The sequence below is a fragment of the Calonectris borealis genome, chromosome 1 (genome assembly GCF_964195595.1).
Source record: "Calonectris borealis chromosome 1, bCalBor7.hap1.2, whole genome shotgun sequence".
Classification (NCBI taxonomy): Eukaryota; Metazoa; Chordata; class Aves; order Procellariiformes; family Procellariidae; genus Calonectris; species Calonectris borealis.
The window spans coordinates 98,595,401-98,739,579 of record NC_134312.1 but is presented as its reverse complement, the minus strand read 5'-3'; the positions used below and the strand labels follow the sequence as shown (position 1 = coordinate 98,739,579).

General features: G+C 43.4%; 2 protein-coding genes across 5 annotated transcripts; both read right to left on the bottom strand.

The window, feature by feature from the left end:
- Positions 1 to 45,029: 45,029 nt before the first annotated feature.
- On the bottom strand, positions 45,030 to 65,279 carry PLCXD2 (phosphatidylinositol specific phospholipase C X domain containing 2). The gene is made up of 4 exons (XM_075169046.1): positions 65,113 to 65,279; positions 50,642 to 51,102; positions 49,201 to 49,442; positions 45,030 to 46,429 (listed from the first exon to the last, which is right to left on the bottom strand). Exons 1-4 carry the CDS (start codon positions 65,252 to 65,254, stop codon positions 46,267 to 46,269), a joined length of 1,008 nt encoding a protein of 335 aa, XP_075025147.1. The 5' UTR covers positions 65,255 to 65,279; the 3' UTR covers positions 45,030 to 46,266.
- A 7,966-nt stretch (positions 65,280 to 73,245) lies between these two features.
- Positions 73,246 to 102,017, bottom strand: CD96 (CD96 molecule). Of its 4 annotated transcripts, none has more exons than XM_075169013.1 (15): positions 101,905 to 102,017; positions 98,472 to 98,897; positions 94,648 to 94,757; positions 92,958 to 93,180; positions 89,350 to 89,405; positions 86,919 to 87,009; positions 86,382 to 86,558; positions 85,116 to 85,169; positions 83,227 to 83,271; positions 82,253 to 82,327; positions 79,449 to 79,523; positions 77,486 to 77,566; positions 76,760 to 76,849; positions 75,498 to 75,621; positions 73,246 to 74,438 (listed from the first exon to the last, which is right to left on the bottom strand). In XM_075169013.1, exons 1-15 carry the CDS (start codon positions 101,960 to 101,962, stop codon positions 74,333 to 74,335), a joined length of 1,791 nt encoding a protein of 596 aa, XP_075025114.1. In that variant the 5' UTR covers positions 101,963 to 102,017; the 3' UTR covers positions 73,246 to 74,332. The 4 variants fall into 4 exon arrangements, with proteins under 4 accessions (XP_075025114.1, XP_075025104.1, XP_075025122.1 ...); XM_075169003.1 differs by having other exon boundaries at positions 79,449 to 79,527; positions 82,254 to 82,327; XM_075169021.1 differs by lacking the exon at positions 79,449 to 79,523.
- Positions 102,018 to 144,179: the final 42,162 nt, after the last annotated feature.

Below are 144,179 nucleotides of genomic sequence, written 5' to 3'. Positions count from 1 at the left end.
CATGGACAAGCGCCACACACGTCTCTCTCGTCTGACGCCATTTCCAACCTCTGGCTCACCCCAATTTTAATTGCTTCCTTTGCTGTCCAAGGGCAGGGAAGCAGCAGAGGCATGCTGGCAGGACTCACACCACCTTCCCGGGGACCACCACGGCGGCAGCCTGTCACACAGTCACGTTGGTCATCGCCTTCCTCTGCTCCCCTCGATGGCTGCCAGGGCTGCATCCAGCCCTGACACCAGCTCCTGCCTCTGGTGCAGCTTCCAGTTAGGAAAGTGTACGTGGTGAACGATTTGCAAGCCTTAACAAAGCCCCAGCTGTTTTTATTGAGCCTTCCTGTACCTATTGCTTGTAGAGAGGAGCATTAAGAAAGGTCAGGAACAAGGCTGATTTCTCATTCAAAAGGAACTAATGTGCAAAACAAAGATCTCGGAGAAGCTAACAACCTTCTGTGAGGTTCAGCATAAACTACAGAGACCAGTTGCAAAATAACAGTTGGATTTCAGCTATAAACAGACTGAGTTTTATAGCGGGTTTATATATCTATTTTGGTGAAGTTATTTGTTCTACAGGAAAAATGCTATTTGTAAGGCCCCAGGAAGGCAGGGGGTGAGAGAGGAGAAAAGGAAGTCCTGCTTGTGTTGTTAGAAGAAGCTTCACTTCTAGACTCAGAAAGGGACACTAAAATAAACATTTCACAAAGCTACAAATTTGGAGAGCCTTCAAGAAAATCGTGCTTTTTTTTTTTTTTGAGAAAAAAAAAATCTCACATCTCTGCCATCAGGATATTTAAAGCCACTTTCCTGCCTTTAAAAGCACACCCTGTTTTTTGTTTCCTGGCTCGGGGTGGGGGAAAAAAACCCCACAGAGATACAGAAATTACAGCCCAAGGTAAATAAGAATAGTATGTGTTTTAGTATCTGCGTGAGTCAGTGAGGTAAATGGAATGAAAACTGAATAGAATATAAATAAGAGGAGAGGAAACAGATAGACTGTCCAGGTCAAAGAATCTTTGAAGATTCAGGTTAAAAACTGTTAAGACAAGAAAATTACCTGAAGCTGTAAATTCTGTACAGGCTTAACACAAACTGAATATCTTAAATGAATTAATTTCACGCAGTAAGTTGCTGCGTAAAGGTATAGCCCACACTGAAACAAGGATGGCTCTAGTCGAAGGAGGCTTCTAAATGAAAACAAGCGATATCTGTCATCTTTATCTAGTGTAAAACAAGCAAATACTAGAACATGCCATTTCTCATGCTATCCTATTTTGTCCCTCAGAGAAGTCCAGCTTCTTCCATAGCTAAAAATGAAAAGCAGGCTCATTTGGTTTCTATAAAAACATTTCAAGTGAAAAACAAAAGATGAGGTATTTGTTTTTTATTCTCAGATTTCTCCAAAACACGAACGATGACAAAGTGGTCTGGAAACCTAATCAGGAGTAACAGGCACCCAAACAGCACCAAGACAGGAAACATCTCCAGAAGCTCTCAAGCCTGTAGGACTCAGGGAAACCAGCACAGCTTCATTGAAAGACCTTACTCGTTCCTTCCAAAGATGGGTTCTGGGACACCAGGAGCCATAGCTTGTAAGTCTTAAGACTATGCCAGCCGCTGATTGTCAGTTACTTCGTTTCCTCTCCCACCATGACCTATTCCACAGACATGCGGGGGTTTGTCTTTTTAACTTTTAATCAGATTCAACAGTAACACCATAGCAGTGAGGTAATAATAATGAAAAAAATAGAGCATCCTTTGCTCAACACGTCCTAAGAAGGTGCTGTCACCTCAGTCATTCAAAAAAGCCAGCCATCTTTTCACAGTGCCAATAAATGTGCATTCCCCCCTCTGAAAGTTGTTATGAATCACCACATTATCAACATATTATATGTTGCCCCCAGGTGAAATTATACCAAAATTAAAACTATCAGCATATCTTAGAGTTCACCCTACAAGATACCAGGTGCTCTGCTTGTCTTGCTGCAGATAGTTACCTGAACCTTAATGGGGAAGACTGAGATATATTTCTTCCTCATACCAGAGTTTTTCATTGTAACTGTAGAATTTAATTTACAGTGTGCATATTTACAATTTTAAGTAGCATATTTTGGCTTCTCAAGATTCAATGACAACCAGTGACCAGTACAAGTCCTATCAGCTTGTTGCTTTCAGATCCCAATTTTAACAAATGCCCCATTATTTTTGCTGCAGAAAACAGCAAGCAGAAGAGCCTCTGCCAAAGGCAGGAATGCTTATAGCAAACCAGGCTCACAGAAGTTCTCCACTTTGCACGTTTTCCCAGACTCAGTGCCACAAGAAGAGGTTAAAACACAAAATCACAGCAGTACTGTGATTTTGAAATGAAGGTGTAATGAGCTTCACTGGCCAATAAAAACATGTCTCTATCATTTTCTTTACTCAGTACTGTCATTTCTTCTGCACAGTTAGATTATTTCTTCAGAAGCTGAAGTAGTCTGCGACGCATTTTCTGCCTTCAAAGCGCCCATGCAAAGGTAGGCGTATAGCTATGTTGTTGGAGGAACACAACTGGGGCCTAGCGAGAAGAGCTCTAAACCTTCTGCCTTGCAAGATAAGGTCTTAATGTTGAATTTGTCCCTTCGATTTGGGGGCGGTGGGGTGATTTAGGAGATAGGATTTGCATTTAAAGAATTTAATATTCCTTTAATGTCAACTTAAGCTAATATTTAAAAATCTAATCTTGTGTTCTTTTTTCCTCTGATTCTTGATTTTATTCTCTCACCTGTATTAATCATGACTGAAGTCTTTTTCTTGTTTAACATACAATAAATACCATATAGAAATTGTTTTACCCTGCTATTTCTGTCATTTGTATTATACACTATATTTAATAATTTAACCCCAGAGCATGCTCTGCACTCCTCCTTCATGAAAATTGATGCACAAAGAAAATTCTTTTCTTGCTCAGTATTAGCAATAGAAAAGAGTATTAATGTAATATAGTGACAAATTTATTCATAGAAATACAGAGGTTTGTGGGAACTAAAAGCACAAATTCAGATCAAATTTGATAAACCATTTTAGGCCAAATACAAAAGAGCAAACAGACCAAGAAGTTAGTTTTGTGTGCTCCTCTTGATGGACTCTGAATGCATGCTATTAGAAAGAAAAGCAAACCATGGAAATTTTTTAGATTCACTTTCTAGAAGGCAAATTAATGACATTTTAACACTGCCTAGCTCATTCAGAGTCCATTAGAGTCACATTTCAGAAGGATGCTGTTCCATGTTAGTGTCTCCAGCAGCAAACCTCTCTGATTTTTATTATCTTTAAGCAGCAACCATTTGGAGAAACAGCATCGATGCACGCCCCCCAAACAGCTGTGCTGCTGCTCAGAAAGGGGCAAACGACCAAGCAGGGATTCTGCCACGAAGAACTGGCCCCAGAGAACTGTTAATATCGACAAGGTACCTTCAGTTTGCAAGAGCTGCCATCCCATGTGGGTTAGGAGAATTTTAAATGTTATCTTTTGTCTCAGCACATGAGCTCGAGGTATATCCTGCTGGGTCTGGGAAATTTGGTAAAGTGATAATATGTGCAATCAGGGACTTATTTGAAGCAAATAACTCCCATTTTCTAGGAACCATTGTAAGGATTGTAATGGGAGAATCATCCAGTATTTTACCAGGTTTTTGGGTTGGGTTTTTTTGTTGTTTGGGTTTTGGTTTTGGGGGGGTTTTTTGGTTTGTTTTTTTTTTTTTTTTTTTGGGGGGGGGGGGAGGTAAAAGAATAGGAGGTTTTTCTATTTGGTTTTAAGCAGGTTGTCCTTTTAGAGATTAATCCAGAATAAGACTTTACCATTACCATTTTTATTTAAAGTCTTCCTTTTCATTGGTTACTACTTCTAATGCTCCATGCCTGCAACTAGGCTGTTAAAACAAATTTAATTAATGGTATATGATGCATCCATGCCTCTCCAATAAGCAGCTTTTTGTTTTTTTAAACATAGGTTTCCACTTACTGTTAGGTTTCGGAAAATATTTTAGCAGGATGTAACCAGTATCAATTAAAACATGGCTTTATTTTCCACAAACAGACTGGTCTATACTTTCTTTTAATTTGAAATGATGAACCAATAAACATACATTTTAAGACTAATGTAATTCTTTTAAAAGCTTAATCTGAGGTGATTTGTCTAAGAGAACTGCAGTCTTTTATCAGAATTGCAGAAAGTACCTGAGCAATATTCAGCTCACTTGCCTGAACAGCCGCGTAAATACAGGTTAGGTATTGATTTCCGAAGAATTATTATGGATCTGTATCAGTCTGAGTAGGGAACTTAGACCTTATCATCAGTGTAATGGAAAAGAGTCAGAATAATTTTCTATCTCTATACAAAATGTTTTCTTTTTCCATTTACTCTTTGGCAATTAACAAAATTTATTTTAATTCATCCCAAATGTCCTTGACATCTTGGTAGAAAGCCAAAAGCCTGTTCTTTGAACATCTTGTGCTCAAGTGTCACATCTGGAAAAGCTAATATTTTAAAGTCTTGCTACACTTTGCTTAGTTTTTGATTTGTGATATGCAAGAAACAATCTAGATTTGCAGAAAAAGATTGCAAAAAGTTAACCAAACTTCTGATTTTGATACCCAAACCAAACAAAAGCAAAGGCTAGAATTTTCTCTGAATTCAACCAAAGCAAACAAGTCTTTTAAAAAAGGCTGAGATTTTCTTTGCATTATAAAAGTTGGAAGTATTATAACACTCCCATTGCTATGGTACCCACAGCAACAGTAATGAAACTGAAAGACTGACAATTTCTATGTCAGCGGTGATGTCAACAGAATTATTCCCAGAAATTAAAAGATGAAGAATTCATTTTGAAATATTCCAGTCTATGTTTTCTAAAGTAACTGTGAGTTTGGCGCGCTCTGATTCTGCATATGCAGCATGCAGAGCAGCTCAGAAGGCTTCGGTTTTCAGACAGCATCGAGGACTTCCCCTCTGAAAACCCAGATCCTGCATGGTGTCTTAAAACTAGGAAGCCAACGCCAGTAGTCACTTTGGAAAATCATGCCATGCAGTTTCAGCCTGTGCCTTCAGCAGTGATGTCGTTGTGAGTCACCCATGATCCACGTGCAAGTTTAGGTCGCAATACTCAAAGTAAATTTTAAACAGCTGTTTTCATTGCCAGGGGAAGGATGGGGTAGTTGCAGCATCTAACTTAGGGACCTGCTGCAGGAGGTTACATTACAAGACCAGTCTCCTCATGCACCCTCTTAATCTTTCACATCATAGATGTATAAGCAAACGGTGACACCAATAAACCTTTAAAGAAGGGACAACAGAGGATCTGGGAGAATCCGTTTTTGCTTCCTTTGTGAGCTGCCAGACACCTGTCCGACCGCCCCATGCCACCGGGCAGGGGCAGCTCTGGTCCGAGGGGACTTTTAGTTCCCTGGGAGAAGCAACAGCATGAGGCGACCTCCTCTGCAGATTATTCATGACACAGGTTGCCTGGGACAGCAATGGCCTGAACCCTATGTGTGAGCCCCGTGGGACTGCTGGCTGCTGTGAGAGTGCTCACCCCTAGCCAGCTGCTGCAACAGCTGCTGACTGCCCATCACGTCTAAGATGAAGGGAACGGCCCTGTCCTTCACTGAAGCAATGTTCCTGCTCCAAGCTGCCTGCCTGAGGAAAGGCTTTCCCTGCCGTGTCCAACTATTTAGGATGCCTGAGTGCCCTAGGCATTATAAAGCCCCTGCAGACATCCAGCCCGAGTCCTGGATTTTCTGGCCAGCTGACATTTGCCTTCGGGACTGTAGTCATTGACCTTCACAGCATCCAATGTGCACAGGGATTTACTGGGTGTCTCAGCCTCTCCCACCAGCCCTCACGCCTGTTCTACCTTCCCATCTTTGCAGACATCTCTTGCATGCCCACATCCTTCAAAATGCCAGAGGAGCTGCATGGCTGCAGAGAAGCCAGGCACGGACACGGCTGTGCTCATGCCTGCGGTGTCTTCTCCCAGAACCAGGCCCCTAGGCCATCCCTGCTGTAAGCCAGGGTGGCACGGGGCACTCAACCGCCTCCCTTTCTATTCCCCCAGTATACCAGGGCTGCCCATGTTCACTGACATCAACCAGGAGACCAACTAATGTGGTCAGACATGTTGAAAAAAATCAGGAATATCTTCTGGAGGTGCAGAGAAGGTAAGGACACCATAAAGAACGAGATTTAAAATTGAAAATAGATCTTGTATAAGCTTAAGAACTGTTCCTATGCAAAAATCATCTGTCAGGAGAAATAGCCTAAAGAATGTTCCTATTGATTCAGACCCTAAGTTGGCTACAGGCTTTATGCAGGTGTATATTAAGTCCTCATAAAATTGAAAAGACTGCTTTTCTGACTGACTCTATGCATGTATTTTTTAACCGCTCAGAAGCAGCCGTCCCTAGAGGCTGGGGGGCAGCGGGCAGAGATCCTGCTCGCACACACCGGGATCTCAGCTTCTGATAGGTACCAGAGAAGCCCAAGCTAGGCAGCGTGAACAGGCAATACCTCGCAGTACCAGACCGAATTCAGCCATACTAGAGTCCATCCTCACTCTTTTCTTTAGATTTTGCTTTATTAATGATGAACGGTGACAGATTAAACATCCTCCTCCAGTCTATTTATTACCTGTGCCAGTCAAAGGGCTGTTTAAGCTCACAGACAAAATCGTCTCGGAAAACCATCTTCAAATACTATCTAACAAAGTAAAATAATCATGTATCTATGCCAAATGAGTCCGCAAACACACATAATCCTTTTCAAGCAGAAGTAATGGCTTGCCAAAAAGACATACTCCGGTTTAGGTAAGTCCTACTGCTTATTAGAGACATACATAATTATCAAAACTGATGACACTGGAAAGATTGAGACAGTGATGTAATTACTTCTGGATACCAGTGATTCTGTGAGGGATGGAACATTACTTTTTTCCCTTGTGCTAATAATTTTCTCCCTCAACCACATCATATACTCTCACGGAAAGACTGCTACCGCCTATATATCCCTTTGCCTTAGTTACCACTGTGGCTGCAGCAGCATTCAGCATGAGACTGCGGCACTTTAACCCATGTGCTCAATGGATCATCAGAATTTGTTTGCAAAATGATCCATTAAGACAAAGCATCGCTTTACAAGACGAAGAATCACATGCTTAATTGCCTTCTCTGAACAAGCAGAGGTAATTGTGAAGTATCTTGTATTGATGACTCCTCTACACGTAGGCCCAAAAGGAGAAATGAGTCTGAGATGTATTCAGTATGGGACTGCAGAAAGCAATGACTCTGCAATCAGAGCTGTTTTTCTTATGTGAAAAAAAGATTACTCAACCAGTGCTGACTGTTTAAGAAGCAAAAAAGAACTTCAAGGAGCAAATGAGCAATACATTCAGCTGAATATTGTTGCACTCCAGTGGGGAAGAGCAAAGCTTTTACTATTAATTGCCTAATCATACAATTTGCCCCTCAAGTGTAGCAAACCATTTGCATGGACCATTCAGAGACGGAGCCATTCGCCTACAGCTGAGACACAGCAGGAGATTTATTATGCTCGTGTATGTCAGACATTTCCAAAACTTTGTGCAACGTTGTACAAATATCCAAGGAGGTCTCAGCTAGGCTAAAGTTTCATTTTATTGCCTGATATTATAAAGCTGTATTTTCCTCCTCAGATCAGAATAGCTGTATTTTCCTCCCCAGGTTAGCAGGACCTACCAGCAAAATGGTTTTGATTTCCAAAGGCTACTAAGGGACTTGTATAATTATATATCCTGCTTAGCTTGTATTTCAGATAATTAACCCTAAATTTTAAAAGCCACACAAACAAAAAAAACATCCCAAGAAGCTATACAGTTAGAATTCTTGCAAAGTTTTGAGCCTGTGTCTCTCTGTTGCCTGTTCCACTCTTAAAGTCTCCTTTGGTAGTTATTAGATCCATTACTTGCATACCAAGAAGGGATGTGCAAGACAGATGTCACTTGTTTCTTAACTTTTTTCAAGGATTCAAGAAAAGCAGAGAGTATTTTGAGCTCTGGCACCAAGAGTGAGAGCTTACAACTGAGGCTTTAGGGGTAGGTCCATGATGTCTCCTCAACTCTCTACAGCCAGCCACAGATGACCAATGCTGCAGGACCTAAGTGATCTTAATTAGGGTTTCCCAGACAAGTTGCATGCCAGATACTTCACATGTTACTGAAACACTGACCATCTCTTTCTGCTCATGCACAAAACAGAGAGCCCAGAGCTGCTGCCACCTGCTGCTGTTACCAGTGGCAATACTGGTGTAAACTAATTTTGGGAACCATGCTTCTAAGTGAAGATCTAGCATCAGTGATGAACAATTAGGAGATGGTGGAGGGCAGGGGGAGTTCCAGCAGGAAGATAAAGGATTTATGTGGGGAGGCGGTGCTTGCTGATGCTAGGCGTGAGAGCTGCCTGGAAGCACTGGTCAGCAGCTTCCTGGCTGTGCACCAGCCACTAGGCACGAGGACCGTAAGAGTGACTGCCAATGCCAAAAAATGCATTTCTTGCACTAAGTTGAGTTCATGTAATAGCAACAAAAAAGAAAAGGTGGCAGCGAAGCAATTGTGAACATGGCCTTGCTTATGGCAGAGACTACTAGAGCAAAGTGCTGTGCAGCAATGCAGTAAGAGAGCTGCCGGCCTCACGAACCCAAAGGTTTTTAACTTCCTGTGGAAAACGCTACCCTGCGACAAACGCACACCCCTGTGGCTAGCGGCAATTTCATCAATACAGTAGCATGGGAGCAGAAAAGAAAGCTAAAAATAAAGCACAACTTTAAAAAAAAAATTAAACCCATAGCTTATTTTGTGTTCATTTACCAGAACAGAATATTAATTGCTGGCAACTATTTGGAGATTGCCAAGTATTCATAGAAGTGTTTGTGGCTCCCAAAACATTGATCAATATTAACAAGATTATGAAATTTAGAATGCCCGAGTGCATCTCCTTTCTTCCCCTAATGCTCTCTCCAGTATGTTTCAGTCATGTAGTGGGGGAATAGAAATAGCATCATCAGGATTACCAAGCCAAGCCCAGAGTTAGAATAGCAAATAATCCAAAAAATATTAAGCAAACTATATATACCATACAAAAATGACTACACACACATCTGGAGGAAATTAGAGTTAATTTGAAATAATGAACTAACCAAGCAGGGCCAACTTCAGTCGCTATTATTTGTGGTGGCCAGCACTAGCAACAGTCAAAAGATACATCCATATTTGTATGCTCCATTTTTTTAGCTGTCACTACAGCTCTACATAATTAATTCTATCACATCCCCCATCATCCAGACATATTGCCTAATATGTAAATATAAATTGCTACATTTCTTCTCGTCTCTCTCCCTTCCAAACCACAGATATCTCCTATATGCAGCATATTATTAAAACTTTGACGACGGCAAAAGTTAATAACTGGTTTCTCCATAGGAAAACATTTTATGCTATGAAGGGAATTATTATCTGAAGTCAGGCCGGCTGCAAAGTTTGCTGATGAGAAACAACCCCTCTGCCGTATTCAACTGTTTTGACAACTGTTAAATACGAGTGATGACACTTGAAATACCGAGTCTGAAACAAGATAAGATGAATACTTCATATTAAAAGCTTTCTTGTACTAACGCCTGTTTTTGCATGTATTAGCACCAATAGCAGAACAGCACTTGATACAGATGAAAGTAGAATTGGACTTGTAACCTTTAATGTGAGTCAGACGTGATTCATAGCTCAAGCTATGTCATTCCTATCTGTACTTGCTTACTTTATAATAAATAATGGACCTTTTAAATACTGCCTAACTGGCGTGGGATCCACAGCCTTGCAGTTACATGCTGGCAGTTCAAGCCTAGGACAGGGCATGAATGAAAAAAACTGTTGCTGCTGGATAAGGGGGGTCGCTAAAGGCACCCCAGAACCCCAGCCGAATCCACAGTGGGCCAAACACAGGGATCTCTCCACCTCTCCTGGCTTCCAGCCTGAAGCCACCGCGTTTCCTCCACTGCCTTTTCTTTTTGAGCAGCAAAGCCACTGAACTGGGTCAAGGAGGCAGGTCGGAGGCTTCAGCTCACAAAGGAAAATCCCTGCGCTCAGCGGTGAGACTCGCCCAGCTCTCCAGCTTCCCTCCAGGATTTCCTCAAGGACTGGGAAAAAAAGCCCTGAAACATCTCCGTGCACAGACTTGAAAAGATACTAATACGTCAATACTGTGATAGAAAAGGGCGACATGCAACCAGAATGGAATCTCTTTGTAGGTAGCTTGCCAATAGTCTACACAGTAGCTTGCGTGAAGTGAATATTGAAAAGATAAAAATAAGTTTGTTTTCAAAGGCCAGTGGAAAGTCTCTGAGAAAGAATAAGTCTCTGAGAAAGAAAACACTCTAATGTATTTGTTGTGTAGCATTTTATAGGCAGGTGGAGAACACCATTCTGCCCTCAGATAGACAAGCCACGTATTAGCAGCCCACCAAACTAAAGCTGAGATTTTTTTTTTGTGCTGTGTGGATTTCTCTAAATCTAGCTTCCAGGCTTGGCTAGCAAAATGGTTTTTCCTTTGATACGGACCATCAATATCTCATGAATATTATAACATGTCCAAGCCCAAGCAACTGCAAGCAGAGTCAAGTGCCTGCAAGCAGTCAATTACAGCAAACAGAGCTATGAATGTTGGTATTTAGGGGATTTGTCTCTCTAAAGCCAATTGCAGGATGCCAGTGCACTAAGATGAAACCACACTGCTAAAATCGAAACATTTCACACAGCTGCTTCCAGAGCAGGGCAGCGACTCTTCTGACTCTAGAAAGCTACCATAACTGGTTAGATAACCATGGAAATTCACTCTAGGAAAGCAAAGCAAGTGAAGAAGCAACAGGAAATTTCACGTGGTATTTCAACGACAACCACCACTGGTTTTCAGCTGTTCTCATTTACACGTTCTAGCCTGACACACACAGTTCAGTGAATACCGTGGCTTCTCTATGAAGCTAACAGCTCAAATGGAAGCACAGACTCAAAAGAAAGGTTATCCAACCCCAAAGTGAATTTCCCAGCCACGTGGTGTGAAAAGTACCAGTGTTAGATCAACAGCAAAGCACACCAGGTTTTCTATTAATTACCATGAAAAACCTTTCAGGGCAGGATAGAGGAAGGGGCTCCAAGTCAGTGCATTGCAAACTGAAGTCCACTGTCAGTACTATTTTCTGTACTTCTGTAGACACACCGGTATCTGTTTCATTTAGACATGGTGTAAAACGCTTTTTTAGGCACAACTGACACCTATTTGTCAGTTCAAAGCAATACCATAAGGCATCCCCAATTCTGTTCCACAGCAGACAGAAGAAGCCCTAGTCTTTCCACATCACTGCTCCTACTCAGATACAGCAGTGTCACAACTGTGCCAAAGCAGACACAGTATCTTGTCAACTGTTGAAAAACGAAACAAAGGTTCCCGTCAACTTCTCTCCTAATATAACCAGCAGGCCCACTCAAAATGGATGAGGTTACCAGGGGAAAAAAAAATTTGCAAATGCATGTTAATTCACAGGCAGCTAAAGGCTGACTCTGACTTCTGTGCCAACTAACAGGTGTTCAGGTAAAGCTAAGATAAGACTGTGACCGTATCTGTGGCATAAGTGGTTATGATCTGCACAAAGCCTGGCACTAGCTAAATGTTCATTTCCAAGTGTCTTGTTTTTCCCAAGAATTGACTTCCAATTTGTGGGGAAAGAATAACATGTCATTCATTTGCCCTCCATAGCAGCCGTTGTCCATACCGAAGATCCGTATTAAACCCTTCCTGAGAGAATTTTAATGCTTCTATTTCATCATACTTAAATCTCAGCGAGTAAATGGAAGAGGACTCTATTTCTACCCTGCCTCCCAGAGACATGCAGAAGCAGCTCTTGGTCTTTGTGCCTGTTGTCCCCTCCCTCATGCAAGCCGGAGCAATGAGCCTTTCCTTACAGCCCCCTAATTCAAACACTGGACAAGGGTAATCACATTTCACACTTCATGGTTTAAACTGATCACCATATGGATTAGGAAAGAAACTGTGTCTCACTGCATACGAAACTATCACCCAAGTTTATAGCTCTGTTAGTAGTTTCTTTGCTGTAGTCTCAAGAATTGGGTATTTGCCATGGCTGGAGACGTGGATGCTGGACACGCACATCTTCTCCTTGCTGCTTTATTTCACTAGCTCCGTATTTTTGAAACTTGTCCAGAGCAGAAATCCAGACGACAGTTCTGTTGCTCTGAGCTGAGCATACTTTGTAGATATTTAACACGTTGCACTTTCACATACTAATAATGACTTGCTAGGAAATTCCCTTGCTGTGCTAGTTAAAATGCACTGGCAGAGTGGCTTTGACCATCTTCAGAGCTATTAGTCTTTGGGGCAGATTCATCATTTCAGATTAAGACTTAACACAGTCCCCATTAAGACCTTTAGCCATTTCGGGGGTTTTGGTTAGCTTTTTTTTTTAAGCACAAATTTTGCATTTTAAAACTATTTTTACAGAAAACAAAAATAGTGTTTTGAGCATTTTTTGCATCGTGCCCCCACAGTGTGTCTGCCCGGTGGCTGTCCTTAACAGCTCTGAGACACCCACTAGGTAAAACAGGCTGGGGACCTTCTCAACAGTTCCCACAATTTTGGTGGGGAACATCATAACCGCAGTTTCCATGGCCTGAATCCCCATTCTAGAGATGCTGTACCTTCAGCTGTTGCCAGGCTGCAGCAGAAACAGCAGCAAAGCTGTCTGAAACGGGGCAGCTGATATGAATAATCATGGCCGGTTTCTCCCCGCCAACCAAAAAGAAAGCAGGATTTGGCAGGAACGTTCATCAGAGGCACACAGCAGCAGAGCAGAGAAATGGAAAAGGGCTTTTGGCCCATTTCAAACAGCTGTGTATTCTTCAGTGCTTCGTCTGATCGGCGCTCAAGCAAGAGAGCTGCCATGCCTTCGGAGAACGTGTCCGGAGGGAGTCACTCTGCTTCATATCCTGCGTCTTCGGCCCCTGTATCTCGCTCCCTCCCCAGCAATTACTGTTCATGTCACCTCACTTCAGAAACTCCAAAGACTCTCTCTCCAGCTTCATCGCCCCTTTTCCCAACAAACGGGCTCCTTCAGCCCTCTTTCCCATGGCTAGAGTTTCTGCTCCCTTTAGGAAGGCTGCACATACATTTCACACAATAGGCGCCATCTCCATGACAGCGTGTGCTGTCTGCACAAGGAAGAACCGCAGGTTTGCCACATAAATCCTACCATGTAATCGATTTTCATGCCAACGTTTCTGGGTCACAGCAAGCACTCATGCTCTGGGAAGCCTTTCATAACCAAATGACTTCAGATTGCTCTGCTCTGAATAATCTACTCTGACAATGGTTATTGTTTATGCTTGAAGCTCCAGTCAAAACTGGAGCCCCACTGATGCCAGATAAATAGGCAGGTAAACACAGACCCTGCCTGAAAGGACTTGCTGCATAATTTATGTCAACAAGCAGGCAGAGCAAAGAAGAGGAGTCCGAGTTCAGGAATTGGAAGCATGGGGTTGAAGAAAGGCAGAAGAAAGCACTGGCCAAAATATTGCATCACCACAGGTTAAGGCTTCTCCCCCCGCCCGCCTCATTTGATCGCAGAAGCACAAGACCGAGTGGGACCTCATGAATTCACACCACATAGCCATGCCCCGAGGCAGGACCAGCTGCACCCACGCCATCCCTGACAGACGTGATCTACATGGCTTGAACAGAGATTCTGCAGGTTGCCTATCCCAACTGCTGTTGCTCTCGGCAAAATCATCTTAATGCCTGTTCTGGCCACCGTGGACCAGAGAACAGATTATTGTTTTTGTCTTTGCAAACCATTTATTTGAAAACTTTTATTTCTTTCAGCCTTACTGTCCCTAAATTACCCAACCTCATCTCTTTCTCTTCACGGTGTAGGGCCCTGGTCTTTCTTCTTATTCCTTTCAAGCCCCGCCAGCTGGTCTGGCCAAGGAATTCCCACTATTGTCTCCACATGGAGTAGGATCCCTTTGCATGTCGTGTCACCTCTGTCTGTCTTACCTTGTGGAATAACTGACTTTTTCGCTACAATATATCGTCTCAGTCACTGTCATTTTTGGATCTTTTTCTGCAGAACTGCAACCTATCCATTTGTTTCCCACCTTGTAACCAACTGACCAGTTATTGCTTGTTACAATGCAGAAATTCACATTTGTCTTCCTTGGACTACAATTTCTTTTCAAATCATTCTTCCAGTTTCTCTCAGTTATTTTGAATCAGAAGCTTGTTGCCTAAAATTCCTAAGCCCCACCCCCTAGCCCAAATTTTCCATTATCAAACATATTTAATCATGAATCACTGTTCCATCATCCAAGTCATCGGGGAAAATACCAACCGACTTCAGGCCTCTCTAATGCGTTCCTTCATTTGGAAGATGATCGCCTGACTACTACTTGAAGAGCACTTTTCTGATCCTCTGTTTTATTTTATCGTATTTCCCTAGACTTATCAAGCAAGACAATACCAATGTTTAGTTAGAAGGTTGGATAATAAAGGACACATTCACACTGGCTTTATCATCTTTTCAAGACTGATGTAAACTACTCTGGTGTTGAAAAGGGACAGTCAAAATGCTTCCCTCAGTAGAGGACTGGCAGAAAACAGGCAAATTAAAACATCTTCAGCAAGCATGGATTTACCAAGCAGAAGAGGGAGAGTGACAAGTGTCCCACGTTCCCTCTCTGAAGATGCAGCCACCTTTTGCCCTCTCTTCCAAAAACTGATCTCCTAATATCTGTCCCCAAGCCCTCTCTGAAGCAAATCGGGTTAGCCATTGCTCAGCTATTTCCACCACCCGCTTGAAGAACAGGCCTTAAGATGTTCTTACAGAATCATAGAATCGTAGAATGGTTTGGGTTGGAAGGGACCTTTGAAGATCATCTAGTCAACGCCCCTGCCATGGCCAGGGTCGTCTTTCACTAGATCAGGTTGCTCAACCTGACCTTGAACACTTCCAATGATGAGGCATCCACAGCTTCTCTGGGCAACCTGTTCTTGTGTCTCACCACCCTCATCATAATCATCATTCTTCAAGAGGACGAGAGAGGTTTGATTTGCGGCTGCATCAAACAAAACCTCCTTTTTTCCCAGTTCAAGGGGTTTTGGCTGACAGCAAGACCCACGCTAACTGCAGATCAAGGACATGCCTGCAGTGCACACGAAGGGCAAGCCAGCCTCACAGGCAGCCACCGCTCCTTTGCCTGCCAGATCCCGCTCCCCTTTGCACGCGCCCGGCCAGGCTATGTCTGGTGTTTGTGCTGGATGGAACAAAAACATATTTTCGCTTGCTGCACCCTGCAGAAGACAGAGTGAAAGAAGAATTGCACCCGTAAGTGTAAAGGCTTAAGGTCCAACCAGTTTCAACAAGGCCAGGATCCAAAAAGAACATAAAAAGAATAGGAAAGGAACAGTGCCAAAAATACAGTGCAGCTTAATTTGAAAAACATCAGCTGCTAGTGTCAACGATCAACATGGTCTGCACATGCTTGGTTTTATTTCCCATTAATTTCCAAGGGAAATACATTAGCATGATGAAACCAGAGATCTAAGAGGCCTGGATCTAAAATTATTATTTGAATACACAAAAAAATTCCATCACCTGAGTCTCAGAAAAACTCAAAATCTGGATTTCCAAAACTGCTAAATTAAACCCTTTTGCAGCAAAATTCTGTTTTACTGCTCACAGTTGTACTATTCTCTTCTACAGTGAAGCATGGCATTGCAGAAACTATTCCTTCTTGACTCTAGTAGCACCATTTCTCATTAACACTGGTCAGTGGATCTTTCACTTTGAAGACCAAAGCAAGCATGGTCATTTGATTTGCGTGAAAAACAATTATCTTTGCCTTCAAAAGGCATTTAAAACTGGAAATCAAGAGAGGGACCTTGTGATAATGAAAACTTTTAGAACATTACAGTTTCAAAGAGATTTAAAAACTGCCTACTGCAATTCCCTGTGATTTTTTCCTTCACTTATAAACTTCAGTGTTTCATAAATCTTACTATTTTGCTAACGCCAAAAATTTAACACCATTACGTATTACTCCGTAAAATAATATGGCTAGCACATCACTTCCACAGTATAGGAAATGAACCATAAAGCAGTAACTTGGTCTTTATGAGAATCTTTTAAGAGAGCACAGCTTTTCCACAGCAAAAACCGTCAGCAGCAAACCTGCCATTTACACCGTACTGCTGCTTTAGCAGGATTTCCTGCCACAGCAAAATATTCCTATTTTGGCCATCATCAGGAATATGCAAGCTCTGCTTTACGCCATTTCATAACTCAGCCACCATGGTGTGGGATACTTTAAGTTCACTCTTGTTGAGCATCATCCCAGCACTGTCACATCCCATCCTCACACAGGCTACAGGACACTTTGGAGCAGGTTTCTTCCCTGTAAGCACAAAGATGAGACTTAGATCAGCCATAAGGAAGACTAAGTACCAACACCAGGCTCATCATCCAACACTGAGCCTGCTCCACACAAACCACCACAAGCTTGCAGGAGTTGTTTTTCACCCCTCTGTGCTGATTTTGGCTGGGATAGAGTGAATTTTCTTCACAGTAGCTAGCATGGGGCTATGGTTTGGATTTGTGCTGAAAACAGCATTGATAACACAGGGATGTTTTAGTTGCTGCTGAGCAGGGCTTACACAGAGTCAAGGCCTTTTCTGCTCCTCGCCCCACCCCACCAGCGAGCAGGCTGGGGGTGCACAAGAAGCTGGGAGGGGACACAGCCGGGACAGCTGACCCCAACTGACCAAAGGGATATCCCAGACCATGTGACGTCATGCTTAGCATATAGAGCTGGGGGAAGAAGAAGGAAGGGGAGACGTTTGGAGCGATGGCATTTCCGCTTCCCAAGTCACCGTTACGCGTGATGGAGCCCTGCTTTCCTGGAGATGGCTGAACACCTGCCTGCTGATGAGAAGCGGTAATGAATTCCTTGGTTTGCTTTGTTTGCACGTGTGGCTTTTGCTTTGCCTATCAAACTGTCTTTATCTCAACCCACGAGTTTTCTCACTTTTACTCTTCCGATTCTCTCCCCCATCCCCCTGGGGGGGAGTGAGCGAGCGGCTGGGTGGTGCTTAGTTGCTGGCTGGGGTTAAACCGTGACAGTCCTTTTTGGCGCCCAACGTGGGGCTCGAAGGGTTCGAGATAACGACAGGTTTGATTGGAATGTGCTAGATCGAATTTATAGCTGTAATCGCTGTGTAGCTATTAATGGGCAGGCTCCTGTGCTTGCCATGGGGCTTGCCTGCCTCACTGTGTATTAGAGCCTAGCGCTCGCTAGTGGCTGCTTTTTGCTGTCGCTGCTTGCTGCACGGCTGTGCTGCTGCTCCTCTGACTCTGCTGTGCCTGGGAACAGTTTGGTAACAGCAGTGGGGATGCGCCTGGGCTGGCAGAGGGCCAGGGCGTCGCTGCGGTTTCTGTGCTGCTGTGCTGGACAGGCTGGAATTCCAGCGTGAACTCGAGTCGAAGGGACTGTGACCTGGGGATGAGTCCACGCAGGAGCAGGACACCCCAAAGTGTCCGTGGCCATGGATAAGTCCGTGCCAGAGCAGCACATCTCGACACGAGGTTATGTCTGTGCCACAGCAGGTATACCTCTGAAGGGAGTGCGGCCCAAAGACAAGTCCATGCTGCAGCAGGTACATCTTGAAGCATCAGTGACTGTACCTGAGGTCTTGCTGGAGCACCTCAAAGTGCGTGGCCATGGATAAGCCCACGACAGAGCAGGTACACCCCTGGAGGGACTGCAGCCATGGGTAAGGCCACGCTGGAGCAGGTATATCTCTGAAGGCATTGTTGCCCATGGAGAAGGCCACACTGGAGCAGGTGCACCTCAAAGTGACTGTGGCTGTGGATAAGTCTATGCCGCAGCAGGTACACCCCTGAAAAGACTGTGGCTCATAGATAAGGCTCCACTTGGAGCAGGTACACCCCTAAGGGACTGCAGTCTGTGGATAAGTCCAAGGCGAAGCAGGGGCAAGGGGAAGAGTCCATTGCAATGTTAAACCTGGTGGTCTGGTCCAAAGGGACCGGGGGTGGAGATTGTAATGGAAATACCTTTAAATTGTTGTAACCCGGGATTTGAGTTGCATGTTATAGGAATTACTATAGCAGGAACCACCTGAACCAATGGAGGACAAGTCTTACAAGTGCAGCAGTGACCCGACCTGACCTGAGCCGGCTTTGGTGCCCAGTAACTCCACGCAGCACACCACCTCTCCAGTCCTGAGTGACCACCATAACAGATGGAGCCCAAAGTCATGGACTAAATGAACTCAGTGGACGTTTGTGGACATTTTAAAGACATTTTACAGGGGTGGTCCATAGACTAAGAGAATGATATCTCTGTATTATATCAAAGGATGGGAAGGGAGGTAGTAGTTAAGGTTGTATTGGATAGTGTGGTACCTCAGCATGACGTAAACAGTATGGAATAAAGGGTGGAGAATGTGCTCGTTTTTCACCCCTCCCAAAGAGTTGCCCTCTACCACTGAAAATCTGCGGTCACACATGCGACCTGAAAGCAACCACGGCCAATCTCCATGGCAAGAAGAAATGAGTGCTCTAAAACTGAGCACTGCAATGAGATGCTTGAGAGTCAAGTTATGCAGGACCTCTAAATGGCAGCTCTCCTTAGCAGGTCCAGTGAACAACTCCACCATTTAGTACTGGGAAAGCAGTATTACGAAAAGCATGCAGAAACATGTTACAGTTTGCATCTTTGAAATACAACCTTGTAAAAGGCACATTCTCTTTTCCCCGCTCCTTTCCATTTTTTACACATTTACAGAATTTTTAAAGACAGAGGTAGCTTTAAATCTATCCTCTTCCCCAGATCGTGGGCCATTGAATACCTATTAAAAATATTCATTAACTTAATAATGTGTGTCTGTAATTGCAGACAGCAAGCAGTGGAGAGTCCAGCAGGTTCTCTGCAATTTAATAACTGCTTCATACCCCAATGCAAAAATCCCCAGGGTGGGAATTTGCACATCTTCTCTTCACATTTGTGGCTAAAGGCACAATTCCCCCCGCCCCGCCACGTTGCTTATAGGAGCTCAGACAACTACGCAGTCTTAGCTCTGTGTTCCAAGTAGTTTGGATATGCATTACCTTTGGGCTTGCATGGCGGGGACAGTGCCCATCACCATTGCCACACTCTACCATCTCCGTTCTCCAACAAAGAGGGCTCTGCTCAGCACATCATTGTGTGACCATCCCACTACAAATATTTTCCATAAATATGTTAAAAGAGTAGAGCCTACCCCCAGTACAAAGGTGGAAGTAACTGGCTGCTTCTCTCTCCCCCAGCCGGAGGGGTGACAAAGTGGTGGTGACAAGTGCACAGAGCCACCAGCCACAGATACAAGGGAGACAGGCAGAGATAGCAACAGTCTCTGTCTACACCCATAGCTGCTTGCTTTTCAATTGCTTCTTTTAATTTGCTTTTTATTGCTTCTATTTAATTTTTTAATTGCTTTTTACAAAGCCTTATGGCATATCCACATCTCTTCAAACACTGCCTTTGCTCCTCTCTTACTACACAGGGACCGCTTAGCTGTACTAGAAGCGGTTCCTGAGGCAGTGGGGGCTGATGAAGCCCGAGGCGGGGATAGCAACCTCCTGGCTTTCCCTGCAGCCGAGGCGTTCACAAGGGCTCCCCTGCATGGATTCTCTGGTCCCTGTGAAAGGTTGCGATCACCTCTAAGCTCTCTCTGGGGGACAGCAATGGCTTCTCCACCCTTTTGTTGGCATTCACAAATCTTGGCAAAATTTCATTACCTTGAGTACCTTCCTCCCTCTGTCACTCTTAACCAAAGTTGGACAACAGATGCAAAGAGTTTTCAGGTAGAAAAAGACACGCAGACAGAGTAGCAGATCTAAGCTCTGTGTCCTTAGAAATCATGTTATTTTTTACTTGCGTTAACCCTCTTTTTACTGCTAGTTTAACCTTTCAAGTTTCAGTGTTATTTGACTCTTCCATACAGCCTTTCCTATTTCTAGGTGCTTGTTTCGCATCACTTTGCAACGCTAAAACATGTTTAAAAATAACCGTGTACTAAAACATTTCCTTTTACACGAAGGCTTATAAACCATCTCTCCCATTTTAAAATTAAACCTAAATTTCAGATCTAAGCAGTTCTAAGTCACATTTACAAAAAGCTGGTACATGTAAAATATGCAACATTGGCTGCAACTGGCTGCAGACTGGTGCCAGTTTAGAATATTTATGCAAGACAAGAATAGACAGAGGGAAATAGCTCTCAAACTCCACTGAAGAACATGCCCTTTCCCAGGCCCTGTGTTTTGCTTAGCGCTCAGCCCATAATCATTTTCCAATCTGCTGGAGGCCGGTGGCCCTGCCGCCAGGGAAGGGGCCTCCGCTGACTCCTGCTAAAGCAAGGTATGCCGGTCAGGGATTTCTCATTTCCACTCCTGCTTTGTCTCTCACACTTCATTTCCCCATCAAAAACATACTTTGAATCTTTTCATCTCATGGTTTTTCCATCCGAGCGTGGTATCCTCCCGGACCACCACAGCATAACAGAAGACCAACGCCCTCGTTATCCTTCCTGTTTCTGAGGACAACGAGCATATCAAGCAGAGAAAGAAGTGTCCACGAATATGATAATATTTAAGTGTGTTCCCTCATGTTGCAGGAAGCTTCTAAGAAGAGTCCTATTCACACTCCTCCCTCTTCCCCAGCAACACCTCTAGCAGATGCTTGCATCGCTCCCCCGAGGTTCAGCTCTGGAAAAGGCTCAGCTCTCCATCAAGGTTGCTGCTCCCTCTGCTTTCAGCAGCAAGGTGTGCACAAAGCCCAAAACAACAGCTCCGCCCGGCATGAGCTGCACTGTGAGGTCTGTATGCAGGTGCCTTGCAATAACAATAATATAACTATCAACCCATTCCAAATGTCATTTTTCACAGAACAGCAGAGAAGGCAGGTCACGGACCCGCAGGGTCTCCCGCAGGTGGTGTTTCAGTGCTTACAGCCACCTCCTTCCCTCTTCCCTCTTTTGTGCCTACCGTATCAAATCAGCCCTAAGAGACATTGCAGAGCGGGTGGATCCACCAGCTAGCAACGGCGACGAGGGGCCCAGGGCACCCGAGCATTAGTACAGTCACACTGACAAAAAATTACCCCTCTCTGCCCCTCTCTGATCACTAACACCGACGGGGGTTTTGATCCTGCACAGCTTACTGGTGCTGCACCATTTTTTTTGTTTTGTTTTTCTTCCTGGTGGTCTAAACCAAGTCAAGCTCAGATATGCTGGGTGACATTGGGCTGGTTATGTCTCCTCTGCCTGTTCCTTCTTCCCACATGGTACGATAAGCTCTTGGCGAAACGCTGTGACTGGAGAGGGGGATGCTATTTAAAGTTTAGAGGTCAGCAGCCTAAATGAAATAATTAAAAGACTAGTGTCCTGAAGGCTCTTTAGCAGTTAGGTAGATATTTGAATTAAATACTTTATTGTAGATAAGCCAGTCAAGAATCAGTTTCTATTCTCAAAAAACATCATGATGTTTAAGAATAATTCAGTCTTAACAAGAATGAAAGGCTGAAAAAGTCCTAGTTCTAAGTTAAGGCCAATAAAAATCTCTTTTAGATGCAAATTTCTGATTTCAGTCAAGGGAAACATTGCCTCAAACATTTTTCTTCATTTTCAAATGGATCTTAAAATATCAAATACAGTTTGGGTTAAGTATGCTCTCTAACAAACCAAATGAAACATACCACTTTCCCAAAACATGATTGAATAGGTATAGACGTTTCATTTCAAAAGGAGATACTCTGATTTTATTCAGCTAAAGTCAAATAGCTCCAAATTTGACTCCAAATCACTCCAATTTTTGCCAATATTTTTTTTTTTCCCCACAATCCACAACTTCATAGGAAGTGGTTTAGTTTTGATAAAACTGCATTCTCTATCCTTTTCATCAAAAACCTTTTCATCAAAACTTTCCCAAGCATGTTGAGCTGTAATGCTGGAGAAGCCTTCCACTTGGGAAGGGCCTCATCCATGGCCATCAGCGTTGCCTCCCACAGTAGATACCAGTGTTTGCTGGGAGCATTGCAATTTCATCCTTAAGCTATCTGCATACTCTTGGCAGGCAGCTATTGTGTCTGCATCAATACAGCTGCTATCTAATAATCCAAATCCTGCATTATTGTTTCTAAAGGAAAAGTATGCTTCCCTTCTTTCTTTTAATTTCCGGGGGGGGGAACCTATTCCCTGATTCAAGAATCTAACACTCATTTATCCATGGAGTTGTTTCAAATTAACTATTCTTGTATTCTACTTTACTTCAGAATAATGGTTCTTTTTTTTGGTATGTTGGACAAGACTCCATTCCCTCAGTCTCCTTCTCATCCTGCAAGCCTCCCCTTCCACACGAAGGGCTGTTCCTCCCTGCCCTACTTTCAGTTAGGACTATCTGAAGAGCAAGTGTTGGGTCCCAGCTCGGATATTCCCCTCTCAAGGGTCATGCTTTGGCTGGCGCGGCCAACCACCATCAGCCACGGCACGTTGCCTCCAGTTGCCTCGGGGAGATGGAGCCGTGCCCGTCCTTCCAAGAGGAAGCCGGAAGGGTAGATGAGGTTATAAACAATGACTACCTTGTAATTAGCAGCAGTGCAATTACACACACAAAATACTCATTTTGAGGGGGCTACATGGCTGCTTCATGGGAACTCTTATGCCTGATAAGCCCACCTTACGTGCCCAGCTCCAATGCACTGTGCTTATTAATATTTTAAAACATACAGTAAAGGAGCCTCAGTGTTATAAAGGAGCACAGATAACACATCATTCAAACAACTTTTGACTTTGCACAGACACTTTAAACCATTCACCCATGAAACAACGCGTCAAAGGCAGCTTCTCAGCACAGGTCAGATGCTGAATGGGAGGCACATTCCACCCCATAAACATTTAAGCCACCAGTAATTAATTTATCAGAGGCCGTGAGGGCCCTTTGGTCGGCCGGTGCCTCCTCCAAACAGACGGGCAGTGGGAGTGGGTTTGTTGGTATGCACCAGGCATTTCAGGCATGAATCCCAGCCTTGTCCCAACGTACCTCGGTACGTGGGCACAGCCAGCCGGCACGGAGAAAACCTCGCAAACCATCTCCCCGTTCTGAGAACGTGGGCGGTGCTCAGAGTCAAAACAGAGGCAGCATGAACAGCGATAACATTAGTATTACAGAAATCTGATAACCGCGTTACTGAAACTCACTAAGAAGCCCATGGGAGCTGCAGGAGCAGTTTCATTTCGGTGGCACACTTTGCCCAAGCTAGAGGAATAGATTGGCTCCTACCCAGGTCTTTCCCCTGTGAAATGCCACAAGCCTGCTGCATCCCCACCTTTGCACAGATATATAGTTTCTTGACAGTCTCTGAGTGCATGAGAACATACAGCTGATCAAAATCCTATAGCTTGTCTTTAGATATAATGCAGAAGAACTAGTCAAAATCACTAGCCTTGGGTACCTGGCCATAGGGAGTAAAACAAGCCAGCATTTTAAGGGGAATGTGATCATATTCAGCTCTCAGTCCTTCACTCACCCCTTCTCCAGCGACCTCAGGAATTCAGTCTAGAGCAGGCTCCTGAACAGGTCACACATTTCAAAGTTATAACCGTCATACAGAGAAGTGAAATCAGTCCTCAGCAGTCACCTTGTCCTAATACCAGCTCATCATCACGCAACAGTGGTGTAAAAACAGCACCAGCTGTGACAAAAAGTTGCAGCAAAACTTCCAGGAGAAAGTCCCTAATCCTGGTGTGGAGCCTGAGAGGCCTTGAGCGTAACTTGAGATAGTCCTGAACAACCTGCAACTCCAAAGTCATTCACTCCTACAAATATTCATGTACAAACCTGGGCACTGGGGGGAAAAAAAAAAAAAGAAAAAGAAAAAAATCAGTGGCCAGTAAAGTTATGTTGCCCTTGGACATGACAATGCATTAGATTAAGAATGCCAGCTCTTGGCTTTTTTGGAGCTCTTTGCTCTCTGGCTTTCAAAATCATTTAAAAAAACACGGAGAATGTCATTCACATCAAAAATAACAGAGGTTTTGTAACACTTCACATGTTCAGAGGTCTGCCGAGACTTTAATCCACACAAAATTTTGGGAACCAATATTCTCCTCCATCCCACCACAAAGTACAAATATTCACAGGAAGTCTGAAGGCAAGACTCCTTAACTTTAAAATTCATCTCTTCTTGTCATGGAAAATATTTTGAACAGATAAAGCAAGAAAACCCCAAAGTAACTGTCCAGAAAGAGTTTTCCTTTTTCATGTGAAATTTTTATTTTTCAGTAAAATCCTTTTCTGCAAGACTCTTCTCACAAGAAAATTTCAACCAGCTCAACTCAAAACCTTTGTACAATCCAGGTCGTAATATATAAACACACAAGGAGACTGTGGCAAGTTTAAAATTACTCTCAAGAACAGATATCAAGACAAGGTTGCAGCCATGGTGCAACCGACCCCCCATCTGCTTCTATTCATGATGCAGCTGCACTGACATGCACCATGTCATCGGCAAGCCTGCAAGCTCTTGTGGCTGCCTTGTTTTCAACATCTCCAAAAAGCATTTTAGACGATTCACGTTTTCATCACCTGCATAGTAAGCTCATGAAGAAACTGAGCTTGAGATGTAATGTGTTCCTAATCAAAGTCTCACTGGAACCTACCCTCTCAGCCTTTCCTCCATGATTCACTTAATAGAAAAGTTAAACTTTTCCTGTTTTTTCTAATTTTTTTTTTTTTTTTTGTGAGGAGAGAACAATCTATAAGGATTTTGGCCTGCAGTTATTTCTGAGGAGCTAAATCCCTTTGTTAACTAGCATGAGGATCTAGCTTACGTCGTCCCATCAGCAGTGCCCAAGCAAGCAGTGGGAGCTGTTTCACTACCCACACCTTTTTCCTAACATCTGCTGTGGGCCTGACGGCTCCCTGACTGTACCCTCCCCTTGCTCCTGCAAGAATTCCTCGACCTTGTAGTTAGATTTTAAAAAGTGGTTATACAGGTAATGCTTTATGCAACACATGCTTTAATACATCTATGCTTCTCCATTACTGTCCACTTTATGCTCTTCTCCTCGGCCCAAGCATCGACAGGTTTCATACTTAACAAAGCACTGAGGAGCAATATTTTAGACAACACTTGTGCATAGGTAAATAAAGCGTGCAGCCGCCAGCAGAGGTTTTCTAATCTGATACTGTTGCTTTCCCAAGAGGTACATTTTATAAGGCACACCTCAATTGTATCACTTGACCAATATCAGATCCTAAGTCAATGTTTGTTCCCTAAAAGTATGCATATTATTTGGCCATCTTATGGTTTTTCTCCTTGTATTTTTCAGATGGAGAATAGTTGTTCCCAGGAAAAGCACTACGAAAAAAAAAAAAAAGAGAAAAATATAGCAAAAAAGAAAAAAGATGACATACAGTCTCAGCTCACAAAAAATACTCAACTCTTATTCTCTGGCCTGCTTGGTTTCATTTCAAGTTGTTGTTTTAGACAACTCTAGCTCTCTTGTACCCAAACTACTCACTGAAATCAAAACAAGCTTCGTCACTGTCAATGTTGGCACATCCCTCCGCTCCCCCCCACCTTCCAATGCAGTCGCTGTCAAAGTCACAAAGCTTGATGCTGAAGGGCTGCTGCGCATTTGCCTTTTTAACTTGAGGGATGTTGGGAAGCTGTAACTCTGCCAGAAAACAGACTCATTTGTTATTAACACAGCCCATATTTAGCCATGTGTCTCCAAAGTAAAAAGCACATACTTTCATCTTAACAAAGCCCCATCTCCTCACAGCCGAATCCCCAGGGACCACTGGATCCCATTTTGCATGGCCAAATAAGGTAAAGCAAGAATTTGAAAAATGCAAACCTGGCCTGAAATCGCCTACAGCTTTGAGGAGCTATTCTTGGATTTGTTAACCTTTTGTTAAACTGAGGATGCTGCAAAGCCTTCTTTTTATTACTTTGCCCTGAATACCCAACTTCCAAAAAATATTTTAGAACACAGGTGAGCTTTAAGGAGACGAAGTGGTGGGTGACCAAGGGTGAGAGCAGCACTGGGAAGCGATACTGAGGAAAAGAGTGTTAAAGCTTCACCCAAAATAAAAATGGTGTGATTTGCCAACAGATACCGAAAGGACATTCTCCAGATTAGAGGCAAGCACTCCTCCGAAATGCACACAGGAGGGAATCCAGTAGACTATGTAACATACTGAGTGTCCCTGGTGATTTCAATTCTAGCCTCTTGTTGAACTTCACTACCTTCTGAAGGAGTAGCCAGAGATGTCTGTCTCTCCAACGGGACAAACTATTAGGCATTTACAGGAGGAAAGATGGGATGAATACTCTGTGGCTACATGTGAAATATCTTCTTTGCAAACATTTCCTAAGGAGGAACTCTGACTTGGTTTTCCTCTGTGCCTCTTCGCCCACGAATACATTACATCTTGTCCTCCAGCACTATGCTTCACAACCTGCCACATCTGAGAGGCATGCAGCTCTTTCATGGGAACCGAGAGCTCAAGATCCCTATTATGAATGTGCATTGAAACTACAAGCATCTGGGCCATGGGAAAAGCAAGCAGCTTCCTACCATTCCAACTGAAGTACGCGTATGCTAGAGTTACTTAGCTTTACACACAACAAGTGCAAGAAAACCACCATGGAGACAATGAATACATGGACCAAATCTTCACTCAAGGGGGTGGAAGAAGCATAAATTTCTCAACAAGTTGGAAGTGAAAGCAGAAACTCAGAAAAATTGATTTTTGCTACTTGTTCTAACTTAGTGAAGAGTTATGAGAAGTGATTAGGCATTATGGGCACTGTGTGACTGAGAAGCTTCTCCTGGCTTCCCTGAGAAATGAAGACACAGTCATACCATGAACAATTTTCTTTTTTTTGAGCATCATCAGTATAGTCTTCCATAAGGTAACTTTAATGCTGACTTAGCACCTTAGCTGACTACTAATTTTTGTGGAAGCACCATACCATTTGAGTTATCTCAGCACACTGCTTGCTGGTCTCATGCAGATATTGAAGAAATACCCTGTATCCACGCAGAACAAGCAGTTGAAAGTCATTAGGGAAAAGAAGCAGTTATTCACTTCCAAAACTCCATGTTCTACAGGAGATTAGCGACTGAAACTGTTAATGTGCTAACTAATCCCTTTAAGCATTGTCGTATTAACACCACTCAGCCTACTTGCCCAAATTAAAAGTGAAAGAACAGCTTTAAAGGTTTTCTTTTCCAGGAAATTATTCAAAATAAGATTTAGCAATGTGGAAAACCAACAAGTTTAAAAGTGAGAAAGACGTACCTTTTGCCACATAGCATACAAGACACCAGGGACATAGGCCAGGTTTATCCGGGGTCCCTGGGTTCAGACTCCCAAAACTGCAGCCTTCATCATACTGTTCTGTACCTGAAGCCAAGACCACGGCCTACAGCAAAGAACCAAACAGCTACGTTGATGCAGCAGGACCTTCCAGGTTTCAAGTGATTAAAAGACTCCAGAGAAAACTCTAATCCAAAACTCATGAATTTTGCATAAGTCAACATAAGAGGAATTCAGAAGTTCTTCCTCTATGGGCAAATTACATCTCATGTAATGGGACCCACTTGCATGACTTCTGTTGGTCATGCCAACACAAGAGCTTTGGAGTAGGTAGGAACTAGTAGATTTTTTAAGAAGCATGACAGGTGATTTTTTTTTTTTTTTTTTTTAAATAGTCAAAATTGTGAAAACCAAGAAAGGCCTTGATCTGAACACTGCTTGACTTTGGGGTCTTCCTCAGCCAAAACACTTCCCAGTTTGAAGAGTACTGTAATGCTCTCTAGCTGAATATTACTATAATGTTATTAATAAAACTATGAGTCTGGATATCATTTTGAGAGTTGGAGGGCTCAGAGCTAACTTTGCAGCAGATTTCAGCACTGTTCCATTCAGCGTGGGATTAGAAAACAGAGACATAGAAATCCCCCCCATCCAGTCCTGCGTGATGGAGACACCTCCTTCCTTCTGAGCTAATACTGGTGTTAAGCACCAGGTCCCAAGGGTCATACAGACCCTCTCCCTGCTTCTGGGAGCTTAGGGTCTTGGCCTGCTGCATCCTTACCCAGCAGGGACATAGCATGCCAAATTGGCCAGGACCCAACTCTCCTGCCCACGGTTGGGCTGCTGACCTGCAGAGAGCAGGGCTCCACGGGGAGGCCTGAAGGTTACACCTCCGCTGGCTGGCTGATGGCCACGGCAGCTCCCTCTCCAAGCCAAAGCAAGGAAATACTACAGAGGCTCTGACTGCAGCTTGAAACGAAACGTAAAACTATAGAAGCTTCCTCTTGCTTTTCCACAAGATTTTAAAACTGAGCGAGGTCGTGTAAAAGCTCTTCAAATCATCTGGGTAAAATCTGTATGTTTGCCTCTAATGTAGTGGAGCTCAGGGGTGGAAATAAGGTTGAGCTCAAGATTTTGTTTAGGTTTCAACTCATAGCAAGCCAAAACCAGGACACTTCTTGTGAACTGAAGGCTCCAGAGGTGTTGGAAAGCTTTAGCCACGATCACCTCTCATTGTGGAAGCTTTTTTTTTTTTTTTTTTAAACTGAGTCAAGCTGAGGAACATAACCATGCCATAAATAAGGCTTCATAACATAATCAACAGTTGTTTCCCTATTTAGTCTAACTCAGGATTTAAAAAAAAAAAAAGGCCATGTAGAAATATGGATTGTATATATAGACTTGGGAGGCAGGGAGAGGAAAAGTGCATTGTACATATCCAGATATCACATCAGGCTCCAGGTCCAGGACAGAGCTGGCCAAGGTTTCCAGCAGAACCGGGCTGCACCAAGTGCAACCATGAGCTGCTGTTCTGGAAGCAGGCTTGAAGGGGGAGCACAGAGTGGAAAGGAAAGCATTTGGGCAAGAGGCAGCAGAAATATCCTTCTGTAGCTGGTCACATCTGGAACGTCGCCAGGTATGTGCCACCAGCAACCCCACGGGATGTCCACAGAAAAAACTGCCAAGCCCAGTTCTTTGACTTACATTTCTCATGCTACCACATCACATACAACCCTCCCCAAGAAAACCACATCAAAACAGAACAAGAGCAACACAAAAAAAACCCAAACCAATACTAGTCCTACTTCTGCTAACTGGAGTAAATGAAATTAAACATATCTTTGTGTACATTTTCTATCTGTGTGCTTCAGTACAGTGCAGAACAAAAAGGCAACTTTATGCTTAAAATCTACTCTATAAAACCTGTTCTCTTCATCAAGATGAAGGACTGGAGGAGGACACATTTTCAAATGCTGTACTGGGACCAGGGGTACACACACGCTTCAGCGCATGCTTATATGACAGGCTTGGGTTGTAGATTGACAAATCTGATGATTTCTTCCCCATAGTCAGGCAGGCTAACACTCCATGTGCTTGGCCAGGTCCTGGACCACAGCATCCAAGTGCATGTCTTAATTTACCCAGTCAAAGCAAACAGATTTGGGGTTTGGCTTCACACACTGTCCAGGCTGAACTTCAGCTGGCTTTGCTCGAGGCCCACCTCCGTTCCCTATTGCTCTCCAGGCTCAGCCTCGCTCACAGGGCTTGTGCTCCTCTCTCCTCCCGTGCTTGGCCTCCTTCATCCTTGCGTTGGGAGTTTCCAGGGGGTGCCCCGGGTACCTCCCCCACTGCCTGCCTTCTCACGCAACTCATCACAGCAACATTCTCCAGAAGCAAAAGTGTTTACAGAAAACTATCCCTCCATAGTTTTCTATCCATCCTTCACAAAGAGGCAATGTGGAGAAAGGAATAAATCCAGAGAAAGTAGTGACACTAGCCAAAAGTTATGAAGGATATGAAAGAAAGCAAGCCAGGGAAACAGGGGAGACAAAAGAAAAAAACCAACCCACATCTAAAAGACTGTTTTGTTTAGTTTCTGAAAGCATGTTTCTGGAAAAAATATCTTTAGCTTTGGGCTTGGAGTACATAATTGCCAACTCCCTGCGTTTGTACCCAAAGGGTACTCTGGGTCAGGGGTTCTGTCGTGATTTAACCCCAGCCGGCAACTAAGCACCACCCAGCCGCTTGCTCACTCCCCCCGGTGGGATGGGAGAGAGAATCAGAAGGGTAAAAGTGAGAAAACTTGTGGGTTGAGATAAAGACAGTTTAATAGGTAAAGCAAAAGCCGCGCACGCAAGCAAAGCAAACCAAGGAATTCATTCACCACTTCCCATGGGCAGGCAGGAGTTCAGCCATCTCCAGGAAAGCAGGGCTCCATCACGCGTAACGGTGACTTTTGGGAAGACAGACACCATCACCCCCCCTTCCTTCCTCTTCCCTCAGCTCTATATGCTGAGCATGACAGCTCTATATGCTGAGCATTCCACATATGGTGTGGAATATCCCTTTGGTCAGTTGGTCAACTGTCCCGGCTGTGTCCCCTCCCAGCTTCTTGTGCACCCCCAGCCTGCTCGCTGGTGGGGTGGGGTGAGGAGCAGAAAAGGCCTTGACTCTGTGTAAGCACTGCTCAGCAGTAACGAAAACATCCCTGTGTTATCAACACTGTGTTCAGCACAAATCCAAAACATAGCCTCATACTAGCTTCTGTGAAGAAAATTAACTCTAATAATCCCAGCCAAAACCAGCACAGGTTCTCACAGCTGGAGAATACAGAGAGCTGGTGGGCCTGTGGGGAGACCACACCACAGTTGTGAGGTTAGGAATTCAAAGCTCTGTGACAAGGGACAACATGGGGAAAGGCTGACAACTGAAGGGGTTTGCTGGTCCAAGAAGTTTGGGAAGCAGTGCTGCAGCTTGCAGCCGTGCTCCTCCTGAGTGAACAGGCATGCTTTAGAGTTTGCTGAGCTTCGCAGATGAATTGCAGTTACGTACATGCCGGTTTATAGGCAGAGGAAATCCTCCTTTTATGGTTTCCATCCCCCAACTTGTTCCTCCTCCCTAGCAGTTTTCATCCTCTCAGTTGAGTCAAGAAGCAAATGAGTTGCATGTGTAGTTATGCTCTGAGAGGGCAGGGACCCTGGGGAAGCAGACAGGGGCGGGGAATCTGTAATCATCACCTTTTGTTTTCCCTGCAACTCAGTTGCAGGCTATTCTAACAAAACAAATTAACTACTTTCAATTCACAGCAATTTTAAAATTAAGAAGTTGTTAAAATCAAAATTAGTATTTTCACATTTGATTACAAAGATTAAAGAAAGTAGTTCTTTACTGGTCACCTGAATCTGTTTTACAAAGACATCTGAAAGGCATTTTATCAGCTGCTGAGCAGTATTTACTCATGAAACTGTTCTAATTGCTTTGGAATGTGCACCCTGGCTGCTGGAACAGCTCACTCCTGCTGATACACTGAGCGAAGTAATACTGGCTCATACGACATGCCACTTTTATACAGCATTCATTCTTCATTCTGAAGGTAAACAGCATGAAATTTAAAAAAATATAAAACAAAGACCTCAAACGATGACTTTCGCACAGCTGCCCTACGTTTACAAGACCATCAACTCATCAGCAAAATAAATCACCGCCATGACTGAAATACTCACAGATCAGTAATCTAGTACTAAACCTATCTGGCAGCTGGAAATTGCATGGGTGAAAATTTATTCCTGGTGCCTACTAAATCAGTGCTGAAGTCAATATCTAGGATGGAAGGAGTAGTGTGTCCTGGCCACAAGTAAGCCCTGCCATTAGCTTGCAGCCTTGCTCTTATAGTTAAGCAGTGGAAGTCTCGGTAGATCAAAGATAATCTACTCAGTCTTGCCTTAATCTTCTAAAACTGAAGCAGAACTCTGGTCTGTATTACATATGCCCAGGCTCAGTAACAGCCTAAAAAAAAAAAAAGGTAATAGCTCTATCTGCCTTTAAGACAAAGCCATCCCAAATACTGAGTCACAATCTGGAAGGTGCAGTGGTTTGAATGGCACTTGCTCTTTGTCAGTGTCACAAAATCCTAGTACTTTACCCAGCAGAATTAGAAAAGCACAGAATGATTACTATTATACATGTTGATAAATAAAACATGGAAAATAAAGGACAAATCACACTGATCCTCCTAGCACCCATGCAGAAGTGAACCCCTGTAGATCCTCTTGGCACATATACCAAAACAGCCAAGCCAGTCCCATTGACCTGGGCCAAACTTTATAAACAGACTTGTAAACTTCAAATGCTTTGAGCTGGTTTCATAGGAGGTGGGAGTGTCATGCCCCCACATGAAGCCTGAGCTAACAGAGTCCTCGGAAAAAGCAGCTTCAGACAAAACCAGGCCAGACTTAGGGATAAACAGCCTCAGTGACTGCTCAGAGCCCATGGGCCTGGCCATGACAGTTCTTCTTCAGTACCGAGTTGTCCAACACAAGATAACCACTCTAGCATGTGTGGTAGTAATGTTGAGTTATCTTCTGCAGGAAGCATCGCACATGCATTGAAGTCTGTGCTTTGTGCAGACAGAAGGGCTGTGGCTTTTTAAGAGCACGGTATTTGCTAAAAGGGCAGGTAGGATATCCATTTGGGAGCAGGTAGATCTTGGAGAAGGGTGAGGTAGGTTAGAGGCTCTCAGCTGAGAGGAGAGAGGGCTCGTCTCATTTCTGACTCATCCAACAAGGAAGCTTCTTGAGTTTTCTACCTGACATCCCACCCAGGTCTCCTCCGCTCCGTGAGGGCACTGTTTGCAGTTCTCTACATTTCCTCTCCAGATCCGAGCTGTACAGGCAGTCCTTGGCCTCGACAGCTGCTGCTGCGTTAGCTGCTGCACCTTTCCCCTCCTGCTGTCAGTCACAGCCTGCCTCTCCTGCCCAAAGCAGCAGCTACATGCTCCTCTCTTGTCACCGGGGCAAGGGTAGATGTCTCCTGATTTCCTGCTTTCCCCTGCCTTCCCTTAATCATCCCTTTTGTTAACATTTCCTTTTGTTTTTTCCCTACAGCCAATTTTTTTTTTTTTAAAAACAAGAGTTGGTTTGTTTTCTTATTGGAAAGCCTTTTTTGGCCTTAAGGCAGGATGAACTTCTCTCTGTTTTCTCCTGCTGTGAAGGGACCTGACCTGGAAGAGAGCTTTGAGGCTACAGAAGAGATCTCCCCACACAACCTTTTTAATCCTTGGCCTCCATTGCTTCAGTCAACACCACAAGTGCCTTCTAGTATGACAATCACCATTTGTTGCTTAGGAATTAAACATTGACTAAACACATCATTCTGCATAGGCCATTGAACTGGAAGAATGTTTAGTAAGCTCAGCAGCTAAAGCTTTATTAACCATCCCTGGTGCCCTTCTCCTTGAGCAAGGCAAAGGCAACACTGGGGGGCTCAATCTCAAACCCTTTCCAAGTGCTCCACAATACTTTTAAAGCTCTAATACCCCCACAGAAAGAGTTCTGCCAGCAGGTAGATGCTAACTTATCCATCCCACCATGGTCTGAAGTTCATAGTTCCAACACTTCATGTCGTTCCCCATTCTCTCCAAACCACTTGAGCACCACCCACAGCATATCTATTGCTCCTTCTGCCGCACCAGTGAGTTTAAGTGCTGCACTCCAAGTTAAAAGGCAGATTGTTTTCCTTCTTTTAGCATGCCTGCAATGTTTAGCAGTGCTCTAGAGCACAGGTCAGCTGAAGGTGTGTTGAAACAGAACTGCCAACAGATAGGACAGCAAATGGAATTTTACAAACACCAACAAATCCACTTATCCAGCAGGATGATAACAGGAGTCCAAAATACCCCTGGGGGAGGATGCCTCCTCCCCAGCTATCAAAAGCAGTGTGAAATGTGTCATGGTGTAATTATATTCTGAATAGAAGTCTGGAAAGCCTGCTAAGGTACTGGCTTCATGCTCTCAGGCACTTAAAAACAACCAGGGAGAAAAGCGACACAAGAATTCCTTGCATTTTCTGAATTCTCCGTTTCCTTTAGTGGACACACACAAAAGAGAAAAGCACAGGAAGCAAGAGCCCACATTTCCTTCAGACTCAATGCTAATATCAGATCAGGAGGGAAAACTTTGATGAGTGTTAGGTGGTCTTTTGTGGTTGTTACTCAAGAACAACAACAAAGTAAGAAAACAGCTCTACCACCTCACTCCGTCCCATTCGGCGGTATCTTGCCAACGCTAATAATTTAGTAGGACTGTTAAGTGCTTTTGAAATGAAAAGGCAGCTTTCAACACTAGTCCTAGACCAATCAGCTCTGGAAAAAAAATAGTCAGTCTGAACACTGTCTCAACCTGGAGCCAGAAAGCCATACCTAATCTAATTAAACTCTCCTGGGGAACACGACTACACGCACCAGCTATCTCCGAGTTAGGAAAACAACAGCACCAGCATTAGTGATGAGACTCACTGGGCAGAGCAGACGTGTCCTGACTGACAGGAATCCAGCAAGACAGAGACAAGAGAGAGGTCTGAGCATGGGCTTGAGATTCCTAACGTGAGAAGCTACCAACTTGCCTCTCTTCTCCTGTCCTGCCACACACAGGAGTCTTCAAGAAGAGAAGAATAAGGTGTGGTGCCCTGAAATGTTAGAGATGGTATCTTGGAGTGTATTCTTGAGCCTAACTTTGACCCTGGGGGTCCACATTCCCCAGGGAGGTGTGTCACACTCACGCCTGCAGGAAAATCCAGGTGGGACACGCACCCCTGCACTTTGCAGAAGGCATTCTCGAGCCCGTATGTGGGAGTTCGGTTTTGGTCTGCTTAGCCTAGAGCCCGTGTCGGTCTACATATTTGCAGTCCTCGGTACCACAGCAGGAGCGTCTCTCAAGCTTTAATGAATGTAGTACAACACCTCTGTGATCTGGGCAGGTATAATTATCGCCACTGTAATTTTCAGCATATTAGAAGGTAGTCCTATTCTTTTTCTAAACAAACATAATAGAAGTTACTTCAGTTTGTCACTTCCAGAACTTTTCGTAATTTTGGCAAGGCTTGAAACCCACAAAGGAAATCCCACCGATCAGTCCCACAGGCACAAAGAGTGCATGAAGACTATTAAAACCACACAGAACCAAGCAAAGCAAGATCCTGGGAACAGGACAGGACAATGAGAAAGTATGTGGTGGAGACGTGGGACACTACACTGGTGAGCCTCTGGATCTACTGACCAGTGCCCCTTGGGAGGTGGGGGGGACAGAAGTACATACCTGTCTATTAAACATTACGTTTCAGTGAGCATATAGACAGTAAAAAGGATTTTCCTTCTCAACTTTTCTGAAGTGCCCTAACCAACCACTCAGCCAGTGGAGCAGGAAAACAAGGATTTTCAAGATGCTTGTTAGCCATCTACAGAAGGACACACAGGTAGTGGGAGCGCCAGTGTCCTCCGGAGGCTTGATTTTCAGCTCGTTTCCCTCATTTCTGCTAAAAGCATTGCTGTAACAGCTTCTACAGCCTCTTCTGCTCTGAGAGTTACAGCATAGTAACACAGCAGAGAACAAATTCACTGGCCAATTCTCTTTCATTTCATTTTTGGGGTAAACAAAATGTCACTATAATCATGACCTTGAGAAGCCAGTTCCCTGGTGCACGTTATTAACACTGCCTGCATTATCCTTCAGCCTTGGAAGGGGAACAAACCTAGCCCCAAGACACGAGGAAGGAACTAAATGCAGAATGGAAATTAAGCTACTCAAAAGTCCTTGTTTTTGGCAATAAATGCAAGAAGAGAAGATTGTAATTACCTAGTTTATTGCCATAAACAAACAATTTTTTAGTAGCCTAGTTTTCAGCAATTCTTTCCAGGAGATGGCAGTCAAATAACCATCTGAGAACGCAAGTCCGCTTGTGCACAAAATCCAGGTGGCATGAAGATAGCAATGCCAAACCTCTTCCCAGATGTAGTACTATGAAAACAAATGATTGCCTGATAGGAGTTACTAGGATCCTCCAACTTGCATTAGCTGTTGCTAGTATAAGCTATCCTTGCGGCAGCCTTGCTCTTCCCGTGTGGACATACCATTTCAGCAAACCTACACTGAGTTTTGGAGTCATTTTGAATCTTAAAGCCAGTAAAGATTTGTCTGTTTTCAAGTGTTATTATCAACATTGTGCATGGCTGCCCAGTGAACATATCCAGCATATGGGGCGGAATCAGTCTTGAAAAATACCGGTTCATCACTCTATAAACATGTTTGAGGTGTGCAACAAAGAAGGCAACATGGTGAGACAGCTTGTGTCATTCATCCTCTGACAGTCCTGTTACTAAGAGCAGTTTTCAAGACAGATTTATGGAGGGCCAGAAGAGATTATCTTTGTGATACATACTTCTTTTTTGTTTTGGCAATGACCAACGCACATTTTCCAGCAATAATCACTATCACACAAGATGAGTTGGCTGCTTCTAATGCTTCAGAATTCAAATGATGATTCCTCTAAGAAATGTAAAATTAGAGAAAAAAACTGTTGGCATTTGAGATATTAGGCTGAAATACTAGCAAGTGTTATTTTTCTCAGGAGAAATGCCTGGCAAGTTGTATTTTATTTGCTGCCAGTGTAGCTTTTCAAAACATGCAATCAACTCAAATTCAGCACTTTTGTAAATGTGGGACTGCATTTAGCATATCAGATGAACTTTGTACTGGATGTGATTCAAAGAGTGAACTTCATGTAATAATTTGTTCTGTCTCAAAAAAAAAAAGCCCCAAACCAAAAGAGCTTTATTTTCCATTCCAAAGGGCAAGTTGCAGCACCATCTCGACTACATACCTTTCCTCCTCCCTTTCCACTGCTCCAGCCTCTCTTTCTGAAGATGCTTTTTGTTTCTTTCCTGCACTCATGATTTTAGGTTTTGCAATTTCAAGCTGGAAGAAAATGCAGTGTGCTAGATGTGGCTGGGATAGAGTTAATTTTCTTCATAGTAGCTAGTATAGGGCTACGTTTGGATTTGTGAGCAGAACAGCGTTGACAACACAGGGATGTTTTAGTTGCTGCTGAGCAGGGCTTACACAGAGTCAAGGCCTTTTCTGCTCCTCACCCCACCCCACCAGCGAGCAGGCTGGGGGTGCACAAGAAGCTGCGAGGGGACACAGCCGGGACAGCTGACCCCAACCAACCAAAGGGATATCCCAGACCATATGACATCATGCTCAGCATATAGAGCTGGGGGAAGAAGAAGGAAGGGGGGACATTCAGAGTGATGGCGTTTGTCTTCCCAACTCACCGTTACGCGTGATGGAGCCCTGCTTTCCTGGAGATGGCTGAACACCTGCCTGCCCATGGGAAGTGGTGAATGAATTCCTTGGTTTGCTTTGGTTGCGTGCGTAGCTTTTGCTCTCCCTATTAAACTGTCTTTTCCTCAACCCACGAGTTTTCTCACTTTTACCCTTCCGATTCTCTCCCCCATCCCACCGGGGGGGAGTGAGCAAGCGGCTGGGTGGGGCTTAGTTGCTGGCTGGGGTTAAACCATGACACCCAAGAATACTGAAAGCCAACCCTTTGCTCAGTTGCTACGAGCAAAAAGAAAAGTGAACACTCGGTAGCAGAAAGTTCAAGAAAAAAATATTTTTACCATCATTAATTCTCATTTATACAGAGCTCACCAAACAAACAATGTATCTTTTTCTCCACCTAGTCTGCCAGATGATGACTTTGATGCAGGGAAGAACATCCCCTTGGGCAGTCTTTTATTTCCCTTTTCTTAAAGTGTATTTGCAAGAAGCAACACGATAGAAAACAACTTGGCTCTCTATTTCTTCTGTACTTTGCATTCTCAAATTTTCAACCCAAGAGAAATTGGTCTGAGTGTTACAAAAACATCTTAAGTGCCAAGGTGCTGTTTGCAGCACAAAGTGAGGGGCTGGGGGGACGTGGCTGCGCCTGCTGTTTGTTTGCCGCTCTGCTGAGCAACCCAAACAGTACCTGCCACTAACAGCATCAAAACTTCCTCATGATTATAACAGAGATGAAACACCACAGGCATCTACAACTCTGATCAAACACAGAAATTACCCTTTCAAACCCAAGCATGAGATTCCATCTGGGCTTTGCACGCACCAGTCAAGCTTTTAGGCCATTTCAGTGAAACCTGCAAGTCTTTGCATGAAGACCAACTCATTCATTGTTCAGCATCTCCTGAGTCACCAGAACTCTTTCAAAGGTTCATCCAGCAGCTAAGGTGTCTGTGTCAATTATAAAGGGACAGTCTGCACCAACATTGTGTCATACAGTTTCCACTTTATGCAACTACCAGCCAGCTACCTTGATGCACTAGTGCCTAAGGTACTGCCGGTCGCTTCCTTTCTTCCACCAAGAAACTGCTCATTACAGATATAGCAGCACAAAATCACCCCTGCACCAATTCTGCTTCTAAATTAGATGCCAGGCTAAGCAATGGTATCTTGCAACAAACAAGTTTGGTTTATTTTTAAACTACTGAAAACAAAAAAAATTACAAAGTAGACAAGAGAAGCATTCACCTCTCTGAAGTACTACCTAATTCACAACTGTATGCAATTTCAGCCCATAGGTTATTATGCTGAAAACTTTTTAAGCCACAAATTTGGCCATGTAAACAGTTCTGCCACAGGTGCGTGTTCTCACTGGTCACTGAAAGGAACTCACTGAGGCCGAATTCTTGTTGAACCTACAGATATAAACCTACACATCTACATGTCTGATGGTAGCTTCTCCCTCAAGCAGAGCCTGCATCACCCTGCAGTTCTTCCCCCAAGGTATATTTCTTTGTACTGCAGATAAGAGATATACGAGAAAGGACATAAACAACCAGTGTTTTCTACTCTAAGCAACCTTTGCTTTTAATTTAAAGCAAATCTCTAAATTGAGGGGAAGTTGATTTTAAGCATGATTATCTTAACAGTTTATCCATACAGCAAGTTACCTGTTAATGATCCTGGTCACTCTCACCGTCTTCTCCAGAAGATTCCACTTTGTCTGGACTCAGGCAGTGGCACTGCTATCAGCTGTGCAGAGCAGAAACAAGCATCAGACTCTAGATCCCCAAGAGCAGTTGGACTCAGTAACCAGCAGTAGTTCAAAAATCACTTGGTTTCTTTTTCCAGCATTTGCTCACCTGAGAACTTGTCAAACTGACCCCTACAAACTGACTGACTACATTTAAATTGGAGAAAGGGGGCTTTTTGGTCAAATGCTTTTCTAGTCTATGCAAATGACTGGCGTGTCACCTAACTGATCAGAAGAATCGGTGACAATACCATTGCTCAGCTCCAGAGCCTGCCAGCATTTTGCTCACCTTCCAGCACACGTGCAATGAGAGCAGTTGGCAGCACACACCGGGCTTCAAGCTGGCTTTCCTTCAGACAGCATGGAAGGGTTTATCCTCCACTGCTAAAAATCTGTGTGCAGGTTCAGCAGTATCTCCTAAGAGTCAAACACCAAGCCACGTGCAATTCAGGAATGATTCTGTTTGAACAGCTAATCACAGGTTTCTGGCAACAACGAAACTAGGTATAAAGGGCGTGCATAAATTTGTCGCAGAACATGCATCTAGTTTTTGCAGTCTCATTATACGCTTCATAAAAGGTATCTACTTTATGCATATACGTGCATGTATACGCACGTGTGCCCTTGTGCAGTATTGCTGAAAGGCACGCAGACCGAAAAGAAAATCTATATTAAACCCCCTAGGGAAACAATATGATGAAATCATGCTCACTCTGCCCAAAGTCCCCTCTAAGGTGTACGATTCCTGGCCCGGGGAAACAGTATCTGGAGGGGGGAAAAAAAATAAAAGTAACACTGCTACTGCAAGCTATTTAACCATCAACATTTTCATACACTGGCAGCTTATGCTGTTCACATTAGACTTATGCTGCATAGGTATATATGCTGTAAAAACTAGTGGCACACTCCCTGCCTACTGCACATTTCAGACAGAATACTGAAACCATCGGCTAGCTACGTACGTGAGTCACTGTTAATCCAGTTTGTAAACACTTACCTCAAGGTCTGAGACTACAGGTAGGGACAGCAGTGATTAGGCTCTGAACTCCCAGCTCTACCTGTAGGATTTAAAAAAAATAAAATCTACAAACAGAGCACCCATCAGTTACCAGTGTCTGAAAACACGAGGGAATCGGGGTCATCCATTCTCCTCTTCTCCCCACCCCCCGTACTCCCACGTTCTCAAGACAGGCAAGCTGAAAGTAACCCAAAAGAAAGGTCTTGTTCATCTCACTGGGTTACAAGCATCCGACATTAGCCCAGGCTCTGGGAATCATTATCAATATTTTGTTTCCTGATCAAGTGTTACCATGGAGCTTCATCACCTGTATTACAGCCATAGAAGCTGCATAAAAATTGTACTTGCTTTTTAAAATACAACTGGATCCATGCTTTTATCCCAGTGTGTTCATGCAGAGATGCAACTGTGCATGCATGCGAGTGCAAGCATACACAGTTTTCTAATCACTTTGCACTACGACTTTCACAGAGAAGTTCTCAGCACATCCTAAAAATAAGGATGTTGTCCAGGTCTGACTACCCAGGGGATGCAAGTGCAGCAAGATGTGGCACCTCAAAAAACAACCTTCAATGACACCATTCTGCATCAGAAAAGTAATTGAGCTCAACTGATGTCACAATGTAATCATCATGTATCAAAACAATCAGCAGTACAGAACACGCAGTAAAGACGATTAACTCAAGTTGTACTTTTATTTTCAGGACTAAAAACCCCAATGGTAGAAATGCAGAGTAAAGCAGAAAGAAACAGACGTCAACATAAGTTTATCTGCAGTTCACATGAGGCATCCTGGTTTCACAAAACTGAATTGGACAGATGGGTAAAACACAAACTGCCAAGAGAAAGAAGAGAAACTGCACAAAATATAAATTGAGAATAGGTAACTCCTCTTCACCTGGCTCCCTCTGCCCTCTTCCACAGTATAAATAGCACAAATAGAAAATTCCAACTGCAAAATACATTTGACATTGAACAAAATCAAAGAACCATCAAAATTATTTTTATATAGGATGTACTGATCAATACTTTTTTCAGAATTAAAAATACATTGAAGTTCAATTTAAGTGAGATACAGAAGTAGTTATCACAGGTCTAACAAAGGGTAAGAGAGGTACTGTTTCAATAAACAACACAATACACAAGTATTCAGGAATATAAAATACAGTTAGATTCAGCAAACAGTTCTAAAGCTGACATTCCTGTTCCAGTCCCTACAATTAAAAGTTAAAGCTTGTTTACTTGATAAGACTTGTAGAGAAATAAATACACTTACAGAAGTACACACATTTCTTCAACAAGACAGAAGTACTGAATCAGTGGAACTGATTTTAATACAAAATAGAGACTGATTTAACAACCTAAACCAAACAGCTAATAGGATTGTCATTGGAAGGTGTGACTAAGTAAATCACTATATTCTTACCACAGTTAGCCCAACATACATGTTGTCCTTAGCATAAAATTTATTCGCTCTTCAGCATATGCTCTGGCTCTTCTACCCGTCTGTTGAGTCAAAAACTAAAGCTGGAATAAGAATTTGTCAGACACAGAAAAGCAAAAAAAAAAAAAAAAAAAAATCTTCTTTTCCACTGCTGAAAAGACTACGCCTTGACCCAATCTGAATTTCGAATGAAGTTTTGGGTCAGTTCTGTTCTTCACATTAGACAATTTCTCATGCTTAAACAACCACTGAAAATTTGCCTGAAGTTTTGTCCCAAGCAGTAGTCCTCTGACCGAAGAATTTGCTTATTAGGGATGGGTAACAATATGCTCAAGTCTAGATTAAAGTCTTGCTAAAACTGCATATGGACTCTTGTTAAATATTGTATATTCAAGTAAATCGACGTCACAGATGCTCTGTCAGACTTCCATGGGTAACCGTAAGTTTTAAATCAAAACCATCATGTCCTCTATTTATCTATAGAAGTTCTAAACCCTGGTCTGCTAGATGATACAACAATGAACTCTGACACCTGAGACAGGTATGCAAAGAAAATATTTCCAAAGTCTTAGCCAGATGAGAACAATAGATAAGCATCTTGGCAGATGCCCTACTGCTGTTTGAGCCAAAATCCCTGCTCAGAAGTGCTTCTTCAGCTTTACACACAGGTGCTTTCTAAACTCCAACATATTAACTCAGTACCAACACAGCAGAAAACACCATGTGTCAGGAGCAAAGATACCATTTTACTGTTATTACTTTCTTCTCCAAAGAGTCTGTTTAGCAGAACAGGGGCCTTTTTGCAACCAGCATTTCTGCTCTGAAGACTCCCAGTCTGACATCTCTCCCTGACCACAGCACCCCTGAAACTTTCCTTGCCAGCACTGTCTCCCATGGTATCCTCTCTGTCACAGCAAAGCATATGCAAGTGGGTATCCCTTCAGTTCTTGAGAGAAAATTGGACAGCAGGAATCTGTCTTTTGTTCTCAAAAAAAAAAAAAAAAAAAAAATCAACATTACGACTCCCAGCTCCACAGTTGTTAAATATATTTAGGACAGTAGTTCCCAAATAAGGAGCTGAGCTATTGATAGGCTGCAAAATCTAGCAATAACTCCTCTTTGTTTTCACCTACAAGCACACAGTAAGATGCTAAAAACTCATATATGCTTCCTAACAAACTTCTCCCTGCTGCTCCCCATCAGGGATACATAGAGGTCTCCTGTGCTTCAGGTATGCCCTTGAATCGCGCATGGCAGCGATGAGTGCCAGAAGAACGGGCATACCTCCAGTGTGCTCAGCATTCAGTGATTGCACATTAGGAAGAGAATTGACAGTCATAACACAATGTATAAGTAACCTGAATCTGTAATAACAAACCATACAAGTAATTATTCAAGAATATGCAATTCAAGTAAGTATTTTGCCTCAAGCAGCTACCAGTTTCCTGGCTTTTCCTCTCCCAGCACCCACAGAATGGTCAAGTCCTCAGAAGAACTCTTCTGGGGGAGTTTTCCACCCAAACTTTTTAAAAGTGAACCCTACTGCTTGGGGAAGATAGAAGCAAAACAATCACCGTATTCAAGAGATGCAGGTCTACATCAACAACAACGAACCCCCAGCCTTCTCCTGCATTCATGCCAAACTGTATTTTCCTCAAGCTCATACATGCATGACCTTGCAGGCTGTTAGTTACTCCATACTCTACCCAGCTGCAGCCCACGCAGAGGCTGGACTCTCAGCCGAGTTTCTCAGTACAAGCTGCAGCCACTGTCACTCACCTGCCAGACCTGCTCCACTTCTGCTGCCTGAAACCTGGCTAAACACTGCCACACCTTCAACGTGGGCACTGGATGCAAACTACTGCCCTACTTCCTTGATCCTCCCTTCCTGCCCAGCTCACCTTTTTATTTTTATAATGCCGGAAAATAGAGTCTGCAGGCCAAAGTCCAAGTCTAGATGAGCTCCGTTTTGCAAAGTTTGAGGGAATCTGGATATGCTGTGGCCCTGTGTCAGAGCAATAAGCCTATTATACAGGTAGCTTTGTTATGGGCTATAATGTGTAACACAAGAAAGGTAGTTCATACTGCTTGGGATGGTTTAGGACTACCCTAAAACCAATTCTAAACACCAGCAGTAACATTGCCCAGAGTATCCACAGGAGATATTCTGTTGCAGGCAATTATATCTGCCAATTGCCCAACTCACTTTTGAGACTGTCAGGTTCCTCACATAGAGGCATAACGCCAAGCACTGCTCTGAAATGACACACGAGTCTCTTTAGACAGGCCGAACTTCCAGAAATGTGTTCCCCCCTACCCCCCTTAATCATTAATCCTAAAGCTATTTTCCATTTCTTCTCCCTCTGCTAACACTTTTAACACCTAGCATACCTTTGTCCTATTTCAAGAGGCAAGAGCTAACAGCAAATATATTAGAAAAACTTCTGAGTTTGTACTTAAAAATATCTAACCAAAGCCCTGAGTTACAACCATCACTCTATTCAAATAAATACAACAGAAGGACGAACACCAGTCATTACTGTGCATGCACAATATAAATATTGATTAAGCCTGATAAATTTCTTTTGAGGTAGATATATACAGTACAAAATATATTAAGAGTCAAACACAAACATCATACTCACTTCACCTTCTTGCCTTGTCCTCCAGTCCTGCAGGAAACCTTGCAAACATATTATTTCTGCCTCATCAGCATTCAAACCAGGTTCTTCCAAGTTCTGAGCTCTAAGACAATTTACAGCTAAAAGACCACTGAAACCAAACCCATACATTTAACACTGTTGTGGAGTCTCAGTTGGGCCCATGAGAAAAAGTAGGTTAACACAAAACTCGGCTAAGGAAAATCCAGGTATTTTAAATAATTTTGCAAACAAGATAGTGCTGTTCAAAACAGGTTCCAACAGTTTCATCAACAAGAAAAAAGATACCAAAAAAAAAAAAACCTTCTGCTGGGGTTTTCAAAGGAAGTTTTAAACTAGAAATTTGAGCTGTAGTTCCCAAAAACTGATTTTCATGACTTGCCCCCCGCCACTGAAACACAAGAGGAAAGGAGAAAGACAGCTTGAGAGACAGACACTCCCCCACCCCCAACTCCCTTAGAAAAAGGATTCCGTTAAAAATTCAAGGAACTCTAATGACAACCATGCAACAAACAGATAAATCAGATTACAGTCTGCTCAGAACTCAGCCAAGGTTTACAGGGAAGGTTTGCAAACCTTTAGATAAACTTGCCCTGAGTTCAGAGTTTGTGACAAGCAAGCAAAGAGGTTTTGGATTTTTCTGGCCTGTCAGACCATGATGGCAGACACAAGATATGATAACAAAATAAATAATAAATCTGGAGATTCACTTTTCTTTTGAATAAAAGATCTATAAGGACAATCCATTCTATTATAAATAACTTAGATATTAATACAAATTCATAATCACTGAATAATTAGTGCACAGTAGCTTTAGGAAGATGATTGAGCAGAGAAATATCTGCTTATCAGTCACTTTTGTGTTAGTTTTTTTTTTTTAAACCAAAGATAAATCAGACTGTAGGACTGCTATCAGCTAGTGTGACTCTTGTCGTGCTTGTGTGACTATTGCTTACTTTGTCACAACCAGGTGCAGGCTGGGGAATTTTCTCCCCCATAGCTGTGGTGCTCTGACAACACGCACAACTTTTGGGTCCGATTTCAGAATTCACTGTCACACTGCAAGTCAGAGATTCAATATTTGGGTTTTGAGTAGCCCCGTCAGCTCCAGTTCTTTGAACACCAAGCAAACTCCCACAACCTCCTTCCAGAGAAAGGCTGTCCGGGTGAGAGACTTTGGAGAAAGAAAACTTGATGGATGGAAAAAACAAGTGACCAGCAAGCGAAAGAGAAAGGTTGCGCTGTGGTTTCTCAAATCTCTCAACAGGAATTCAGACTTATGAGTTATAATCCTCATAATTTGAAGACTGAAATATTCTCCAAATTAATGCCAGAAGAAACACACTTAAAATGGTTGCAATTAATGTATTAAAATAAAATAAAGAGGTCCAGAAGAAGAGTTTGGAGTCCGAAGAGGCAGAGCGTGCCAAGCCTTCGCCTCTCAGGCCCAAAGGACAGTTCGGATATTCAACACAGTGAAACAGCTTCCCCCTGAACAACGGCAATATTGTTTCTTCAAGTCAGTCAGAGGTAGTGTCTGAAACAGCGTAATGAATACAGTAGCAGCCTCCAGCTGCGCCCAGCTACGCCTGAGGTGGCCCAAGAACGATACCGACTCGGCCGGCCTGGTCACACTGCTGCTCAGGGATGGGCAGCCATCCTCGGTTCGAGCCCTGGCGTTGAGCAATAAGCCGGATGCGCGCACGAGGGGACGGTGAGTCCAGTCACCAGGGAGACGCGCGCCGTCACCGGGCACGTCTGCTCGAGGCCAGCCTCTTGTTTGCAGGCAGACACCGGGCCGGACTGCAGCAGATGTGTGCATGACTTAGTCAAACACGCAGCCACAGACACGCCACAGCACTCAGACAGCACCTTCTGTTCCACTCAGATCCACACATCACGGGGAGAAGGGACCCGCCTGTATGCGATGTTTAATTTCCACTAGAAAACTTTTTTTAAAATAAAGAGAGATTACAATAGGTTTCACTTAATAAATAAAACATTTAGCATAGTTTGAAGATGTCCACGGAGGAGCACAAGTGGGACGCAGCAATCAGGATTTAGTTGCAGATTCATCCTCTTCTAAAAGGAGGTCGTTTAATGCAATCACTGTAGCAGCAAAGTCAACTAGCTCCACAAAGTCTGATGTAATTATGTTAACACCCATAACACCTGGCTTCTGTGCTTTCACCCAATTCAAGATCATGGGCAGGTTCCTGAAGAAATCGAAATAAAGAGAATTAAACCTTTTAAGAGACGTTTCTCTATACATACTCTACTTATTTCAAATACAACATGCTGTTTACAAATTATGTTATTATCTCACATTTGTGATCAGGTCCTGACTGCCACCTGAAATGCAACCAGCTGATGAGAAGAGTGCTTAACATAGCATGCAGTCATTAGGTATCAAATAGAAATATTGGTCAGTCATCAATCCAAACTACCATGCATACAAAACAACATTTGGGAACTCTATATTCACTGAGCAGACTGTGCTTCAGGATTTAATGCTGCACTACGATTTCCTCCATCCTGGTTTGTTTTTACCCAAGTACATGTTGAACTGAAAGCTTAATTTCACAGCAGACTTCAGTGCAGCACAAAGCAAGGCTGTATCTGGCCCAAAATGTTCCCCTGTCCACTCCCCCTTAGGGTGGGCAGGAACGACTTTTTTGGGGGCAGCACACTGCATTTCTACCAAACTTCTCTCGGCGTCCAGACCCCATCCAGAGCAACAGGATCAGGGAAACCAAACCCAGAATCGAGCCCTCAGCTCTTTAGAGGTTCAACATCCCTCCATACAGCACTGTAACCAGAGAAAGGTGAGGTGTATCAGGAATTGAGTTAAACAGAAATTCTACCGTGGGGAGAAATTTCAAGTAATTTCTTGGACAGAGTGCAAGCCAGGAGTCTGCACGAGCTTTTTTGCACTCCAACATGCAAACACCAGGGTTTTCAGCGCAGTTAGAGACAAATGACTAAATATATTAGAATTATTTAAATTAGTGCCATAATATGCATACAAAATTATATGAGAAGATGGTAGGCAAGCAAATAAGCTAACAGGATGGGGAAGAAAAAACAAACAAAAAGTCCTAAGAACACCCCACAGCTCTTGTTCCAGGAAAAAAAAAAATCTTGTCAAGAACCAAAAGAAGAGAGAACTTGAGTGAAGGCACAATTACTGTCCCTGTCAAGGGATACACCAGACCTTAGCCAGCTAAGTGTGAATGTTGCACATTTCTCCTTTACTAAGAGCTCAAGAACACTTAAATATTCATATTCAGGAGAAAATTACCACATGAAAAGGCAGACATCTACAGAGAACTGCAAAGACAGATTTACACATACAAATCAGCTAGCATGTGTAAATGTGTGCCAGCAATCATGCTTTAGCAAACAGCAGCACCTATTTTAAATTTTCATAGTTTACTTTCAAACGAGTGGTAACGACGGGGCTGAGGGAAAGGGATGGAGCAAAGGCAGGCTTCCAGCCTACCAGTGGCTTACAGCCCAGATCCACACCTGGAGTCACTTGAAACAAAACTGCTTGCCCATTCCATGAAATTAGATAATCCTTTCCTAGTTTAAAAATTGAAATTCAGTACGATCTTTTCTTTAATCACGAGACAACAGTACATTTAATATACAGTATGCAGACATAAGTTACATCTGTGCTTTCTGTTAAGTATACATATTTACATTTGTGCAACTTGTGACAGCAAATGCCTTAAAGTCTTAAAGCACCTGAGCACCATCTAGTGTCTAATGCTGACCACACAGATGTGGGCAAAGCACAAGCCAGAGTGGAGACCTGAATATATTGTGGCAAACATCATTTGGATTTAATTATCTTTTGCTAGATTAATGTCTGTAAACAGGAAGGAGACTGAAAACTCGATGATTTATACTTCACCTAGAATTTCCTTACTTTCATCAACAGCTTTTGTGACTGTAAAAACACACCACTTGCTATTTTTAGAAAGGATTTTTAAGAAATTAAGTTATATTGCCTTTGGCTTCAAAATAATAATACTGTAATTACTTCTCAAGTGACCAATGATTCCCCCAAAGGGAATATGAACTGGCTGCTGAAGATGTGTGTTTATTTCACTGCTTAATATTAAGCTCAGTTGCTGATCAGATTAGACCAGTTGTGACCACCTATGCAAGTGTAATTTAGAACTTAATATCGTTATGGCAAGATAAACTGTTAGTGACATCAAAACAGGCAATATTAAACAGTGAGCCAGGAGACCAGATCCTACCAGATCCTACCTAACAGGAGACTGTTACAGTTCTGGCAATTTTTAGCAAACAGGCTACAAGGTGATAATGCCATAAAATAAAGGCACATGGAGCCTAGCCTGGTCAGGCTGTTAGCGCTATTAGAAATCGCTGGCACCCTGCGCTACTCAAAGCAAAACCCTCTTCTAATGATCTTACTCACAGGCAAATTAATTGTACAACAGTCAGTGGTATAGAAAAAGTCAAATTGTTAATCTAATTTTTTGTAAAAAAACCCCAAGATAAAATGCTGACCCAGGTCATACATCTTTGGCCATTACCGAAATTACTGAGACAGATTTGTATGCAAAACTGAGCCCAAAAATAGGCAATTTTCCTCTGTGGCACAAGCTTTCCCCCCCCTAAATTCAAGTTCAGCCAACTTGGAATGAATTATTGGTTTGAAACAACAGGTCCAGCCCATGTTTTATGAAATCACATCACATTCAGAAAGAGCTCCAATTATCAGGAAACACACTTATAGTTACATACATACCCTGTTATTTTATTATTTTCAATAATTCTTTATTTGTAATGACTGCAAATATCTCTCACAAGCAACAGTAATGAAGCAAAACTGGATGCTTTCATCAAGTCTTACTTCTAAGCGAACATTTCAGTTTCTTGCTTACTCAGTGCTTCTTTCAACATGAAACGTGGTTAAGTAAAGAACTGAGAAATCAAGGCAAGTCCTTACCTATGAACAAGTGTGTTCTTCAGACCACGAATTAGATGCCGTGCAATAGTTTTCACTCGAGGCGTGAGAATTGCTTGAGAAACATGAAAAGTCCCATAACGACTTCGTTCCTCAAGAGTGGTCTCCAGGAACTGTAATAGTTTGTGAACATTGGTTGTATTAGCCCATGGTGCCGGCATTTTATTCCCTGGCCACAGGAAGGGGTATTCCTGATACAAAGGGTAGTGGTAGAATATGAGAACCTAACAGAACAAAGAAAAAGGAGGAAAAAAAAAATTCACAACTATGTTATTTATATTTAAACAGGTTGTTGCATTGGTTTATGTTTTTGCAGTACTGCTGCAGCTAGCATAGCAGTGAAAAGAGGACTGAGCAAAAAGAAGTTGCTCCTGAGTCATGAGTGTCAGTAAATTTGTTGCACTATTGCCAACAAAGGAGATGGAGATCATTTTGGTTAGCTATGAGGACAGGATTGCTTCAGGCTTTAAGGGTTATCAGTTTAAAATGAAAAAGTTGCCAGGAATATACTGAAATGTCATTCAAAGAATTCAGCTTAAAAGCATTTCAAAGTACTGTCAGAGAATATTACATCTGTACTTGAAGTTAAGGATTTTAGCAGTCTTGCCTTCTTCTGCGTAACTCCTATTAAGTGGCTAAAGCATACCGGGCTGACTGGCAAAACAGCATTCCACTCGCACTTACTGCATGAGATGCCAAAGTCAGTCTTGCTGTCAGCAAAATCTTCTCTAAATCAAAAGTCAGTATTTTATGCCTTGTAAGGTCGTTCTCTATAAGAGGATAGCACAAAGATGCAACACTTTTTATTAACACCCAAACTCACAAATGATTCATTTTGTACCCTAGCACTGCCAGCACCAGTTCAGAGGAATTCCTCAAAGCCTCATGTATTTTAGAGTTTAAGAATTACGTGCCATTGCTGAAGCCCTGTTCCCAGTTTGTGTGTATGCATGGGAGCAGTTAGAGAAGAGGAATTTAATCTTGCCACTATACATTTGGATGACTACAAAGGAGCTAAGAAATTCTGTACTATACCTTAGTCATGTTGAAGCTTATATGCTTCAGACTGGCCAAAAAGACAACAGTTTATCAAATCCTCACCAACACAAGTCAGCACAACATGCTCTTCCAGAAGAGAAAACCATTTGTAAGGAGCAGAAGGCCCTGAGGATATATCATTTAATTATTTAACAAACATGCTTGGGAGCAGGACACAGTCTAGCCACACCATGGATGGAGGGGCTACACAGCTGCACATAAATGGAGGGAAACACACACACTACATAAAGGAGGCCCTAGAGGGCTTTAAATTGACTGTCAGCAGCGTCCTTGGTCCAATACCTCTAAGTGCGAACCACACCCAGCTTCTCTATTTACACCTTAACCTTTTGGGTTTGAAAAACATTACACATTCTTTCCCTACCTGGTGTTTCTTCTCCCACATGTACTGTAATGTCACATATTCTACACATTCAATGGAGCAGAGTTTGGATCCAAATGTTGAGCGGATCCTGTTGATCAAGAAGTAGTGATGGCTGTCATCCATGGCGTAGAAGTGATTGAAATCCAAGAAGATTACTTCCTTGGGGTGCTGCTCAAGAAAGGTGTTAATCTCCTTCAGCCCATCCCATACTTTGATGCCAAACAAGCCATGTATGAAGTAAATCTCTTGTCCTATTTCCCCAGGTTTGGAAGATACACGAAGATCAAAGTAGCGGATCCCACCTTCCAACTGCTCTTTGAAAGTCAGATTTTGAGTCACTGACCATTTCTTCATGATCTTTTTAACCAAAGAAATTCTGGCCAAACGTTTGATGGCTGTGGCTTGGTCTGGTCCCACAGGAGATTTCTCATCAACCCAATAGCTGAAAGAATCATGTGACCCTAAAAACAAAAGTCAAGAATATTTGATTTTAGAAAACTGACTCCCCCAAAACATATTTACCTATGCACCCTGTAAACTGAAAGAAGTCCTACATGCATGGCAGGGTCACAGAAGAGTAATGCTCAAATTGAGTCTTTCAGACTATCCTTTACACCTTAGTTTTCCCTAACTGTACAACAAAAGCTATGCTTAAGGTTCTCGGTTTGATCTGTTTTCTTGTGTGAGCTCCTAATTTCAATGTACTCTGAAAATGATGAACATAAGACAAACATCAGTGGTAATGGGAAACTTCCTTCTAACCTTCCTTCATTAACAAACTATCAATCTTTGTCCAAAGCTTTCCCAGAGGCTGGTACATCACTGATTTGAGATGAGACTCCAGCTTCACTGAAAGAACCTGAGGCTTTATTTTCATTCTACCTGGTAAATCCAGTTGTGACCTAATACACCAAAGTTCTTGGAACAGATACCTTTATTCATTTGATGGACAGAGGGATCTGTACATGCACATGCCTTACCAGCATATCTCACTTTAGCCCCAAGATGGTAAATAAATTATTAGTAGTTTGAAGAGTGGGCAACAACTTAGAGGTGGAACAACTGAGTACACCACCAGTTACTGTGTGGTTAGATACCAAGCTCACGTTAAACAAGTTCATGAACATGTCTTTTACCTGGCAGTGCCTTTGAGTGACCACAGGTACGGTGAATATAAAATTCACCGAAAAAGACAACCATCAAAATCGCCAGTCCCTGCCAAAATAATGCATGTCTGACAAAGCTCCTGTAACACAACCTGTACCTTGGCAGAGAAACTGCATCTCCTGTATAAAATTTGTGCTTACTAGAAAAAACCTCCAACTGAAAATTCAGCAGTAAATGGAAACAAAACTGAGAAATAACAAAACTCCTTCAAAATAACAGCTTCAGAGTCAACGAAGTATCCCTAGCTTAGCCAAGTCAATAACAGAAGAAAGAGTAACAGGGCAGTGTATCTCAGTTCACACTGTACCAGAGCAGCATAAAGCAAAGATGGGCAGAAGCTGATCTACCACAGGCTGAGGTTTACCAGGGATTTCTAACCATTTACACCAGGCACCAGCATTCTGGCCAAGAAGCGGCAACCGCTCCAGGCATGACTTCCCTGTGAAGCCCCAGCCAGGAAAAACACTACAGGAGCTGTACCAGCCCTGCTTCCCTTTTTTCTTCAGGACAGCAGATGAGAGGTTCCCCATTGAGCCAAACCCCACCCTCCTCTTGCACACCCACTTTGCTGAAGTACAGGGAAAGCATCTTCATCCCCAGTCCTTTTTCAGTGACCCTGCACCACGCTGCCAGTATCTGCATTTTCCCTTCCTGCATGCCCCAGGGTTCTTGTCCCTGCTTCTGGGACTATACGTTTCTAGAATTTCCTCCTCTACCTCAGTCTGCAACTCTGTTAAAAAGAAAATCCTAATTTGTCATTTCCAATTTTAAGGCAACATTTGAGGCATCCACAGCCTCCTTCACCCAAACCTTTTATTTATGTACCAGTGCTCACTTGAAGACTGATGCATTTCCTGTGATGCAAGGTCAGAGCTATAAACAAGATTATGATCTCAATTGGATTTTCTTGTCAGGATTTTTTAATCCAGATGGAGGTACAGACCGTGCGCAAACCAAACATCAGTTCACAACAACCTTAAATGCACTTTCTCCATGAATTTCAACTAGTTCAGAAGTCCTGAAAAGGAACCGTGAAGGTTAGTTTTCAGGCTTTACAAATGAACACTAAAAACTAATTCTACTAAACTCTTCATGAATTCTTCACAGTTTTTGTAAAAATGTGCCTCTTATGTGGCTTTCCATTCAGTCTTCTAGAAACAAGTGACAAGTAACAAAAAAGCCATTTTTAAAAGATGTCAGCTTAAGAAGCTATTTAGTACCTGTCACAGTAAACTACATCAAAAAGTAGCTGTCAGTTTTGGAGTGACATCTAGATTTTTTTCCCACCTCCAAATGTGTAATCCCAAACAAAATACAGGATCAAACATCTAGTGAAGACATTTCAGAAGAAGCCATGTAAGGCCTGGCTCATACGGCAAGCTGCAACTCACAGATGTTTGAGTTTCATACACCTCCCCATACGGCAGAATGAGCCTTTCAAGCTTCTACAATATTTGGAAAGGAGACTTCAATCTCAGGCTTGTCTTCTGCCTCTGAATGAGTCACTCTGCACAAGGAAGTCATTGGGTTTTTTTTGGTTTGTTGTGGGTTTGGTGTTTTTTTTTGTGTGGGTGTTGGTTTGTTTCGTTTTGGTTTTTTATTTGTTTGGGTTTTTTTTAAGTTCTCAATTCTATCCATTTTAATTTCTTACCCTATTTAGGTCACTGTAGAAAATTGTTTAACATGCTAGAATAAGGCCATAATAAACATTTACTTTTCATTTTAGCTAAGACTGTGCAGCAGCCTCTAGAGACCTGTCTACAGAAGTCACTTGCACCATTATGTTCCCTCAGACAGCGTCACTGGTAAATCTGACTTACGAAGGAATGACAATTTTATCTGGCATCAAATATATTGTTGTCAACCCAGAGTTGTCTAACCAAATCTGAGCCAAGAAACAGCTTATTTTCCTGAGTCCAATCACATACTTTACAGCTACAAAATCTTCCTTTGCAGATTGCCACATACAAGGCACATTTAAGGACACAAAGAGCAAATTTCTCCTTGCACTATCACAAACCAAATTCTATTTCTAGCTTGAGAAAGCAACAAGAAAGAAAACAAGCCATAAGCACATTGCAACTTTTTCAACACATACTTTAAGAACTGCGCTCCTTAACAGGGCAGCTATTTGAGAAACTGAACTATATATGACATGCTTCTATAGTTAGAGAAGATTCTTAAAACTCCTTCCCTGTGGCTCTGCTTAAAAGCAAATTGGACTTCTCATTTACAATGAGGTCAACATGTATACCTAGATATAACCAAGAAGAACGTGAACTGGAGCATCTAAAAAATAAGCTCTCCTTTTCACAGTTAGTAGAAGACCACCTCCTAAGAAAGACAGGGGAGCACCATCAATACTGAGGCTGGAAAGACACAGAAGTAGTTCAATTGGATTTTTAGTGGTCATTCACAGAAGGCCAGCCACCAACTGTGAGAAATATCTAGGTCAAACCTGGACTCGGAATATTTTTACTCCAGTAAGAGAGAAAAGCAAACTGAAAACCTGAAGCAACAGCACTGGGTATTTGTCGGGCTGAGAGGTAAGAGCTAGGTGAGGATCCACGTCATCCACTAGGCCCTCCTTTAATTTAAGATCACTGTGTTAAGTTACCAGCTCAGCCACTGGCTTTTAATTTAGCTTAGCTGTGATGTTAAGCTACATGCTAAGCTGATCGCATCATGATGTCAAAATAATCCCTGCTGTCCTTTGCTCTACCCCTAAACTCCATGAAAGGCCTAGCCATTCTGTAGCCATGGCATGGGCCAGGCTGATGCAGCATGATTTCTCCTGAAAAAGTATAATCTAAACCAATCCAAACCTGTACAGTTTCAAAGACAAAAGCCTACACCAGAAGCATAGAGCAGACCAGCCCCATCTTGTTAGCAGCTCAGTGTTAATGCTGCTAGGTCTAACACAAGGATGTGTGAAGATACTCAGATGCTGTAACGTTGTACAGTAACAGCAACGGGGCTGGCAGTTACTGAACAGAGCAAAAATCACAAAACTCTCATAGCGACATACACAGAAAAGTCCTTTCCATGTATAAGAAATCCTTTATGGTCTGTGTTCCCCCCGCCCCAAAATGGTGTGCATCTCTCCAAATTATACTGACCACTTTTTCAGGAAAGTTAAAAAAGCTCAAGAAGTCTCATCAGCAAAACATTTCAGATGACACCTGACATCTTAAAAATAAGTAATACCCTGTATTGATTCAATAAATCCATTCCTTAAACTTGTTGATTGTGAACAAAGCAACTAACAAACCCAGGTATTTATAACTTCCATCTCACAGACTGAGAAATCAAAAGGCACAGAAAAGTCAAGAAACTTAGCCTGCATTGTCCTTTAAGCGAACAGAGGCCAGACCGCAGTCTGAACTGCCTCAAGGGCATGTTCTTGCACATGCAGCACGCTTCTTGAGTCACTGTACGTGACAGATTAGCATTCAGATTGCAAACCTTACCGAGCTGCTCCAGTGACATGGCATCAATCTGGTGCTCAGCCCTTCCCGAAACCAAGCTAGGCACAGGAAATAAAACAAAGATGATGATTTGCCAATTGCTTCCAATAGGCCAAAGATGCATAGCATGAAGCAGCAAGCATTAAATTTAAGCATGAAAGTCTGCCCATTCAGAGAAAAAAAATTAGGGGACTGCTAATCAGCTGGCTGCTCTTACAGAGTAACAGATAATGGCTGCTCTATTTTGGTTTAATTTCTTTCATCTGACAAAGACTGGAAGCTTCAAGGAAAGTAGTCACATCCCATCAGATGCCCAGATATTTAACAATCAAAGACTATGATATGGTTAAAATAGTATTAAAGAGAGGTATCTTCCAGACGCCAGATTGTTAAAATGATGGATAGTCCTCTTAATTTCATCCCAGCAAGTGCAACTGTGGATTAATTTTTATTCATATCTTTAAACCCCTTTTTATTCTCCTTACACTAATTTCTCAAGTTAATTGTATGTTAAATAGATAGCTTCTCAATTCAATTTGTATGTTAAATAGATTGTATTTCACTGTTCAGGATGACTTTTTTGTTGAAGCCTTTGTGCTAATTGTTAGAAAGCAGTCTTTTATCATCACATCTGCAGCAAAGTCTAACTTTCCAGTGTGTCTATTTGTCATGCTACTTAGTCACAGACAGTCAACTTAACCCATGGTGTAGCTCAAACAAATGACACTAATCAACAGAATGTTATTAAGCCTTGAATTTCAACAATTACTAGCTATATCACTTTGTATTATCTTTTGTTTCCACATCAGTACTTTCTCCATATACAGTTGCAGCACCAGGATAGGAATCAGCATCATCTCCCCAACCCCAGTGTCCTTTCACAAGCTTGTAAATTTACCTTCAAGGGATGTTAAAAATATGAATACATGGCATGCAAAGTGCAATGATCTTCCAACTGATACTTGGGCACTTCCAATTACTTGAAAACAAGACAAGAACTCCTATTTTTTCAGATATAAGCATGCCTACAGTTACATCACTAGTCTCCCTCGTTGCAAGGCTGTGGGCTAGTCAGACGCAGCAGTTAAAGACACTTTCAGGAAAAATCTGTCTAACCAAGAAACAAGAATGAAAACAGAAAAGCAGGAGAGTGCACTCTCAGTAAGTTTTAATTAAATCAGACTAATTTGTTTTGATCTTCACATTAATGGAATATTAACATGATGAAAAAATGCAAGCCAACATCTTCTGTTATGTTAAACATTTGTAAGAAGCAAGGCCAATATACTGTACCAACCCTCTAAAAGCATTAAAGGGTCATTTATGGACAAAGAATCACCCTAGCTGTAGCGATGCCAAACTTCTTAGAGCAAGCTTTGCTCATTACACAAAGTACATTCCCCATATATTACAAAACACCACACATGACATAGCATAGCAAGCATTACATAGCCAAGACATCTAGAAGCACAGCAATCAAGTTCCAAAAACACAGGATGCAAGTGATAGCAAGCTAAGGCTGTCCCACAAATGTTCTTCTAAACCAAGTGTTCTGTGTGTGCCAGAACTGAGGGAAAAATGGGATAAACAAGAGTGCCTCACAAAGCCCAGAAGTCCTCAGGATTCAGGTCATTAACAATCCAGATTTTCTAATCAAAAGATTAACATCTTAAAAGCTCTTCACTAATGAAAAGCAAATTGAATAGTTCATATTAACTGGTCCAGCAAAAGGAGGTGAGGCAGGAATAACATCCTATTGATAATTAATTATCTAAAACTATTGAGATGAGTATTTATATTTTAATAGAATCCTAAAAGAATCCTTTAGGTATTCTTAATGCAGTCTCATTAGGGAGGACAAAGCCTAGTACAGACCAAATCCTCTTAGGAAAACTTCCTCTCCCTATCAAAGAGTTACCCTGATTTCCCCCCACTGCCCGTTTCAGGGAGGGAGGTGGAGGGGGGGAATAAAAGGGGTACAAAGAGAAAGCAACTGCTTAAAACTGTCTTGGACACAATATCATATGGTAGTTTGCTTTTCTTTCCAGCCAGGAGAAATCCATTTGGCCCCGGCTGGAGTTATTGCCATTAATTTTTTTTTGTGATTTAGCAATGACTTCCCATTTATCAGCAACCTCAGCTGCCTGCACCAGGAAAGCAGAAAGTGGCAGTACTTTTCTACCATTTCAAAGCCCGAATGGATCCACCCGGTCTGAAAAGAAAAGAACTTCAGTTTAGAGTCCTATATTACTCTTTTGTGACCACTCAGAAACATGTGGACTGAGGGCTCATTCTCTTCTGAGAAGGCTCTAGGGAATTTTTTTTCTTATTTTCATTATACATTACTTTTCCCTCTTTTTTACATCTTTTCTGGAAGAGCAGGCAAACTGGAACTTTCACACAACACGGAAGGAGAGCAACAACCGTTTATATCAATATTATGATTGTTTTTCTCTGAAGTAAAACTTAAGCATGTTCTGTACTTATTTACCAGGCAGTGAAGTCACTCTCTAGGGCACACAGATTTTAATAAAAAAAAAGGAAGAAAGTTTTTCCTGATGAAAAAATGAAGATCTTCATATGATGTCTTAAGAAAACTTTGTGGCATTTCCAGAACAAGTCAGTTCTGGCTAAACAGACGACAGTGGTCCTTTAAAAATGAGAAACCATAAGATCTGAGGCTGGCTTTTCAGTGGAACTCCTGCACAGACCCAGTACAGTTACTTCACTATCTGCCACACCAGTTCTTCACATAGGGGTGTTTAAAGGGAATACTTTGTTACTTGGGAATAGTGGAACAACTGCCATTAGATATTCTCATCTGTATAGCGGTGCAGATAGTTTAATAGCCTCTCCCTAACAAGAGTTGAGATTTACTGCTACAATGAAGTAGAGGACCATGGTAAGAAAATAACTTGTCCTTTTAGGAAAAGTTCATCCTGAAAATTCTGCATTTACGAATCATAGAATCGTTTATGTTGGAAAAGACCTTTAAGATCGAGTTCAACCGTAAACTTAACACTGCAAGTCCACCAAATCATATCCAACATCACCATACTTATGCAGATGTTTTCTTCTAATGGTTATTACCTCATTGATTGGTAGATGCCACTTAAATTGTGATGGAAAATAAAGCTTGGTGAATCAGGACATTAACCTTTATATTTCCTCCCTTTGAGCTTTAACCCAACAGATGGCCAGTTTTGCTGATTGAATGATTCTTTTAATTAGGACTCCAAAGGACTACTGTTTGGGAGGAGGATGCTGTCTCAAGCTCACCACTGCTTCTCCCCTCAGGAGCCACGTCCATTGTGCACAGCAGCCATGAACAAAGCAACAAGAAAACTGCAGCATAATCAAGTTCAGCAGCTTGCCTCAGGGTCATGCAGGCAAAGGAAAAAATCAAATCTAATGAGATGCTAGTGGCCAGTTCTTAACTGGACAGGGCTGCTTCTTTTAAGAACCATTTCAGTTCTCCTTGGTCAACTGAAAGGCAAGCAGCCCACCGGACTTTTGGTGAACAGTCGTACTGTCAGGACAGCAGAACTTGCCGGAGCTGGTGGGTGGGAAGAGATGAGCAGGAGATGCCCAGGGCCCCACCAGCTCCAGGCGTTCCCCGCATGCCTGACATGTGAGCACAGCAAGCACCCAGCAGTCACCCGCGGCGACTTGTCATCACAGGAAACGCACCCTCCAGACTCTGTACCCTCCTTTAGGCTCAACTACGGGCTTGGCTGGTAGGGCTGCTCCTCATTAAGACTGCCTGCTAGATGTATTTGTAAAGCTCTGTTTTCCAGGGTTGATCATTTTGTAGGACTTCGATCATTTAGATCAAAACCATTAGGTTTCTGCCTCAGGCTTTTGGGGCAAAGGGTGGAAACAGTAGCATGTTTAGTACCAAAAGTTTCAGCTACAGTCATACTGACATTACCATGAACAAACTATGAAAAGTTATTCAATTAAAAGTTAATTAAAAAGTGTGTGTGTTGTGGCGGGGGGGGGGAATAGAGCAGCTTCACAAGTGCTGTAGTTTAGAGCAGAAGACCAACATTTACTATTTTAGAAGGCCAGCGACATGTCTCTCCTCAGAGATCAGTGAAAAACAAATTAAAGACGTTTCAACAACTATTTCAGCTCTCCAATATAGCCTTATTTTAGCCATATTTGAGCCAAGATTATTTTCTCTGATTTAAAAAATGCTTCTGGAACTGTAAAACTCAGTTCTTCCATCAGCTTTAGCTACCTATAACCCAGAATTCCATGGACAAATCTCCATCAGTTGTCCAGCCTGATGCAGGCAGGAACAGCACCAGCTGCTCTGCATTGCTTAGAAATGAGATTCTGGCCATCTTTCTACATACCTTCAGAGGACAAGATAGTACCTAAGATGATGACAGAAAAGGCTCTGTGCACGACCAGAAGCCATGACTTGAAGAGCTGCCCTACCTCTCCTCAGAGATGCAGGCTGCCCTGCCTGCACACTCAACACCAGCAGGACACCCTGCCTAGCATTACATAGAGCTGTAGGCATACCAGTATCTGAAAAATTAACTTTTGGTGGCAAAAAATTCTTTAGTGTTTCAAATCAGACTCAGATGTACAAAATTTGACCTACACCACAGAAGCATTTATATTTCAAGATTAAAAAAAGAAAACTTACAATCTAGGACATGAACATTGGTGTTTTTTAATATCACATTTCAAAGTGCTGAACTAAAACATTTTACTTTTTCCAAATTTTCTATTTTTCAGCTTTCTTCTCTAGAGACTCAATTCAAATTGAACTTGTTCAGATTCAAATTAATTTGCTCCCAACTAAGCTGAATTCTTTCCTCAATAGCAGGTTCACTAAAGCTATGTGAAAGAAAATATAATCCCCCATGTTTTCTAAATACAGCCATCCTACCTCTTCTTTCGTGCCTACAACTGCAGCACTGTGACACACCAGGTGAACCACCATGCTCCCTCAGGACAGCCCCATGCTCCAGCACCCATCCAGGGTTTGTCCAACCACATGAACAGTTGTTTTGGGAAGCTTTTCTGGCGGGAACCACTTCTCCAAGAAAGTCCCCCCAAACCATTATCATCAACACAGAAAAGCTTTTCATCTGGTGAGCTTGCCAAATGCACTCATTTACGCTTGTAGGACCAAACAAGCACCAATGGAGGGGAAAGGGAGTCCTGGTCTTTTCTTTAGGTGATGGGAGATGGAAGGAATGCAGGAGGGAAGGCAGGTGACAGAAGAGGCATTTGACTAGCTTACTTGTATTATGAAATGGCACCTATAATTATTCTGGGTGCTCCTGCAAGAAGTAGCTTGCTTACCCTCCCATATACCACAGGATCCTTACCTAAGTAATCATAAATTTCCTCTAGAAGATAAGGGAAGAAAATCAGCACTGGGAAAAAACTCACAGCTAACTATCCTGACCAAAATGGGTGACCAATCCAGGAATACAGTTTGATCAAAAATAGCAAGTATGCTTACCAGTTATGTCATGGCTCTTAATTATTCAAAGGTGGAATAACCCAGACAGGATTAAGTAAATGCATTATTACCATGACCCAAAGGAAAACAGAACTGCCTACTCTTCTGCTCACCACATTCATCCAGTACCTTGGAGGCTGGACTAATAAAACACTCTATAAGAAAACACTGATCACTGGCAGTTAACATCTGCTAGATTGCTTTGCTGTCTCAAGACAACTGGCACAAGCTTATCATGATCTCAGAAAGTGGATCTAATTGAATCAGCTGTCCTAATACAAGTATTCATGTAAAAGCTCAATGAAACTGGAAAGTGGTGCTCTATCTTCAGAAGCAGAGAGACTTCTCAGACTCTAGCACCTAGTTAATTGTGATACTGCAAAAATTACTTAGAAAGGCAAGTAATCAAAATGAAACAGTACAAAGTGGACATGCCACAGTGCTATGAATTATCAGCATGCAAGTACAAGCAAGACACAGGTTAGGTTTCCCCAGCAAATTCATTAAATGGCCGATTTACTTCGAAAGCAGACTAATGCCGGCACTGCAGCTTTTGCTCATGTTCCATTTCTCGGGGGAAAAAAAGAAAACCAACAGATGCAGATTAAGAGATGATTAGGGAAAGTAATAAGTGTCACAGTTGTATGTGATTTCATAAAATAGTTTAAAGTAAAACAGCTTAGAATTAAACACATACTATAATATACATTACCCTGCCAAGGGTCACACTCACAATCAAAATGTTTAAGAGTTCATTTTTAAATCCACATTCAAAGAGGATTAGTCTGGATTATAATTAAGAGAAAACCCTCTAGAGTTTCACACAAGGTCACCATTTGAAGGTGGTTAATTTTGTTGACTATATTGTATGCATGTAAGTTGATGACATTTTAGTTATTTGATATTTTGCAATTTCTCATTGCAAAAGATTCCTTCTCTCATGACATTGCACAAGAAACCTCATCTCTTTTCCTTGGACTATGCTGGTTTAGAATTTAGTCTAGAGTTTTTCCAATAGAAACAACAGAAAAGCCTGAACTCTGAAACTGATCGCACCCAAGCCTTGGAGGATGACCCTGAATTTTTCAAAGTCTCTCCTCTGTTTTGAGCACAAAGTTAAATCAGCATGTAAACACCAAACTGGCATACCTCATGAAACACCCACCTTAAACATTATTTGTTACCAGTTGGTTCTAAAGATTGAGCAAATAATGACTTTCTCTGTCCTCAGGTAGCATGTTTCACACCATATTTAATAGCTCAGGGAATCAAAGAATAGCAAAGAATAGTCATAGCTACCTTTTTTAAAGCCAATGAAAACAAGCAGCTCTAAAAGAGCAACTGTTTGCATCAGATAAAGAAGCAGAACTCTATACAGGCAACCTTAGCTTCATACAAAAGGGTTATTAAGACTTTCCCACTTACAATACCATACGATGAATTAAATCTAAATAGTTTCTTTTCTGTGTATACTATCACTTGTTTCACTTTAAATTGCCCCATCATGCCAACATTTTGTCCCTTTAAAAAAAAAAGAAAGTAAAGTAGAATCTTTTATTTTTCAAATGCTGCATTTCTCCAAAGTGCAACTAGGTAAAAAAATCAAAACCAAACAACACACAACAGTTTCAGGTTTTTGAGTGTTTGCTTTATTTAAAAACAAGTTTTAAGGTTTCAACTGTTCCAACACCTTCACTAGAGTTACATCTCTGTTCCTACCTGCAAAGACTGACTGTGAGGGAAGGAGGGGAAAACAAAACAAAATCCAAAAAGCAGTTGAGTCCATCACTCCAGTGATGAAAACAAATCCGGACATGGACAAAAGCAGGCCACACCTGTCATATGCACATACAGGTATTAAGCATAGACAAAAATGCTTCTCATTTGAGCTGAAGCCTACCTTTCATCTCTCTTTTGAAGCTAGCATTGGCCTTCATTGCTATTCAGCACCTGTAAATAGATGCCTCAACTGCAACCTGTTTTGTACAATCCGTTCCTTGCACACTGCTAGTAACATCACCTTGGTTTCCAAAAAGGTTGCTTTGTCAAGCACCACATCAACAATTCACTTCAGCAAAACAATCATTGGACTAAAATAAAAAAAAAAATTCCCAAAACATCTAGCCAAAATGTCTTTTCCCTGCTTGTGGGTTGCATGAAGTACATGCAAGAAAGAGGTGGAAAAATACACCAACTTTGACCACAAATAAACATTTTCAAAGCAAGCGTTTTCAAAAAAACACTACTCAATTTAAAAGCGCCATGGCATTACTGAAACGACTCATTTCCTTGGTTCCTCTGCTACCAACATCACGCAACCAGTATTGTTGGACAGTGGCAATGCACCTAACACAACCTACATCATAACATTCTGCAAAGTTTCACAGCCCGTAAGTTGCTACAGCAACAAAGAATTGATTTATTACTGGTCACTAAAACAGAGAATGTTTTCTTTGCCAGAAGTTTCCAAATCTGCAGCTACTTGAATTTTATATGAACATTGGACTGCCCCCTTCCCTGTTCAAATGAACAGGGTTACATAAAAGGGTTTTGCTACTGTCGGGGGGCGGGTGGCAGTGGGAAGGGCATTACTTTTGATTAAAACAAGGCATTTGAACTGTTCCACTTCAGGTAACACTGCAGTGAGTGTTGTGGTACACCACAGGAGGTGCATAGCTCCTTCTCCACATGCTTCACATGTCCTTTGGTTATCTCTGCTGGCACAAAAAAGGAAGCTACGTTGTTTCTAGGAAAGTGTCTCCGCATGTCCTCTATATAACATGTACCCAAAGAGTTTTGACAAGTTAAGGCACTTCCGTGAAAATCAAGCTTGTACCACTAACATAAAATCATAGAATGGTTCAGGTTGGAAGGGACCTTAAAAATCATCTAGTTCCAACCCCCTATTGTGGGCAGGGACACGTTCCACTAGATCAGGTTGCTCAAAGCCCCATCCAGCCTGACCTTGAACACTTCCAGGGATGGGGCATCTACCACCTCTCTTGGCAAGCTGTTCCAGTGCCTCACCACCCTCATACGGAAGAATTTCTTCCTTATATCTAATCTAAATCTACCCTCTTTCTGTTTAAAGCCATTACCCCTTGTCCTATCACTACATGCCCTTGTAAAAAGTCCCTCTCCAGCTTTCTCGTAGGCCCCCTTCAGGTACTGGAAGGCTGCTATAAGGTCTCCCCGGAGCCTTCTCTTCTCCAGGCTGAACAACCCCAACTCTCAGCCTGTCTTCATAGGAGAGGTGCTCCAGCCCTCTGATCATCTTCGTGGCTCTCCTCTGGACTCACTCCAAGAGGTCCAGGTCCTTCTTATGTTGGGGGCCCCAGAGCTGAACACAGTACTCCAGGTGGAATCTCATCCAGTATCACAATGAGCTGCTACAGCAGCTGCCCCTAAAATCTTCCCTATTGACATCTACAAGCAATACTAGATTATTCTTTGCCATTTACAGATGGAAATTCAGCCTCATTCCTAAGTAACTTTAGGGTCATCTGTTGTCTTCCTCATTTGTCAGTTTATCTATCCGCAAACCAGAAGTGATGACACTTACACTTGCCAATTTATCAAAATAGAAGCTCTGCGCAGGAGCTAGGAGTTAGTTATTTTAAGTTCAACTGGAAAGGGAGAAAATTTTATAAGTAATTCCAGTGTTTTAGTGTCTTCCACGTAACATCATGCATTGCGATATTTCATAACCGTGCTGTACTCTTTTTCCCACTGACAAGGCAAACATAGGTTCTGCCATAAAAAACATTTCCATTTGATGAACCTCCAGTTGTTAGGGTCAACATAAACTAACTTTTCTGCCTATCTGCTTTTGCCTTGCTTAAACAACGTGAGAAACCTTAAAGAAGACCTCTAGAGGTCACAGCTACCTTTTTTAAAGCCAATGAAACAAGCAGGTCAACGGGTTAGAGGCCGAGAGCTGTATTTACAGAAGATTAAGCCCTCCTTCCTGCCCTGCGACGGACGGGGTTCACGCCAGCCCTTATTCACAGCCAGGTGCTCAGACCCAACCGGGCTCCGATGCCTGAAGACAGACTTTCCACACGTTTGCTACGGTTCAAGCAAACTCCCAACCTCCGGCTCCCCAGCACGGGCAAACACGTCAGGGCCAAGCCTACGGCGACAGCACCGCACACAACAGGACCCGGCCCAGACACCTGAAAGCACTTTACTACGGGGGGACACGCCGCCGCCGCCGCCGAACGGCGACTCCCCTCAGCGCCAGGCCCCGCCACACCAGGGGCCGCCCCGGCGGGCGCAGGCCCTGCCGGCGGGGACAGGCCCCGGCGGCTCCGGCACCCAAGCAGCCCCTCCCCGCCCCGCCGCCCTACCCGGGATGGCCAGGTTGGAGAGCGGGTAGGAGCGCAGCGCCGCCGGCAGCGAGCCCATCCAGTCCGCGTTGCTCTCCGCCATAGCCCCCGCGGCCCGCCGCCGCCGCCGACGGCCGCCCTCCCTCCCGGCCGGCGGCCCCATCCCCGGCCTGGGGAGCCGGGCCGGGCCGGGCCGCAGCGGCGAGGGACGGCGGGGTCGGGGCCGGCAACGGCTGCCCGCCCCCCTTATGTAACAGGTGCGGCTCGGCCGGGCGCGGCGCCGTCACAGCTGTCCGGCGGCCAGCCATTGGCTGCTCGCTGCTCGCCCCGCCCCCGCCCCGCCCCCGCCCCGCCCCGTCTGCGCGGTGGCTGACCGGCGCGGCGGCTGAGCGGCCTGGCCGCCGCTCCTGCGGGAGCCGCGGGCTGGGCTGCGGTTCCGCAGGCTGCGAGGCCTGGGAGACGGCGGGGCGTACCGCTGCTATGGAAGCAAGCGCTCCTGTGGCCGCGGGCTGGCACGCCCGGCGCTCCTCTCGGGAGGAGAGTTTGCAGGCGCGGACCCGGCCGGGCCAGAAAGCCCCGCGGGGGAAGAGAGACGGCGCTTTACTTTTCCATCAATAACCTGCTTTGCATACGCGTTACAGTATTTTGAGCTGTCACGCGGGATTATACGTCAAGCACAACGAACTGTGCGTTTCAGGCTTCCTCTGTAGTTGGCCCGGTGAGGCACGTGCCTTTTGACCCGCGGGGGTGGGCGTCCTGGTGTCATTGCGCGGGTCTGCCTGCGAGGGAGGAGGTAAAACCACCCCTCTGTCGCCCTGTCGCGGGGTGCCCTCGTCACAGTACATCTGCAACAACCGACGTCACCACCACCACCGTTTTTCTTCTCTTTCTGCACCACGCGACCGATGGCAGGGGCATAGTGCCTGACCAGGTCAGAGTAACAGCGTGCTCTGGGACTAGAGAAATGTCACCCGAGGGCCTAAACGCCCTCCCGCCGCAGGCGGCACCACACGGGGCTGCTATGGTCCTACTCACATGAAATTCAAAATCCTCCCCCTTTACTGTTGATGGCACTGGCTGTGAAGCTTTGCACGTACCCACGGCTTTCTGCTACCGCCCTGTGTGGCGGTACGCTGTTGGGGGTGTGCTCACCTCTTCAGCGTGCACGCAAACCTGCGGGCACTCACGCACACGCAGCCGCCCCGCGTATGCCAGGAAACGGCTGTGAGCTTGGATTCTGGTAGCACCAGAGAAGCTACCCCCAATCCAGAGGGCCAACACCATGGTTTTATGATGTCAACCGGTTAGTAAGTGTATTAGCTGGAGCAGTTTACGTACGGCACCTGACAAGAGTCAACACCACAGCAGAAGACTGAAAGATCAAGATGCGGCAGCCTCAATCCCTTCCACCTACTGTTGCAGCAATTCCCTTTCCCTGACAGTCTCACACTCTGCCTCACGCTGCCTTTAGCTGTCGGGTAAAGCGTTTTGTCCAAAACAATTTCTGGATTTGCTGTGATACACAAAATGGACCCTCTGAGATATATTTTTTCTCCCTCGTGTTATTACATATCTTTGAAGGATAATGCTTTGTGAGCAAGTTCTCTTAACTGCTTTTTACAAATATGTACAAACACATTATTTCCATACTCTTCATGCAGGACATAGAGATGACCAGGTATGCAACACTGAAGTCTACTCTATCATATGCTAGCGAAAAAAAAACCACCAAACATTGCTCTGAAAGATAATTTAGTCAAATTACTAAAGGCTGAATACTAAATACCAGGGGTATATATTTTAGCAGTCCTCTGTTTTGTCTGTAAGGAAGTATTTTTTAAATAAACAGGTATTTTTCATTTGGTGTATTAAAGTTTGCACATGAATCATAGAATGTGTTCATTAATACACAGTAAAACTGCTAATTGAACTATGTATTTGAACTTAATGTATCTGTAAATACATATATTTTAAGTATGTATTTTCACCTAATACAACCAGAATCCATCTCCTTCCATAAATTTGCATTTTCCTTTTCAAGGAAGGGAGCAAAGGCATTTTGCTTTTAGAGCTTTGATATTGAACAACCTTAAAAATAGTGCCATTTCAATAATAGGTTTTCACAAAGCACTCCTGACCTAGGACGGCTCACGCTCAAGGCGGAACACGGAGGACAGGTTTGGCATGCTTTCAACTGTCTTGCAGCTCTGCTCCCCCTTCCTGTTAAGACCACCTAGTACATTTGCCTCTGATGTAGGAGAGACCAGGTCACGCTATTCAAAGCCATAGGTATGGGTTCATAAACATTTTCTCTTGCAATTAAATGTATATCTTGAATTGAAAGAAGGATTATTATGTGGGAGCTCCAACATTTTTCATTGGTGACACTACTGGTCCATATCCCTGCAAGTCTATCTTCTTTAAATCACTACTTTACATTACTTCACTCTCACATTCCCACCATCGCAGCTTGGGACTGCCCAGCAAACCAGCGCATGTGAACTCCTTAAATACCGTTGGCAACCACGGCTGTTTTACAGCTTAGCTTTCCAGGACGGGAAAGCTTTGCAGCACAGGGGTAGCCATTTCACTGAGGTTGGTATGTTCTCAAGGACATCTTTGTGCGTTCGGGGCAGTACTTCACTGTGGTCGTTGAAACTAAACACTGAAGCTGTAGTCTAGAGCCAAAACTATTAGGGCTGAGCGCTGACACGTACTCTTGGTGTTCTTGTCAGGCCCCATCCTGCATTTCCCATCTTTCAAATGACATAAAGAAGATGGAGTGCGTACGACAGGCAGCAGAGTCAGAAGGGGAGCAGGTGGGATGTGCTCTGGTGTGGGAAAACGAGTCTAATTGCCACTGCCTTGGGCAGTAGCCTCTACCAGGAGAGTAGGTCTTAGCAGTCCTCTGCCATCAGATCAGCTAGAAAAGAGGGGGGCTAAAGCTGGAGTGGGGAGAGTCTCAAACCTGCTCCCTTCACAGCTTCCCAAAAGTCTCTGACCTCTTGCCATCACGTTTTAATAGTACTGGAGCATGTAACAGCATCAGGGTACTTCAGTGCTCCCACAGCACAGCAGCTTTCTCACTTGTACACAGCTAGTTTCAGCATCCCCACGCTATGATGTGCAGCATGAGTACAGCCTGGCTCTTGTGGTTAAGATGGTTTCTAGACTTGCAAGCAGCAAAGGACATTTAGACTATGCGGGACGCCAACAGTTCAAAACCAGAATGATAACAGAATGAGGAGATGCATCCTTTCAGCACTGCAGGGTGAGACTTCAGCTGTGAGCATTAGATGCGATGCACAGATACTTGCGGGCAGTAACTGCTAGAAAAATTTTCTTATGGTCCAAAAATCCTTCTCATGCTTTTCTTGAAAAGAGGAGCATTAAATTGCCTGTTCCCTTCCCCAAAACCTCAACCTCTTTCCATCTCCGCAAAACTCTGTAATTTCATTCTGTAATCAGTACCAAACCCTGCAATGATGTACATTAATTGCAATGGCCAGAGGGAACAAATGTGCATTAATAATACAATTTTGTTTTCCACAGACTAAACCCACAAATTATCTAGGGTCTTGTCACTTGAGACTGTTCAAATGCTCCACTTCAAGCATGTGTTTAACTAGCTGCAAAAATGAATGCCTAAGCAGGCAGGAAAAACATCATACTGTTGACATTTTTTTTTAATTCTATATCAAGGTCAGTAGGTTGTTGTATTTTTCCATGTTTCTGTAGTATTCACAGACGAATCACATTCAGCAGTGAGGATGGCCTGACTAAAACTTTACTATCCGTTTTTCCCCACAAATTATATAGCCATATTGATGGCTTGTGCCTCGGTGCAGAGTACAAGCCAATGCCATGGGCAGCCCAGACAATCTAGCAGCTCCAATCCCATTCCCATATCCCTAACTCTCCTGTTTTCAAATACATAGTAAAAAGATTAGCTGTGTGGATCAGGCTGATGCTATTTAAGCACTAAGAGGCATATGGGTTTCAGTGTTGGCCAATTCCAAACATTCAAATGTGTTTTATTTCAATTTTAACATGTGGCGCTCAGACTGCCATATACAGAATATAAAGCCAGAACAATGAACTTTTAAAAGTGCTTTAAAGCAATTGAAAACAAGTTGATAACATCAAGTGCTACCAGGAGCGTAGCCTCCTTCTCCTTACCACGTTGAATATCCTAATAACATGTCCCATTATTCAACAGGGCACATTGCTACTGTTCAAAAGCTTTCAGTTAATGTTTTCAAAATCTTCCATTTCAGTCCAAAATCTACTGTGCCGTGTAAATTCCAAATCCTTACATGCAATTTTTCAGCAGACAATAGATCAAATAAGTTATTGAAACGGCTTCTTTGTCATCTGCATATTTTAAAGGTCACTTTGCTACTGATGAGAAGAAAACTGCAGGATTCACTCTCACAGAGAGAAGCTAATTGCTCACCATTTCATGTAAGTATACTCAGACTCTTCCAAGCTGTTCATTACCATTTTTACCCTGACTGTAATGGAATTATTTAACATTTAAAACCACCAGACACACTCAATCACAAAGCTCTGCAGCCAGATCGCCGCTTCTTCGAGTGCAATAGACCAAATAGCGGTGTTCATTTCCCGTTTTACATCGAGTCAGAAAAACACCGTGACTATCACAGCACTTTTTGCATTTCCTAAGTCTTTTGCAAATACTTTGATGTCTATCATATAATATACTCTTTGTAATATTGACTTCCCCGCTTTTCTCTGTCCACCGCTCATAGCCTCGGTGTCAGTTCATATCAATATAATACCTGCTTCTCTCTCTCACCTTTGTTTGCTCGTTTCTTTAAGCCAAGCCCTGGCATCTGCGAGTCGCCTGTTTGACAATAGTGAGCTATTCAATACTTCATTTACACCACATGAGGGTGTTTCAGGCTGTGTAGGATGCCAGAATTAATCTGGAAGTCCTCCTGTTTGGAAAGGAACCAGGAGGCAAACAGATACATTTTTTCCCACTGATTTTTAATCTTACCGGGGCAACCTGGTACAGGAGACTTTGAAAGGAAAGAAACGAAACATCATACGCTAGAAAACAGATGGAAGAGGAGTTTTAAAGACATAATCTGATGTTCTCTGAAATAAAATAATCTTTGCTGGGGACTTCCCTGAGCTTTGTCTTGTCCTTAAGGAATCATTTTTAATATAATATGATTTTATATTATTTCCATTAAAATCTCCTTAGACAGGATTAAGTAATCATTATCCCCCTGCAGAGCATTTTAGAAGCTTTCCTTGGCTTATTCCTCAAAGTTAATTGCAGAGTCAGGAAGAATTACCTACTAACATGGACAATAAATAAAACAAAATTTCTCCTTCTTATACAGCTTCTTCTGGAGTTTTAGTGTACACAGATCTTTCTAATGTTTGCCTGCTCTGATAAGCGATGGCTTTAAATCCAAAAAAGATTATGTAAGGTAACTAATACCCTGTTCTGGTTAGCAAGTATAATTTCTGTACACAGCTTTTTAAAACAAACACATACATTAAAATGAAGGCAGAGCACTTGACAAGGCTTTCAACACAGCTGCAACGAGGAAAACATCCCCCTAAAAGAGAAAACATTGTGGGTCTGTATTAAGACGGGCTGTTTCCCCAGGAAATCCCAGGTGGCAAAGCCTATTATCAGCAACTGTTAACTAATGAGTCCGGCTCTGGGATTGCCAGGCAGCCTGTACTCTCCCACAGCCGGCTCTCAGGCACCGCCACGCTACCACCTGCATCGCAACAACTTGAGCACACCGTGCAAACTACAAGGGTGCTTCTTAAATAAACAAGCCACACTTAATTAATTTGCAGGACCAAAAGGTGCCTTGTAAGAAAAGCCACTGCAATGCTGTTTAAAAAATACGGGTGATTCAGAGCCAGACAAAAGGTAATTCAGGGTACAGGTACAGGCATGCCAGTACCAGGGCATCCTCTAAACTCACAGCTCTCCCCTCTGCTGTCAGAGAGGTGGAAACCAGGCAGAGGCTCCTGCCCCACACAACCCCACAAGGGCTGGCAGCCTTTTCCCTGCCCCTGGTTAGTGGGGCCCAGCACCACCTGGATGCAACAGCCAGGAAGACAAACTGTGGAGTGCTGGGAAAAGTCACTCGCTCCACTGAAGTCCCCAGGCCCTGCCACCAAGTTCACTGAGCATGTTAGTAGCTGAAAACAAATTTATTGCTTTTATTCTTCTTTCCCCCCCCGGACCATTTGCTCTCTTGCCAGAAGCAGATGAAAACCACTTGTACATAAAACCACCTTGCTGCTTAGCCTTCCAGTGTGTTGCTTTTACAGCTGCATAACGCAGATGTTAAAGACCATATACAGCAGGCCCAGAAAAATTCACAGTATCACGTGTTACATGTGACCTCAGATTCTGACTCAGGTCTGCTTTACAGGTTTCATTGTGTCATGGATTTGCATTTAGCAACGTAACGCTCAAGCCTCTTTTAAAAAATCTTTTGTATACCCATACAGCAGGCTATGAACACCTTACTCTTATAGAAAAGCTTGTATCTGACACTCCCATAGCCATCTTCAAGCATCTGATAACTTAAACTTTAATTTGGGCCAAATTCTTTGAGGGTTGACAGAACCCAAGTCCAAGCTGAATGATTTAAGCCCACATACTGGGGCGGCTGGTGCCAAAAAATAATGGCTTGAAAGGGTTTTTTTTCCCTCTTTAAATTAAAGGAGGGGACAATGTTGAACCTAGTCACAATTTTTGAGTCACTGTATGTTACATGCTTATCCTGGTGAGGAGCAAGTGAAGTCAAACAGAAATATAAACTATTCTACGCTCAATTCAGCTGCAGGAAAAATGGAAAGATGGGGGCTGGCGGGTGGGGATTTTCTCTCCCTCCTCCTCCGCCCAGGTCCCACACGGCCATGCCCAGCGGCCATCGACTCACGTTCCCGCTCTGGAGCTGGCAGGGGCGGGCAGGAATCCGCCTTGTCACCCCCAGCACCCCCCGCCGCGCCTCCCGCCGGCTCCCCGGCGGGGCGGGAACGGGCGGGGCGGGCAGGGGCCCCGCTCGCCGCCGGCTGCGGTGCTGCGGCGCCACCTGCTGGTCGGCGGCGGGAGCGCGACTGCCGTGCCCGCCGGTATTTCCCCATTTTGGGGTCGGGGGTGTCTGAGGAAGACCCCCTGGAAAGGCTGAACGTGCTCCCAGGCGGGAGTCACCTGGAGATCTTTACACTGCTGATCCGGATTTGTGGAAGCAGCAGCATCCTTCAGGGATGGATGGGCCGGGGAGCGGGACAGCGCTCCCGGTAGCTCTCCTTGCAGCCTGGCTCCCTTGGCAGGTAGCGGTGGAAGTTGCACCAAGCCCGAACACTTCTCAAGCAAACCTTAGTGTCGAAGGGAACATCTCTAACACGAAGCAACTGAGGGGATTAAAATATCTGAGATGATAAAATAACCCCTCTTCGATAGGTATGCAACGGACAGTCACCCTCATCTAATGACAAGGAAGGAAATCCTGGCTCTCCGCATCCCTCCCCAGCTGGTTCTTTTCTGGTTTCTTTTTTTGAAGAACAAACAACCGCCTTCTTTTGCAGTGACTGATAGTATGACAAAAGTTAAACTACTTTGCTTCTACAAACCCATACAGACAAAAACCGCTCAAATTAATATTGAGTCTTCTGTGCATGCCTTCTGTGTAGTTTTTAGGGAAGGAAAATGTTTTCTGTTGAGGACAGATATTCCCTTGGTGATGGATTTAGAGCTGCTTGTGCTATAAGGTAAATAACACTACCAAATACTTTAAAAAGGTCTGTCAAACTTTCTTTCCGGTAAGTCAGTCATTCATTCATCTAAAGTCCTGGGAAATACGATGCTCTGAACCCTGATACTCATCGACCAGTGTTTAGCAGTAAATAAGGCAAATCCCATTCCTAAATCAGAATACCAATTTTAAGGTTGACATGACTGAATTTTAGTTGATTTGCATTAATTACAGAAATACCATTGTGGTAACAATGCATTTTCAAATAAGCTTGGAGGGACAGTTTCTTGGCTGGCTGAAGGTAATGTAAGACCACACTGCTGCCAAAAGCAGTGTTCCTGCTGCATCTCTTGTGCCTTGCATTAGTGATCACGCAGCTGCTGACCTGGCTGAGAACTGTGCAGCGGGCTGAGCTGATCCCACCCTCGGCATGGTCATTTAATCACTAGTGTCAATGCAAAGAAATACGCAGCCCGGGCAGGAGAGGGGTAAGTCTGGACTGTCCCTTCCACAGGCTTAAGCCACCTGGGAAAGTACCCCTGAGGTCTTGCAAAATGTAAAGATAGTAAATGACAGAAGCTCATTGAGAACAAAGGAGAATAAAATTATTATATTCCTTTTTTTCTTCACATGTAAATATAATTTCAGAAAAGCAGACTCAAAAGTAATTATTGTTTTGAAGGCACAGCACTTCCAAAAGGACTGGCACTTTCTATTATCTTGGGGTCCTTATTAACTGCAGTCCTTAAGTCTCTGGTCCACAGGTGGCTTGTAAATGAGCCCAAAGCTGACTCTTTCTTCTGGCTTCACCATCAGCGACTGAGTCTTCTTCACGAACACTTCCACCAGATGGGCACAGTGCCCTATCACCTCACCAACCCCTCCCCGTGATCCTGTGCTGCAACCCCGGTGACGACAAATGCAGGCTATTTTCTTTCCGTGTAAGGTGCTGATTATTTTTTGTTTAGTTTCACAATGATAGGAAATTATATATTGGGTCATATTAGTCAATAGTGGTATAGTAAACAGTAATAATTGTAAGAATGGCTTATGTAGGTATCAAAAAGCTTGTGTTAAGCCAACGTTTCCCGTGTAATCGTGGTGTCCGTACGGCAGAGCTGTCGTCTCTATACACTTAGTAAAAACAAAAAGCACACTCTTCAGGCAGGCTGGCGGAGTGATGTGTTAATCTGCTCCCATTAACAAGACAGCAAATTCCCAGTTGATCACCCAATTCAAATTAAGCACATGTAATCTCACGGTGACACTCACAATGGTGTTAACGTAATGCATACATAGAGATAGATGGGATGAAGTAAGTGTCCTCAGGAGTGCTCAGCTTCCAACATTAATGTCATTTAGGCGCTCTGAATTTTAACGTGGGTCATTAACACCAAACTCCTGTAATCACTGTTTTAAAGACAGAGCCTTTTAGCTGTGGCAGTCTTCTGCGCACTACACAAGGGGTGTAGACGATGTTACAGGTTTTCCAGTTCATGGCAAGATGGGGGAGTCCCAGTCTCCACCATGGAGGTGTACTTTATTGGAGGTGGCGGTGGCTTGAAAGACGGAGGTCTGTTCATACTGAAACAGAAGAGAAAAAACGTGCTATCACACAAAAGCCTTATAAAAGACTGATGTAAAATGTTCACAGGAGGTGGTAGATGGACACTAAATCATTATAAGAGCACCTGACATTTGCTTTTACATACTGCAACTTCCCTGTTTCTGTTCTACAACCCCAATGCACCTGCTGGTATTCATTCGGTTTTCTCAGCTCCCACCTCACAATTCTACTTTATTCATGCTTCAAAAAAGCAAATCATGGTCCTGGTGAACCATTCAAAACCCTTGCAGAGATCTTTTGCTCACGCAGCTCCCTGAAGGTATATTTAAAGACTCATAACTTTTTTTGTCACTTTATAGGCCAAGATAAAAGTCCCGTCCCAAGTCAGTGAAAAAAAGCAATCCCATTTTTACTTTTGATATACAGGATTTGCAGTCATATTTCAAAAGGGTTTTCTAGAGCCGCAAATGATTCATGATCACCATGATTTTTCAAACATTTTAATAATGCCAGTACGATTAAAAATAATTGGCTCTTAGATACTGCTTTCATCAGTAGATCTCCGAGTGCTTTAGTAGGGAATTAAATTTTGGTAATAATTACAAACTCAATGCTTCTTTGTCTGCGATTAAGTTTCAGGTAGCCTACTTTCACGTATGTTATTCACAACTCAAATAGTCTGTATTGCCCTAGAAGTACAATTTCATTAAAACTTGTCCTCGAGTAACCGTGCAAAATGAGAGAGCAAAAGCAGCTGGCAGGGAGGCTAATAGAAGTGGGAGGCTCTGGGGAAAAAAATCGACTTGTATTCTTCCCTCAAACCCTGAAGCTGCACCGAGCTCTTTTTTTAAAGTTTATTTTATAGATAACCCACAGAACAGGTGAAAGGACTGAGAACGCTTCACATTTCATACCTCTGTATGGAAAAACAGCATTAGCGATCCATGTACTTAAAGGTCTTGTGCGCTATAGGTAGTCTCAAATGAAAATGTGTAAATCCAAACAGCTGGGTTAGAGTTTGTGCTGTCCCCTGTGCCACCCCTCCCGCCCCTGCGGTTCCCCTCCCTAGCACTTACATCTCTTTCTGGTACTGACACCATTTCCTGATGCCTAAAGCTATTAGAAAACTGCAGAAGAGGAGCAGGACGGCTACCACTGTCGGCCAGGGGAAGCGACTGGCTTTCGTGTTCCTCACGCCGCCTGGAAGGGACACACAAGATGGAGCTCAGCCAAACGTCCTCGGGGAGGAGGGAAATCCGCGCTTGCTGCCTGTGGCTCGCTGCTCTGCCCAGGGACGGTACTGGTGACAACCCAGGCCCAAATCAATCCTGGACTGCCAGGTTCCCAGGCTGAGGATCCCAAACTCTGAGCATTGCGGCTCTAATTTGTGGACTTAAACCACTTTTGTTCTGACTGGGTTTGCAGGCTGATGTCAGCCACCCGTTGGTTCACACGATGAGATTATTCAGGCACAGCCCAGCAAGCATTTAATCTGAAAACCAATGGTTTTCTCTGTTCCCCTGCGAGCTTCTCCGAAAAGAGGAACCGTGTCATTGCACGGCCTGGGCACAGCTGCCCGCCCCAGCCCTCCTTCCCACCGGCTTATTTTTCGTGCTGCTGACACCAAACCCTGCTGAAATGTCTGGCCAGGGGTGCAGCCGCCTTTTGGGGTGGGCTCTCGCTGGCAGCACAGCCTCCCCACCTCGCCACAGCTGCCTCTCCCCACCACGGTGCTGGGATCCCCCTACTGCCCCCTCCTGCACAAGCCACCCTCGGGGGTGCTGGTGGCCAAAAGAGGTGCCCTCAGGGTCCTGGCTATGGGGAGGAAGGAAAGGAGGAGCACAGTCCTTCTTCAGCCACCCCGAAGGATGCAGCAGTGGGCTGGGTGCCAGAGAGGGCTGGAGCACAAGTGTCACTGGGCAGTACCGCCCCAGTGTCACCTCCCGCTGTGCTGGCATCACGACCCTTTGCAAGGTTGGTCCTACTGACACGTCACCCAGCCTGGGTCTTAGCCACAGCGGCAGCCAGTGCCGCAGCCGGGCACCAAGTCCACCACGCTGCATGAGCCTGGGGTGTGGGAGTGTGACTGGCCAAATTTTGCTGCTGAAAGAAAACATGTGCTGGGGTGTTGCTTGCAGAGGCAGGGAGAAGGCAGGAGTGCCAAAAGCCTGCGACAACCTGTGGTGTAGGGATGCAGCTGCCGTGACTCCATCCCTTTTCCCTTTTCTGAAATTCCTTGGCCAAATTTACACGATGCTCCAGGTTTCGTGCTTCTCTACTTTTCTTGCTTACTGCAATGGCACACTGAAAGAAGGGGATTTGTAGGATGGTATCTCACCGGTACTATTGAGCAGACCACTGGTAGTAAAGAAATCTTTCCCCTTGGTAAGTGAAATTGGCTGGTTTGTGATGCTGAAGGACAGGTTACCTGAAAGGATATGGGCACAGAACATTTTTACTAATTTGTTTGGTTTTTTTGTTAATGAAGGTTGTGTTTAGAAGCCACCGTTATTCACCCTGCTGAGGCTGGAAATCAAATTCCAGAATCCGGGTGTCAAACTTCACTTTGGGGGACGCCTACATTTTTGGCCTACAACCCAGTGTTAGACAAAAAATGTGCTTTTATCAAATTAAAGAATATTAGAAGAGAGAAGGAAAGACTATTAGAAAACACCTATTAAGACATTCCAGCAAGCCAGCATTGAGCTGCACAGCGGTCTGGGAGAATGATAAGCTTTTTGCCTCTTTGATGGTAATGAAAAAGCTTAAGATATTAAGTGGCTTAACAGCAACACAAAGAGTCTGCCTCTGCCATGACTGAGTGAAACCTCAGTCTCCTCTGTCAAGCACTGTGTCTGAACCACAAATGTCATCTTTTATCTGTTTGTAGACAGATATTTTCCCTTTCCTAATACAGCTAAGCTACCTACGTTTGAGATCAGTGCTGCCTAAGGATACATTCCCATTTTTTCTAGCCATCTCCATGTTCGTGTCTTCCGAAATAATAGCTAAAATACGTGACTAGACAAGGGCACAGCTTTTCCAGAGCTGCCATGGCACTTACGATGCACCAGGGTTGTATTCTCGGAGGAGAGCGTGGCATTCCTGAGGCTTTGCGGGGGTTCAGTGGTGGAATTGTTCAAATCTGGACAAAAAGAAATAATATCCTTCAATTATCTTACAAGCCTGTACGTGACTGCTTCATTAGGTTTAACTGTGGCTATTTTATACCCTTTGCTTTTCTCTGGTGCAAACAATAAATGAAATAACAGAGATACCTGAAAGTCTCTAGTACAATTGCTGATTTATAAATCCAAGGAAAAAAATCCATTGTTTAAATGATGTAAACTAGTAACCGGACAGAGCCAGGAAAATCTCTTTCTCATGAGATGCTGGTTCTGACTGAAATTGAGCACTCAAGCATGTGTGTGTGTGTGTGTGTGTGTATATATATGTATGTATTAAAAAGCCCTACCAAAATCAGTCCAATGTTAGGGCACCCTAAAAACTCACTGAGAGTTTTGGACATTAATTTAGTTCAGTTCTTCTTTTCTCCTTGTTTATTAGGTGTTTAATTTTATGGGGATAAGCATGGTAGATCTGGCATTTTAAAAAGTTATATTAAAAAAAAGGACATACACTTAGAGATCCCATAACACTGCGCTCTATACAGCATGCCGTCGAGCACTACTTATTATTATTTACGTAATGGCTTGTGTTAGAGCCTCAGAGGATTGAACTGGTAATGGTAATCCCTGTTGTACGAGCCCGGTGGCCCTGGGAGGGCCCCGGGAAACACATCGGTATGCCTCAGCGGGCGCACCGCTGCCCCTGCGCTCTGAAATTGCCCTCAATTACAGCCGCCGGACTGAGGCCCCTTGAAGGCCATGGCTCAGCTGGTGGTCAGTGGGCACGGCCGTAGGGAAGCCGATGAGTGGTGCAACGCACCAGGCACCTCCTGCAAATCGTAGTGTAATTCAGCACGCTTTTAGCAAAAATTGCAACCAGCAAGCTGTGCAAGAGCAGGATTGTGAAGCTTTAGAAGTCGTCACAAGGTTTCAGTCTAAATGTATGGTTGTGGGTTATACGCTGGTAAATAAGCACCAGAGTGCTGCCAAAAATATATTCAGAAAATAGAAAGCGGCTGCTACATTTGCGCTTCAGCCAAAAAATGACTGCCATGCAAACACAAAAGTGCATTGACAGGTCCTGCCTGTTCTGAAAGCACAAAGACAAACCAAGATGTGAAAAAAGAAAATAACTTCTGGCTTTCTGCTGCTAAGCTGACATTTTCTAAAGGGAAAGATTTGTGAAAAAATGTCCACGCCTAGGTTTTTTTTTATTGATTTATTGATCTTTAATGAGGCCGCCTTTCGATGTTCTATTAGCCAGCCTTTATTGCCCCACATTATCTCATGATTTCATTGCTGCTCTGTGATTCTATTTAGCTTCTTCAGTAATTTATTTCATCTATAAACTACCCTCAGTACTCACTACATTTGCCTAGCAACTCTCTCAATTTTAATATTATTAAATTAAATACATCTAATAAAACCAGGATACTCAAATGCTTTCCGTTCCTCTTTTGCTGTTGCGAATCCTTGACAGCTTGCCTTGACAGCAAGTCTTTATCTTTTAACTCAGTGCAACTCAGCAGGGGAATTGCTTTTGTGAAGTACTGAAAAGCTGGTACAGATTACACCACCCAACTTTTGGCCTCTGCTTGGACACAACTTTTCCACGTTTAGTAATAATTTCTGTATGGCGATGCGATGACTATCAACTAGCAGCTGAAAGTAAGCACCACAGAGCTATCTTCTTGGCAAAGGCATCACAAACTGAGGACCACGTAGAGCCGAGTACCTGCTGCTGTGCTTTTTGCAAGATACTCCAGATCCCTCTAGATTTGTAACCCAACGCTCGCTAAGTTGGTGCCACATTTGCAGCACCTGTATTTAGCCACATTTAGCTACATAACTCCCCTGTTAACAGTCCTATGAAGCAAAGGAGATGCGTCATCTACTCACATGCTGTCGTCAAACTCTTATGGAATGCTGTGGCACTGGTATAGCTTTTTGTCTCTGTGGCAGAAATCAGTGCTCCTGCGGAAAAACACACAAGCTTGTAAAAATTGGACCCTATCACTTGTTCTTCATTTTCCCCTCTTTCCTCACTGTTTTCTGACTAAAGAGGTCAAGGAGTTGTAACCTACTACCTGAGATGCTGACTTCCCTCAGACAAGCACCACAAAATTCTGTGTCTAGTCTGTCACAAGCTAGAAACTCAAGAGGAGTTTGGTGAGATGATGGATGAATAAACTTTGAGAAAACATATGGGGCATTTAAGCATGCATTTTTGGATTTCAGCTGAGTTTCAGCTGAAACTCAGTAGTTCTGAGTGCACTGGCTTGTTTCGACCTGAAGCCAATAGACTGCAATGAACAAATGTACATAAAATTTAGACAGGGTTTCACCAGCTCCAATGAGACAAAACTGTTTTCCCAACTAGCAAAAAGAAGTTTTGAAGAAGTTAGTGTACAGGAGTCACACCTGTGATGCCTGGTGCCAGATACCAACTTATTTAACATTTTCCTTTAATCTTTTTTTGAGTGCTAAGTATTCTAGAGCTGAACTAGCTATTTATCTGATATTCAAACACAGACAGATGGTGGTTAGGAAGTAGACCTCTATTTTCCCAAGAGGACTATTTCACATTTACTAAAAAGAGTCCGTCTTTCCTAACACCTGTCTCATTTTTGGAAAGATACCATTAAGCCATCTGAACAAACCTAAGAAGGTGAAATGCAGCTGTAACACAGCTTTCAAAACCTGAGCATCCCTGGGCTCAGAGGCGGAGCTGTCGTGGAAGCTAAGCAAAGACCAGGCTGCAGTTTTAACAGCCTTGGTTTTGTCTCCCCTCCTCCTTCTCCTGTCTGTATCTGGGCACTCTTCCCTCTCATCAATTCCCAGCTGTCTCTTGGATTTTCATTAAAAACTTGCAACATAACAGGAACTGAATCAAACCCCTTTTTACAATGGCAGACATGGACTTGGAGTCCTGACTTGGCTGCAGCCCAAAGGATCTGACCAAGAAGCTGATGGTGGCACCGGTGTGGGAACCAGCAGTGAGCCAGAGAGGAGAAGCACTAACCCATGCTCAGCACACCATGACTACCACACGCCAGGGGCATTGGTTAAAAGGCAGATGTTTCCTGGGCTATTTACAGAAGAGAAATGTCTCAGCTCTGGCTTACATTATAACTTTGACCTTGTACCTTCTCAACCAGTATAATCCAGCGAGGAGAATCCTCTCTGTTCACGTTGTGTATTTATAGCCTTTGTCATTAAATTGTTTGTTGAGACAGAAGGGCTTTCAGTCCACTTGGACAAGCACTTTGCTGCCCAGCTGACACATGCTGGGCAAGTGTCTCTACTTTGGGGATGGGGAAGGCAGCGTCAGAAGCAGCAAACTTTAATTTCAGTGCCGCTGCAATCTGTGTTCCTGCCCTGGCATATCTTGGTCTAGCCTCTTCATGCCCCAGGACTTTATATTAAGCGATTCAGCTCCCAAACAGCGGTCTGCTGGGGCAGGACAAAGCCTTGTGTTCAGCGTCTTCCCCCAGTATTATCCCACATACTGCCCATCGCATTACTTGCGCATCTCTGGGTAAGTACTGCAATAGCATGGTATAAGTTACTTTAAGGGAAGATTGCAGGATTGAATTACAGAGCTTAAAGAGGAATTTCAATGCTCCACATTGAAAGTTCGTGAAAGTTAGTCTGTTGCAATTGATTTTTTTTATTTGGGAGAACAAGGCTGCCGCAAATACCAAGGGCCAAATTCACTCTTGCTGGCCGCTGCTTCATTGATGGATCATTGCCGAGCTAAAGCTTTGGTGCTGCTATGGAGGGGAAGTCGGCGTTTGACAACGACTTGCCTCTTCCTCCTGCTGCCCGCGCTGCTGTTTCGCACAGGCTGTTTTGTCTCCGAAATAGGAGCATGTGCCATGCCTGCGTTTATTCAGGCTGCGTGGCAGCAAGGGCACACCTTGCTGCTGGTGAGGGCAGCCCCAACGCCCTTCTCACTGCTGCTTAAAACCTACCAGTCCTACAGGGATCAACAGCTGGGCTTCAAAACGGAAAGAGACTTTAAGGAAAAAAGTGTTTGCAGACAGGCTGTGCTGCGAGAAAATGCACTCTGCTGGGACTGGTGGGCATCAACCCTTTATTTTGGGATCAGAAGGTGGGAGGTTCACAGCTTAACCTGCTCTCGATTCAGGCTGCTGCCGTGCTGTCGAGCGCGTACCAGCCGCAGGTGCACGTACCTCTCCCCGGGGAAGTGAGGTTAAACCCTTCCAAGTGAGTCACCCTGCCCTCCACCAGCCACAGTGTCACCAGCCCAGAGAAGAAATCACCGAGTTGAGTCATCTGCTGTAAATACTTTGTTTATCGGTGCTTTGTATTTGTACTCCTGTGCTCCAACGTTTGGGTTGCACTTTTTCTAGCTCTAATGTCATTCTATTTTTGTATGACATTTAATTAAAGAGATACAAGGAATAAGTGTTGTAAAAATATATATTCGATGTCTATTCACTTGCTGAAATTAGTGTATATATCCTGAACAGAGCATTAAAAAAGATGAAATAAAGACAGCATTTTCTCATATATTTATTTTTGAACTGTGGACTTCCTACTGTATAATGCACTAGGAAAAGGGCTTCAGTGGGCATTAAATTGTTTGCTACAAAAAATTCAAGCTGGTTATTGTGTTTATGTATCTTTCTCCTACGTTCTTGAAGCAATAGAGAAAACATTTTGGCTGAATTGATTACCTTGTGTCGTGGAAGCAGGAGCCAAGCTTGCTTGACTTGTGAAATCTAGAGAGGCCAAAGATGTCGACTGATGCTCTAAAGACAAACAGATTACACGGTATCACATTTAGTCGAGAGGATCTTTTAAAAATAGTATTAATAAATCATAAAAGAAACAGATCAAAAAGCTTGCAGCAGCTGTTGGGTCAACGCGGACTCTGGGCAGAAATCCCACTGTCAGAGTTAAGGTTAAATGCTCAAAACACATCCCACAAATTCAAGGGGCAATCAGAGACGGTTGACTTTATTAATGCAGACCCTTTCACATGGGCTAGATGTGTGCGTTATTTATTTAAGTTTTTATACACAGGGTTCAATTTAACTGCTGTGGGGTGGATTATGCACTTGGTGGTGGTGCTCTCCTGCCTAGCCAGGGCCTTGCCAGAAATGGTTCTGACAATGCGCGGCAGCTGTATAAGCCCAGGAGGTTGCCTGCTCTTGCGGGTTTTCCTCTCAATTGCTGAAGATAGTTTTATATAGTTATCTATATGCATGCTCCGGTAAAGCAATGGTATTTATCTTATATCATTAATGAATGGGAATGATGCACTACTATTGGGTCAAGGAAAAGTCACGGGTTTAACTTTTCTATCATCACATGCACCTCACTGTCATAATGGGACAAACTTATTCACAGTTGTATAGGGGGTTTTATTGCATTTTATAAAAAGGCATGAGAATAATATGTGATATTCAGCATGCCATTTTACATGCTGTCCTAACATGACAGTTTTAGCAGGATTTGTTTCAGATCTCTTCATAGCTCGCAAATTCCCATCCAGCAGCACAGAGGTACCATCGATACCAGAGCGCACTGACCTTTCCCTGGCGTGCCTCTGGCTCTGTGTACATGACATTTAAGCACAGGTCAAGCAGAGATCATACATCTATTGACTGAGTAATAAAGAAGGCTTTTTTTTTTTCCCCCTCCTTACCTGAGGTAGTCATGACAGCTGATGGAAGTGCTGAATTCCCAAGGTCTGTAACAAATCAAAGCAAACACTTTTACTTAGGGTGAGAAAGGTGTTTATTCTGCTTTAGAAAAGTGGGTCATTTGAGGGTTCAAGAGTGAAAGAGAGTGCATCACACTTAATTTCCACATAGTCTTTCAATGCACAACCAAACCAAGTGGTCCGGTGAGAAACAAGAAGCATCTGAGGTAACTGCTGTGAAATCCCTAGGGAAACAAAGGTTTGGGGGAAGAAGGTTTGGAGCCCCGAGCACCTCCAGTCTGCACCTCTACTCAAAAAGCAGAAGTGAGTTACATGGTTTTATCCCATACAAACAGAGGCACCTTATTGGCATGCAGGTTGAAATAATATATATGACCCAGTGGTGGCACCTGCATAGCTCCATCCATGAGGCATTTCAGAGACTGCAACCCTGACAGGAAATTTCAGGGACACTTTGCACTGAAAAGTGCTGACCGAGTCCTCAAAGGAGAGAGAGAGGGATTTATTCCTTGTAATTAAAGGACTGTTAACTAGCCAGCCAAGCACAGCAGAGACACCATCCTGCCCAAGCAGTATTTACATCCTGAGTAAGAGTTGTCTCACTTTTTTTTTTGCCTAGGAGGTGAGGCAAAGTACCCCCTGAGTAGGTTAGGAAGAATGATTAAATCTCCCCAAAGGGCTCCATGAAGGAGGTGAACCATGAAAGCTCACACACCCCATTAGAAGAACATATCTGGGAAGGCAGCCCAAGTACCTCTGTGTAGTCAGGCATGTTGGGAGGGTATTGGAGTGACCCTCTGTAGACAGGATCTTAGCATAAGTAGATAATCATCAACTCTCCAGCTGCTTTCTTTTGCAAGTATTTGTACTTCCTTTGACTATTTTGAGAGTTGCTTTTCCATTTGCACTTCATTTTAGCCTCGCCTGTGCTAACAGGGATTTCGTAGTAGCTGGCTGACATAAGAGGATCCCTCACCAAAGATGCAGCGGATCTCAAACCAGGATAGTGGGTCACCTCGAGGTGTGCCCAGCTCCCAGTACGTTACTGCAGAGCGTGCAGGGCGAAGCAGAGTGGTGACCTGACGCAAGCTGCAGGGGCTGCTTTGAGAGATCACCTGCAGAGGCCAGCAGAGGAAAATTCTCTCTCAGGGACCTCCGGTACCTCGGATGGCTTTCTGGTGTCCCATAGGATATTGGCAGAACCCCCAGGGTCTGCCACAACCTGCACTTGCAGAAGCAAGCTTACACAGAAAATGACACTTCTTTCCATGCCGTTTGTCTACAAGCGTTTCTCTGATGCACTCACGTAACCCACCGCTGCAGTGCAGCTGCCTCCTGTGCAGAGCAGAGCAAGCTGCCCCAGGAGAGGCGTCTCCAAAGGGCTTCAGCTGAGGCGTGGGGGGAACGATTTATCCGTCTGCAATAAGCTGATAATAAGACAAACTTGCAGGGGCAGAGCACAGATTTACCAAATTTACACAAATTAAGAAACATCCCATCAGTTCTTTAATTAGGCAAAAGTGTTGAGAATCTTGGCTGTGTACTTAAGCAGAAGGTAGAACCATTAGTAGGGCTGTTATTTTTAATTATCAGTTCAGTGTGAAAGAGCTATATTCAAATGCCAGCTGAAGCATCAGAAATAACATTAAGGGCCCCTCAATGCTGGAGTTTAATTATGCTTAGGCTTAATTATGATGGATTACATCACCAAAATATGTTTATTGTATTTTCTCTGAAGTCATAGCTGCAGAAAGAAGTACCTTACTACCCATCCAGAAACAAGTCGGCAAACCATTTCTCCAACAACTTTAGGAATTTATAGACACACCTCTAACATAACCCAAATTATTTCCTTGTCTAATTTATCCTACCTTCTGCAGCCATGGTGGTAAAAGCTTCGGATGAGGCTTCATTAGACTTATTGTCTGTGAAGAAAAAAAAAGAAAGATGAAAGCAGTTCTTAAAGTAGTTAGGCTGTTATAAAGGCTGAAAATTTAGTTTGGAGTTTGTGTCATACTGTGCATTAGTATGACACCTTCACAGAACATAGCTGAGAATTAATTTAATTCTTTCCTTTCTGTCACATCTAAATACATTAACATTTTTATACAGAGTGGATCTATCTTAGCGTTAGTATACCCTGCAGGCAAGAATGTAGACTTCTTTAATTGACGGCTCTCCAATTTGAATACACCTCTACAAAACTGCAAATTGGGTGAAATGAGTCATTTTGGAGAAAAATGATCATTTATCTCGCTTCCCTCTGAAGCTATATTTCCAGGGGAGTAAGCTCTGTCTTTTGATGCAGTCTTTCTTTGTGGAAAAACATACCCAGAAGCGTATCCACAGCCACAAGTGAACACAGCTGAGCTGCATGTAGCCACCACAGTACGTGGTGGAGGTTGCTAAGGGGCAGCAGTTCAGTTGTACTATCTGTGCAGCAAGGAGTAGGAAAAAAGGTGTAACTGTGTATTTGTACCTGAAGAAGAGGCATGCACAGGAGGGTGCTAAAGGAAATCAGTCTGCCCTTCTCGCTGGCCACCTGCATCCTCAGAAATGCCATAAACCTCTGGACTGCCACATCTGCTTTCACCAACTACTTGAGATAGTATTTCCTCACACTTCCCTAATCTTGTAGCTAATTCTTAGAGTACAGGTTATAGGGGAGGTTCTCCATTGCCCAAAACAATTCAACTGTTTTAGGGGCCTTTTGCAGGTTTCACTGAAGATGTGCAACATATCCCCAACTCTGTGGGTTTGATTTTCCAGAGAGCTTCGTTGCACACACGCAGACTTTCTGCCAGGAGTGCTCAGTGAGAAACACATGATTATAATAGCTTGCTGGTGCCATGTGGCTAAGCTAGTGTATTTTTGGGTATGGGAATTGCAGCAAGACACTGCCTAAACAAACAGCAAGCATCTTAAGTTTGTGCAGGAGTTTCTTAGCTCATTTAGAGTCTTGAGCAAAGACTTGAGCTAAAAAACCTGCCAGAAAGTTCAAGCTGTGTGATGAACTTGTATAAAAAAAACTTCCATACACTTGGCATTTCTTCACTATTTTAAATAACAGAGAATACATATGTCCAATGTTCTTAACATTTTATATTTCAGATGCAGCCTATCTATGAAAAACCTACCGAGGGAAACAAATATTTCTTCTGATGAAATATTCCATGTTTCATTCCTGAAAAAGGAAAACAGACATGCACACGAGAACGTCTTATGTGTCTGGTGGGTCCCTTGCAACATCAGGATTGATCTCAGCTGATAGAAACCTTCACTGTCTTGCGAGTCGTCTTGTTCAACAGAAATTTCTTGTGGAAAGAAAAAAAAGAAAAGCTGCAAGACCTTCTGATTATACTCCAAACTATAAATCAGAGCTGTGCAAAATATTGATACTGAAAAGCAAGCTCATATGGCCACAGGTTTCTTTGCTGAGACACTATCAAAGATTTGGCAAGAACAGCGCAGTTATGCCAACCCATTGTTCCCATCACTGGCAATTGCAGGGGGTGACGGTCACAGCTGTTTGCCAGCTGTTCCCTTTGAGGAGGTCTGATCCTCCCCTTCACCCTGACAGACACTTACAGGCTCCCCACAGTAGGAGCATCCATCGCTTTTCTTGGGAACCACTTCTACAGCTGCACCATTGTCCTATTGACGGGTTGCATTACCTCCAGGCTGCTCCGTCAGGCTCGCTCTGTCCACGTACCACAGGAGGCTCGGCTTGGGAAACGCCTTCTTCACGACGCAGCTCACGTTAGGCTATGGGGCAGTAAAAGCCAGTCGTTAGCCTCTGGCATTTCTCACCCGGCTGCCAGCTTCCAAAATCCCTTACAGACAGAGCTTATTTACTCATCATCCCGCTCGGGAAGGAAGCACTCGCTTCCTCTTTATTGAGTTTCTTTCCCTCATTTTTCTGGTTGGAGAAACTGTTGAATGAGAGCCCGGGGACACTCCTGTCACCCTGGGCCAGGTGCGGGGTGATGGGGCTCCAACACCCTCCAGTCCAGTGCCGTGGCCAGAGAGATGTAAGGTGACCCCCCACACACTCCCATCCCCAGCCCAGTGCCTTGGGGTCAAACACCCACATGGACAAACATTGGCATCAGTAATGGGCATGGTGTGTATGGGGAGAGCGAGACACCTCCCAATTGCCATGTAAATCCTTCCTTCATTAGGCAGATAAGGAGGAAAATCCCATGAAAAAGACTGCCTAGCACAATGATATATTGAATATACAAAATTAGCAAATCCCATGAAAAAGACTGCCTAGCACAATGATATGTTGAATGTACAAAATTAGCTACCTTTGTAGAGGGTATGATATGTAAGAGGTTTCCAGAAGTCACAAGGAATTGCATGCTTTAGAGGCAGTTAGTCCTGGCTGTATACCAATTGCTCCAAAACTCTGTGTTTGTGCTCAATTTAATTTCTCATCAAGCAATAATTAGGAAGGACTGGAGAGATCTCAAAATCAAGGCTGGATGAAGGGTTGGGCACTAGCAGGGTGGGAGATCTCATCCTCATGCTGCCTGGACATTCCCAATTACATTTACTTAGCAACTTATGGCATTAAGAGAAATTGCCTTGTCTGTTTAAAGAAGGGGAAAAAAAAAGAAAAAAGCATGTGCTACTCAAGCAGCACAAAGCCCTCTTGCTCCCACTTTCGAAGAAGGTGGTTCACACATTCAGTTGAAAGCAAGCTTGATGCATTGCAGCCAGCAGAAGTCAATCATTCAATATGAAGACTGGAACTACCCAGCTGAAACTCGTTCCTTGCCATGGTAAATAACCTCTGAATTCTTACTGTAATTGCCTTCCTCTCTTTTCTCTTCATTATTCCCTTATTTTTCATCCACTTTCAGTTCATAATATTTTTATAAATGCTTGAAGAAATGAAGAAATACAAATCTGACAACGAAAGTAGATTTAAGCTCTGCAAGAAAGGGTGAAAAAGAGAAGGAAAGGAGTCGGTGTTTGTTTGGAGGTGAAGAATGGACGGAGGCTCTTGGAAGAGTTTCTATGGCCCAGATCCCTTGCTCTGCTCAGCAGGACAGGGCAGACAAAAGCCTGCAATGTCCAGTACCACACCCGGAAGTAGGCCACCAGGAAAATTATACTGGTTTTGCAGAAGTAACTGACGCATGGCTTGTCTGACAACAGGTGGATACGGTTATTATGAGGTTTTGCCCGCCCACAAGCACTGGGATGCTCACAGATCAAAAGCTTCAACCTGGATGGATGCAACAGGAAGCGAAGTGTCATAGCTAGTAGCCAGAGTGGCTTGCTAGGCAGACATATGGGCCACAAATATGCTTTATGCCAAGTACGGCCAGTAAGGTACAGCAGACTTTCCCTTTAGGTTTTGCCGTTGCCAAGCAGGTGGTAAAACAAAGGCCCCAAAACACCTGTGTAAGTGCTCAGCTCTAAACAGGGGCCCTCAGCCTTAGATCCAGTCCCTCCATCGGCATCTGATTGCTCCAGCTGAGTTCTGCTTGGAGCATGACACATTACGCCTGACAAGATCATCACCTTTCCTTGACACGCTAGATTGTGTGGGTGCCCCAAGCACCGCTCCCGCAGCACCTGCTCCTCCCTGTCCCCAGGGGGGCTGTGTGGCAGCCGGGGGCTGCTGCTGCCTACCCCTCGGAGCAGCATCCAGCATAGCGGGTGGCCTTCTTCGGAGAGGGATTTTATGCAGTGTGGAGAGGGCAGCTCTGGGCTGCTGGGCGGTAGCCAGCAGGTGGGGAGGGAAAGGGAGCATCGCAGCCCCCTTCAACACCACCGACTCCTCACAGCCTCTCGACCCTGCCCGCAGCCTTCCCTAGGGCTAAAGCAAAATCAGATTTTGCCCACATCACGGAGAAGCCCTTAGGTAGCTCCAGTTTGTGCTCACTGAAGCAGTTCACTGCTGCGGGGATGGGAATCGCTCAGAAGAAAGGGTACGAACGGCTGACATTAGCTCATTGACTTGTTTGTCACCCTGTGAGCTCGGTCAGTTTGGAGGTCCCGCCTATGTCTGATTCAGCTTAGCCTGCCTGGCCCTGCTGGGGTGGCATGGTGACGGTCACGGGCATTACTCTTCCCTCCAAAATTGCTCACCTTCTGTGAGGTGCCAGCTGAGCCCTCCTGCAGGCTAACAGAGATCTCAGGGTAGGCTGGAAAGCAAACAAGAAATGTATTAGTGAAATGGATACCGAAGGTCACAGTAACAGCTTATAATGAGACTTAACAGCCCTGTTTCATAAAAAGAGTGAAAATTAAATCCTACATCCACCCACACACCTAGCAAAATAAAAGCTTGCAGAGCTCCGATCTGAGGTCAAGGAAGTGGTTTACAAGCATATCTCAGCAGCTACTACCACAAGATCCGTGATGTATTTCACTGCCTATCTAAACTACTCTTGGGTGGCTTTGCTGGACAAGCGAGCTCAAACCATCCTGCAGTCATGGCTTCAACAGCAAAGCCACCCTTCCCGGGCCTGCTGAAGTAAACCACTCCCCAGTTGTGGGTTCCTCTGGGTGTTTGCCAATCAAAGCCATCTGCAAAGGCTTTAGCCATCCCCGAAAACGTTGATTGATTTTGGGTACCAGCTATCCACCTGCTGTTGCCTGGGCAGAGGTGTGACAGTGGCACACCGCAGACGCTTCCTGCCTTGCCGGGAAGCCCAGAGCGCACCTTCACATCAGAGCGGTGGGTCTGTGATGACCACATCCACAAGAAATGGAAAACGTGTTTTATTTTGTTTTCACAGCATTTTCATTCTAGGTGCGGCTGACTGTGTAGATAAAAGCTATCAGGTACCGTAAGCCTCTCTAAGTTGGCATTTCTAAATTAGCCATTGAGATCACGGATTTGCAGTAATATTAACTGACTTGTTAAGTAAGGACTGTTGAAACTGCGCTAATATATAGCAAATCTCAAAAGCCTTGGATAAATTGTGCTTCTGGCCCTTTCTGAGCCTTAAAACTGGACTGGAAACAAATGCAGCCCCTGGATTACTTAGGAGATCTGTAATTTTTTCTCTTTCCAACATAAACCTCACTTTAATCTCTACCATTAGAACATTTTCTTTTCTTTTTCTTCTTTTTTTTTTTCTATCCCTGTTAATTGATATAGGGTCATCTCATTCGTTACATTTCTCTCTAAGGCAAACAGCTCAAGTTTCCCTGTTGTTTTATATAGCGAATCCACCAAGGACTCTTCTGCCTTCTTTTTTTTAATTTCCATTTTTCTGCCTAGTGTTACTGATGGATTATGCCTGGGAGTGACCTATATTTAATTATCACTGCCTTATGGTTTTCTGGACTTAGGGTACTTTTGGGTGGAATTTCCTTTTTGTTTTTCTTCTGTGTTTGGTGTTTTTTTTTTTTGGTGGATTCTTCCTATCAGAAAATGAATGTCTTAAGATTTCATCCTTGTTTCTGCCTTGCCAAAACTGTACGGATGGTGGTGGGGCTGGCAGAAGACAACCATACTTTTTCAGGTGTAAGAAAAAGTCTGGTAAACTGGATCTTCTAATCTCACCTAAAAGTTTGCTGGAGACTGAATAACATCTAGTCTAGTGCCTGCTCTTCCTGTTGTTTTTTGGATGAGAATAGCTATGCTTTTCCACATCTGTATTGGATGCTGTCCTCTGCTTTCTCAGAAGACATGTTTGCTTAGTAACTATTCTGGCAGGCAGCTCTCAAGCACAGCTCTGAATGATCTAATAGATCTTTTCCACTTAACATCTCAGGCCCTGTCAACAGTTTGACATTCATTTGTCTTGCTAGGATATTTACCAATGTTTTGGGTCTAGCAGAAATTCAATATTTAGTATAGTCCTTTCTGCTGCTGAGCTTTTACTCTTACAAAAAGGAGAAATCAATATTTGGCAAAGTTAGACGTGAAAAGGCCATACGTTTTCTCAGAAACTTGTATCTAAAAGAACTCTGTTCTAGAAAAGAAATATTTTAAAGCATTTCAGTCCAAAAGTGCCCTCTTAAAAAAAGCTCTCTCGATTGAATGTCTGTTTTTACTCAACCTATCAAGACTCTCAACTTCATTGAGAGACTTGTTCATGCCTTCCCCATTGCTGGTATGATGCAATCGTAAGCAGCGTGACTTCAGCAAATGGGGGCAGAAAAGAGTGAGACAGCATGCAAAATAGTTATTTTACCTGCAAAATATCAGACGTGAAAGGGCTAAGAGCACAAAAATGCACTTCCTCCAAGATCTGGACCCTGTTGGCCTCAGGTCTGAGAGACCTTCCTCAGTATTCACCACAAACCAGCTCTCAGGGAATGCCTCCACCTAATCCTGCCCTTAGGACACCTGTGAGAGAGGCTGACGGCACAGCACCCCAGTCCAAAGCCAGCCAGCAGTTACTGGGAGCATCGCAGGCTGTTCACCACCGGGGGCCACGGTTGCTTTCTCTTGTTTGCCTCTCTCCCCTATTGTACTAATATGCCGATGTGGGTGCATGCACAGACAACCACACGTGACACAGTAATTCAGAGAATAAGCTAATTAAATCAGCTTCTTAGGCTAACAGATACACAAACCAAGACGAGAGCATCAGCAGGGTTGGAGGGGAGGGAGAGTTAAAGTATATTAGTAGATTTGGATTATTACCCAGGTAACACTGTAGCTATTTGACAAAAGTTGATTTTAAAAAGTCTGAATCATGCAAACACAAGAGGAAATTTCAGATCATTAACTTCTATTTTTATTTCTCTTGCGTCAGTGACCAACACCCCCAGACATAGTTGTTTTTGTTTTTGTTTTTTTTTTGCTGCTCCCTGTTGAATCTTTCTTTGCATTCAGAGCACCAGCCTCTCATGGCTGTGCTGTCCGCGAGCCACGGGCTTCCTCAGGCAAGCAGCTACAGTCAAGGGACTGCTGACAGACCCACTGTTTAATGCCCATTCATTTTAGGAGCATTGGAAATATTTTTTTCCAGACCCATTGCTCTATAAGCAGAAAATACAGCCCGGTTTTCAGTGGGCAACATTGCTCTGATTCAGTTGTACCTCAGCAATTGTAGAGTAGTTCTTAAGCCATTAGAAAGGGAACAGAGCAAGTAACTAAAGATGGGGAAGGCTTCCAGCATGAAATGCCAGCCCACATGTTTGCAGTACATGGGCCCTGCCACTCCTGACCAGTTTGAGACCCCCAGACAGGACCTCGTTTTCAGAACCAGAGCCTTTGGCAGCAGTTGAACATCACATGCCTTCAAGGATGCGACTTTGCAACAACGATAGTTCCAAACTGCTTCAGCCGCTTACTAAATTTTGGCCATGATTTCCTAACCACAGGCAGCGTGGTCATTTTGTAACTGGGACATGGAGATCTCGATGACCAAGGTGCTTACCTGTAACCCGCAAAGTGCCAACATAAGCTTACACATCGCAGTGAGATAGTGGCAATGTGCATGCCAGTGGTGTTGATGTATGCGCAATGGATCTACTATTTTTGATGCCAGAAATTGAAGGAATGGCCTCAAATTCTTCCTAAGAACTATGGGATTATTTACTAACATTTTAATTCATTGCCGCTGAATGAATGTAAATATGTATATATAAAAATGTAAATATGTATATATGTACATGTAAATATGTATATATAAAACCCCCCAGTGTATTTCAAAAGCTATTGCCTTCAGAACCAGACAGGAGTGTTACCCTTCCAAGTGCAAGTAAGCGGGCAGTTGGCATAAGCCCCTTACCGAACACTCTCACGGTGGTGCTGCTCTTCTGGATTCTCTCGGGGTGGTACACCACGTGGCAGGAAAACACCCTGCCATCATCTGTGATTTTGGTGGGAAAAATCTTTAGAGCGTTATTCAAGCCCAGGCGGACTCTTTGCCCGTACAGCGTGCTGCCGTTCCTGTACACTGCAGGACAGGAGGGCTCCTTGGTCACAAGTTCCTCTTTCCTGCCATTTTCCCCCTGCAAAAAGAGCAACCCACACAATGTGTGAAGACCAGACACCCTCCCCAAATATTTTGGTAGACCAGCTCTATTCCCACTATGAAAATCTTCCCTCGCAGCCCTAGCATTACATAGTAGTAAGAGGACATTTGCAACATCTATTTTTTTCCAAAAACATTCTTTCCCAGAACTTCAAAATCAATAGCGGTCATCATCTTACCAATAACATATGTAGTAAACAGCTGTGTCTTGTGAGTCCTGATCTCTGTAGCCTGCAGAGAGGGCAACAGAGCTGCTTTCTCGCTGCAGCAATCTTTAAGTTATGCTGAACATCCTATACATATTAAATATGACTGAAATTCCAAGAAAATCCTTGCTCTTTTAGATTTTAAATAGTGAGAACCTGATAATGATAGCTAAAAGTCATCTCCTCCTAATGCCTGTGTGCCAGCCACCCTTAGATATGGGTGCAGCCAGCACATCCTGGACATCTGTGTATTGGTACATATTTGCAAGCTATACTCTGAATGACACATGGTGACCCACGTACGTCATTGTCCTGACCTTTGGGTTTTTTTTTTGCTTTCCTCTGCTGCTTTATAGAGTGAACTAGCAACACTAAAAAGTAGAAAGGACAAGGATGTTCCCTACAAAAAATTTAAGAATTTTAATATTAAGAATGCACTGCAAAGGGGAGATCTAAATAGATAATGAGCTGGGACAAAAGACTAAAAAAACTAAAATATTTGAAAATCACCTTTAAAAAAACCCTCAACCATTGCAGCTCCTCAGTGACAATAGATAGAAATTATCAGGCAAACTCAAGGACACTGCTGGCTGATACTTATCTCCACATACTGAAATTAATGCTAAAAGGTTACATTAAAACATACATACAAATATTTATCCAGAAAGTAAGATGCAATACAAAAATATAACAAGCTTTATATCTCACAGCAAATTGCTTAAAAATAGTTTTTATGTGGTTAGCTAGATAACTGGGTTTGCATGTCTTTGGCATGCATCTGTGACACAGAGGTTAACAAAAAGAAAACATTACAGTCAGCCCCTTTTTTTTTCTATTTCAATGCAGCCTGATATCTCACTACCCTACACAGTGTATTTTTCAGAGATACTAATGCTTTACTACAGCAAAAATCCCTGAGAAATCCAACACAAGGAATATTTTTGTTCTGTTACATTTGCTAGGTTCTTTGCCACTTTCCACGGACCTGCTCTACATGTACTCCTGAAAAATTAAAAGCAATTAAGATGGAATTTTCCCTCTTTGTTTCTTTAACAGCTATTGTTTGTGGTGTCTATGTTGCAAATCCATGTTTGTACTTTTTCCCTTTATTATCACAGAGCGATACCTTTTGTTTAGCAGATTCTGCAGGACACAGTAAAGTCTAACATTTCTATTTCAATCTGCAAAAATGCCCTGTAGTTCCTCTGAAATTTATACCTGAGATGAAAAATACTTACCACTAGCCATTTCAAAGGATAATTGATCAAATTTTCTGAGGTCATGTCCTCAAGGCATGGAATTTCTAAAGTCTGGTTTAACCACACTTCCTTCACGTAGTGCTGCTCCTCTTTTGTCATTGCAACAACAACAAAAAAAAAGCCCAAGAAGGAAAATCAGAAACATGATGTTCATTGTGCTTTAAAAAACAATGCTGGCTAGTCTTCTGTTTAAGGAACAGGCACTTTTTTGATTGGAAGGGAACTGTAATTTTCAACCATTACCCATAGACACATTTGGTAAGTGAAAGCCCTGCATCTGACTCTAGATGCAGTTTCATGACTCTAATTCATGGCTTTACCTGAATTTTTGGGCAATTCATAAAAACCTTTGCTTAACTGCAGGATCAAGATGTCTCCTTTTGGAGCTGAGAATAATTTGAAGCTTCAATTTTTCTCTTACAACTTTTTTTCTCCGTCAATAAACCTTCACATCAATATTGTGCACCTGTATTTCCTTTTCTCTGAAAACATCCGCTGACCTTCTTTTCACTAAGCAAGGTGTTCAGCATGTCAGGCAGGTTAAGATTAACCCTGTTTTTCAGTGCAAGTGCTCCTTTTGTTATTCTCCAACCTGTCCACTGCCAGAAGCAGAGACCTTGTCACTCTTTCCTTTGTCATCGATTTAAAAAAGCATTTCAGCATCTCCTACCCTACCCATTCCCAGCCCAGCGCTCCAGCCCGTCCGTGGAAGGGCAGAGCGATGCACCGAACAGAGCACAGCTGTGGTCCAAACATCGGGTCTGCGTGCGTGGGTGCATTTACACAGGAAGAGCGGCGGTGACGGCCAGGAGATGCTCCGAGTGCCTTGGTGAGCGCTGATCTCTCCGACGCTCAGCCCGGCAGCGGGCGGCAGTGCCGTGCAGCCTGCCGTGCCGGCCAGCCTCCCCGCCGCAGCCTGCCTGCCGCCGCTGTGCTGCACGGGCCTGCCTTCCCTCCTCCCCGCAGGCAGGTGTGAGCCCACGCCGCAGGGAAACTCTTGAACTTTGCTCCCCTGGTAGCTCTGGCTTGCGTGCTGAGATAGAATAGCTATATATTTTATTTATTTTTTATCTTGAGGGGAGGGAGAATATCTAGCAGTCCCAGACCGTTAGGTTATTTGGCAGTGGGGACTTTCTGGTGACGGTAACTTCCTTTATGTCTGGCACCCAAGCGTGGAGTGACAGTGCCAGCACACAGCCTGTGCCACAGGGACGCGAAGAAAGGCAGCGCCCAGGGTGGTGCCCAGGAGACCCAGTGGCAGAAGCAGCTCATCTCCACTCTCCACCAGAGCAAAGCAGTTGAGGAGTCAGCTATCAGAGTGGGACGCAGAGTGCACAAGCCCTAAAGGGGCTGGATAGTGTGGAAAGGATAAAGAAAGGGCAAAGGAAGCAAATCTATAGCTTCCCCAGGAAGAAAACTGCACAGGAGGCTTTGCTGGGACAATCTGCCATGCAAAAGTGCCGTGCAGCGTACGAGAAGTACGAAGATGAGTAGTCGCCCCAGGAGCTCAGTCTGCAAACAGCCTGTGCCTGTTCTCAGAGTCACGTGTCCCAGCTGGTTATTTTCCCCCGTCTTTGATTGCCATCTCCATTAACAGCCTGTTGGCTAAGGTCCTCCGTGTTTGTCAGTCCTATGTAGGCCTGCTGCTCTGTGGGCTTTTTGCAGTATCTACAAGTTGAATCCATCTGGATTCACTTCACTTTGATGTAGTTGGGAGCTGTACTTCATTAATGACTAGCACCCTTCTCCATCCCACTCGTAGACTGGATTAAGGTCTTTTGCCTTCTTTGGAGTGGAAGTGGTTCATTGCAAAAGATCTGGTTACCTTAAAATACAAATCTGCAAGAGGTATGTTGCAAACTGAATTTTTTAGTCCTCTCTAGCAAGCAGTTATCAGTAGCACAGCTTGCTACATCACGCAGTTGCTGAAAAAAGCCACAATGATGCTGATATGAACAAGAGCTGCCCACATTTAACATGTGGACAGCAATATCGGCATTGAACATGCTAGTATCAACCACGGGCACCAGCAAGAGAAAAGGAGCAATGCCTGATTAGCACTATTAAGGAAGAGACAGGGAAAAATCATGTGAAGAACAGAAGCATGGGAGGGTTTCACGCGGTTACCAGCACTGTTTGTACCTCACTGCTCTCCGCTTGATCCAGCCTCTCTGCCCTGTGAAGTACAGGAAAATTCCCAAAGGGGAGACTACCGCAGCACACCCCTGTACAGCAGGTAAAGCAGCAGGTCTGTCCTTGACACAATTATCCAGCATGTACTGTTTAAACACACCCACACTCTATGGGACATGCAGAGATGCTGGCTCTAATTTTGTCTTTACAAGTTCGTCAGGGCAGGAAGGTACCACTGGGTCACCCCTGAGGTGTGACTCCGGGATAACAGCACCGAAATGCTTGGAGCCACTGCCATGCAGGGGCCATCAGGGAGTCAGGCAGCAGCTTGGGTTAAACATCCCTGCCTATGAGGCTTGCATAGAACCCAGAGTTTTTTTGTCCAGAGTTGCCAACCTCCTTCAGAGGGAGGCCACTGCTGCGGCTGCTGGGGAGCCGTGCCCTGTCCCTTACCCCGCGGAGTCAAGGCTCCTTCTGCTGCAGGACCAATGTGATCCAGTGATCCAATGTCCCCCCTGCCACTGGTCTGGCCTCATGACACAGGCCAAAGAGGCGGTGGGCGTGCTGTGCCCATGGATGCTGCAGCCCCAGTGCTCTGCTGCCCTCTGCTACCCCTTATGTCACCTGCACCCACCCTGCTTCTAGCCCTTGAACATGTGCTGCACCTATAGCCCTGGGCACAAGCAGGGTGAGCACGCTGGCCTTGCAGCTCTCAACTGAAACCGTGCCAGATTTGTTGCATTTACTTTAATCCTTCTTGGCTTGTTAACAGAAACCTGGGTCAGGAAGAGGTTTCTAAGGTCATCAGATCCAGTCTCCCATGTGCATAACAACAAGCTTGCCCAGCTTGCCCAACATCCCTGCCCAGCTCCATCTTCATGGCAGTTTGGACTTTTGCCCTCACTGCTGGCATTAAACAGCTGTTCCCAAAGTTGCTGCACTAATGGTTGCCACCGTTGTTTAATTTGTAGTCAGATCCATTCACATCCTATTTAAACCCATTTGTTCCTTTGCCAGGATAATTTAAATATCCTCCCTGGAGTTCACACTCTCCCCTGAGGCTTACTTACCAAGAGCAGTCATGCTGCTTTCCAGCTTCCTTTTGGCTGACAGAAGCAGCCAAGTCTCCGTTCCTGTGATCGTCCTAAGCAATCCACTGCTTTGCTCCAGTTCGTTTTTGACAGTGGGGACACACATCCCTCCACTGAGCTAACACCCAGAACACCCTGCAGATGCCAGCCTCAGCCTCGACCAGACGAGGGTGTTTTCTCTTTCGTGTGCCCAGTGCTGCACGCCCATAGCAGCAGCACACTGTGGTTTGGAGATCCAGCATCCTCAGTTCCACCATATCCTGAGCCGCTCGCCCAGTCTTCTCTGCATCGTGTTTCTCCAAAACAAAAATGTGGAAACTGCCCATCTCATCACCTTTTCTCCTTGCTATCTAACTTCATATCCTCCAAACAAGTAACGTTTCCTAATCAGGAGTTGGATAACAATAGCTAAAGAGTGCCTGGTAAGTAGGAAACTGTGTAGACAGCGGCATTCAGTGGCACCATTGCAAACCCCCAGAAAGTCATCGTCACCGACCAAAAAATGGTCATCTATCCTGATATTCCACGCCCCCCTCACCCCTGTTACGAAAAAGCAACATCTCATTTTTAATCACTTACCTTCTGCCATGACAATAAGTTGAATTTTTGCAGCCTTTGTCCCATACGGGTAAGTAGCAAAACTGCACTCGTACTGCCCGCTGAGGGAGACAGTAACGTTTTTCAGATGCAGAGCCCACTGATTGCACTCAGATGTGATGTTTGGATTGGGGGAACACAAAGCCTCTGTAGCATCCTTGTTGCAGCACTTCCTCGTGCTGAAGGACGCCGAAAAGTTGTAAGAAGCCTCAGGAAATGTGAAGTAATGGGTGCCAAAAACAGGGTGATAAACAACTATTCTGGTAAGCTGGGTGTCATCAGTCTTGGACCACTGTGTCTGTATTATGTAGGTGCTGTGTGGTTTGGGGAAGCTGCACACCAGGGTCACGTCAGAACCCGGCAAAGCGCGGAACACTTCTGTTTGTGCAATGACGTCTTCAGGCTGGCCTTAAAAACAAACAGGACCATTTTCAGTGCAAGTAATGTTTAAACAAAGCTTTCTCCTAAGCCGTCCTTGACATGCTTGGGTGCCTTAGCCAGAGACAACCACGAAGACCCTACAACTGTGACAACAAGCTTTCCAGCGAGGAGCTTTACAGCAGATCTCCACCAGTACAAACTGCGGAGAGAGAACCAGGAGAGAAAACACACACTTGTCTGGAAGAGGGTGGGGAGCTCCTGTCGCGCTCGCAGGAGAGAAATGGGAACTCTGAGGGCCTCTGTGAAAATGGAGATCTTTCAAGTGACATAAATAAAGCAGAAGCTGGACCCACTTATTTCCCAGCTCTTTTTGCAAGAACAAATGACTTATCCCTGCTGGCTAATTCTGCCCCGCACTGTTCCCCCTGCCCGCTGCCATTGCCTTTGCTGCTTCAAGAGAGAAAGCTGTTCTTTTACCTCCATGTTATTAAACAGCTCCTGCATGGCCTAAACAAGTATCCATTTCAGTGTCAGAGCGAGCTGCCCCGGTAGGTATGGTTTCTTCCTCAATTAATTTCATAAAGCATGTTGGCAGTCCTTAGTGTGCCATATAAAGGAGTAATGGATCAGTGAAATGAAGGAGCTTTCAACGTGAGCCTGTACTACTCGGTTTTGCTGCTGCTGTAGTAAAATTGATTCCTCTCCCTTTCTCCCTCCTATGAACATGAGGCTCGCAGTCCCCAAACCCTGTATGGAGGGCACTGACAAACTCAAGAAGATGAAGAATTTATGGATGGGGGAGTCGTAGTGAGATAAGTAATCAATCACACCCACAGAGCCATACACAAAAAGGCCCTTTTTCAAAAGGGCATGCGGGTCCCCAGAAAAAATGAGTTTGTGCAGATGTTCTTAGGTACAGACTTGTCACCTCCCATCTCCATTGGATTTTATCCTCCCTGTGTATCAAAACATCACTGTAAATTTGCTTTACAGTGCCCCACAGTCCCACCAGCCGCACTGCTGACTCCCCACGGCAGCAAGTGCACACTGCTCACCTTCTTTACTTGAAAAAAGCGGGTACCAATTTCTTTGCTTTGACGTCTGCTCTGCCGTGTGGTACAGGGGTCCGGGGCGCCCGAGCCAGGGGATGCCCTGCCAGGGGCCAGGCAGCCTCGACAATGCCCGCAGCGGGGATGGCGTGCGCCGCGCTCTGCCAGCCCAGCCGGGAGCGAGACAGGGACCCGGCACACCCACAGCTCCGGTTTGACAGGGAAGAAGAACAAGGCCAGAGCCCCACGTCCCTGCAGAATTGGCTGAGATTTGGTACCTAACCACTGAAGTGTGACATGAACACATAGAGACTAGGTGCATGGAGAACAAAGCTACTGAATGGCCATGGCCAACATTAATCTCCATTTTTTATTGCTGTGTATGCTCTGTTGTTTGTTCATCTTTTAATTGATTTCCAAGAGATGGGATGACGTAAGAGGGTAAATAAAAATAAGCCTGAGTGACAAGTGCTGTGAGAAAAATTACTGAAAACTATTTTTGTCAGTCCAAGGAGCTTATTATAGCAAATGCTCACTGATTTCACTGCAAGCTTTGCATCAGTAAAAGTTAAGTAAAAAGCGATTAGCAATCTTCTGATCAGATTAGCAGGCAAGGGACACCTAGCAAGTTATCTCTCATATTCATACTGATCCTGTATTAGGTCAAAGGACCATGTAAAGAACGCCTACCAAGAATTACTTGAATATTTTATATTAAGATGAAAAAATTACATATGTAGAAAAAACATTTTAATTTGTGTTGTTTGTTACTAGCCTAGCACTTCAGGTTATTTTAACTGAAACCCTTTCATGCAAAAGTGTTCTTTTTGTTAGCATCTCAATATAATTAGTCTCATTTTATGCCAACTTTATTTTTCCAAATCAAATGCCCATACTTGTGCTCCATTTAAAATTTAACAGAGTAACTCCCAGATGTTTAGATGTCTGATCTCCACAAAGGGCACGGTGGTGTCCACTTTCACCTTTGAGTGACTTCAGTGAGGATTTCACCCTCAGGGGAAAAAAAACAGAAGTCCTATTTTTCCCTAAATAGTATTGCTTTTCTGCATGTGTGTATCTTGAGGCTTCTAGTTATTTCTTTGCATTTGAGAACTTTTATTCTCTATGAATACACATATGAAATATTTTCCTTTCTTTTTAATCCAGTTTGCCTCAGTGATGTAGAAAATAGGAACAGCCTATGCCAGATTTTGAGATGCATCTTACCATGCCAGTCAAATACATGAACTTTTTTCTTTCTTAACTGGAAAAAGTCATATCCTACAAAATTCTTTATCCTAGCTGGTAATAAGTACTCCTGCATTCAACATGGTCAGCCTGTTGGGGGGGTGACTGGAAGGGGTTGTGAGCATCAGGCTTTTTCTTTGTTTTCCTCAGATCGTTTTCGGTTTAAACTCCCTCTGATGGGGATGCAGTTCTCCTTACTCAACTTTGCTGAAAGTTTTACTTCCAATGACAAACTTGTTCCTCAGGCCTTTAACACAGCACGTAGGGCTGGGTGGGGAAGAGGAAGGGAAGAATCTGTTTAAGGGGTTGCAGCTGTACAATTTACCCTTGCCTTTAAGTGTTTCAACTCTCCCTCTCTCTGCTTACACAGGTGTGTGTGAGAGAGAGAGAGAGAGAGATATTTTTTATTTGCTCTTTGAAAGCAGTTTTCCTTTTTGCCCATTGGAGATGAGCACATGTTGCCCTAAATACAAGTGAGCTCATCTCAGCGATTATTCTGGTGAAAACAGGTTAGGTATTTTTAATAAACTAATCTGCTCGAAGGCACAAGCCATTTACTCCTTACTAGCTGCACATTATAACTAGGGTTATTAGAAAGTTGTCAGGAAACAGAAAATCGTTACCAGTAGCTACAGCTTGCCCCAGTGATAAACACCAACCTCTGTCTACACATGCCACCCTGCCCCTCGCCACCCTCCGTCGTAAGCTGAGTCAAGGTGTCCCGCTGACAGGCTTACCTGCAATGCTGGGCACCAAGAGCAAACAAAAGAGGGAGAAGAGCCACTTTTTTTCCATCTTTGCTTGATGAAGTTTTGGTAAATACGTAGCTCTCCTGCCCTGCTCCCGGCAGCGTCTCAGAAAAGGAAGTCAAAATGGTCTGCCCTGGGCAGACAGGCAGATGTGCAACACGGTCACGCTCATCATTTAGCGTGACTTCAAAGAAATGCTTCGTTAAACGCGAAAGCCTCAGTTTCCTGGCCGAGCAATAAAATTAGTACATCTTGTGAAACCTTTACATTGAAAACACTACCTGTACTGCAAGCCGATGTTCAAGACTATTCTTTTTTCTTTTTCCTTTGCCTTTTCAGATAAGCTCAGAGTAGCAGTTTACTGGGTTAAACTCTCTTGAAAACTTGTCAGGTGTCTAAAGTTGAATATCTGGTACACAGCATACAAAAAAAGCTGACTGTTTTTTCCCTGCTTCATTTCCTTCACATGTTATTCCAAAATAGCTCAAATATGCTATTTCCAGACTCTCTACACTCACTATCTTTTAAGAAAACAGCAAGAAAACAGAACCAATCCCCCTAAATTAAAATACAGTGAATTGAGAGTTTTCCAGATTCACTTTTTAATTTTTTTTTTCTGAGGAGGAGACCATTAATTATTTTCTGCAGGATGAAGAATTACAGCATCACACGTGATAACATCACTCGGTGTGGTTAACCCCCATACCTCACTCTGTTCAGCTGGTAGCTTTGGAGCTGGCGCGTGGCTCCATCCAGTCCCGTGACCTGTCTTTATTGCAGGTCGCCTGTAAATCCTTCTGAACTGTCCCCGAAGCATACTGCATTTCCATAAACTAGGCATACACCTGCCAGCAAAGCATCTCATTGCAGACAGGTCTTATGCAAGTTGGATCTGCTGCTGGCGGCTTTGCAGAAAGACAGCAGATTTGAGTTCTTGCTTATCACACTTCTTTCCCCAAAACTAAAGGAGCAGGACAGGACACCTCACGTACACAACATGAGCGTAGGTTATCTGCTGGCTCTTGCGGAGGTGGGATGGGTGTTTGGAAGCGCAGCTGGGCAGGAGCCTGGTTGCCCCCGATAGCTGCCGCCCTGGGGGCCCGAGGACAACCCACGCGAGGACTCCGGGGAGAGCCCATTGCAGCCCATCCACCAGAGCAGAGAAAGCGAATGGCCTTGATGACAGAGTCCCTTAAATGGACACCTCCCTCCACCAGCATTGGTCTCCCCCGGGGGGCTGGTCTATCTTTGGGTGATCCAGGTCCTGACGTTTCTCTCCTGAAAACATTTCTAGGGGGCCTGGGTGCCTTTGTCGGCCCCTTTCTTTTAGGGCACCCCCCTCTGCTGCTCAGGCAAGGCCTACGGAAACTGCCAGCCACCGCCTGCAGTTTTCTTCCCAACTGTTCTCCATTTCCTCCCCAGCTATCGACTTTTACTGACCGTGGAGCTCCCCGTAGCTCCAGCTAAGGCACAGAGTTCAAGGTAAAAAAGAAAGGCCTCGCTGGTAATTTCCCTATTTTATGCACTGCCAGATGTAAACAACATCTATACCACTTCCCTAATTCGTGCACGTGCAATCTGTTGGTAGCGTGTTTAAGCAGGCTGATGTCTCCAGCTGGAACAGCTGGTAGTGCTGGCCAGGCCACGCTCAGGCCTCCAGACACCTCTTGGAGGATACGTGCTGCTGCATGGTTCCTTTTTTGTTTGCCTTGCTCCCCTACCTGAGGAAACGCACTAAAAGCAGTTGTGGTAAATGCACTGGATGCCTGGGTTACTGCTCAGGGAATACTCTCTGGGGATGAAATATCTGCTTGTCATTCAGAAGCCTGACAGAGAAATATCTGTCTCAGAGGATCAAGAAGTCCTGAAGATGAGGATTAACAGAATATTCAAGCCATTGTAATTGACAGCCACGGAAGGGAGTAAAAATATTAAAGGTATATGTTCTGTTTTACAGTTCAGAGCAGAGACCACAAAGAACCCAGAGATTATCTGCAGAGACTAAAGTCCAAGAAAATCAGACTTCAATCTAGAATTTGGGCTTTCATTCATGAGTGCAGTTACCTTAGCTTCTCCTGCTGATCAGTTCATGCAACCATGAAAGAATGTATTTTGTGTAAGATGGGGGAAAAAAAATCTCAAATGAGCCTTTTTATTGATCTGAAACATACATCACAATTCAACAAGACAGCCCGAGTGCCATGTGGTATATTCAATAGCCACAGAAATCCCTGAGCAGCTTGTTTGAGTTACTAGATTGCTATGTCTTGCCCTTAGAATTTGTTTCCCCCCCAAAATAACATCCTAAAAATATACTCCTGCCATGTCTCATTGTGTTGGCTGAATGCAGCCACCCAGCATTGTGGCTGAGCTTAGTGATGAAAGACAGACAAGAAAGAAACCTCCCAGCTCGATGGATTTTTGTTCACTTCAGAGCTGTGTTTTGCCCCAATTCCTATCTTTAGCCCAAAGTCTGAAATAGTCATTCACCCTGCCACTGACATGGACGTGCGTGAACAGCTAAGGCCTGCCTATGCGTGTGACATCAAAAAATACTCGGGACATGCCACTTATCTCAGCCTATCGTCAGGGAGCCACCTCTTCCCTGGAGCAGGCCACGAGGTCCCACTCACAGCAATGCAAATTATTGCAAGAGGTTCCTCACCCACCAACCCTTTCCTGAAGAGTTACTCACAGGCAGCTTGGTAGGCACCACGGTGGGATGTTACACACTAGGTTTCAGATGGCAGGGATGAGAGGAGGTACTGACACATGCCCAGGGGCAGTGGACCTCACCGGTAGCTGGAGGGAGAACATATCTGTAATGAGCTTTTCCTTGGTGGGGCAGCTGCAGGGATGTTTTTCTCACAGTCGGGATGCACAGGTTTTTCCATCACACTACACGTGCCTTTCCAGAGAGACCCAAAAACCACTGCCAGGCTGGGAGGTTTTAAAGGAAAAGAAGCTCTGCCCAGGCAAGAGACACACGTTGTCAGGGGATATGTGAACCGCAACGTTTTCTTCTGGGCTGGACAAACAGTTGGCCTGACTGGTCCTCATGGGTCCTTGTGTCCCAGGCAGTGGCAGCGCTGGCAGGAACGGATGGGCTCTGAGCATCCCCGGGAGGAGGCCCTGGCAGTGCCCTGTAGTGCAGGGTTCTGCCCGCTGTTCAAGGATGCCTCTGCTGCCTCATGGGACATTAATTTTTTTCTCCTTGGGTGGTAGTGGGGGTGGCAGTGGGGGGACCTCTAATTATTTTCTGCAGATCCATTCACCACTGGACGAGGCATTTTGAGCACTACAAATGACTCTTTTTGTGGCAATCACCCCTATTATGCGTCATGCTCACAAAACCCTCAAGTGCGATACAATTCTTCTACCTCAATTACAGTAAGCTGCACCTAAGGAAGAAGCAGAGCTGCAGTCAGCCCCACAGAAAAAGAAATCTTGAACTCCAGAGACAAATTCAATTATTCTCAAAGAGAGCCTTTTCAGAAATGCTACTGCGCGAGCTCTTCCTGCCAGAGGCGAGGATGATTACCCTTGCAGACTGGTGTCCTCTAAACATTGCTTAAAGAAAGCGCTGCTCCCCAGTGAAAAAGAGATGGAGACTTTGAAGCAGGAATTTCATTAAAGAGTAAACTAACCTTTCAGGTTCGCTTGGCGCTTGGCACAGAAACTGCCACTTTGTCATTGTGTTTTGGTTTTGAACTTCTTTGAAAACTGTACTAATGACTCTGTAGCTGGCAGGCAACTTTGGCCATGGCACCTCACGGAGGGGTGGACGAGTAGGTGGTGCAGGCTAGGGGGGGCAGTGTGGCGGGGACAGGGTACTGAGGTGGCCGTGGGATCCCCTCGGGCTTCTTCAGTGACCCCCTGCTTCCTCCATCTCCCCATCCTTAGCTCTTGTGCCTCTCGCCTGCTTGCAGCACTGTCTCTTCTGCGTGGGGAGGAGAGGGGAAGGGGGTTTCTGACTCTGCTTCCTCCTCCTCCTCTCTCGCGGCTACTCGCGCACGTGGGCACGCTGTGTTTGACATAACACAGCCCCGGTTTCAGCCGGGGTGTTTAAGCAGCATGGCAAAGCGTACGTGCTTCCCTCTCAACAGCAATTTTTTCAGCTGGCAGATGTTTAAAGATCTGAATGGGCTTTTCATTCCTTCTCCCTCACTGACAGCTTGGAGTATGCTCAGCCCCAGCCACCTCCCTGCTCGGCCTGGCCTGCCCTGGCGCCAGGGCTGCTCCATCGCCTTCCCCAGCTCCGCTGCCGCTCCCGGCGCCGACACCAGCAGAATTCAAGACGGCCCTTACTACAAATGTTTCATTTGCCATTAAGTCCTGCAGACATTTTGGGGCCAAATCCAACTGGACAACAGCTCTTTAATTATGCCTTTTGCTCATCCCACTGGTAAATATTGCTTTCTTCACTTTGTGTGCAGGGAACTCGCTTTTGAGCAGCCTCGCCCAAGACTACGAATAAAAATGAAAGGATAGGCAAGGAATACAGCCCTTAAATCCTCTCTTCTTGCTGTCTGTGGGAAAAATCTCTTTGTGACCACTCCGTGTTTACAAAGCCTTTCAGATAAGGCAAAAGGGTGCCTTTTGGGAAAGCAGGAGGATCATGGGGTGATCTAGTGCTGGGTTCCTCTGTGTGCACGTCTCTGATTCTCCATTTCTGTGATATAAGAAAGGGACTGCAAAAGCTGGCAGTAGTTTTTCTAATTAGAAGCCTAACTTACAGGCCATGTTTTAGCAAGAGAGAGAGTATGTTTGGGGATAATTTGAAGAGAATCAGATCCCTCACCTTTTCTACCATTCCAACCACAGGTCCCTGTGGTCCTCTGCTCCCATTTAATGCCATTTGTGATCAACGATGGTCCGTCAGTGTAAGCTGTTGAACATTGCATTGTGCAAAGTGCAAGTTGCTGAAAAAGCAGACTATAAAAAGCACAACCAACTGACAAAACAAATACAAAGCACATTGACCCAACAACTATACACCAATGAAAAACCACTGTGTGAAAGCCAGCCAGACATTTCCAAAAAAATTAAAGACTTTACAGAGTCATTATTTTCAAAATGAAATGGAAGGCACATGTGAGACCAGCCCTGCTTTCTTTGGTTGCTTTCTTTTCCAGATACAGCACAAACCATGCTTTCCCCCTGTTTTGCACAGCATCAGCTAAGGCTTTTCACTTGTACATCTCGTCCTCCAAATTTTGTAAGAAAATGTTTCTAACTAGGTTAATAACTGTGTAACGAAATGTAACGGCACCCATAGCTTTAAAAAGGCATTTGTTAGGAAAGGGTAACCCACTGCCAGTGCTGGGAAACATCTACTCATGTTAGACTACAAGGTTGAGGTTTCCAATGAAGCTTCCCAGAAGGGCCATGTCATCCCCTGGTCACTTTGGCAGGAGCTTCAGAGATGATGCTTGGAGCAGCTTTCATGAATCACGCCAGCAAGAGAGAACAGGACTCTGCTTGAGAAAGGGCTTTTCATAAACACAGCTTGTGGGGCTTTATCTTGGGGTCTGCGTGAACGAGGGAGTTATCAAGAGGAGCAACAGACCACTCGATCAGAAACGAAAAGCTTAGGTTCACATCCAGAGTGCTGTAAATCTAGATGGGTTGTACAGCTCATTTTACTGTGCAGACCGTCTCTAATGGATTTTGTTCCCCAATTAATTTAAATTCCTCCATACTATTGTATGCAAATACCATCTCGCAGACACACAGTCGCCTGGCCAGAGCTCAACACAGCAGACTGGTTAGAATTCACCACTGAAGAAATACATCAAATAGAAAAGATTAAAGGTGTGAAAGTTAACTTCAGATACAATAACAGTGACAATTTGAGGGCAGCAGCTGCCTTTTCATTACAAAAAAACCCAAATAATGTACAGCAATAAAAGGCTACATTACAATGACATTGAGAACCATAACTTGGATCTTTTTTTTGACAGAATACTTCGGAAGCATCAGACATTAATGACTTTGTTTGCACGCAGTATTTTTGTAGCCCTATAAATACCTCTCATGCTATCAGCCTGTCAGAAGCAACCACAGGGAAGCAAGATATCTCTCCCATCACATCCATCATCTATTAAATTGTCCACTACATTCGTGCCTCTTTAGAAAAAGTGGTGAAGTACAAATGAGAAAAACGAAGCAGAGATTGTTTTTGATGTTGAGCCTGACTCTGCAGAGAAGAAACTGTATGTTTGTGAAACCTGTGTTTGGGCTCCCAAGGTGCTTTAGCCTGGAGCCTTGCAGAGCAGGACACCTCACTCAGGTCCTGAAAAGAGGAAGGGTCACCTCCAGAAGGCAACTCAGAGCTGAGTACACCTTATACAAGGGCAATGGAGGGCAAGTGCATTCCTAAATCTGGGTATCTCAATAGAGTTAACAGCCTGCAGTTAGATGGGATGAATACAGCACAGGAGTAGCTAGAGGGTAAAATGGAGAATATGAAACTTCTCTGTGTAATGATATTTTCCAGACCACAAGCAGAGTAACATTTAGCTGCTTCAGATGTGAATTCTTTTGGTTCACTCTGTGCTCCAAGGCATAATGTGAACCTGCCCTAAAGAACCTGTGAGGACTTGTTAGTGCAGCAATGTGTGCTGCACACCCATCTCCTTCCAGGGCACTCTTGGCCAAGTAGCTGAAGAAAAAGGTAGGGAATTAAGATAGTTTTCAACAGATAACACTTCTCTCAGCATTCAATATGAGTTCCTAACATTTCAACTACCACTAAAGTTAAGAAAGATTTCTAGCTTTTGTTTGGTTTGTAAGGGTCACTGCCCATGTAAAATAGATGTTCAGTTTCTGGCTGAGTCTGTCACCTCCTGAAACAATACTACGAAGGGCCTGCACTTCTCCTTGTTTCAGCGAAACGCAGTATCCCAACTAGTGGGGATTTAAGAGGGTCACTGATCACACTTTTATTGTCCAAGGGAGGGATGATCATGTCATGAAAATCATTCCCAAGTGTCACCTGCCCTGGAGTTTTGGTTGTGAACCAAGGGCAGGCTGGTAGTCACGTCCTCCCAATTTGACCCCTTGTCCTAGACAGTATTTCCATCCCCGTCGCTGATGTGTGACTTACCCGCTCCCAGGAGCCTGCTCCTGACCTACCAACCCACTGGCACCACTCAACTGAACACCACTCTCCCTCCTGCCTGAAATGAGGTTATGCTTTAACTTCTCCACAGCTGGTTAAGCTTATCAATGCTGCTAATGGCAATGAAATCATTTGAGACCTCTACCAGAGCAGTTAACTTCTATTTTGAATGACTGCCTCCGTTTTCGAAATGAATATGCAGCAGCTCAGTGGGTTTAAGGGCCTTACCAAGTCGATGAGTGGCACCTGGGTGCTTCCAGACTGCATATCCCAAGAAGATCACCACTATGTAGACAAGGGAAGCCGCTTGTGTTCCCTAAGTCTTGTTTCCCAAAAGGTTGAAGCCACCTTTTGCCCCTCGGAAAATCAATGATTCAGTAAATTAATTTCAGTCTGTTACTGTAATTGGATTAAAAAAAAGAAGCACCTTGCAAGACTTTCTTTAAAGCCAGTAAGCTGGAGAATTGCACTGTGACTGAGCACAAATCAAATACTTCTAACATTATTTGACATTTTAATTGCAAATAAGGGAAGATGTCTCATTACAGAACCAAACCAAGTTGGCTTCTTGTGAATCAGACTCTCCAGAGGACACTTCACTTCCGTCCTCTACCCCTGCTCAGCTGCACAGCAGCCGAAGCAGCAAACATCATGCAAACTAAGGCAGCCGCAGCCATTAGCAGTCATCTTTTCTCCCTTTAAAATTACACTGACTCACATGGTGTATTTCCCTAACAGATGCTACCGTACAGCACAGAGCTTGTCAAGAAGGAAAAAAAGCCCACTGTAGAGCTGCATGAAAAAACAAGTTTAGAAGCACCACAGATCTGTTTGCAGGAGGCTGGATCAAAATCATTTCAGGCTCATTTCAATGATTTACCTGAATATGCCAGAGACACATTTGGTTTGCAGTGCTTCTGGAAAGTCTTGGCTGTGGTCTTTCAGGATGCAAGGTACAGCTGACCAGGTGCTCAGAGTATAGGTACAATTTTAGAAGTCTGATTTAATATCTTGTTCTACTAGCAACACTTGTGGCTAAAAGGGAAATAAAACTAATCTATCCTTATTAGATTTGGGCTGTAATCTCATATCACCCTCAGATATTGAACTTCCCTGGCAGGTTTCCTGCTTTGGACTGGTTCTGGTTCCCAGAAAGCTAAAGTGGGCAAGGTGGATAATGAAAGAAATATAAGTTCAAAGAAAATTCATATATAGTTCCATGGTTTGAACAGTAGAAACATTTAACGACCCATATATGAAACAAAAAGCAGTCTATGGATATGGTTCGTTCACCCAGAAGACACGTTTTATTATACCAATATGGATGCTGCCCATGTCTGAAAGCACTGGGCAATAAATGTATTTCTTTGAATCCTAGGAAGGATTGCCCACTTCTCCTGAACACAAAAAGTACATGCCCAGTTTTATGGGATCGACACCTACATCATACACTAGTTGCCCACAGGAAATAACTAGGATTTTTTCAGGGAAGTAATCTGCTTTTTCAAAATGGACAAAATATTGAACAGAGCCAGTGTATTAGCTATCTTATGCTTAGAATTACTATCTATAAAAAATATTAACCAAAAAATAGCTTAGGTGCCATTAATCTTGCTTTGGTACAAAATGAAGAATTAGATCTCCTGACATTAGATCTCCAGCATGTTTTCCTGCTATTTTCTATTTTTCAGTTGCAGTGGCAGTTTCCAGCAGTCTTTCTCTTTTCCTTCTCTCACCAGAATCGTGTTTTGCCAACCCCTGACCTGCTCCTCGTGCAGTAGCTCAAGTTGTTGGGTGGTTCCTCTGGCAAGGAGGTCCCCAGACCTAGGAGAGATTTTCCTCTGTAAGACCTCTCCCCCCACCTCTCAAAAGACGGGGATGACCTCCTGTTTTATTTTGTTATTTAGACCCCTCACACCAATTCTCAGAAAAAGCTTCACCATCCATTGTCTATACAAAAAGACACAAGTTCCCTGCTAACAACAGCAACTTTTTCAAAGGACCTGGCGCATACCTAAGAGCTCAACATTTACTGGTTCGCATTTTCCAGGAAGCAGGATTTAGCAGCCTGCATTCAAGGATTACGAAGGAGCCTATATTTTTTTTCCTGGTTCCCCATGCCGTGTACTTTCTCTTTGGGAAACTGCCAAAGTCTGTCTCAGGAGGTTGTTATTTTGCTCCAAGAGACCAAAATCAATCAATCAATCCATGGCTTGGCAGCGCCAGAACAGAAGATTAGGACTCTCAAGGCAGATTATAAACACAATCCCCTCAATTAACTTCTCTGGGATGGGCTAGAGGCAGTTAGATCCTCGTTAAGTCAATTATTAACACAGATGGTCAATGTGCATATTTTTTATGACAAATCTTATTAATTTCATGTGCAAAGCAGTGAACCCAGAGAAAGGCTAAGAAGCAGGGCTGCTGCCCTGCCCGCCGGGACACCCAGGACGAGCTCTGCTGCAGGAGCCGTTTGGCGGGGGTCCTGCTGCCACCGGCAAGCAGCCATCCATCCCCTCAGGCCAGCAGCGCCAGGGCTTTTCCCAGCCTCCTTGGTTTTCAGGCATTTGAGACCCCGCGCCCTGCCAGTCATTCCTGAGATACGTTATAGAGGCATCAGTAATGGAGGGGGCTCTGAATTATGCAGCTGATGTTGTGTTTTGTTTTGTTTTTTTCCAAAGCTACTAGTTTGCACACTAAGGCTAGCACGCTCGCTTTGGAGCAGGGAGGAAGGCTGGGTAGAGCACCTCTAGCGTCGCCTTTCACAGACAAAGCCTCCTGCGGCTCTTAAGCGAGAAAGCTCAACAAGCACCCACAGTCCCTACTCTTTGCATGAATAATCAGTTGAAGGAAACATCTTTGCTTGTATAGTTTAATCCGTAACTATGTAACTCTCAGTCAATTTTAAATGCCCAGTTTTCTGGGCCTGAAAAAGCTTGCTAGCGCACGTGCATTTTTTACAGCTGGAAGGCAGGCACCAAAAACTTGCACTGAAATTGCTCTGACAACTTAGCCCTGATGCAGTTTTGCTGCCAATTATGATCATCATCATCAAGCCCTTCCATAATACCCCATTGCATTTTTAACAACTGAACTTCGTCTGCCTTCTCCCAGACTTTTTCAGGATTTAGCCTTAAAATGATATCGGCTAGAGTTCATCCTACCACAGAAACCAGTAACTTGTCAAGAGGACGGAAGCTAAGTACACAAGTCATGCTTTTTGGGTCTCAGACCCTGCACATAAAGGCCAGTTTCCCCTGCTGATCCGTGTCATGCCTATGAGGCAGCTTCCCCTCATGTGAGTTAGGGGATCAGCCTCTCTATTTGAAAAATGAAGGCATTCAAGGCTCTGCCAAAGGGGAAAAAAAAACCCTTAACACTGAGCGTAGATTGAGTTCCCCTACAGGATTTCAAAGGAAAGAAGCTGAACTGTGACCCAGAAAGACTGAAATTAGTTTAAAACCGTCCTGTTCTATGACACAGCACTACATCCACGCTCCTTGCTCGGCAGTAATTTATTAAAATTCCTTCCCGCCTGAACAATATTTAAGGACGGCTAAATGAGGAGCAGCAGCACTGACAGGCAGTACCCTGCACTGTCCTATTAAGTAATTAAAATGGTGCCAGGCAAGTATCTGATTTAACCTTTTGTCAGGCTCCTGTAGCGCCCATAGTGCATCACGTCCTACAAGATCCTGGCAGTACTGCTGACTTGCAGAAAAAGAGCCCCAGATTGTTCCCCTGTGAAAGGCTGGCAGATGGACCAGCTCCGGTGGCCGATGTACTTGGCACAGCCTGATGAGTGACTGGGAGCAGCCCAGTGAAGAGAGGAAGGGGCTGGCAAGCAGCTGGAGACAGCCCGACGCTCTCAGCAAGGAAGACGGCATGTCAGCAAGACCCACCGGTGAAATATGTGACTGGCTAGGAGCGGTGACAGCTTAAGGCCGAAACGGATTCTTGCATTCATCCATCTGGATAAATATTTGTTGCCGTTATGTGTGCTCACCAGTGGTAATACATGACTAAAACATTTATAATTTGCAGCGCCTTCAAATGCATTCAAGTCAGGCTCCCTTCTCCAGGGGATAAATGGCATTTATAAATTCTCAATCTTTTTCTAACTTCAGGTATTATTGCAGGTGAAAAATCAGAATATTTGTATTTTGGCAGCCTGTTAGGCGCATGTTGCCATTTGATGAAGATTCAGATGTATATCTGCAACCCCAGGTCAAGCTCATCTTCCCAGTGATTATGTGACTGGTACGGATGGACAATGGAAAAAGGCAATAAGCAGTTTTTGTGAAAAGGTAATCTATCTTATCTTATTAATCTTTTCAGTCTCTGGCCCTGTGTTAGCACCTTTTTGGTCTGCTCAACACCCCAGCTTTACAGGATCCAGCATCCGACATGTATGACCAGGGTTCTTACCTTATACTGTTGACTGCTACCAGTGGTAATGTTTTGTTTCTTACACCTCTTTCTTCTGCCCTCTTTATATAGGCTAAGGTAGCACCAGCCAGACCAGAAAAGCAGGAAGCCTAATTACTGGAGCTGTGCAACCGAAGTGGTGGAGTTTCTTAAGACCACAACCGAGATAAGAAACTGCCTAATAAACAAACAAGCAGGATGCCTGAGTCCATCAGAGGAGTAATCGAAGCCTGGATAAGACACTTTGGTACTTTAAGACAAGGCTGTGCAGACTTGGAGAAGTCCAATTACAGCATCTCAATTTATATGGAATAAATTGAAGACAGGGCTGATGGTGAACAGATCCGGAATGAAAGCTGAGCACTTGGCAGAAGCAGTGATTGACAAGGAAATGCACAGTTCCCTCTGTAAAGAACTTATTTAATTTATACAAAAGGAGAGCCCAACTCCAGTCTTCAGAAAGGGATTTTTACAGTGCCGGACCCCACCACGTGCGGTGTTGCGTTTGCTACTTTTTAGCCATTCTACTTGAATAAAGAAAGTTGGGGATGACAAATACAATTCTGAATCAGATCTGTGCTTAAAGACAGCTGAGTAAATTAGGATTCCTGGTTGGGGAATAGGAGGAGGCAGAAGGGGCAAGGACAGCCTGCTGAGCACTCATTATCACTAGCTGGTGATTTAAAGTGGCCAGCCTTGGCAGAGCTCATCAAACTGCCACCGTGCTGGTAGTGACTGGTGGGAGAGGCAGCTCCTGGGGAGAAAGCAGCAGCCATGGCTGCATATCAGTGCTTGGAAAGTCCAGCACAGCTTTCTGACAAACAAGGTTTGAAGCATTCATAATTAGAGAGGCGGCACAGTCGTGAAGATTTTATCCATGTTAATTTCTACCGTGGCTTTCAAAAAAATGTAGACAGGGCCACCCAATTTTTCCCTAATATAAAAAGTAATCTGGGAAAATGGAATTTAAAAAAAAAAATTTTTTCCAGGTATATACCTTTCATCACAAGAGCTCTAGTGGTACAGAAAAACAGAGTACAGTTCTTGAGCTGCTCAGGCTGAAACAAAAATACCTCCCCCCTGCTCCCCATGCTCTCCGTTATACTTACAGGGCTGCTCCTGGGACACCAGCACCAGGTGCATCAAACTCCCGGATGCCTAAGACAAAGATGGGGGAAACAACATGACCCCAATCATTGTGCCCTATGAAGGGACATGGCCAGCCTCTATCCCAGCCCTCAACATCCCCACAGTTGCTCCACAGGTTTATCAGGTTTGTGACTACCCTTGAATTTTTCCCCCTCTCAGCTAAGGTGCAGACAGCTGCTGCCCGTAACATCATGTTACCACACTGCAGACCTTTAGTTACTCAAAAAAATAAACTCTTTGGGCTCCCATAGGCCTCCTGAGGCCAGGCTCAGCTGAACCCACATGGCTCTCCTTGCCCCCCAGCCAAGGCAGCAATGCTACAGACACCTCGCCAGCCCTCCTCTTCGTAATCAGTGCCTCAACGAGATGCTAAGCATTTCGGAGGGTTAAACTTTTTTGCGGCTAGTGATGCCATTCCTCCACAATTAAAGGCAAATGTCTCAAAGGTACTTAAATCCTTGTTTGCTGCCAAGGCAACTATACTTTTTGGAATGATAGGCTTAAATCTTTCAACAGAACTCACATTGAGCCTCTGTCATTTATGGGCTTTCCAGAGATACAGCAATTGTTATGCTTTGGGTGAAACAGTGTAAAACAAAAAAAAGGTCCCATAAATCAGAAATATTTCACTTCAGGAAAGGTATAGTCATTAATAACAGCGACACTGGAATACATGCTAATTAGATTTTTAGCAAACGTTTTCAGGGAAAGAGACACAAGGCTGTGCCACAGCCCAAGCCATTAACATTCAAGGCTTTGTCTTTAAAACAGAGGCTTGGCTTAGAGATATTTTGCCTGGCTGCAGCTTGTCCCACCACCTCAGCAGGGCCATCAGCTGGCTGCGCTCATGTTTTTGTTCACACTAGTGGCACTCCCCGACCTCTGCTCTCCCCAGGGCCAGGCTGAGACAGGCTGCCTCAACCTACTTTCATTTCTCCAGTTAAATACTTTGGGGTCTCCTTTTCTCATACTGCTTTGAAAGCCAGCAAGTATCTCACTGCTGGTTACCTTTTTGCAGCTTCCTACCATTTTGTCCTGGTTTCCACTGGGATGGAGTTAATTTTCTTTCTAGTAGCTGGCGGGGGGGCGAGTGAGCGAGCGGCTGTGTGGTGTTTAGTTGCTGGCTAGGGTTAAACCACGACACATTTTCAAAACTTTTCATCTTCCACTCTTGGTGTTTGGTATTGAGGCCTGGGAAGTAATTAATAGAAATTGGATTTTTAATTATTATTATTGCTTCTTTACAAAGATGGTTTTGCTCTTCTGTTCCACCAAGCTAGGACTTTTTAGAACGGGAAGCTTTTCTGCAGGTTCAGTCTTTGCAGAGGACTTACAGAAAAATCAGCTTAGCAGAACTTAGGCTTAGCTCTGTCTTTGCCCATCTTGGGGAGAACAGATGCTCCTGAATGATACGTACTGACCTGGGTTATTTTATTACCATTCGTTCTGTTTCCAAGCACTGTTCTCAAACCAAAAATCTGCAGAAGATAAATCTAGCAAACCCTCCATCCTCTCAGTGCTTCGCAGAGAATTATCTCCAGACTCTCAACTCAGCAAGTGGTAGCAATGCAGACAGGTAACCCCATCAGTGCCCGCTGCCCTATCCACAGAGGTGCCCAAACACGTTGTGCCTGGTGTCGGGTCACTGGGGAAAGAGCATCCACCTGAAAGCCAAAGGCAGCAGGAGCGAGAGCGGAGGCAGGCTGGCAGCACCGCAGAGCGCCCGCAGCCTCGTGCCGCCGCGAGCCACGTGCCTGCCTTGAAAGGAGAGGCAGCAGCAGAGCGCTGCTCCTCACCACCTGCGTTGCTGCCTGTATAGTCGGTAAGGTGGGTCAAACGGGAAAAAAAAGGGTTGAACCGAGCACCCTCTCCCACCCTATTAAATCCCATCATCACCCTCTCCCTGACTCTGCTTCGCAGTAGCAGGGACTACACATTAAAAAAACAAAACAAGAAGAAAAAATCCCAGACTGCCTTTCAAGCTGGGCTGTTTCCCTGGCCCAGCTAGCACTGGTGCAGTGGGGTGGGTTATAGGGGGGCAGCAGTGGGGACGGGGCGGGAGCAGGGACACCCTGAGCCCCCGCGGTCAGCAGGGAAGGCACGGCTGCTGAAGCAGGCTGCTGGCACCGCGAGGTGGGGACGTGGAGTAAAAAAACCAAACCACGCATAAATAACCTCTTTGAAAACGTGCCAGCAATTTCTTTGCACACAAAAATCAAAACATGCCTTACAGGAAAGCCTTCCCCATCCCTCCCTCAATGCTGCCCTGCCCACCGAGCGCAGGCTGTCTCTAAGCCTTCGGTTTCCTGGTGCCTGCGGTTTTTCAACCACAGGGTTTTAGCCTTGTTAGCCCTTCTTTGGGGCTTTGTCCAGAAGAGATAATTGACCTGCGGCAGAAGCTGTTCTTCCCCTTTCCAGTTTATCTGGGAAGCTCCATCTCTGAGCCCAGCAGTTAATTATTTTCTTCCTGCCTGTCATTTAGCAGTCACCTCTGCTGGTTCAATAGACCTAGTGACAGTGCATTTTCAAAGAGGTTTAAAATTCAAATTGACTCAAATTATCACGAGGTAATTTACCCATAAACTGCCAAGGTAAGAGCATCAGACTGTCCAGGTATCACCGGAGCTAAGAAACAAAGCTACCTTGAGTACACAGGAGCAAGCTCCTCGTTGCTCACATCTTGAATCACTTTTACACCAACAGTTCACCTTAAAGCAGACAGAGAGCAGAATATCACCCAGTCACTGCCTGCTAATGCATTTCACAATGTATTTGATTTTAATATCAGAATATTAGAGTTTCCAGTACCAAGAGATAATAGGCAAAACACAAGGGTTTCCATGGGACATTGGTGTATTTTGTCTGTTATATTCGCTCTGTGCTTTGCTTTGGTGGTACAATACGCTTATATGCCATTACCATAAATTCAATTGTTTGCAAATTCTCTCTCAATTTTCCATCCTCTGGCAATAAAGCTACATTTAGAAAGGGCTGTCTTTAGCAATTGCTTGCCATCCTTTTATTGATGGATTCTCTGAACATCTCATTGCACTTTTATTCTATTATCCGTTTAATGGTTTTTCATTTCCTGCAACACAGACAGCCCAAGGAATGTTTTACCACAATAGATGCCACTTCCACTCTCCACTTGGGGGTAGGCCGGGGGGTGGAGGGGGAAGAGTGGGGTTTTTTTCCATTTTTTTTTCCATGAATTAATTTTTAAAATGAACACCACTTTTATATACTAGATCTTTGGTGCCTTGAAGAGTCTTCTTCCTTATTTCTCCTCCCTAAAGTACAGGGATTATGCATTGAAACTGACATTTAAAATTCTGCTAACATAAGTGTTGACTCTTTAAAACATCTGATTTGTATCAGAAAACTCAAACTGAATAATTTGTTTTGACAATTATTTCAACCAGATTTAGTTTACTAAATTTACCCAAAGACATTGCTATTACTGGTAAAATCAGGTGATAGATACCTAGTGAATTATTGTTATTTACTCTTTATTTAAATGTCTCTCATTTCATCTGGTTGCCCAAATAGGATGTGCCTCAAATAAGAAGGTGCAACTGTTTCTTAGAAACATGGTGATCTGTAGATATAAGTGATGTCTGCAAGGAAAGGGAATGTCTGTCACAAAACCAGCTGATACAACTGTAAAAAAACCAAGAGCCAGGCACACTGTTGGGCACACAAGACTTCTGGTGTGGAGTATAAGACGCTATGAACAGTTTTAATTATGATACACAAAACTTCTAAAAACAAAAATACAGTGGACAAACCTCAGTTTCTTATTCTTAGCTTGTATATTTTATTAAGCCAAATTCTTCTGTTGTTTAATAAACACAGTCTAGTCTAACAATTTCTAGAGAAGTGGTATCTACTCCCTCTGTGGTTTCAACAAAATCCCACATTCTGAAGGAATCATTTCCCTTCATTAAGTCATTTAACGTCCATCTCCCTGAATATCAACAAGGTCAGCCCTTTCATGACAGCAAAGACATATTACCACTGTTTTGATGGTCTTGCATGGAGAAGGCATTGCAACATTTAGAGAAAATGCATCAATTTTCCATTATATATATAGTGCGATGTGTATTTCTTCAGGAAGCTCCATTCACCCATAGTACTCCATGAACTACCGCATAATGAACAGTAACATAGGAGTTATTCAAGGCATTTTCAGGGTAAATTTTCAGCCTTATTAAATGCAGTTTGAAGAAGCTCTTTTCCATCCTAATGAGGCTGTGACTAGAGATTAGCTGCCAAGCTCCTGAACAGCTGAGATTCCTATTCAGGTCCGTGGGAAGCTCAGGCACATGAGAGCAGTGCCATCAGCCTCTGAGGGACTCATGCAATGCAGCATGCCATTGGGAGGTTTCCACCATGCAGGGTATAGAGAGAAGTGTCCTGGCCATTAAAAGGGCACATTGGCCAAAACGTTTAGCACAGCACACAAAATATTGTCTATTTAAAGCTCAGGTAGAAACAGGTATGAATTAAAACTGGTATATTGAAGAAGTACAGTGAAATACCTAACATAAAAAATAAGCAATTAAATAAAAAAAGAAGCAATTAAATCTCATCTTAAGGTTAAATGATCACCAGTTCAATTCAACAAGTTTTGAATTTTGGATTAAAAATATCTACGTGGCTAAAACTAGGAGTAGCCATCCAAATAAATCTTCTACTGCAGATACTTGCCTGTCTTGTTTGAAGGGGTTTTTGTCATTGAAACATGAAGCTAAGGCACACGCTAGATGTCTTGTTCAAAAGTTTTCATAAAAAATAGCTGAAGGCTGAATAATTCTCCATAGCATTGTGGTTGAAGGAAAAAAAAAAAAAAGACCAACCTCAAGAAACACCTACGTGACAAGGAGAACTAAAACAACAGAATTAGAAAATGGACAAACAAATAAAAATACCACAGACAGCATCCTTGGGGCCCCGGGGGCTGCTGCATGTGTTTAGCAGAGGGACAAGCCTGGCACCCCTGGGCCGGTGGCTCTGAGGCCACTTGCTCAGAGTAGTTACAGGTGAGCTGAAACGACTGCTAAAAAAGGCAAATGTAATCTTACTAGCAAATGGCAGGTTAATAGTACAACTTGACTGGGCTGGTTTGAAGTCAACTGCTTATCCTCTGTGGACCATGCTGGGTTTTATTAACAGACATTGGCATTTTGCAGATGTTTAGAAGACAAATTCATTTACAGGACAATCCTGCAGGACACAGACCGCCTCATCCCACCTTAGCCTTAAACTGCACAAACTGACTGACTGAACCTCAAGAAACTGAATAATCCTTCAATGAGTGAGACTGGACTCCAGCGGGATCAGAAGTTTCTGTTTGACCACAGAGAAATCATTTTCTTTTCTTTTCACTGTTCTGCAACTGAGAAAATCATCATCTTGTCATGAATTTACAGATCATTTAATTCATGCAACAAAAGAAAAAAACCCCGGGAAGCACGATCCCTTTGTTTGAACTCAATCATTTATTCTGCTCAATACCATTCCAGGCTGAAATTAAATATTTTCCTCTTCTCCACCTAAATAAAATGTGATCCAACATATTATGCAGCTCTAATCTATTTTGGCCAGCTACATTTTTATGCTGATAAGGGAAAATTAATTTAACCATATATGCACAGGAATATCATCACATTGTGCATGGAAGATAAAATCTCACAAGGCATTTGGCTCATGAATGTAGCTTCCAGGAGGATGTTCATTTCCAATTGCATTTTCCCCCCAATAGATTCTTAATTTGCCCTGTTCTATATGGTTTCCAGTTATCATTTTGTACAGCAATAAAAATCAGTGAAGCAGCAAAAGCTTACAGGCCTATGCTGAGGTTTGATTTATATAATGGATGGCACAATATCATTGGTATGCATAATTGAAATTCATTCAGCTCCCACTGTTTATAATGAGATTGTAAAGTGCATTATGTATTTATTGATAAACAATCATTTTATTTGCAATAGTGCTGGAAAAAGAAACATCTTGCCTTCATTTTCGTGTTCCATGTGTGCTTTATACGTATGAAACTTGTAGAGCTATGTAAAACCTGTTTATTCCTATCACCTTCTGCTTCAAAGCCTTAAAGTAGACTGATATCTCCTTATAAAGCACAACTGGTTAAAAAAACAGTCTGTGGCAAAAAGTCAGAATTTTAAGACTTGAAATAGCACTCATCTATATGTAAAAAATCTGAGTAATGAGTAAATTCAACAGCTGACCCGAACATGTCTCAGATACCCTGTGTTCTCCCACAGCAGGAAAGCTGCAGCTCCAACTACTTTTCTGAAGTTCAATTTTCCCCTAATCAGGGAAAAAACAATCAAAATGTCATTTTCTGAGACAGCTCCTGTAAGGATTTTTTTTTTAATAACATTTGTTTAAAGAAAACACTGAAGCCTCACTCAAAAAATTCGTAACTGTCTCTTGCACAAATTTAATCAGGTATCTTAATCCTACTGTCAGGAAAAATTCCATGCATCTTTTTTTGTTTGTTTATTTCCCTTCTTTTTTAGAAACGTTACATGCTATATTTATATCTCTGAAGGCATCATTTTACAATCCTATTTTCCCCTTTATTTTCCCTTTTTCCTTGTGGTGCAATCAAACAAAATCATATTTTCCATAAAAGCTGTATTAATTCTGGTGAGGGTCATTATGCTGACAGCTTTGAAATAAGTAAAAGAATTTTTCATTTATCCTACAAGAAAGCAGGAGAAAAGCAATAACATGCCTTTATCCTAACCCTGAATGAACCACTTCTGAAGACTGGTCAGAGTAAATACAGTCTCGAGGCCCTGCTCCAGTTCATGACACCTCTCTGGGAGCGCTTGCAAGGATCAATAGAATTTCCTGTACAATGAGAATTCAGTAACGTCCCCTTCCTATAAGGGATGCGCCTGTCTCCAAAAAACTTATTTCACACTGGCCAAATCTAAGTCACTGAGAGGTTATCGCTTTAATTTACCTCTGGATTGAACAGAGTATGTTTCAAGTCCTGTTTTCAAAAATGTGGCATTTTACTGCACCAGAACCTGGATTTACCACATGAAGGTTTCAGTAGGTTTTACTCTATTGGTGGAAAAGCCAACCAATTTATTGCCTTTTGTTCCATGGCTTCAACTGGATCTCTTTAGGAGATGTCTCAGGCCAGCATTTAGATTTGGCAATATCCTGCACTGTGTCCTTACCTTGGGATCTGCAACCACAGCTTCCAACATATTCTGCTTCTCTATAAATGACAAAAATGGGAATTAATACCTTTGGTGCCTAGAAACAGTGCTGAAACATGCTGCAAGGGTAGGGTGAAGAAAGTAATGTTCACTGCTTATCCATGTTTCTTGGGGCGAGGAGAGGCGGTGGTGAGGGGAGAGGACACTTCCCTCTCCATAGCAACTAAACTCACTTTTCAAAAGCATTGACTGAAGCATTGAACACAAACGCGTGCCTTCACAGCAGACTGTTTGCAGCGCTAGAGGCAGGATCTCTCTTTTACTGCTTCTTGGGGACAAAAAAAAAAATCAGTTCTTTAAGGTTTCCACTTCAACGAGAAAGCCTAGATAATGACTCTGCTATCCTGATATTTATCTCCGGAAATGTTCCACCTGTGAATGCGAGGCAGGTGCCTTTATGAGTTATTGCAGCCTGGTATCTCTTGACGTCTTCTGACCAAACCTCCTCTACTTCTAGCAATATAGAGGATTGATTTATGGTGCTCAAAAGCCATTCCTGACATATATAGAGTCATTGGTATTGCCACACAGTGCTATTTCAAATGGACCTTACTATTTTTGCTCTTTTAAATGTAGCTGGCCATTGGATTTATGGTCCCCTGTGAGGCGGCTTCAGCTGCTATGCTCACAAGTGTACATGGACTATGCTACTTGCTTATTTACCTTTGATTTCGTGCCATTGAACAAAAGATTTAGGAGGTACACAGGGGACTTTGACACAGCAGGGCACCACACCACTCTTTTCAGGTACCGGGTCCCTCTCGTGGGGTTTCCGTTTGGGGATTTTTGTGGTGTTTGACTTCAGGAAGCTGGACCCAGGGCCTCCTCTCCACGCCAGCAGCGATGCTCTGAGGACAGGGAAAGCCTGTCTCTGAGAACTGGACACCAAAGCAGAAAGTCCCAAGATAAGAAAACCTCAAGAATGAGCTGCTCTGAACGCAGCCCTGGTGAGGAGCCACCCCAAAACCCTTGGTCATGGTGTTTATGACAGAGGGAGCTGCAGGGACGGTGAGATGATGAAACCAAAAATATGTCAGGGAGAGGTTTCTCAGGGGCATAGCTGTGCCCTAGTGATTCATCTCACAGTGGCAAGGTGTCACCAGCACACGTGAGGAGCTATAGGTTTGCTCCACCATGAGTTGTGCTCCCGTTGGATTTGGTCTATGAGATGTCGGAATTAAGGCTGGGTGAGCGCATTTTTTTGCTAGCTAATGAAGTCCGGAAAACAATGATTGCCCTGTTCACCCATCTCACTCACAAATGGGGAAAAAAAGGGAACTAATTTTGCTTCACGTAAAGAAAACTCTACATATAGGATAGTTTTAAAAATTAGAAGAACCTGGATCTTAAAGGGGTATATGGTAATTTCCTTTTTCACGTATTGAAAAGTAACATTCTGTTGTACAAATATTTTCCTTTGTCAGATTAAACTAAAAGCTGAATTTCACAATTACTTTGGTCATCTTTAAATTACTTGGACTATTCAAACATTCATTTGAAACCTCTCATGAATCTTTTGCTAACGTTTAATGACATAAAAAAAAAATTTTTTTTTTCTTCTTATACTTCACAATTGCTGAAGTCTCTTTCCCTTTTCTATCCTTTATTTGATTTTCTCTTTTGAATCCTCACATCTTGTAGATGCCAGCTTCATTGACAAATGTGTACATGAGCAGCTATCTGTGATTTCTGGCTCAAGGAAAATAATATGACACAACATACTTAGTGCACTGTCAAACCAAGTACAGAAAATTAAAGGACAACCAATGGGGAATACACAACTTTGAAGGAACGTATTTGAATGTTTCGAGCTTAAAAAGAGATATGTGGGATTGGGGATATTTTTTTCCTAGCACTTGCTCTTCTCCAACCCTGGAGAATACAAATCACTTTTTATAGTTGGCATTCAAATTTATAGCATGTAAAATTTGTGCTTACCTTAGTTAAGAAGTTCCCCTTCTTAACTACCAAACTTTGTTGCTTATAGTATAAAACAATCCTCAAAAGGCTTACCAAATTCTAAAAACGTATTGGGAGAAATGGAGAATTCTCCCTCCCTACTTCCAAAGAATTAAAAAAGCCCCACAACATTCATTGACTCTGCATGAGAATAACATAAAAACTCTTCTGGAAATTCAGGTACAGTGCAGATTGATGTAATTTAGCATGCAGTTCTCAAGACACTATAGTATGTACTAAAAAAAAGAAAAAAAAAATCCTGCTTTCAATAATGTTCCAAAGCAAATAAGCATTTTTAATTTAAAAAAGACATGCTGCAGAGAGAGATCAGTGAAGTTGAATGGTAGAAGTTTTTAAAGCCTTTTAGAAATGTTTTTCTAGGAAAAAAATAGTTATACACAAGAATTATTAAAACCCAGTGGGTAGGATTCTCTTTCTCAAGTTAGTGGTTTACTTATGATTTACAAGACTCTACCCAAAGCAAGAATCTGGCTTTTGTAGCCCATTTATTTACAAACTAAAATGGAAGAGTTGAACATACTTAAGCCCTTTACTGGCATATAACCAAAAGTATGACTTCCTCCCCTTCCCTGCAACAATGCTGACTGACTGAATGTGCTATCCCTCTATGAGATGGTCACAATCTAGTTGTAATTCATCACAGATGATGACAGTCACAAGGAACTAGGTTTGTGGATGATTCATCGCTTTGGAGACTAACTGTGCAGTAGTTGACTGGCATAGCTTGCTTGATGCCCAGCAAAACGCTGCCAATACTTTTAAAAGAAGTTTCTACAACTTTTTCCTTGCCACCGGGAACTCGTACTCCAAAGCTGGTGACCTGAACAAAACTGGTTTTGGCCTGCTAAAACAAAACTCTCAATGACTAGTTTGAACAAGCATAGCAGTGACTGGTTTCTTGAAACCAAGTTTCACATACACTTGCCAGAAATATTTGTCTGTCTTTCAGGTTATCAAAGAAAGCCTTGAACTGGTTAAGAGGGTAGCTGGGGAAACATTATGACGGTGAAGCTTCACAGCTTGCATTCAGTCCTTTTTGTGCGCTCACATCACTAAACGTGCGTGAAGACCCATGAACAGAGGTGCGTGTCCAGATATGGTGTGAGACTAGGGAGCAACAACTTCACGTAGCAAGCTGAGCAACAAATAGGATGAAAAGAAAGTTGTATGGCACCTAATTGCATTATAAACTACTGACTAAATACAGTTAGGGAAAAAATTGAATTTTTAAAAGCTACAGTTGTGATTCTACAAAGGGACATTTTGATTCTCTCATCCCAACGTTATGTATCTGGACACCTGAGATGACCCAGCGAGTATCATACCACAGCCTCTTCTAACTGAACCACAGCATCTCTTGACTTCTGAATGTGAAAAGGAGACACATCCACAATAACAACTGCTTCCAATGAATAATTCAGCAAGTTCCCGTCATGAAACCCACAACAAGCACTGCAAGGAAGATGAAGTATTCTCGCTGCCCATCATTATGTATGTTCATGCCACAGGGATTTTTCAATTATTGAACAGTGTAGAGTTGCCTTTGTAGAAAATGTCAATTTGAATTGTGTGTCTTCTACACATTCATTTATGTTTGCCAAAGGCTGCTTAATATTAGCTTGGCTTTTTACTCCTCTGCCACATGAAGTTACAGATCAAAAATACTGAACAATTGCTAACATTTTATGAAGCATCTTAAGTTGTATGCTTTAACTGTCAAGATATTTCCAATAATTTCTTCCAATATTTTGTTATCAGAAAAAGCTTTATTAATTTTGGTTTTATTCACCAACCTAACCATTGTAAACAGCTGCTAATGTTACAGAATTATAAGTCTCACAAGTAACAAGAAATGAAAGGTGAAGTAGCTAGTGTTAAGTTTATAAGTTTATAATATCCTGGAAAATGTTGCTGCTTTTATTTAATTCATATTTAAATTCAACCTACAGCTTAAGAAGGAGCTGTCTTTTCAATTTACAAAGGGTATGAGGGCAGTCCTTTGAACAGGCAACAATATTTTACATGTAGACATACTGAGCTTGTTTGGTGATGTAAATAACTTTTTTTTGCTAGAATGACAGAAATGAAGGAGTTCCTGATGTGTGAGCTCAGAGGCAAGCATCTACCATTTCCTGGGGCACCAGCAAGAATGGAAATACACCTTGTAAATTACTATTATCTGTGTTGTGTGACAACAGCTATTGAATTTAATTTATTTGTGAGATACGAGGAAGAAATTCATGTTTGTTCTATAATTATAATTGTGGTGTAATCAAGTCTGTGCCTGCTTGTACATCCAGTGCATTTATGTCCTTAATTCCTTGGGTTCCAGGATTTTAGCAGATCCATGGTTAGTCTCTGCACAGAAGAATCAGTGGACTGATAAGACAAAAGATGGATTTGAGGCATGGTGTTGAGCGAACTCCTAGTCACTGTCACAGCAAAACACATGACTAACTTTCTCAGGAGCTATTCAGGAGGGAATTTTGGAAAATGCTAGATTCCCCTAGGTAGAGCCCTGTTATGGGTAGAGCAATCTTTATGCTTCAGTGTGCTGATGAGCATCCTAGGTGGGGATCTGGCAGTCCCAAGGACTCCCCGTGCAGTTCCTGCTGCAGAATCAACCAAGTTCTGCATAGGTGGGACACTTGGAAACAGGAGAAATAGTTCCTGCAGATGCAGAAATGCCCACCATCTCTTGAACAGTTAGGTGCTTTGTATGTAGTTTAAGATAATCAATAATAATGAATACAATACCGATACAAAGGCCCTTGCAATGGAGACTCCTGTTGCCATCCAGACTGCAAACCACCATCCTGTTCAAGAGACTTGAGTTCCCACACAACCACTACCTTTACACAAAGATTCCAATATGATAGGAGGTTTTCAATTTTGTTTTTGTTTTGATTTGGTTTTTTAAGCACTCTTTGAGTGTCTGCAACAACTGAATACAATAGGATTGTACATACTACACTCATCTGGATGGTTTCTCCACCAGTTCAGATAAAGATTGTGCATATGCTACAAGTCTTATGCTAAATAGAGTATTTTATTAGTCAGACAAGTTGGACTGATCGTGAAAGCGGCATCACAGTTTTGTAACAAAACAGAACTGAGAGATATGAAGTGACAAGTTTGTTGAACCAGACTTCGCAGAAGGGTACTCATATCCCTCATATTATCATATTCATATATCAGATATCAGATATCAGATATCAGATATCAGATATCAGATTCATATTTGTATATCATATTCATATATCAGATTCATATTCAGATATCCCTCATATCTCATATTCATATCCTCCACATCATCAACATCTATGTATGATAAATCATGCTCAATAGCAAGCCACCATCAACAAGGTAATGACAAAATCACAAATAGAAACTTTCCCAGAAAGTCACCCTTTCCTATTAGTTTAAACTTCTAAATAACATCTCCATAGCCTAAAATCCATCACTCTGACATTGAATCTGCTGCTAAATGTTAGGCACCAGGTCTTCATAATCAGCTTCTCTACAAGCCCACAGAATAACTCCTTTCAAACACAGTCCACACTTCCCTAATTGCTTAATAACTGACACAGAAAAAGATGATCCCTGTAGAGCTGAATACTGTTACCTTTCTTAACCCTAAAATAAACTGCAAGGTTCCTGAAGTGATTTTGTTCCCATGGAGTCAAAGTTAATAATCAGCAGGGTTATACCCCTCAGTGAGACCTGCGAGACAACTTATTGATTATGTTGCAGTTTAACTGAGCAAGATAAACTGTAAAACATAAATGCAACAAAGTTATTCAACAATTACTGTTAATTAGTTCAATAATTTTGCCTGAAAAATGATTTCTCAAATACAGAACTATTTGTATACGTGTCCATCCACATGCTGTTTTAACTTTTTTGATTTACTTGACGCTCTCTGAGTACTCCCCGCTGTTAAATAATTGGGAAAAGCCAATGAAGGAAAATTCAGAAGAAATGAACAGATATTGTTACATCTAAGGATTTCCAGAGGCTTACAAAGATTCTACTAATTAGCTCACTGCAGCAAAAGATACAATGCAATTGCCTATTAATCACCATATACCTTTTCCATTTCTAAATGTATGTAATCATTGTATATTTTCCTCGGTCCTTCTTCCTACCTCTGTGGCATAAATGTTAGAAATGCATACTTGGCCTACGGTACTTGTCTAATAACCATCCAGCACTGGATAACTGTGGTGGGCATTATGGGCAGCTGAATCACTTACACGCTGGATGCATTCCCGAGGCATGAATATGTGTAAACATACGTACCAATGCGCTCTATGGACCCGGCTTCCTTTTTGTGAATTGCAGCCAGAATCTCTGCCCTTTACCTCCCCCATGTGAACTACATCTCCTTCCTTAGAGGGACACCTTAAGTGAGAGTTACTCCTCTAATAAATGGGCCCTTATGGCCATCATCTTTACCAAGTTCATGATAGCAAACCTGAACGCACAGCCCGTAAGTGGAGGGAACACAACCGTCACCACAGGCTTTCCTGAGAGAGACAGAGCGTGATCTCAGACCATCAGCCCAGGAAAGGTAACCCAAAAATCCTGTAAAGAAAGCTACAACATTAAGACAGCTTGGAGTTATTGCTGGGCGGCTCGCGCAGCTCCCCGCCCCCCTGCCCTTGCGCTATTTATGCCCTGCTCTGGGGTGAGATCTCAGCTTTGCTGTGGCTGCTGTCATGCACACACTGATCCTTTCCCTGTATGAGTGCCTCCTGGCAACTTTTGCCATCAATAGTAATCTACAGCAGGCTGAAAAACAATTATTTGATTATATGATGCAATGATGATCACTCATTGGCCTCACCTCTCCTTAGAGAAATGCATCTGAATATACACCGTATCTGACACTGTAACACCAATACACAGGGAAGAATTACCACCGGATTTATCCACCTCCGGTAGCATTAATTTAACTCATGGTCTGATCCTCTCTAGACTCCATTTCCAGCTATCTGCTTACCAGTGTGTTTTTCAAAGGTACAAAAGGACCAACACAAAGGGATTAGAGAACGGACTCATGATGAATACGAGGTCGTGAGCAATCACTGCGTCCTGCTCCTGACCTTTCTGATAACACACCACTTCATAACTCAGAGATATTTATGACATCCCCATTACCTAAACCCATTTTCCCACTTCTAATTTGCATAAATCAGATTGACTGTTATGCATCTGTCCTCTCCGTAGACATTACAACGGTACCTCTAAAAAATGTTAAATAAGGTAACTAACAAATAACAAAGGCATTAACAAGTTCAGCTGCAAATCATGATCTTATCTTCCACGCTTCAGAAAACAGTTTGTCCTGCCACAAGCAAGCCAGGCCAGCTGGTATTCCTGAAAAAAAATCTGGTTTTCTGTGTAGTCATGAAAAGAAACACAGAGGTACTTTTCAGACTCCAAATACCCCAGCTCTGTTCTCAGCTCCTGCAGGCTTTGTAAACCTGGGGAACCGGCTTCACCTCTCCATCTTTCAACTCCCCACATACAAATCCGAGTTCGTCTTTCCCCTCTATTTTCATTCAGGACAAGATCCCTCCAGCTTACCTACCGACCCTGACAGAGCTGTTATTCCAGCCAGTGACATCCCAGAAAGTCGGCATGTTTAAGCTATGCCAAGCAAAAGTGCCAATTTCAAAGCCAGCCTGTCTTCAAGCCAACAGTGTGCCTGTGGAATCCGACACAGAGCCACAGGATAATTCAGTCTGGAGGGGACCCCGGGGGTCTCCAGTCCAGCCTCCTGCCTGAAGCGGGGTCAGTTGCGGGGCCTCAGAACCTGAACCAGAGGAAGGGAGAGGCTGCAGCGCTGCTGCGTCACCACGGCACCGAGGATGTGTCAGGCCAGGCTGGGAAGAGGCGAGAGGAGCCACGGAGCGAGTCTGATGTCTACAGCTGGGGACACAGACTGGTCTGAAAACTATTGACTGGCTTTAGTGGAGCAGGAAATTAATAACAAAGGGAGCATTATTTTGGGGCTGGTACAAGTAAAGCAATTCGTGAACCTGGTAGGTGAGGGAGAGAAAATGCACGGACTACTAGACAGGCAATAAATTTTAACAGAGAAGGATGTTTTGCTCAACCCCACCCTTCACCCAGTCCCTTTTTCAGCTCTGAAACGGGCTTTCACCTGCACGTAGGTGCAGCTGGGAATGAAGAGGTACGTTGCTAACAGGAAATACTGGGGGACTTCAGGCTGCTGACTTGGGGAGATTTTCAGGACGTGGCCTGACATGGCTTTGGTTGGTTTTCACCACAGTTATTCATTTGGGAATGTGTGCAATGGCAGTAACACTGTGCTTCTGTTATTGGCTGTCTTCTGTCACTGTTTTTTCATAAAAATACTTGGTGGCTCTACCATCCAACCTCACTTACCTTTCTCTGGCTGCTACCTGAACCTTCACTGACGCAGAGTCTTAAGGACTTTATGGCTTGCCTAAGACAGCATCTTTCCTACAGAGGCCCATTAAAAAGCTCATGCATTTTACTGGGTGCTTATCATGTCCTCATGATATATTCCTCATTACTGTAACCTGAAATTTCATTTCCATGCCAATGACTCTCAGATCTGTCTTAGTAATGGAAAGCCCATAAACTGCTCTAAGTTTCCCAGTTGTCTGTAGGACAAATAAAGGCTGAATCAGTCCAGGCTTTCATTCTCAAATGTGTCCTGGAGAGACTTAAAATGGGTGCTGTCTGCTCTCAGCCTCAGTCCATGACCACTGTCTACATATTTTGATGCTTCAAAAGCATCACTTGAAGCCTGAGCAAAGAACATGTCTGCAGGGAGAAAGCTCATTCTGAGCTGATTTTCAATTAGCTTTTTAATTAGTCAGATCATGAGAAAGACCAGGCTATCTTTCAGAATACTGTATTTTTTCAACCAAGTCTGTTGGCAGCTTCCATAAAATCAAACCACATACTTTTCCTTTGGACACGATCAGAGCAACACTCATCTGGTACACCAGCTCCATATAAAATGACCTCTCTTCTTTCATCAGCATCTTCACAGTGTGGTTGCCAAAGAGCGTAGGCATGAAAGATAGTTCACTGGGTATCATAGCAACTTTACTTGGAATAGATATGAGAATGCTAAAGGAGAAAAGATTAGTTTCAAGGTTATGGTGCTAATGTGCAAAACCTTTTTAAGGGCAGAGCTCTGACTCTATTTGCAGTTTCATATCTGGGTGTAATTTGCTTATGTTATTAATGGTCTAGCGAGTCATTCCTCCTGAGCCTTGACATCCATGTGTCTTAGTGACTACAACTCGCTAGATTTATGTTCTGTACATAAAAACGTCCCTTGGGACTCTATGCCTCTGAGTAAGCTCTGTTTTATTTTTGATTCCTGAATTTTCTCTAACTTTCTATTTATCACATTTCCCCTTTTGGAATGGTTGTGCTTGAAATGATCTGTTGGGATATGCAAGGGCAAATCATGCTTGTAACAAGCAGGTATCGTGCAGTGTAAGCAGTCAGTTTGGAAAGACTGCATGATGAGGTTCATAAAATAAATTAGTAGCACTGAAGGGAGGGGAAATCTAAAAGGAAAAACCACATAGCAATTACATATATGTCTCAGATTTTGAGCTTATTTCTTGCCTTGGCATTGATACAGATAACTAAAGGCAAATGCCCACACCTTGGTCAGATAGGGCTGTGGCAACAAAGAACTTAGGTTTGCATCAGAATAACAGTAAAGAGAGGGTAAGCAGAGGCTTCTGAATAGAGCTGAAGACACACGCTAAACTCTAAGGGAGTGCCACTTTCTACTAGGAAATTTGGGTCCAGTGTTGATATGCCTGCATGCAGTGCAATGACTCCTCTGGAAAAATAGATTTAGTCCTAACAAAATAAGTAATTAGATTAAATGTTGTTGTGGTCAGGTCTCCACTCATTTCTAAGGTCAGAACTCAAGTGCCATGTAATGGGATTTACATTATAGAGAACTCAATGCCAATGCCAGCCAATGGGACCAAGAAAGTTTGGACCATGCAAAAAGAAGTTGTATTTTTTAAGCCTCTATTATTTAGCTGAACTTATTATTAAGTATTATTATGGAGGGGTTTTCCTTCTTCTTCAAACCCATTAAGTGAGAATGGGAGAGCCCTTCCCATTGTGCTTGGTTTGCATTACACATCCATTTTAAGTCAGGTGAGGAGTTTAAAGAGCTCACATTGCTTGTAATGAAGCCATGAGCCTTTTACAATGAGGCAGCAAGAATCCTGATTATTAGCAATTCCGGCTTTAATCTACAGAGTAAAAAATGGAATGTTATGTTTTTACAAAGATGAGGGTAATTACAGCAGAAAAATAAGCAAGCAGATCAGAAGCTTCTCATTTGTACATGTGAAAGCTGCCTACTGTCTTAGGCCTACACAGGTTAGATTTTAGAGCATATTTCATTCCAATATGGTATTAAGACCAGTGATTTATTTCATCCAGGTCAACAAGCCTCGCTGCCTTTGCTTAAAGAGCAAGGATCACATGGAAGGCTTCTTTCTTGCAGGCAGAGAAAAGACACTGCACAGATGTTGTTTTGTTTTTTTTTTTAAATATCAACAGACTGATTCCTAAAACCTCCATCTTTTGTTTCTCCGCAATCAAAACTCATCACACACCTCTGAGCTGATATTCTATTTAAAATCTTGAGATTACAAATAGCCAAAGCTCTTTTCCTACAAATCTTCATATGAGTTTGTCCTGTTTTCCAACGTCATTACTTTTTAGCAAATTGCCATGCTTAAGCAAGTTGTTTTGACATGCTTTTAGGAGGGTTTGCATCAGCCACAAGGACAGGTTTATAAGAAGTGTGATATTAATTTTCCTCAGTCTCAGCATGCTTGAAGAAGAAAAAAAACAGGAAGAAGCTACGTGAGTTATCAGCCTCACCACTCTTCATACGGGTTCTTGTAAGGAGAACTGACAGTAAACCCGTTTCAGAGTCATACTGCCCATACGATTGGGGTGGAGAAAGGAAGGGAGAGCAACACGATCCGAAGAGACAGAGATGCTCAGCCATTTCAGAAATGAGGAAGCAAGTTTCAGCTTTCAAAAAAACTAGTGCGTGCAGGCCTGGTTATAGGAAAAGCGTAGGCCTTTGGTGACAGTTGAAGGACCTATAGAACCGCCAACAAAAGTACAGAGCAAATGCATCCAGCAAATAGAAAATAATCCTGCTCTATTAGTACATTTTGGGCAAATCTAACCCTTATACCTCAGTGTCAAGCTGTGCCAGAGACTTTGTGCTCCGGCCCCTGCTGGGAAAAAATACAAAGCTCTAATATCTCTCTTCCTTTCAGGATCAGGAAAAATCATCAGGCTCTGAATAGATCTTAACAGACCAGCTCATAAATGAGTGTCTGTTTTCCACCCAGCACAGTAGCTGAAGGAAGAAACACAAGACCGGGGAAGGGGGGAAGGAGGGGGGAGCAAAAAAAAAGAAAAGAAACTAAAAAATTGTCAAGATCTAAAAACAAGTTCATTGAGTAAGGCCAGAATTCATAACTTGTTTGTAGACTCCCTAGATACATGCAATGTCATGAACCTACTAGGGTCATTTTGCCACCCTTATTTTCAGGCTAAGGTGAGTCAGCTACGTCACCTACTATCATCCATGACTCTGAAACATCCCGAGAACATTGCTCTGGGCCCAGCTGGGTCATTTTGTCTTTACACACCTCCATGACTCCACTTACAAAAAAATCCCAAAGCTATCACTTTTAAGGTAAAATTTGTATTTTCCTCTTTATCATGCATAGTGTTTTGGTCACTAGGCAGCAGCTGCTCCAGGCAGGTAAAACACAGTATTTAGCCTTACGGTGTCACACCTATCTGAGCTAAATTATTGCATTGCTATGACCTTCACAGGGCAAAGAGGATTCAATAGCAGAAAGATGCAGTTGTTATGGGACTCTAACAATGATTAGTTTAGGCTAAGTCAAAAGCCAGAGAGTATACTTTATTGCCAATTCTTTGACACCGTCTCCAAAGCTGCTTGCTAGCTTTGTAAAAAAACCATCATCTTCTGCGTATGCACCTTGGTTAGCAGCAGGAGAAGTAAAAGCCTTACATCTTTCTGCGCTAGGGTTAAGCAATACTAGATTCAAGGGGTTTGTTTGTTTTCTAAAAGAAGGTTATTATACCCCTTCTTCAATTCAGCTTTCCCTATAGAAGTGATGAAACTTACCTACAACACAAACAGACCCTTGCAACTTAACTCAAACCCCAGCCGTTTAAACAGATTTTTTTAAAAGAGAGCACCATCTGATCTATTTAGAAGCCTTTTTTGCAGCATCTGTTGCAACTCAAGGTCAATTTGAGGATGGCCAGAAAGAGCCAGAAAGGCAGTGGGTCCCAAAGGGAGTGAATACAAGTGGCGCATGCTAATCCTCCACATTTCTTAAGGATTCAAATCCACCAGGGAGCACAAATTCCACCCATGGCTCTGCTGCAACTTTGGGGCTTCAACAGCGAGTCTTGCTGTGTGCTGCGAGATGGATATGGAGAGGAACCAGCATCCCTGCCCTCATCCTTGCAGCAGAACAACAACGTGGAAAGTGAGACTACCCAAGACACTGGGATCGGTGCAGTTTCTATTTCAAATAGCCTTGTTATGCCCAACAGACCACAGTGGACTCATGAAAGTATCAGCACAATCAAAGCCAAGAAAACCTTACTTTCATCTTCTGTCATGAGAATACATTTTTTTTTTTGGTTTGGTTTGAGTTGTTTTTTTTTAATTCAAGACATCTTACACATCTTGCATGATAAAGGTGGCTGTAGAGGCATGAATTTAATGAGAAGAAAACTATGACATTTTAACCAAGTCTACTGCCAGCAACAGCAGCATAACATGAAATGAGGATGATGCTAAATTTAAGCCCATGAGGCCTTCAGTACACAAATTACATCTCATCAGTAGTCCAGTGTTGGCAGTCCATGAGTGGGGTTGCTTGTGCTAAGATTCAGTGACAGAAGGGAAAAACAGTAGCTTTAAAACTGTTACTTTTATCTGGGGAGAGAGCTACTGTCAAAAGCTCTTTCTGACAAAAAATATTTCTGTCAAAACAGAGACTACACAGTTACATAGGCATTTGGACAAGATTTTACTATTACTTCTTTTTGATGAAGCTTCATTTCATTTTCATGTTCTTGGAACTGAAACCTTTCCCATTTTCTTAGAAAAATAAAATTAATTGTACTTAAACAAATTAGAGATTTAAATTTGAAAAAGCAAGCTGTAGTATTGGGAAGTCTCCAGTGGGCTCCCCCAGCGTCTGTTTTCCTGAAGCTCACAGTACCCTGCCAGATAGATATGTGGCATGAATACACAAAGTGGGTCTTATCCACTGCGTATGGAGAATAACACAGTGCATGGCCAGCACAACATGCTGTGCTGTGCTGCTCTGTCGCTGTATCCATAGCATCAAAAGAGAAAAGCAAGACACTGAATACGGGTATCTGCTGTTCCACAGTATGGACCTCCTGGTATGTCACCATTTCTATCTCTAGAATAGAAACAAAATCAGACTACAAACCCACAAAGTTCAACCCATTCATATTTCTGAAGCTTTTTTCAGTGACCAGAAGAAAGGCCTTATATGAAAACAAATTTCTTTTTCATTAAATGCATTACTGATAGCAAGAGTGGTTCGCCTGAGTGCCGGTCTTCCACCAGCTTTGGTCCATCCATGAGAATAAACTGACGGTCGCCCGCCTGCCCCCTCCCTGGCCCCTGCTGGAAAGGCAAGGCCACCATCCAAAATCACATCAATGGCTCCTCTCCCTCTCCCTGCCCCCCACATTCATGCCCACCATTTGCCACCAATTTGTCCTTAAACGCCAGAGCAAGGATGACTGCCGGGACTGCCTGTATAAAGGATTCATTGCCAGAGAAAGGAAAACAGGGAACAGACTCAAATCTCAAAGAAATTATGTCAGGAGGGAAAAAGGACTTTACTCTGCCACAGGCAAGCAGCTTATATGACAAGGACCAGAAGGACTAAAGAAAATCACTCCCACCTGAATGCTGCCATCTACTCAGTGGCTACGCATACTTCTCGCTACAAAGGACCGGGAATTTCCCCTCAAATCAGGGCATTTCCATTCACACTAAGGCAACATGGGTTGCAGGGGCCACAAGAAAGGGCAAGACATGAACAAAGCAACTCCTCACATATTTAGATTTTCCTGATTCACTTGCATGTTTAACCTGAGACACGAGTCAGCCTCTGCTGAATACGGGCTGACAGCTTGGTGGGGCACAAATGCTTCGGGTGAAGCAAACAAGAACGATAACTCAAGAACTGCCACAGCTGCAGAGATGGGAAGTCCATGAAAAACATGACGTACGAATTCAGTATATTTCCTAATCATGGGCCAGTGCTGTCCAAACACCCTTGGGCTGCCAGTCTACTGGCAGTAGTAGCCTGCGCATGCGTTGGGCTGCATATGGCTGAAGGTTCCCCCATTCCACCAGAAGAAAGCATCTCTGTCTCACTGGTCCTAGTGCTGTGTTCCCCCTCCCTGGCTCCAGGAGCTTTCCTGGTTACGCTGTATGTAATTCAGAGTTTCTTCACTGCTTTGTGCCATGGATGACATCTAAAAGAGCAAGCCCTCCTCTTCTTTTGTCAGCTTATGGTGTATTTCATCTCCCACTATCTCATAAAGTGACAGTTTGATTATAATGTAATTACTTTTTTTAGTGAACCTAGCGCATAATTTTATTTCCAGATGGGTTTATGTTCCTTATATTTAAGCTCATTATGAACAAGGCGGCTGCACAGGAAAAATACAAAGTAAGCTGCTTTTCTCTTTTTTTTTTTTTTTTTCTTTAAAAGGTGAACATTTTGAAAGGCCTACCTAGTGAGGAAAAAGATACTAATGTCATGTGGTAGAAAAGATGAATTTCAAACATGAGAGCACAAATGAGCTTGAGAGCCCTTTAAGGCATTTACATGGAAATTGAAAAAAATAGATGTTTAATTTTCATTGCTTGGAATTTGGTAAAAGCTAACAGGCTGAATAGCTCCAATATCCAAGAATCAAGAGCAAGGATCAGAGAGCGGCTGCAGACAACCACGGCGGGATAACACCAGTTCACAAATCATTGAAATGAAAGTCTTTTTTATTCAGTCAAGTCTGCAAGCCTCCTGTGGCTGGGTACTTGCCAAGGAGCTCGTTTGCAAGTCAAGTATTATTTGTTGATGCTAAGAAGCACAAGCTGATACATTTTGCCAAAACATGTGACAAGAAAATCCATGTAAATCAACAGTGCTTTGCAGCAGAAACTGTGGTTCCTCTCTGAAAACTGTCTTAGTAAAATGGCACCCTGGGGTTTCCTGTTTATTGCATCCCAGTGACTTCCAAATCAAACACGATCAGCTCAGACGCAAGTGATAATGATTTTTTTAACTGCTGCTTCTATGAAAATAGAAATAAAATTGTACAGTCAAGATGTGCTTTCTGGCTCATGCGTCGACAGTGTAGATCCTACAACTGGTATTTAGTCAATAATCCTATTTACGACTCACAGTCCAGTTTCTTTTCTATCATCCAGTTTGCAGTTTATTGGCGTTAAGGGAAAGAAAAGAAATCCAGAAGCAAAACAAAATCCCAAAGCAAACATGTTAACTTACCCCAAAAGTGAAATCATATCCTCATTGGGGTCCGTTTCTTTAGCAATGCTTTTACATCTGCTCAAGCATCTGCTGATGCAACTTCTGTCCAAATTGGAGGTGCAGGCCAGTGTACTCCAGTGACTACATGTGTTTGCTTTTTCTGAAGTGGGAAATTACTTAAATAAGAACCAATAGAAACAAACGTTTTACAGTATGGCTTGTGCCTAAAACAGAAGTGAGAGATACCGTGAGTGTATCCGCTTCTCATTGCCTTTTTGCCACTTGTGACACTGCAGTTGTGGTTGGATAATGGTGACATTTGAAATCGGTGACTTGGGTGACTTATCGGCACCAGCAGCCAGGCTGCAACCTGAGATCAAAGGATGTCCTGCTGAAAGCTCCCACACTTTGCTCCTTGCAACATATCAGGACTCTCTCTTTGACAAAAGGTTGCTTCGATATATATTTCCTGAAAATAAACAGAATTTTGGTTTAGAAATATATACTTATGTTCCTATTTTCTAACAGTTCTGGGCTCATTTTCCCATATTTCCAAGTTTTAGGCCACTGGTAAGCAACCTAATCTGCTGTAATGAGAGTATTGCTCATTTTCCACGCAGTACCTGTCCAGCAGCTCTCCTGGGACACTTTAAACTAGCATGTAAGATTTTGATATTCCAGGCACGTATTCTACCTTATTCTACTGCCTTGTCACAGACCTCAGTACACCAACTTAATTGTTCATTTGTCTGGACCTGTCAATTCCTCCATTTCCACACTCCCACCTCTGTATGAGCCTTCTGTTAGGTGGTGGGAAAACTCAGAGATTATCACATACCACAACATCATTTATTTACTCTATCAAACAGGAACTATTGATTGATTAAGCTTGTTCAGTAACAAACCTGTAACATAATTTTAGCAAGAAATAGCTTAGTTCTATGTAAGAATTGGACACTAGAAATTCAGATAAAAGGTTTGAAACACCGTTGTTTTGCTGTTACCTTTTCAAGTGAAAAAAATAACGCTATAGCAACAAAAACTAGATGTCTAGAGAAAAGAAAAGGGGAAATCATGTGAGAGAAAAATCAGAGATAAAGAGAAAAACAGCTTATATTAAAGCTTAGCAGTCCCTGGGGGTATCAGGAAGGCTTCTGAATGGATGAAGCATTTCTAGTAATTACAATTAATTGAACAAATACTGTCAACTTCAGGTTTGCTGTCCTTAAAAAAAGGACAACTGAAATTTTTTTTTTTATTTCTACTGAAACCAAGTTATTGTCTCAGTTAAGTGACTAGGATCTGCCTACCACAAAAGCTTTTTATATGAGATTTTCAACACTTAAAAAAATAAGCCCAAACTGATTTTTTTTTTTTTTTTACATAGAGCAACCTATTCTTTTCCTCCTCAACCAACTCAGATAAGCAGTTTTTGTAGGTGAGCCACAGAGCATCAGAAAACCAATATCACTATTGAAACTACCTTCTTTAAAAGCCAATCCACTGGAGGAGGTTAGACAGAGTTCAAAGACTCATCATTCGTGGGCACATTCAAATATCCCTCTAAGGTCCACTGCCCCTGCAGAGACCTCCAGACTCCACTTCCCCTTTGTTTCTCTTTTGCCATATATTTTGGCAATTAATTGGTGCTGAGGCATCAGACTTCTTCCTGCTGTTCCAGCAGAGGTCACTGAACAGCCCAGGGACACATAGGCCTACAGGAGTCTATAGCTGTAGAGGTCCCAAATCCACAAAACAAAGATTTTGCAGAATAAAGCCATAGATGGGACCAGAGAAGGCAGTGGTAAAGCTGGGGCCCTCCTCCTTATCCAACAACACAGAGCGGTTCTTGACTTTAACTTGCCTGACTCCTTGCCCACCTCCCAGAAAACGTGAGTCATAGCTGAAGGTGTCTCCTCAACGTACCTAACTGCTCCCTTGTTTGGTTTTGTTCTCGTCTGAAGAAGAACTGAATTAAGAATTATAAATCATGGCAAAACAGACATTTAAAAGCAGCACTTACCAAAATTCCTATTTCAAAAACGCAAAGGATGCATTTTGAATTAAGGCCAAGCACCAGTCCTTCAGGTGATAATTCAAAGCAGCCTTCAGCTTCTTCATATTGATGTAATATGACAAACTTATTCCTAAGTGGCACAGGACTAGTTAATTTTGCAGTTGTGTTTTCCTCAAACGAGGAAGTGGCTCAAGGGTCAAAGCTTTATCTGACGGAGAAGCCATCAAGTTGGTGACAGCTTTACAAAACAAAATGCTGAAGTTTCTGTTAAAAAACGACTCCACCAAAGGAGGAAAAAAAATCATGTCAAAAGTCTTATTGTATGACTCCATTAAGAAGATTTTTTTTTAATCAATACATAGTATACAGTCCACATAATTCAATTTGAGAAAATTTTAACTAGATTATATCTTGGCAAGAAGACCTTATAGGTCACTTTAAACTCAATTTTTATCTGTCCAAATAATGAACTCTAGAAGGTTAAGAGATTAGCACTTCAGAGTATATTTTAGTGCAATCAAAGCTTTTCTGAGAAGAGGCTATTGTACTGAAATTGTCAAAATCTTGTCTGGATTATCATATAGACAAGAAAAACCCCAAGAATTAATATCTACCGGTTTCCTCTGGCAAGATAAAATAAGGCACAGACAAGGTGCTAAAGCAATGCAGACAGTCACTTCCATTAATGAAAAAGCTTACCCCAAAACAGCTGAAGGAATGCTATAAAAAAAACACACCCAAACCAATTCCCCAATACACAACTATAAAGTAAAGATGAGTTATTTAAAATATAATTAAATATCTTCTTTTCCACGAGTAATTCTTGACTCTTCATTCTTTTCAGTCATAAATGATTGCTACCTTCCTTCAGATTTCATTCTTTCCTGTGTACATCAACACCACGACCCAACTTCTCTCTGTGTTTTTGTTTTCAGCTTTTGGGGAGAGTAGCACGTGCAAATCCCAGCATTTCTGTTCCCTCTGGCTTGCACTTCCACGCACAGAAAGCAGGAGGGGGAAGAGAATTAAGAGGCAGCCTGACCTGCTGCCTTGCCAGAAGGGAGGCCCCCGTTATATCTCTGTCACTTTTGACAGACCTGTGTCTCACGCACTCTTTGGTAACTGCCAGCAGCTGAAATGCCACCAGCTCCCCAGGCTTCTCCATCTTTCAGCACTGAGAAGGTTTTTTCTTGCTTCTAACCCAGAGAAACCCGTTATGTTTTGTCCTCTCCCCCAAGGATGGGGAGAATTGATCACCAAGTCCTCAGTTTCAGTAATCTGTGCTGAACTATTCACTTCTTCCAGCCCTTCCCAATGCTCTCCAGTCCCTGATCACCTTGCAGACACAGGAGAAGCTGACTTGCAGAGTGCTGCCCCACCTCTGAGACCCCGAGCCCACGGCGGGGGCCAGGGGTCACGTACAGCAGCGAGGCTGCTGGCTCCAGTGGCCGCTTTGGGTGAGGAGCAGCCGCTGCGGCAGGACCACCAGCGCCTTGTTCTGGTGGGAGACAGTGTCCTGGCTCCGCGCTCCATGTGAGCTGGAAAATGCTGCAGCTCACGGCTCTGGCCACAGGGGAGACTGCTGTCCGCCACTGTGGCAAAATGCCATCATTCAGCAGTCCTGCCCATCAGTGATGGCGGAAGGTTGATGGACACACCAGCTGCTGGGGATGAGCCTCGCAGGACTCCTCGGGAAGCCACAGCCCTGCGACTTATGCTCAAGTCAGCAAGAATGAGATCCAAGAGCCTTTTACAGGGGTAAAATACTGCCCATGAACTGTCTGGCTTTATCTGGCATTTGAGAAAGGCAAGCTGCTCCAGAGCTGGCATGCTGTATAGGAAATGCCTACAGGAGCTCGGGGAGAAGGATGTATTTCTGCAGGGACTCTGAATTAAAATGAGGAAATGGTGGTATAATCCCTCTGTATTATGGAGACAGCCTGCATTTACTATGAATGCTGGATCAGGCTGCAATAAGGCTCTTTTGCTGGTGCCAACAGACGAAGGCTTGCCTGTGTCATCTCTGGCCATCAGCCTCATTACCGTTTCTGGAGGGTCTATTTTCCTACTGCCTAATACAGTTGCATGTGACCTGCTTACATTTTCTATATGATGAATGGGTAACTTTGGTTATCCAGAAGAAGGGTAATTAAAAATAACATAAGGCCAACCAGACAGAGATAAGTGAATATTAAAGCATCTGACCAGGCCAGGTGCTTGAAGATATCACTGAAAAGATCTTCAAGTAAAAAAAACAAATTACCACCTTGACAGATTATTAAACGTTTAAAGCTTCTGGCAATAAGAGCTGTTAATAAAGAAACAGTGTAAACCAGAAGACAACAGCAGCAACAGTAATTATACAGCAGAATGATTAAAAAGCATGCAGCTATAATGACTCTAATCTATTTTATGAGAGGAAGTCAAAGATTCAGCATTCAAAAAAAAAAATCAATTAGGGAGCAAGGGAGATGGGGAAAAAAAAATCTATTTAAACTGAATTCCTACAATCAAGTGATAAATCAGTCATGAGTAATTGTAGAAATCAACTGCAGCTCACCATGTTTTGATAACACTGGCTACTCCACCAGAGACTGAAGAAGAACTGCTCAGTTTCTCAGCATCCCAAGGGACTCCAAAGAATAATCTGTGAGAAATTGTGGTGCCCAACAAATTGTGCTGCTTGGCTGGAAGAATATCCAACACGACCAAAATTCAGCAGCTTGCTTCAGAGAACTTTTCTTATTCTCATAGCAACAGAGCTAATTCCAGCACCTAACAGGCTCCTTAACTCTTAACCACTTGTAGATATTTTGTTTAATTTCCTCTTCCTGCTCTTCCTTTATGTTTTCCTCTCCCAGATAAGAAGTTTTCAGCTATCAGCTTCTCACAGTGACGCTAGCCAAGAAAAGGTTGTTCTTGTCCCCCCTCCTCTGTAGAAGCCAGGGAGTTCAAGGGAAGAACAAGAGGAAGATGTGTGAGAAAACCTGAGGCGATTCCCAGCCCCTCCTCTCACAAAGCCCCGTTCCTTACAACAGGACCCACGTGCTTGAATGCAACATTTCATGCGCTCCCTCAAGTTCATGGCTGGGCAGGATCCCACCCCTCATCACCTCCTCTCTCCTTAGCTGCTGAACTCGGGCAGCTTCTGGCAGGGAGTCCTCCAGGGAGGCACTCACACGAGGGTCCCGGAGGTGAAAAGCCAGTTCTTCCCCAGCCACCTGTTCCCAATCTTAAAAAGCGATGCTCGCTGTTAGATACGGGGAGAGTTTCAGGTCACGCACCCCCGGACCCAGCGCGGGGTGCTCGCTGGCAGCACAAGCCCAGGCTCTCCCTGCCCTCGTCTTGGCCAGCCGGCTCCCTTCCAGCTTCCTCGCGCCACGTCAGCCCCGCGCCCCCGTAACTGCACTGACGTTCACCGTCACCTACTGCTCCGAAAAACCGCCCTCAGACTGGATGTTGTTTTCACTGCACCCCCACCCGATCCTAGACCTAGGGAAGCTGCGGGAAAGAGAGACAAGGACTGGCATTGGCAACAGCCTGGATTTGGGTCAGATTGAGTGTGCAAGGGAAAAAAAAAGTTGTATTGAAAACTTTCTACACCAGATTAAACAACCCTGTGTTATTCCAAAGGTACAAATACATTAGTCTGTTCCCCTATTTGTCTCTTCCTTGCTCATTCTAGTGAGATTATTTTACATATCAAAAATCAAGGCCTTTCTAAAGCTTCTGTATGTATTCTTGTAGCTCTTTTCTCCACCCTCCCATGTGCAAAAATTTTTTTGAAACACAGAAAACAAAACTTGATGCTATCAGATATCCACCTTACAAATATCAGAGAAAAAAAACCCAACAGCTCCCATCCCACAAATATCGATATGTCTGTATGAAAGAGATCTTTCACACAGACTCTTTTCGGCATGGTGGTGTTGGAGACTTGGTCTGACGCACCGTGTTTGCTATAACCCCCTTCAAGGTCTGTGTGTGCCAGGATGAGGTCCCTGCCCTTCCACCTCATTCAGAAGATGCTTCTGAGAGCAGAGGATTGGATTGGACTAGGCATGCCAAATGCAAGGACTAAGTGTGAACGATAAATAGCAGGAATGTGGATCAGGCCACAGAAAAAAACCTGTCTGTGTGCTGAGATAAAATATAATTTCTCATTTGCTGCTTTTCTATGTAATTCCTCTTTTTACATTTACAATACATACATTAAAAGAGTTTTTAATATCATGATTGCGTGCCTCTACTTTCTGTAGAATAAGTAAAGTATTATACCCTTAATTATCAAATATAAAAAAAAAAGTCAATTTTCAGAAGAAGGTGGGAGATAAACTCCAGTAAGGACTTGCCTGTGCCAAAGCTGTTCTGCTTCTCAACATTTCCCTGGAAAAAATAAGCATTGATCATTGTCACCATACCATCCCTCCTAATTTGCTTACTGTTCAAATTTCAGAGCGGGATGCAATTAATTAATATAGGTTTACATGTGTTATGTTTTTAGACTTAGACATTATTGACAGCCACTTGACATTAATTATTTGTATTATTGACATCTTTGCACAGTTGAAAGCTCTCTGGGGAAGAGCTTGGGAACACGCCAGAGATGGAGAGGAACCGTGGCTGAAGGCAGGTAGGGAGAC

Excerpts from the sequence above, each read along its gene's own strand:
- PLCXD2 (XM_075169046.1), bottom strand. The coding sequence starts at position 65,254 with ATGGGGCCGCCGGCCGGGAGGGAGGGCGGCCGTCGGCGGCGGCGGCGG. Across the intron at positions 49,443-50,641 it reads TGTGGGAGAAGAAACACCAG|GTTCTCATATTCTACCACTA; the intron begins GTAGGGAAAGAA and ends TTGTTCTGTTAG. Across the intron at positions 46,430-49,200 it reads AAGAACACACTTGTTCATAG|GAACCTGCCCATGATCTTGA; the intron begins GTAAGGACTTGC and ends CGATTTCTTCAG.
- CD96 (XM_075169003.1), bottom strand. The coding sequence starts at position 101,962 with ATGGAAAAAAAGTGGCTCTTCTCCCTCTTTTGTTTGCTCTTGGTGCCC. Across the intron at positions 98,898-101,904 it reads CTTGGTGCCCAGCATTGCAG|GCCAGCCTGAAGACGTCATT; the intron begins GTAAGCCTGTCA and ends TTTGTTTTTAAG. Across the intron at positions 94,758-98,471 it reads ACTTATTGTCATGGCAGAAG|AGGAGCAGCACTACGTGAAG; the intron begins GTAAGTGATTAA and ends CAATGACAAAAG.